This window comes from Ctenopharyngodon idella, chromosome 11 (assembly GCF_019924925.1).
Source record: "Ctenopharyngodon idella isolate HZGC_01 chromosome 11, HZGC01, whole genome shotgun sequence".
NCBI lineage: Eukaryota > Metazoa > Chordata > Actinopteri > Cypriniformes > Xenocyprididae > Ctenopharyngodon > Ctenopharyngodon idella.
The window spans coordinates 15,676,794-15,808,373 of NC_067230.1; the positions used below are offsets into that span (position 1 = coordinate 15,676,794).

The 131,580-nt window shown below is 37.5% G+C and overlaps 8 protein-coding genes and 1 pseudogene across 11 annotated transcripts; 4 read left to right on the forward strand and 5 right to left on the reverse strand.

The window, feature by feature from the left end:
• Window positions 1-2,556: 2,556 nt before the first annotated feature.
• Window positions 2,557-12,324, reverse strand: mkrn2 (makorin, ring finger protein, 2). Its single transcript, XM_051912702.1, has 8 exons — window positions 12,161-12,324; window positions 11,711-11,839; window positions 9,219-9,364; window positions 8,429-8,739; window positions 5,910-6,124; window positions 5,714-5,824; window positions 3,668-3,812; window positions 2,557-3,367 (listed from the first exon to the last, which is right to left on the reverse strand). Exons 1-8 carry the CDS (start codon window positions 12,184-12,186, stop codon window positions 3,218-3,220), a joined length of 1,233 nt encoding a protein of 410 aa, XP_051768662.1. The 5' UTR covers window positions 12,187-12,324; the 3' UTR covers window positions 2,557-3,217.
• On the forward strand, window positions 12,312-14,912 carry mkrn2os.1 (MKRN2 opposite strand, tandem duplicate 1). Of its 2 annotated transcripts, none has more exons than XM_051912724.1 (5): window positions 12,312-12,450; window positions 12,707-13,033; window positions 13,937-13,983; window positions 14,068-14,230; window positions 14,524-14,912. In XM_051912724.1, the coding sequence occupies exons 2-5, from the start codon at window positions 12,795-12,797 to the stop codon at window positions 14,657-14,659; spliced, it is 585 nt and encodes a 194-aa protein (XP_051768684.1). In that variant the 5' UTR covers window positions 12,312-12,450; window positions 12,707-12,794; the 3' UTR covers window positions 14,660-14,912. The 2 variants fall into 2 exon arrangements, with proteins under 2 accessions (XP_051768684.1, XP_051768683.1); XM_051912723.1 differs by lacking the exon at window positions 12,312-12,450 and adding an exon at window positions 12,466-12,575.
• Window positions 14,913-15,319: 407 nt separating this feature from the next.
• Window positions 15,320-17,747, reverse strand: npffl (neuropeptide FF-amide peptide precursor like). The gene is made up of 3 exons (XM_051912741.1): window positions 16,634-17,747; window positions 16,103-16,224; window positions 15,320-15,784 (listed from the first exon to the last, which is right to left on the reverse strand). Exons 1-3 carry the CDS (start codon window positions 16,844-16,846, stop codon window positions 15,664-15,666), a joined length of 456 nt encoding a protein of 151 aa, XP_051768701.1. The 5' UTR covers window positions 16,847-17,747; the 3' UTR covers window positions 15,320-15,663.
• A 6,186-nt stretch (window positions 17,748-23,933) lies between these two features.
• slc11a2 (solute carrier family 11 member 2) lies at window positions 23,934-48,432 on the reverse strand. The gene is made up of 17 exons (XM_051912681.1): window positions 48,274-48,432; window positions 41,827-41,968; window positions 39,655-39,713; window positions 38,483-38,589; window positions 35,534-35,653; window positions 33,976-34,095; window positions 32,531-32,637; window positions 31,428-31,498; window positions 31,274-31,341; window positions 31,038-31,193; window positions 29,544-29,702; window positions 29,342-29,428; window positions 28,154-28,273; window positions 27,924-28,073; window positions 27,775-27,848; window positions 27,427-27,580; window positions 23,934-25,378 (listed from the first exon to the last, which is right to left on the reverse strand). Exons 3-17 carry the CDS (start codon window positions 39,686-39,688, stop codon window positions 25,271-25,273), a joined length of 1,635 nt encoding a protein of 544 aa, XP_051768641.1. The 5' UTR covers window positions 39,689-39,713; window positions 41,827-41,968; window positions 48,274-48,432; the 3' UTR covers window positions 23,934-25,270.
• A 1,436-nt stretch (window positions 48,433-49,868) lies between these two features.
• mettl1 (methyltransferase 1, tRNA methylguanosine) lies at window positions 49,869-63,917 on the forward strand. The gene is made up of 6 exons (XM_051912715.1): window positions 49,869-50,089; window positions 50,172-50,311; window positions 53,245-53,429; window positions 59,917-60,030; window positions 61,373-61,474; window positions 63,681-63,917. The coding sequence occupies exons 1-6, from the start codon at window positions 50,010-50,012 to the stop codon at window positions 63,798-63,800; spliced, it is 741 nt and encodes a 246-aa protein (XP_051768675.1). The 5' UTR covers window positions 49,869-50,009; the 3' UTR covers window positions 63,801-63,917.
• A 4,931-nt stretch (window positions 63,918-68,848) lies between these two features.
• LOC127522570 (25-hydroxyvitamin D-1 alpha hydroxylase, mitochondrial) lies at window positions 68,849-77,834 on the forward strand. The gene is made up of 9 exons (XM_051912687.1): window positions 68,849-69,382; window positions 70,075-70,265; window positions 72,143-72,339; window positions 72,482-72,682; window positions 72,860-73,023; window positions 74,633-74,799; window positions 74,882-74,963; window positions 75,049-75,246; window positions 76,393-77,834. Exons 1-9 carry the CDS (start codon window positions 69,167-69,169, stop codon window positions 76,504-76,506), a joined length of 1,530 nt encoding a protein of 509 aa, XP_051768647.1. The 5' UTR covers window positions 68,849-69,166; the 3' UTR covers window positions 76,507-77,834.
• Window positions 77,835-82,862: 5,028 nt separating this feature from the next.
• On the reverse strand, window positions 82,863-112,536 carry LOC127522559 (NLR family CARD domain-containing protein 3-like). 3 transcript variants are annotated; one of them, XM_051912654.1, is made up of 7 exons: window positions 90,479-90,536; window positions 89,644-89,820; window positions 85,466-87,307; window positions 85,146-85,319; window positions 84,882-85,055; window positions 84,284-84,330; window positions 82,863-84,195 (listed from the first exon to the last, which is right to left on the reverse strand). In XM_051912654.1, the coding sequence occupies exons 2-7, from the start codon at window positions 89,772-89,774 to the stop codon at window positions 83,648-83,650; spliced, it is 2,916 nt and encodes a 971-aa protein (XP_051768614.1). In that variant the 5' UTR covers window positions 89,775-89,820; window positions 90,479-90,536; the 3' UTR covers window positions 82,863-83,647. The 3 variants fall into 3 exon arrangements, with proteins under 3 accessions (XP_051768614.1, XP_051768615.1, XP_051768617.1); XM_051912655.1 differs by lacking the exons at window positions 84,284-84,330; window positions 84,882-85,055; window positions 85,146-85,319; ... (1 more) ...; window positions 89,644-89,820; window positions 90,479-90,536 and adding exons at window positions 109,084-109,262; window positions 109,350-109,396; window positions 109,936-110,109; window positions 110,199-110,372; window positions 110,517-112,536 and having other exon boundaries at window positions 82,863-84,016; XM_051912657.1 differs by lacking the exons at window positions 84,284-84,330; window positions 84,882-85,055; window positions 85,146-85,319; ... (1 more) ...; window positions 89,644-89,820; window positions 90,479-90,536 and adding exons at window positions 108,757-109,262; window positions 109,350-109,396; window positions 109,936-110,109; window positions 110,199-110,372; window positions 110,517-112,536 and having other exon boundaries at window positions 82,863-83,683.
• Window positions 94,984-102,624, reverse strand: LOC127522558 (protein NLRC3-like; annotated as a pseudogene).
• A 5,319-nt stretch (window positions 112,537-117,855) lies between the features above and the next one.
• On the forward strand, window positions 117,856-120,959 carry LOC127522592 (EEF1A lysine methyltransferase 3-like). The gene is made up of 3 exons (XM_051912720.1): window positions 117,856-118,252; window positions 119,388-119,499; window positions 119,860-120,959. Exons 1-3 carry the CDS (start codon window positions 118,097-118,099, stop codon window positions 120,246-120,248), a joined length of 657 nt encoding a protein of 218 aa, XP_051768680.1. The 5' UTR covers window positions 117,856-118,096; the 3' UTR covers window positions 120,249-120,959.
• The last annotated feature ends 10,621 nt before the right edge of the window (window positions 120,960-131,580 follow it).

The following is a 131,580-nucleotide window of genomic DNA, read 5'->3' on the forward strand; positions in this document are numbered from 1 at the left end:
AGCAAGCCTGTAACCACTTAAATAAGGGATAGAAAAGATCATTTACACTCAATACAGTGTGTATTTTTAATGTTTACTAAGGAAATATGGTTTTTGCACCTTTTTAACAGTTACAGCGCTATCTATGGGCTGATCTCCATTAAAGGTTGCATGCTTGTTCAGAATCATGTGTCGCATGTGCTCAACTAATGACGCGAAATTCTGATTTTTCGTTTAGGAATGATGGCTTTTGGGTACACTTGGCCACGCCCCTTTTTCTAAATGACCCTGTTATAGCTATCCAAAGGCTAAAGTTCAAAAATGTTTTGACTTTGAGAGTCGAGAATTGTGCTGCAGTGCTTTTATTGAGGTTGAGTGAAAAACCTATGACTGTTTTGCAAAAGTAGGTTTTTCAAATCTCCAATATTTAATAAACTATTATATAATTATAATTAATTTTGAAGTTTTATTAAGTGTTAACAATGAGATTATGTGGTTTTTATAATCAATTAACACTGCTTTTGTCATTTTTTACAAGATGTATTTGTCACCAAAAAAGTCATTCGGTTTAACCAAAATTTCGGTTTTACCGAATGACACTTTTGGTTAACCCAAATGACGATATTTTCAAACAATGCTAACAGGCTGATATCTAGCTAGCTGGCAAAAAGGCAATCAAATATTTTATATTTTAAAATATTACAACATTTTCCATGTTTTATAGCGGTTGTACCGAATGACCTGATGCTTCGGGACATGCGTATGATCAAGAGAAAACATAAATTTTTCAAAATTTTTCAACATTTGTTTCACGACCATGTGGTCCTTTGCAGGTGTCTGAATGATGTCACATCCTGACACACGATATTGACCACATGACTTGATCCAAAATGGTCCCTTTATATTGGTTACTCCGAATGACATCAATAAAATACATTTTTCCAGACATTCTTTCTAATAACAAAGCAACGACTTCTACACATAATTTTAATACCATTTTGCACTATGTTGAAATATAATGTTATAAAATCATGCCAGAATTAAAAATATATACATTTATTTCATTTTAAGATATTTTAATCACAAATGAAATGGCTGTATTGGACTTTGGACGGTTAAACCGAATGACCTTTTGACACTTCAAAATCTTTAAAATAACTTCATATGTAGCAAAATATAATTAAAACCTTTTGGATTCGATAAAAGAGATCTAGCTGTACATACTTTGGATGTCATATCTTTGTTTTCTTCTTATTATTATTAAGGCCTTTGGACAGAAAAATGACCCGTCATGTCATTGACCCAGTATCATATGGTGTGAATATCGTGTGCATGTATGAAAAATCACATAACATACAATCATTTATGCGCCTGAAAAACACGATGACGCCCCCCAGTGGCCGATTTGTTTTTAAATTTCTCACAGTCCTCTTTCATTGGCTGATGGCAGCCGTGTTTTTCGAGATAAGTAAATGTTCTCATAGAATATGATTTGCTTCAGTCTTCGTCAGAATAATGTCAAGATACAACATATGCAGACCTGTGAAAAAATTCTTGATATCTTGAATACTGTTGTCATGGCAATGCAATAAACTTTAATATTCTTTATGGGGATTTTGAGGCACTTAGCATGCTTCAAATGGCATGAAACTCGACACACGTCAGAGTTGCCAGCCAAAAGACATGGGCAAAGCTTTAGAAATGGGCGGGGAGGGGGGGCTTCTATAGCGCCACCTTTTGACAAAAATTGGGGGTTAGTCTTACCTACAGTCACCAAACTCGGTACATATATTGTTCTCATCAAGCCGGACAACTTTCTAATTTACAGTCAATAGCTCCCACCAACAGGAAGTCAGATATTTTGGTTTGAATGTGGATTTTTTTTTTTTGAATAATCAAGCTCTGAGTTTCTTTTTTTTTTAAGTACTCCTAGTAGGAGTTTCACACAACCACCGCCAAACTCGGTCAACATGAAACAAAGACACTGAAGATTATGGGATATCTCGAACAGTGTTGCCATGGCGAGGGATTAAATGACAAAAAAAGGGAAACAGGAAGTGTCTCATATCATGTAAAATCATTGATTGATTTAAATTAAATTAAAATTGTATGTTGCCCACCATGCACAGGTTTCCTTAAACCACCTCCATTTGCCCTAAAATAGAACTTTTATGTTATAAAAAAAACAAAAACAAGCCCAACCCAGGTGAAAAAAGTAACTCAAAAGTAACGTAACGCAATATTGTAATGCGTTACTTTTCAAAGTAACTTTCCCCAACACTGCTAGATGGTGAAAGACAAATTCTTTGCAATCTTGCATTGAGAAATGTGATTTTTGAATTGTTCTCTCATTAAATTTGGCACAAAGTGGGGAGCCATGACCCATCTTTGCTTGCAGATCTTTTACACCCAAACACGATACCATGGGTTTTAGCTTTATTGTTCACACATATGAAACTTAATAAGATTCAGTGTATTTGAGCAAATCAGTTCTGCTCCAATACTGTGATCCTGCGACTATAAACGAACTGACGCTTGTTCAGATCTGTGCTAAACGTTCAGAAACACACAAGCCACTCGCTCACGAAACGCTTTATTACACTCGTTCCAGTGTCACTCAACAATACAGTTCAGAAAATGAATATAATAACCCATATCAGATTTGAGAGTAAACCAGACGAGTGAAATTCAGTACTATGATATCAGCTGAATTCAAAATGAAGTAAATATATCCTAAAAATATCAATAGGTCCATTCACTGGTGACAGAATGAATGGATACTTTTTTTTTTAACCACAGTAATATTGCATGATGCCCAAAAGTAATAAAGTTATGTATATATGTTATCTGAACTAAGTGCAACAATTACTATTTATTTCATTTTTTTTATTTTTTATTTTTTACACTTAACAGTATTTCTGCATTATACTTCATACACTACTTGAGTGCATATGAAAATGTGCCAGAGAGAGATTTTTAGTTCCCATTTTTTTACATTCATCTTTGGGCCTTACGTTAAAAAAATCCGGCAAAATCCCAATGCGGGTCAGGAGAATATAGCAGCCTACAGATACGATACAGGTGCTTTATATAGTTTCATACTCGTACAGATGTAGTATATGCTGTAGCACACAAACGCACCACTTGTAGAAGGTTGTCTTGGGAAACGCTCTCAATACATTTTATTGGCCAGACGTTTCACCCAGTACCTAAGATGAGACGAAGGAGTGTCATGTGATCAATGGGACGCTGACGTGCCGCTCTCGTCTCCGGCTCCTGACAGTTGCATGAAGAGTTCGCCAAGTTCATTGACCTCGTCCTCGTACTGCGGCAGCCCGCGATGCTCTCGCTCCTCGATGAAGTCCCACAGACGCACCGAATTAAGAAACTGTGAGAGAGAGAGAGCAATATTTCACATTTTAAAGAGGCCATATTGTTTAGTTCCTGTCTCTATGAAGCCCCTCCTTCTGAAAAGCACAATGTGCTCTGATTGGTCGGCTGGAGCAGTGTGTTGTGATTGGTGTTTGGGAAATGTCCCACCCCTTACCATAACCACCAGTTTCAACACACTACTAACTAACTCAACCAGGCCCCGCCCCTTTATTCTGCATATGAATTATTTAAATGAGGAACTGCATCATCATTTGGAGCATATATGCACGTGTGTGAGTGTGAGTGCGGTCTTTACCCGGACGTTCCCCTCTGCGCTGAGCTGTTTGCGGGGTTTGTCGGGTTCTGCTCGTGTCCCGTCAGCGTATGCATGCATGTAGAAACACTTCCCTCCAAACGGACACGTTCCTCTTCCCTGATCAAAGTATTTACAGGGCTTCTTACTGCAAGACACACAAAGATATATAGAAACAGATTCAGGTAGAAACCAAGTTTAAACCATAATGTCAAAGATAATCGATCTGCATTCTGCCAATACAAATAAATAAAAGGACGGAAAGATGAAAACGGCTTCCAGCTCTTGGTTTGAGCGCAGATCAAAAGTGGATCAAAGTCTGCTAACTGATGCCACTCCAAACGTTTAACCTCATATTCTATTGATTTCTGTTTGGACTGTGCAGCTGCTCTTTACAGTAAAGCAATGATCTGTTCGATCATTGCCCATATTCTAGGAGGCTGTATTGCTTCAATGGGGGCTAGTTATAAGAGCTCAGTTATAGTGACTAGCCACCAGGGCGATCCCCAAGAACTTAATTTTTTCCAGGGCCATTTTCCTGGTTGCATTCGCACCACCAATAGTGATATAAGCCGTCTGTTTGGCCAATCAGCGTACACTTACATCACTGGTAGTTCCTATTGTGCTGGGTCAGACCCTACTCTGAAGTAGGAGCTAATTTAGTCCCCCCCTTACTAAAATCATTCCCAGTCCCTGCGGCGCGAACACGCCAAAAAGCGGGTACTTCCGTCAATAGTTATAGGAACTATGAAAACGTTCCTACGATGCGAAAAGAATGAAGTGCTGTGAGCGCTGAAGTGATGAGGAGACGAAACCAGAACGCACAATTTAAAGGGGTCGTTACATGAGAAATCAAATTTGCCTTTACATCCCGGATCACGTCGGAGGATTATATGTTTGTTCGGAGCATTTTGTTTTGCTAACGAGGCACAGTGTAATGGAGAGTTCGCAAAGAAACTTTTGTTGACAGATGATTTTATAATGCTTAATTTGTCTGTAAATGATGTTTTTATAGGGATCATGTTTTCAGAACACTTACTCATGAGGAACAGCGAGTGGGCGTTGATACTGTTTCCTATGCAGTGATGTTAGCCAATCATAACAGTGGGCGTTTACTGACAAGCCTTAAAGGAGTTGCGACTTTAAAACGGATCAGACAGAGGGTTGAAAATAATTGTTTTTACACACATATATTTGCTTTTTGTTTATGAACCTCAAAGAAAATATTAAAATAATAATAAAAAAAAATCCATGTTATGACCCTCTTAACAGTGAATGAAGCAGGTGTGCTCGAAAAACTCACATCTGTCCATCAGTTACAAGACCGATACAGCTGTGAGATGTCGAGAAAGATGTCGAGATGTTGGCCAATCACAGCAGTGGAAGTTAACTTGTGTATCTGAAAGCAGTAACACCCCTTGTGTTTGACAGAGAGTGAAAATGAGGATGGAAAATTATCATTTTTATTTTATTTTACTATTTTGGAGAATAAAAACATTTAGTGTTATTTTTACCATTATAGATTTTAATCATTATTTAATTTGAGTAATTTTGTTGTGTGTTTTTGCCACTTTTGGTAGTTTTAAAAAAAAAAAAAATTCTATGCAGTTATTTCAGTTTTAGTTTTAGTTGTTTTAGGACATCAAGTATAAGTAAATTAAAATGAGATGTTGCCTTGGCAATTTGCTGAAATAAAAAAAAATGTTATTTTATTTCAAGTAATGAACTTTTTTTTATGGTTTTAGTTTTTGGTAACTATAATAACCCTGCTAATTTCATAAGATAACCTCCAGAAACATAATATTAAAGATCTTTAAATACATTTTATTTCTTTAAGAAATAAGAATTGGTCAAAATGGCTACATTATCATCCCATTCATACTGACTGTTTGTTGAGAACACGTAGATAAACATGCTATTCTACTGCTATTTTTATAACAATGCAGTTTTGTGTACCACTGCAAACAGTGAATCCTGTAGAAATCTCCCATAGGTATATTACCTGTTATTTTGTTACCTGGCCACAAAATAAACCCATTTCAGTCGTACCTGACTCCAGATTTGAACTCCTCAATGAGGCGATTCTTCTCATCCTGGTCTTCCACCCAGTACATGCTGGGAATGACAAACTCCGACACCACACGGCACTCGGGACAAGACCTGCACACAATCACCCGGCATTACTTCACGCCACACGAGCGTCTGAGAAAGCAGAGCTGAGATCTGTCCACACGGACTCACTCACTTTCGGATCTGGTTCTGGAACTGCTCGACGCAGCGCCACTGGCGGATGCAGCTCAGGCAGTACGTGTGGCAGCAGCTGGACAGGATGCCGAAGCGCCGCTCGGACGGTGACGCCTTCTCGTACACCACATCCAGACAGATCTTGCACTGCTTGTCCTGACTCTGCTGCACCGCAAACGCCCTCTCCATGTCCATCTCAAAGGCCGCCATGCACATCTGGGACCAGACAAAATCATCATCATTATCATGTGACAGTCAAGAGTCACATACTCTACCTACCGCAACTTTTTTAACAACTGAGATAAATCTGCACAACACACACACACACAAAAAAAAAAGTATGACAAAAAAATTGCTACTTATGGGACTACTCATCCCATAAAGCACTGCAAATGACAGCATTAAACATAATTAAATTTACTTTTGAAAATTAAGTTGAAATTCGATTATGAGAAAGGTTTCTACATTATTACAAAAACAAAACACCTATTTCTACATACATAATATATTTTTTATACAACAGTTAGTTCTGGTTCTCAAATCTCATTGGCTGAGAGCCTTATCTATCCATGTGATATTCTACTAATATCACACAGAAACAGTTTCACAGTTTGTATCACTCCGCTTGTTTCTGCCGGATCTATACTGGCAGTATTTCTCACAGCGAGCGTCAATGGAGGAGCAAACCCACTGTAAATTTACAAATACTACTGTTATTGTGTCACGGAATGTAGATTTAATACTTTTTTAGACCTCGAATATGTGATTTAAATATAAACTTAGCACCTATTTGAAAATTTGTTAAGACATTTTCGGCCTTTAGCGGCCTTTCAGGGCTCATGTACCCGCCGAGAACAGCTTTATCTCAGCCAGTCGCCATCTCTGTTTGAAATCTGCAATTGCAGTTATTTGCGGAATTATCATTATCATTATCATGAAAGAATTTTCACCAGAAAATGTCATCTGAACAAGTAACAGATCTGCCACTTTTGTTCTATAAGCTTCACAATAAATCGTGCTGCCAATGGTGATTAAATCTAATGATTGCTTAGCTCGGATCACGTCAAACCATGCAATTTATTATTATTGTTATACTTTGTTTTCAAATTGTTAATGTTAACAACATCAGCATTGCGTGACTGTGTGTATTTAGTGTGTATTAGCATTACCTGTAGATTTCAATTTCTGTACCGTCTAATCTCTAACGTTAATTTGTCATACACCATCAAAATGATCAATTTAATTATTGCAGCTCCTGTGAGAAAAGGCTATAAATGATCCATCACCAGCAGCATCCTCACATGATATAGCCTACTAGCTGGGACTCATTCTTTCTGTTTACAGACGTGACATAATGACGCAAAGGTGAACGGCGGCATGCTCGAATTTCCCGCAGAAACCTACCAGTACCACCTGAATTAGAAAACATTAAACGAGCTTACCGTTGTGAATCGGGCTAAGGTAAGGAGATAGTTTTGAACACTGGCTGGTTATGTACTTGCTCAAAAATTGATTTCGGATCATTTTTAACCAAAAAAAGTTACGGACTGCAGCTTTAACTGAAATCCTGTACTATAACTACAGCGCTGCTTTTGTAATTTTGACTGAACTGTTTGCTTGTGTTTATTTCCTATTGTACAAACTTCTTATACTTTTATAGTGGTTATTATTGTTCATTTAAATATTATTGTTCAATAAATAATATTTTATATTGAGAAATGGTTCGTTAGTGATTTCGACTTCAGTGAAAGTTACATTAGATGGCAGCAAAGACTGTCTATTTGAGCGAGTCAGTAGCAAAGACTTTTATACTAAAAGGGACTGAAACAAGGTGAACAAGGACGTTGTTTTACTTTAAACAACACCTTATGAGACGCAACTTACAAATACACTGAATAGCGCTGTCATGGGAAATCTCCTTAACTGTTAAAAGGACAAAGACAAAGATATCGCTTTCCTCAGCAGACACTCAAACAGATTTTTTAATTTAACCTGAAGAATAAATGCTAAATCTGATGCTCGTTTAGTTGATCTCTCATAATAATCTACTCTACATAATACAATATCAATGAAGCGACTCAGTGTTTCTTCTTTACTAGTTCTAAAGTGACGTTTTAGAATTAGTAATGGATCTTGGGCTCAACTGTTAAACTGTCAACTTGAGATTTGAATATGTGGCGGAAGGAAGTAGTTCCTCACAAAACAGGGATTTTAAAGACACTCCGTTGTTGTTGTTCTTATTTATTTACACACTTGCGCCATGAAACTGTTGTATAAAAGCAATATCACACTTGTAGCCATGTGATATCACTCTATATCAGCACGGCTGTGATTATCTATGGCCCAATCACAGCTATGCTGATATAGAGCCATATCACATGGCTACGAGTGTGATATTGCTCATACAGTACATTATATATCTTTACTTCAACTGTTGCACTCAATATGCTGCATTAAAAAAAACGAACTGAATGAATCAACATCAGGAAACCGATAAAAGTGTGCTGAAGGTGCGATCACCTTTTCATGCGCTGCTCTTTGCTCGGGGTCGTGCGGGTGCAAAACCTGCAGCCGACATATTTCACACATATCGCCGTGGAGATACGAGCAGCTGTCGCCAAAGTGACACTGTCCTGCCGCCATGTACGGGCAGAGCTGCGGCTGCGGGCTTGTGTCTGGATACGGGCCGGCGGTGGCCGAACTCTCCAGCCCAGAGCGGATGGCGTCCAGGTACGTGTGCGGATTGGCGTGAGCGCGGTCGTCCCTGTAGTCCCAGCAGTCCTCTGCCCTCTCGCCACTGTACGGCCGTCCTCTGCTGTCAGAGCCCAGAGCTGCACAACACAGAACATACAAATAAAACAAGATCAAAACTGCAGTAGCAATAATCTTTCGTGATTCTTTTGGGCGAAGAATTGACTCGGGCCTTCATTCAGGTTTTAACTGATTTCTGAAAGTTCTTGCACAGTCAAGAGAAACAAAATAAACTGTGTTGCTCCTTCTTTCTTTCATTCTTGAAGGAAACACCTATTTTTACCAAAAAGATGGTAAAACAGAACAGACCATTACAGAGTAAAAAGGGGGTTCTCAACAAATGTACGTAAATAACATTAACCTAAACACACATTTTCTATCTTTCCTTACTGCATAAACTATTTTAAATAATATCTGCTCAATCATTTATACTTTTAGTGCTACATTTCAAATTATAGCAGAAGGCAATTGTGTCATTACCTTGTCCAATAATATACAATATTTCGAATGAGCGCATGTTATATGCAAACAAGCATGTCCATGTGGTGTATCCAGGTACCTTTGTCTCTCAGCACGAGTGGTTTTTTGACAGCTTTGGCAGTGTTTGCTGGTGGTGCGGGTCCCGGCGCTGACACCGCTCTGTTCGTGTGCTCGACTGCTGCGCCTCCTCCTCCGCCACGGCCGCACGGTTTGACATGATCATATCTGTCACAGAACACACAGCAAACACCTTAATATATATATGAGACATGGTGATTGTTCAGTTAGGGGACCTTTTCATTCTGTTATTAACCCTTGGGTGTTTTGTTTTTTTTGATCATTTTGCCTGTGTTAATGACAACTGCATACATGTGTATTTTTATTGGAATTGTACTATTTCACCATCATTCCCTTTAAAAAAAAATCTATTTTACACTAGTAACACAAAATAGTTCCTCTCAGGACTTTAAGAACAAAATCTAACTATAAAATGATGCAATCTTTGTTAATAAGCTTTCATTCTGTTGGCAAGGCTTAAGAATTACAATTATTACTATTTTTATTTTACTAGATTGCACCATTTTCTCAGGTTTGGCCTGTAAAGCAAATACTCACTTTATTCCTGTTTTCTGTTTCTGCGTATTATAGAGTCAAATGGATAAATTATGCAGCTTTAATTGTGTGGGTGTGGTTTGTACGCGTGTGTTAACAAAAAAAAAAAGTGTGTGTGTGTAATATTTGAGAGAGAAAAATTCTACCAGCGCTGTTTGGAGTTTTGCTGGCATCTATGGGGAAAATTTGGTACTGCGCCCAAACGAAATCTTACTGAAAGCTCATTTTTTGAGATATCAATCTCAAATTTGGAAAACAACGTATTTAGATTTATGGCTTGGATTTTTAGCAATCTTTGAGTTCAACATGCTTTATAAAATATATATTTCATATAAAATAATGTTCATAAATCATTTTCAAAAACTGAAACCTTTATAGCTTTTTGTTTGTTTCACTTTTTAAACTTTTTTTACTTAAGCAATAATCTGCCATGGGTCTTTAAAATGAGACCAAAACTTAAGTCTGTGCTCCCAAGCTTCAAATTTTGATGGCAATTTTTTTGACACGGACAGTTTTTTTCCTCTAAAGACCTCAGAGTAACTTTTTTAAATTGACGCACAAGAGTTACAGGGATAGTTTTCCCAAAAATGAAAATTGCCATCATTTACTCACACTCAAGTTGTTCCAAACCTGTATAAATTTCTTTGTTCTGCTGTACACAAAGGAAGATATTTGGAAAAATGTTTGTAACCAAGCAGATCTCGCCCCCCATTGACTACCATAGTAGAAAAAAAAATAAAGAAATGTACACAGGTTTGGAACAACTTGAGGGTGAGTAAATAATGACAGAATTTTTATTTTTGGGTGAACTAACCATTTAAAGTCAACATGAAACAGAAGTCGTGCTGGTCTTTTCTTCCCTATTGTGATGGTTGTGGTTTGCTATTGGTCGATCTCATGTGAGTGACAGTTTGCCCCACCCTCACACCAATAAACAACTTAACCCACCATTAAAGGGTTAGTTCACCCAAAAATGAAAATTCAGTCATTAATTACTCACCCTCATCTCGTTCCCGTAAGACCTTCGTTCATCTTCAGAACACAAATTAAGATTTATGAATCTTTTGCTTTACGAATCTTTTGTTTCAAATCAGTGGTCCGGAGCGTGAAAGTCATGTGATTTCAGTAAACGAGGCTTCGTTACGTCATAAGCGTTTCGAAATTTCAATGGTTCACGTGACTTTGGCAGTTTGATACACGTTCCGAACCACTGATTCGAAACAAAAGATTCGTAAAGCTTCGAAGCTTCATGAAGCAGTGTTTTGAAATCACCCATCACTAGATATTGTTGAATTTTTTGGCACACAAAAAGTATTTTCGTCACTTGATAACATTAAGGTTGAACCACTGTAGTCACATGAACTGTTTTAAACATGACCTTTCTGGGCGTTTGAAAGTGTTGATTATCTTGCTGTCAATGCAGGCCTCACTGAGCCATCGGATTTTATCAAAAATATCTTAATTTGTGTTCCAAAGATGAACGAAGGTCTTACGGGTTTGGAACGACATGAGGGTTAGTAATTAATGACTGAATTTTTATTTTTGGGTGAACTAACCCTTTAAACCTGTCCTAACCTTACCTGTATCCACCTCAACAGCAGTTCAACTGTTTTCCAATACAACATCAACAAAGTACATAGTAGTTAAAGACACCTGATCACCTATTAGTTCATTTTATTTCTCTAAACTCCAAACTGCCAGCTATCTTCTTGTGTTATTCATAATTTTCTCTAAAAACTTACCATCGAACACAATATCAAAAATTCACTTAAAGTTCATTGAGGACACAATCAGACAAGTGATATTATATAGTTTCGAGGATTTTTCATTTTTCAAGATTTCAAGCAGTGCCCCAAACTGAAGAATCACTCAGAAAATATATCTAGTTTTTCGGCAAAATGCATGCAAAAAGCTTTAAAACATCAGCAGAAGAGCATATTTCAATCACAAGCAACTCGCCTGCATCGGTCTCCATAGGCACAGACTCCTCTCTGGTAGTATTTACAGATGGTTGAAGGTTTGCTTGTGGTCAGATCATGAGAGAACAAGCACCTGCTGCCCTCCCGACACACACCATGGAGGAAATATCTGCAGAAAGACAGAAAACATCATCAAAACACACGATGACACACGAACCCGAGCGTGTTGCAGGTCTGCGCTGCTCGTGACGGAGATGCTGCAGTGCTTTTGGATGAAAACAGAAAATGTTTTCCTGCTGAAACATCAATGCTGAATGAAGAATAAAAGCGTAAATGTCAGAGATTTGATGTGACATCTGCAGTCGCACATGCGTCAGTCCAGCTACACCATTTTCTCTCATGTCAAAGTCGTGAAGATATTATCAATGACCTTATTTAATACAGCGATGCTTTGATGGCGGTGTAATGGCGGTTTGGCGTTTCTCTTTACCTGCAGGTCACTTGTTTCGTTGACATGATTACAATCCGGCAACGAATGTAATATTTTACTGTGAATGCTACTGTCTCCACGGTTTTGTGCAACCTGAAAATATCACCGGCTACATCGCGGCGACGCTGATCATTGCTTCCGCCGAGTGTGACTTATTTCCGCGAGTCGGTTCTTTTGAACGGATCGTTTCATAGCCCTAGCCCAGCTTTTGGTTAGAATAAAGTTCTTATTTGGTTATTTGGAAACGTTCTGTGTTTGCTGGCAGTTCACAACCGATTATTTTACATCATGTAAGTAAGCATGGACTCGTTTGAACTGATTTACTATAGAGAGCCGACTCTAAAGAACGATTCTTTCACGATTTCTCGGGTTTTGATGACAAACCAGCTTACACTGCAGATACTGATTAGGAAAGGTGTGGTAAATATAGCGACAGAACCAGATAAACTGACCTGAAAAAGAGAATACGTGATATTATTTAATTTTATAGTATATCACAGCTGATTTACTGGAGGATTTGTTTTTTTGCGCCCCCTGCTGGTCCAGTTTTGAACACAATGACGTCACCTGTGGAATGTGAGGAAACGAAACCGACCTGAGATCAGCCTCAGGTAACGCGACCACCTGAACACTAATGGAGAAAACTGTGATCAAATACAGACACTGTGGAAGAGACGTTTACAGTTTCTCACATCTAGATGCCCCATATTCTCACCGAACTGATGATTCCGAGCGTCAGTGTCCGATCTGTCATCAAACTCGAACATTTGGACTTTTAGACGCACCTGTTGCGCTTCCCTGCCCGTTTAGAAATGGACACAAAGTCTCATGTGCGTTTCTCATAGGATCTATTCACGGACCATCATATCTTGGGTGAGTTTATACCACTGTAATTATTTAATATGCAGTTCCTGTGAAAAACTGTTCCAGTGGGCGGAGTATGAATATTCATGAGATCCCATCGTGTGGGCGTGGCCTTAAGATAACGAGATGGAACTGAAAATATCAGTGCACGCTCTTCAAATCTCAGTTTGTTTAGTGGATTATTTCGGAAGGGTGAGTTTCAATGTTAAGCATTAATAAACTTGATCATTACTGATGGAGGCTGGGAAACACTGGCTAAAATAAACAAGAAATTAATTATGACACTGAATATTCACACCAGGCTGGCTTATATACATTTTATTAAGGCACAGATACATTTAAAGGGATAGTTCACCCAAAAATGAAAATTCTGTCATCATTTACACACTCTCAGGTTGTTCCAAACATATATAATTTTTTTTGTTATGTTGAACACAAAGGAAGATATTTTAAAGAATGGGGGAAACTGAACAGTTCTGGGGCACCATTGACTTCCATAGAATACTATGGAAGTCAATGGTGGCCCAAAGCGGCCTGGTTACAAATTTCTTTAAAATATCTTCTTTTGTGTTCAACAGAACAAAACCTTTTTTACAGGTTTGGAGAAACTTAAGGATGAGTAAATGATGACATAATTTTAATTTTTGGGTGAACTATCTCTTTAAGACTGGAGTAATGATGCTGAAAATTCAGCTTTGATCACAGGAATAAATTACACTTTACAATATATTCACATAGAAAACAGTAGTTTTAAATTGTAAAAAAATATTTCACAATTTTTACTGTATTTTTGATCAAATAAATGTGAGCAGAAGAGACATTAAAAAAAATCTTACCGACCCCAAACTTTTTAATGGTAGTGTATATATTATCTTGCTCTTTTTCTATCATTTTTAATCATTTTTTCTCCAGAGAATGGAATGACACAGAGATGCATGTGGGGCTTTCGAATTCAGAAGGTACAGTATTGCCCACCTGTAAATATTATACTTGTTTGTTTGAGTGTCTTTTCAGCAGTTGTATTTGTTACTCTCCACCTGCAGGTCTGGTGTATAACTACACCCTGTCAGGGGTCCGGAGAGACGCTCATGGCTGGGAACAGTGTGTTTGTGTGCAGCTCGTCCCTCCAGAGAGACGGGACCTCAGGGAATCATGGGACAGCGAGCTGGAGCAGTTCTCTGTTCTTCCAGAATGGGTTCCAGAGCGGTACAGCATTACTGTCCAATACATAGAATGAGATCTTTCATATATTATGTATCTTAATCATCAATAATAATCATATACATAATCATTGAGATACTATTATAGTTTTTAGTTAATAGTTTGAATCAGTTATTCATTTAATATTAAGTTGTAGTTAATCCTAGTACAATCCCAGTCCCCAAATCTGGCAGGATTACCAAAAAAACATATTATAAAAATACCAAAAGCTGTCATATCTGCTCCAGCGAACAGTCTGTTAGCGTGACGGTGTGTTTGAGATGTTTTGTTCCCGGCAGGTTTTCTGAGGAGCGAGCGTTTGGATCGTGCTGTTACGGTTTCGCTCTGACCTTCATAAACCACATGCGCTGGTTGGATGGGAAAGCGTCTCTGAGCAGAGATGAGTTCACTGACGTCACGTTTTACCCAGAATGAAGACAGTGTCCCGATACATCAACATCTATCATGCAATATTACAACAAGGATTTCACATAGCATAGAATTACAGTATTGATTTGGAGAGGAGGGGGGTAAAAAAGGTTGTCAACATGTCACTTAACATTAAAATATGTTATTGGAGTAAGAATCTAATCTCATAAGATTAATCTAATAATGATTTTAATGTAAGAAGAATAAATTTGGAGCATCAATTCACAGTACCACAAACAAGATCATATTTATATACCAATTAATGTGTTGTGTGAGTCTTCGATGCGTGTGTGTATGAATATCTGTTTTTATGTGAATTTGCTTGTGGGTGTGTCAATTATATTTATTGTAATTTTTTTAAAAATTTTAATGCAGTTCTTATTTACACTCATTTTAGAAGTATAAAACTTCATTTGCATGTATAGATCATGAAAGATTAACTAATTCTATTTTGGATTTGGATTTTTATATTCACCTACCTATCAATAGATTTATATAGAGTTATTTACACTGTGGTTTCCTCTTAAAGCACTTAAATAGCAGTTGAACATTAGGTTTAACATGAACATTATGATTACAATTACCTGCCTAAAAATAAAATAAAATAAATAAATAAAAAGCTCAACCAATGCTGTTGACAAAATGTCAAGAACAAGAACCACCAGAAATGTTGCTCAACAAGCAGAGCTGATCATTTATTTATACACAGAAAATACAATACACAACACATAATATATTATGAAGAACAATGGATTAATAATCACAACATGCCTTCACACTCATACAGAACTTATTAAATAATTACTACATTTAAATATTATTGTTTTGATGTGTTATATATGCTATCACAGATTTCATGAAATGCAAAGAAGAGCTGACTGTTTCTTTTGTAATGTAGTAGGGGAGACAAAAATGAAGGAGATGATTGTAGACGTTTCTGATCAAATAATTCACCCTTCTATTTATTCAATACTTCTAAGACATCACTCAATTTTTATGATGGCTTGGTGTTATTTTTTGCCAAATCTTTGTGGCACAGCCATGCTCCATATCTGTCCGGGAATTGTCTCCCAGTCCCGAGACTGTATCCTTTCTTCTGTGGACAAGCCACTCCGAGCCCCCCGACCAAACCTGGAAAGCAAAAGAATAAAGCCAGCATTGACTGAAAGTGAATATTTTTCTCTTTAATTCCAGAGAATAGTATGGACCACAATCTTTCACTCTCAATGACATGTTAAAACTGGTGTACAATATTAGAGAACAGCTGAATAAACAATGCACTTATGCTGTCTTGGAGGTGAGAGGTGTCTACACCACGTCAACTAACCACTGGGGTACCTCAGGGTTCGGTCTTGGGCCCCTTTCTTTTCTTACATCACTGAGACCTTCCTGCATGTTTTCTTTACTTTAAAGATTATAATGTGCAGTGAATGGTTGAAATATACGCACCGCTGGGGCTGGTGCAGCACTGAAGGGTTGCGTTCATATCTTTGAGAGCTGTGGAGTAAAGACCGCAACATTTCTACCAGAAGACGATCCTCCAGTAGATGATCCATCTGCTCTTCAGTGGCCTGTTACACATCAATGACACGGTCATCATCATCTCTGTTCTTCACAAACACTGATGTTACACAGCATTTCAGGGTAACCAGGTGCTCTTTTACTTCAATGTCAGTCAAATATGCTACAACTGGGTACAGAAACAACCCGCCGTGAACGTCCTTTTAATTTTGAGAACTTTCCAAGCCACATTTCACAGCCATAAAAATCTATCGGCTGCTTCTGAGGATTCAAACAGTATTTGAATAGGATTCTTAAGAGTTCATGACATGTGAATTATATCCAACAAGAAACAACTTTCTTTCTTTGAGTTACTGCCCTAAAAATACCAGTACAGTGTAGCACTATTTCCCTTTTATAGCATGATTAGACGAACAGATCAATACTGAGTGTTGCGCTGAATGGATGTGAATCTCTTACCCCTCGACTCTCCAGCATGTTCCCGTCGAAGTCCTCGCGTGATTCCAGCAGGTGTTTGCTCTGCTCTAGCATGTCATCTTTCGGGATGGACTGGCTCATATCAGTCATCACCAGCAGCATGCCAATCACCAACCACACACCTGCATCCATTACTACAGTTTGACAAGTTCCGTCTCTGCTCATGTGTATCTGCACTGGAGTAGATCTGGCCATGGCGACTGTCCTTAAATATGATCAGAGCCTGTGACTCCAGAGACTGATGAGTGAGTGACGGTCCATCTGTGACGCTACGGATTTGGTGATGGTCTGTATGATGGATCCCACAGGAGCTCAGGGATGAACATACTTATTAAATCTCATTAAAAGATCAGCAATACATTGGCCAGCTCTTTCTTTGCTCGTATCAATCAATGACACTCTGAAGACATAGTCAAAATCAGTTCATTCAAGTCATAAAGACATCAGAGAGTAATAACATACTTAAGTGAAAAGATATCTGATATGATTGAGGTCCTGGAGTCTCTATCCATAAACATTTATCTCAATGACAGCAGATCGACTGATGTTGGAGAATGTGATTCTAATATAATATTTTTGTTTTAAATGCTTTAAAAATCATTAACAGAACAGGGAACTGGTGTGTAACTCAATTGGAAACCCTAGCAACTAACAATGAATGAGAACTCAGGCAAACAGGAACATGGAAAAGAATGAAAACGAAACCAAAACAGAACGAGACCATTACAGTAACTCCCCCCTCCCATGCCATATAGAGTCCAACTGAAGAGGGAGGGAGGTGGTTCTGGAGGGGAACGTGACTGAGCAGAGGCTGGCAGAGGGAAACCCCATGGAGGAGACGATGGAGGGGGGAGCCAGATGAAGACCTAGAGCAGTGCCAGGATGAAGACCCGTAGCAAAACCGTTGGAGGGTGAAGCCTTGGTGGAGCCAGGAATCCGACCGACAGCGGTGGAGCCAGAGGAGTTGGAGACCCAGGTGGAGCTGAGGAGACAAAGAGATGACACTGTAGGACCAGGAGGCCAAGGTGGAGCCGTGGTGATGAGTGGCCGAGGTAGATCCAAGGTGTCAGAGCACTGGGGCTAAATGGGTGGAAATGAGCACCAAGGCGGAGCTGGAGGGAAGGAGGAGCCAGACGGAGCTGAAGGGGTGGAAGCCCGTGGCGTAGGCAGAGTGATAACTGACCAAGGTGGAGCCGGAGGGATGTGGGAGACTGGTGGAGCTGTGAAGATGACGGACCCAGGTGGAGCCAAGGGTGCAAGGATCCAAGATGGAGCCAACGGGCTGAGTTGGAGTGACGGGCTTGGTGGCACGAGGCGGAGTCAGGGGATCCATGCAGGAAACTGGAAAGCCTGAGGTGGATCCAATCAAAAGAGCAAGTTCACCAAAGGATCCTAAGGGAGGGAGGCGGGGCTGAGGAACTGGATGGCTTATGCAGAGGAAGTGGGAGAGGGAGGTTCAGTGGGACCATCAGTGACGAAGGAGACTTAGAGCTGTGCGGGAAAAGCACCGACAAAGGAAACTTGGAGCTGGGCAGGTCCAGCGGCGATGGGAGACTTTGGGGAATAATCCTTTCTCATTTCTCAAACAATTGTGTGGGGACTGGGCATAGCACATCCTCAATGGTGGGAGTATGGGCGGGGCTACACTTCATAAGAATACCCACAGGAACGGACGGTGTTGCCGGCTCTTGCACCTGGTCAGACTTCCTGCTGGGCTCAGGCTCTAGGACGAATATTGGGCTCAGACATCGGTTCTGGCAATGGCTTTGTTGCGGGCTCAGACTGTTGGTCTGTGATGGCCATGGTTGACTGTTGGCTGCGCTCTGGGTCCAGAGTGGGGCTGGCGGTGGCCTCATCTCCGAGGCAGATGGTGAACAGAGAATCATTTTGGACCAGCACCCACTCCACATTAGCGGCAAAACTCCCCCAAGGACTGTCCATGGGCAGGGCCGGGTAGTGGGTGAGGCATGCCAGATCTAGAAAGTCCCTGGTGTGGTCCTCGAGGGAGCGATCACCTTGCTTGAGCAAAAGTAGGCGTACAGCAGGTAAATCCATTTTTCTATCCAGCTAATTTAATCTATTCTAGGTCTTGCGATCTGTCATGGTTAGCTGTAGCATAAACCAAACAAAAAGAAATGTGGGATGCAGAATGACAAGTAAACACAATATTAATTAAACAGAGAGCTAGAACAACAACATCTAACATAACCTTTATCGCAAGGCAAAGAACTGAGAAAAAAAACTAAGACTTATACACAAGGGAAGATTATTAACAGAACAGTGAACAGGTGAGTACAGTAACTCAATTAAAAACCATAGCAACCAACAATAAATGAGAACTTGAGATGAGACATTGTGAGGAAATTTTTTGTTTTTGTTTTTTTTTTTTCTGAAAATTGAGAAATTTAAACTCGCAATTGTCAGAAAAAAGTCAGCATTCTGAGATAACAAGTAGCAATTACCTTTACCTGTGGTGGAACCCAGCTAACAAAAATATGTTCTAAGAACGTTTTGCTGACGTTTCCATTAAGTTATGAAAATGTTATTTCTAAATGTTCTCCAAACTTTCAAAACGTCCAGTTTTTTTAAATGTTTTAAAACATTTTTTTAATCTTGGTTATGTGAACGTTAACAGAACATTCCATTGTATCATTCTTCAAACATTATGGGAACGTTACTTTTGAACGTTCTCTGAACATTCTGAAACAAGTAACATAAAAAAACGTTAGACGTACACCCAACTTAAAAATGTTTAATAAAAAAATGATCTATGAACGATGTATAATTAATGTTTTTGTGCTAACGCGTTGAGAACATTATTAAAGACCAGATAACTTTGAACATACTGGAAGTACATTTGTTCATAACTTTGAGAGAACCTTACCAGAATGTTAGCTAAACATCCCTTTTAGCTATAGGAAACAAGTTTCCATAAGCTTCCATACTCCCATAAGTTAATGCATTTGCTAACCAGCTGAAGCCTGAACACGCAGACACACACACACACACACAAAGAAGGATAAAACACAAATCTGCCATTAAAGTGCTGGTCATGTCATCAGGGACGAACCTACGCAACACATCCATTAACCACCATGACAACTAATAGGCTTAAAGCACTGATGTGTATTTAAGGTGTATAAGATAATGTTTCTGTCTATGTCCAGTGATGAATTTGTTCATCACAGCAAAATCACTAAAACTGCATAAAACAGACAATGGCCATGCTGTAAATCTTAATCAAGTGCTTACTGCACAGTCGAGTCTTAATGTTCTGTTCATACAAAGGTTAGCATTCATCTAGACATGTGTTAGACATCATGAATGAAACTGATGCAGTTTTAAGACAGTGATGCCTTTCACTGTCAAATGAAAGCGTAAGACACTTTAGATAAAAGCATCTGCCGAAAGTGTGAATGAACGAACATGATGGAACATTCTGTAAATCTCAGAAGGCTCTGAACACGTCATCACGCTGAAGCCGACGTCTCTCGGGGAAACTGCTGTTGTTCAAGAGATTTAGTGTTGCCTGATAATGCTTAACACTAGACCAGACGCTTCGTTCACCACAAATGATCATTTAGCCACTGAGCTACTAACTTTTAGACTCAGAAATCTCTACAGCTGATCTCATGGAGGCATTAAGCAGGCTTATATACCATGTACCCTTGTGAAAAAGAAGTGCACTTATGTATTAAATGTGCACTTCAAACCGTTTTTTGAACTGTACTTATAATGAAATAAAAGGCATCTTAGGTTAAATTTTAACCCTTTCATGCATGAATTATGACAACCTTAGGGCATGAAAAACAAGATTTGAAATGTAATTTTTTATACATATTTTTCAAAGAGATTTTCAGATGTCTACTTTAGTGGACAGTATGCATTTAAACTGAAGAGATACTGTATTAAATATAATACAGTAATAACATAGCAATATTGCATGTATTTAACAAAACAATTAATAAAATTATATAAAATCATGTGAAAACCATAAAATATATACAAAAACTATAAACACATATTGCAAACGCAATTGAACTTCATACAAGTGGAACTTCCTGTGTCTTTGATATCAGAACATGAGGATGTGATTCCATCAAAGATCTCTACAGCCTGTCAAGGTACAACTGTGGAAATGTGGAGTATGTCAATTTTATTAGCCCTTATTAGCTGATAATTGTTGATTATGTTTAAGATGGACATTTACAACATATAACTCTCCTCTGAGAAAACCTAGCGATCAGGCGTTTCAATCTCATCTGAAATGAGCAGTGTTAGGGCTAACACATTACAATTAACATGCATAACGTAATCAGATTACTTTTGATGTAAAGAGTAAAGTAAGGCATTACAAGTAACATGCATTATGCAGTCAGATTACTTTTTGATGTAATGAGTAAAGTAACGAATTACAAGTAACGTGCATAACATAATCAGATTATTTTTCTGATGTAACGAGTAAAGTAATGCATTACAAGTAACGTACATTACTTGATCACATTACTTTTTTTGATGTTAATGCAAATTACATTCTAACACCACAAAATATTTACAATAATTATTTTATTATCAACAATTATTTCATTTATTTACAGTTTATTATTATTAAAAAGTTACGGCAGATGAAGTATTTAAAAAAAAACAGTCACAGTAATAGTATGAATTATAGCTATTGATGCATGATGTCCACTTTAGTGGACAGTTGATTAATCAGAATTTCCTCCCAATCTAAAATCAATACTTGGAAAATGTAACTGTGATATGACTCCTTTTTTTACCTGCCCAAGAGTCTCCTGGGATAGAATGAATGGATGGATATTCCAGAGCAACTTGGCATTTCTGACTGGCCATCGGCCATCTTGGTTTAGAGTAAATAAAAAAAACTCAACATACAACAGCTTGCCACTTGGTGCCAATGTATAGGATAATGCACTACAGTTCACTGTATATGCAAGAAAATGCTTTTTGAATAGTTGTCCACTGTAGTGAGCTCTATGCGTGAAAGGGTTAAAAAATGTTTAAATAATCTTTGTCGTGCTTTAAAAGTACAGTTACTCTGATGTGTCGACTAACACACTAAAGCACATGTAAAATACTTGATATGGTAATTTTAACTGTAGTGTTATTTGATATTACTCTATGGCCTGGTTTCACAGACAGGGCTTAGATTAAGCCAGGATTAGGCCTTAGTTCAGTTAGAACATTTAAGTAGCTTTTATAAATGTACCTACTGTTAAAAAAAAACAGTACTGGAGTGAATCTTGAGACAAAACACTTGAAAAGTTGCTTTCAGTTAAAACAGCTCAAACATGCATTTTAGTCTGAGACTACAGTATGGAGTTAATATTGTGCCATAATTAAACAAACAAATCCAGCATTTCGCAAACAAACACGATCTGCTTTGCAAAGGAAAACTCGACTCGCAAACAAACCGAAAGTGATGTGCAAATACAAAGGTCAGTTTGAGTGAAAATGCAGATGAGTAACAAATATATGTATTGTGTTTTACAAATATAAATAAATGAGCCTACATCATATTTCACAAATAAATACAAAACCATTCTATAAATTTCATATAACCTGTGAACAAATACCAAATCTAGTGCACACAAACACACACCTGTCTGTTACGATTGTAAGACATTTGCCTTTTTATGAGATCTCTCGGCTTGATTTTCTCACAAATGCAGTTGAGCAACTTCCTCTTCCAAAACAGCAGATGGCGCTTTGCTATGGGTCAATTTACACTAGTTTTCCAAGAGAAGCCCCGAAACATGCGTTTATAATAATAATAATAATAATAAACTTTATTTTATAACGTCTTTAAAGGTTGCATCTCAAAGCGCTTTACAAGAACATACAAATACAATACAATGGAATTGGGGAAATAAAAGACAGAAACATACATCAAAACACATTTCAAGACATATATATATATATATATATATATATATAGTTATATACAAAACAAAATAATCACGTATAGAAAATAAGTTTACAAGGAGTTTACAGTTGACAAAAATGAGTGGTGAACAGGTGAGTTGGCGTTTCTCAATACCAAGTACACAAAGTTTGGTAATTCTACATTATCTGCAAAATGCAACAGCAGCAATCTTGATAACATCACTCGGCTCGCTCTGGCTCCGGTTATCTCTGTATGTATAACCGCCAACAACGTGTTATAAAACACCAATCTGCCTCTTTTCATTTTCATTTAAACATATTCATAATAGCCACACAAATTTGGTTCAGGCAACGCTTACATTGATTATCTTCACTGCATGTACAGTACCGGTCAAAAGTTTGTAAACATTAAGGTTTTTTTTAATGTTTTGAAAGTAGTCTCTTAATCTCACCAAGGCTGGATTTATTTGATCAAAAATAAAAACAGTAATACTGTGAAATATTATTGCAATTTAAAGTAACTGGTTTGTTGTATATTTCAAAATGTAATTTATTCTTGTGATCAAAGCTATATATGTCTTGAAATGTGTTTTGATGCATGTTTTATTTCTCTTATTCCATTGTATTTGTATGTTCTTGTAAAGCGCTTTGAGGTGCAATTTTTAAAGGCGCTATAAAATAAAGTTTATTATTATTATTATTATTATTATTATAACAACAACAGGTGTGTGTTTGTATGCACTAGATTTGGTATTTGTTCACAGGTTATATACAATTTGTAGGATGGTTTGTATTTATTTATATTTTTAAAACACAATACATATATTTGTTACTCATCTGCATTTTCACTCAAACTGACCTTTGTATTTGCACATCACTTTCGGTTTGTTTGCGAGTCGAGTTTTCCTTTGCAAAACAGATCGTGTTTGTTTGTAAAATGCTGGATTTGTTTAATTATGGCACAATATTAACTCCATACTACAGGCTTAAGCCTTGTCTGTGAAACTGGAGGTTAAAGTAATATATTTTAAATGTACTAATTTTCCATTTCATTACAAATGTCTCCATGTCAAAAGAAACAGAACTTACTGTCTAGTGTCATTTTATCACATGAACACATCAGTGTATTGCCATCTTATTGAAGTATGCATACTCACTTCCTTATGAAGGCGGATCTGATTGGCTTAAATTAAACTGACACCCAAAAGACAGATTAACTTAAAGCAAAAAGAAAAGATCTCATTTATTTTAGTTTCTGCACAATCTTGTCTGTTTGCACACAATATGTTGTGAGTTATATTCTGCAGATTCACACAGCTCTGCCTCAGTTTGTTTGTTTCTGTAGCAATTAAACATTTGACATCAGTCTTCAAAGTGTTGTCATTCTGGACTTTTATTCATTTTGTCAGCATGTACAGTGTGAATAACATACATCAGGTTTATCAGGATGGATCATGTCTTCCAAACATAAACACATCTCAGCCATTCTTTCTTCCATTTGAATTGTTCAAGTTTTAAAGCATGGAATGTGTTTAAACGAACACCAGAACGGAACAGAACTGAGTTACGCCACAATAACTCACATCTGTTATTACGAGAAAAACAAACAGAAAATCAAGGTCATTTCAGAACACAAACGCAACGGTGAGCTGAAACATGAATGAAATGATCCCACATGGAGAGGAAACTTCAAAACTTCACTGACAGTGACATCTCACATTGAAAACACTTCAGAATTTAGAATATGACATGAAACAAGCAGTTTTTCGAATTAATTTAAAGGCACTTTTGTTTCTTCTTGAAGGGTTTCTGAAAAGCTGCATCAACTGTATTGCATCTCATCAAACTAAACGTCAGTCAGAAACCCGTTTCATTCTCAAACGCCTCACCTGTTAGTTTATATTGTCAAATGATGGCAGCAAATCTGTTGAGCAAACAGATGAAGGTTTAAAGTAGTCACGCACAATAACAGATTCTTTAAAATGGAAAAAAGCAGCATGGATGTGAAATGATTCAGTTGATGCGACATGATTCAATAAAAACGATGATGGATGAATGATTTATTGACAGAAACAAGGTCATTCGTTGTCAGTTTTTAGCCCAGTGTGTCCAGAATGTTTGATTTCAGCCCAGATTTGGAGCATCGCTTTGAATGGAGATTCAGCAGATTCAGACACCGGGATTCATGAGCTGATGGGCGTCTAACGCAGTTCCTGAATTCAATGCCGTTCCTTCAATAAAATAAATACTCATTTCTCTTTGATTCAGCTATTTACTTATAAAACACATGTTTTAGGGTGAAAATATTTCTACGGGTCATAAAACACTTCATCGGTTTATTCATGTTAACAACGTTTAAGAACCTTTAAATAACGGTTCAAATCATCCAGTCTGCCGTTCATCAGAAAATGAGTCATTAGTGAGTTAGTGAGTCATAAACTGACCCTGTACGGTTTAATTATATTCACAGACTGTTCTTCTGTGTAATAATTAATTATTCTAAACGCATATTGCAGTAAATAATTTATTTCAGTTGATCTACACTATCAGTTCTGACGGACCTACAATAGTAGATCTATAAAACGTGGCAAAGGAAAAGAGCCACGGATCAGGAAAGGAAACATATTTGGATTTTACTGTTTGTCACAGTAAGGACGTTCCTCACGTCAGAAGAACAAATGTTCATACTTTGGAAGTGATCATGTGTTCGGTTCAGGAATCGAACTCTGGCTGTTCGTCGATGAGAACGGCTGGTGGGTGCTGAACCGTCCCTCTGAAATCCAGACGAGACACGCCGAGAGCGATCAGACAGCGCCAGACCTGTGGACAGAGCGAAAGACCCATCATCAGACAGAAGAGCACACGTAACAACGCCTCTCATCCAATAATAACTGCACAGGAGAACTGCTCACCAAAAATTCCCACCTAATCCACAACATAGGTAGTACTCGAGTACTCGATTTTAAAAAATCCTTGATTGCAATTTACCCGTGTCGAGTAACCGGCAGCTATCAGTCAACTATCAACTATCAGTTCATTATTATCCCAAGTACATATGAACGATTACGTATGGCTTACTATATAGTGCATAATAAAACAAATTGAACCTAATTTCTTACACTTGATTAACTGTTAATTAATCAATAAAAATAATAATACCCTATTAAGTGAATAATTGAACATCATTAATTAGTTTTATTTATTAAATAAAACGTTGGACATTTAACACTTAATTTAACACAATTAAATTAAAAATAATTGTGAATACAAGTGCAAATTTGTGTATAAACTAATCGGGTATCTGTATGCTATGCTAGTACTAATACAGACAATAATGATCATTTTAACGTAGTTCAAACAGCATTTATCATAACACGGTTTTGTAGGAATTCTAATCAGGCGCTAAAGAGAGTACCTATTAAAAGTTATTTGAGCCAATGGGATCGCTCGGGGTGTCAATGGAGAGGGGGGACTTGATTTGTCACCACACTGGATTTTTGTAACTGTGCATACAATGCACATTTATTTATTTTTTGCAGTAATTAATTTATCCACAAGGTGGCAGCAGTGCCCAGGGGGCGTCGATTCACAAGATGGTCAAAGAAAAACTGCATAACCAGAACAGACCGGAACGCGTGCAAGCTACAGCGACCTATGGAGGCCTACATAGATGAGAGATTGTGTGAAGAGGTTAGAAAGAATATAAAGATGTTTACATGGGTTGTAACTCATGGCGAGAGATTGCTCAAAACTATGCACGTGTCGAACGCCTGTGTACGAGTATGAGTCAAATGAAGTATACTTTGCAAGTCTGTGCGTTCGACTGCGCGCGTACACTAGCGTACGCATAAAAAAAAAAAAACGAAGTATACTTACTGCTTAAAGGGTTAGTTCACCCAAAAATGAAAATTCTGTAATTAATTACTCACCCTCATGCCGTTCCACACCCGTAAGACCTTCGTTAATCTTCAGAAAGCAAATTGAGATATTTTTGTTGAAATCCGATGGCTCTGTGAGGCCTACACAGGGAGCAATGACATTTCCTCTCTCAAGATCCATAAATGTACCAAAAACATATTTAAATCAGTTCATGTGAGTACAGTGGTTCAATATTAATATCATAAAGCGACGAGAATATTTTTGGTGCGCCAAAAAACAAAACAAAATAACGACCATTTTTCAAAACACTGCTTCATGAAGTTTCGGAGCGTTATGAATCAGCATGTCGAATCCGCAGTTCGGAGCGCCAAAGTCACGTGATTTCAGCAGTTTGGCGGTTTGACACGCGATCCGAATCATGATTCGACACGCTGATTCATAACGCTCCGAAGCTTCATGAAGCAGTGTTTTGAAATCGGCCATCACTAAATAAGTCGTTATTTTTTTTTTTGGCGCACCAAAAATATTCTCGTCGCTTTATAATATTAATATTGAACCACTGTACTCACATGAACTGATTTAAATATGGTTTTAGTACATTAATGGATCTTGAGAGAGGAAATGTCATTGCTGCCTATGGAGGCCTCACAGAGCCATCGGATTTCATCAAAAATATCTTAATTTGTGTTCTGAAGATGAACGAAGGTCTTACGGGTGTGGAATGGCATGAGGGTGAGTAATTAATGACAGAATTTTCATTTTTGGGTGAACTAATCCTTTAAGGCTGCACGATGTATTATTTACCAAATTAAATACCAAATTTAACACTCAATTACCAAAATAATCATTAGTTGAAGGTAAACAGAAGTTTTAAAGCTTTATGAAAACACTAGCGAGAGCTGCTGTGCACGACTGAGCCCTTCTGTGAATGATTTCAAGTGAAGGATGTTTTGACTCTAATAGTGTTCAGATACTGTGCATGATCTCACCAGATAGATGACGAAGCTCAGGTAGGCAATGGAGATTAAGGAGGAGAAGACGTAGAGGATGGTGCTGTTGAGAGCCGTCACGTACACCACCACGAAGTACATGTTGATGGCACACACCACCAGGATGAGCACACCGCCACTGATCTTCCACGCGCTGCAAACACAGAACAGAGTTCACTCCATCTGAGCCGCTGATCAGATCTATGCTGCAACATGAGCTTAAAATCAACCATGGGAAAACAGCTGACCGATCTGATGAAGTTTGCATTATTGATCGTTATTTTTCTACTGTGAAGCTGCTTCAAGTGTTTTTCCAGAACCAGCATCATTAGCAGTATGGATACTCACAGTCCGTTGGCGAAATCGCTCATTAGTGACGTCAAACTGGTGAAGGTCAGGATGGGGATCAGAGCGAACGGCAGCTGTTGGAAACAGAGCAGAAGATCAGAAGAGCTGCACACATTCAGCAGCGGGTCTACAGTGTGTCACATGTGTACCTGCATGCTCTGCAGCACGTTCAGGAAGTCGTTCATGCCGGTGAGATGCTGCACGTCCTGAAAGACGGCCACCAGAAGAGTGGGTAATATGGCGATGGAGCGCGTCAGCAACACGCGAGCGAAGCGAGACCAGCGCAGGTTCAGGAAACCCTGAAAGAAAAAACAGCTTGTAAAGATGCACATTCCCTCATGAACAAATACAGAGGAATAAAAGCTGTAGATGAACGTACCTCCATCACAAACTGACCAGAGTAGGTTCCAGTCATGGTTGAACTCTGTCCAGCCGCGAGGATCCCAATCGCCCAAATATACAGCGCAGCGGGGCCAAAAAAACAGCCCAAAACCACACCCTTCAGTCACAGGAAGACAAGAGAAACCGTTCATTCATGAGCAAACAAAGCTCATATGATCTGGACTGAATATAACACTGATTATTTTAACTAAAGTGGTTAAAGCAAAACACTACAGGCAAAACTATTGTTTTTTTCATGCACTGGTAAATTTAGGGCTATTTCCATAACATGTCTTCTTTCAGATTATTGGAAAGAAGACATTTAAAATACACTTTTAAAGGATTAGTTCAGTTCAGAATTAAAATTTCCTGATAATTTACTCTCCCTCATGTCATCCAAGATGTCTTTTTTTCTTCAGTCTAAAAGAAATTAAGGTTTTTGTGGAAAATATTCCAGGATTTTTCTCCATACAGTGGACTTCACTGGGGTTCAACGGGTTGAAGGTTCAAATGTCAGTTTCAGTGCAGCTTCAAAGAGCTCTACATGATCCCAGACGAGGAATAAGAGTCTTATCTAAAGAAACCATCAGCTATTTTCTAAAAAAAAATAAAAATGTATATACTTTTTAACCATAAATGCTCATCTTGCACTGCTCTGCGATGCTCCACGCATGATGTAATCACGTTGGAAAGGTCAGAAGTACCGCGGTAGGGTGAGAAACTCAACTTCAAAATCATCTGACATCATTGTTTTACCTTTATTTGTAAATGTTCACTTTGTAAACACTGGATCGGTACTTCCACCTACGTCACGCGTGACCTTTCCAACGTGATTACGTAATGCGTGGAGCATCACAGAGCACGTTTCCTTCTTCCTTTCCCGCAAAACGTTCGCTCTGTCTTGTGCGTTTAAATCTGCACTAAGGATGCGTTTCTGTCACATATCACACATGCGCACTTCAATAAGCAGGTTAATGCGTTTACATGCCGTGCGAAAACGGTGTAAGCAGCAAAAAACTACCTGTTCTGACCGGTTTATTCTTAAGCCGTTTATGACCTTACTCCGATGAAAGAAAACGGGTTACCGCGTTTACATGACCACATTCAGTGTCGGCTTATTAAGCATAATCAGCTTAAGAACGTGCATGTAAACGCACTCAATGTAAAACGTTTGTTTCTCTCATACCCCTTTGTAGATGTCGACTTCAAGTGTTTCGTTGTTGGCTGGGAAGAGATCACTGTGAGGACTTCCGCTCTGATTACACTTCTGGCCCTGAAGGGAACAAGTCAATGAAGAGCTTAGGTAACCCACAATTATACATTTATATAAGAACTCAATCAAACCAAAATAAACATCTGTAACAGGAAGCAGATATGAAAGTGCTCACCACTTCCATGTTTGTCTTGCCATAGAAGGCCTCGGCGAAGACGGCCACCACAAAAACATTGATGAGGAAGGAGACGAAGAGCGCGATGGAGGACTCGATGAAGTAGTACTTGTTGGCCTCTTTCACCTCTCTTTTGTTGGCTCGATCGATGTCTCGTGACTGAAGCAAAGAAAAAACACCAATGTCCGATTAAACACATCAGACGGATTCAGCGCAGGTGTGAAAACAATTACAGTAACAACACAAATGTTTTCAGATTTATTTATTTATACTTATTTTACCAAACTTATAAAGTATTAAATGTATAAGTATGAAATGGCATTGTGTTTTTTGCTTAATTGGATTGTCTTTATAATAAAGACACTTTTTAGAATAAATTTCAGTTTCTGCTATAAAGCGTCTCTCCGGTGTTCATGTTTTTAGTCGCGTCTGACCTCGACGGACTGAACAGAGGAAATGAACCGGAGAAGATTTACACCTCAAAGAAGGTGGAGCCTCAGAGCCCCACCCACTTATTACATCATCACTACAGACCAATAAGAGTTCAGAGGTGTTTAACAGTCAGAGCGAACTTTTCTGGAAACTCCCGAAATGAACAAAACGAACTTTGATTTGGCCTGATTTTCTTCAAAAGACATCACATCAGTTTGTTCTTCGATTTTACTTGGAAGGATACTGGGGCCTTTAAAGGATTAATTCACTTCAGAATTAAAATGTCCTGATAATTTACTCACCCCCATGTCATCCAAGATGTTCATGTCTTTCTTTCTTCAGTCGAAAAGATATTAAGGTTTTTGAGGAAAACATTCCAGGATTTTTCTCCATATAGTGGACTTCACTGGGGTTCAACGGGTTGAAGGTCCAAATGTCAGTTTCAGTGCAGCTTCAAAGAGCTCTACATGATCCCAGACGAGGAATAAGGGTCTTATCTAGAGAAACCATCGCTATTTTCTAAAAAATATAATACTTTTTAACCACAAATGCTCATCTTGCACTGCTCTGCGATGCGCCACGCATTACGTAATCACGTTGGAAAGGTCACACGTGACGTAGGCGGAAGCACCGCGGTAGGGCGAAAAACTCCATCTCATTTTCTCCTCCAACTTCAAAATCATCTGACACCATTGTTTTACCTTTTTTATGTAAAGAGTGTTTGACTTAGTCTTTGCATGTTCACTTTGTAAACACTGGATCGGTACACGCGTGACCTTTCCAATATGATTACGTAATGCGTGGAGCATCACAGAGCAGTGCAAGACGAGCATTTGTGGTTAAAAAGTATATAAATTGTTATATTTTTTAGAAAATGACCGATGGTTTCTCTAGATAAGACCCTTATTCCTCGTCTGGGATCGTGTAGAGCTCTTTGAAGCTGCACTGAAACTGACATTTGGACCTTCAACCCGTTGAACCCCAGTGAAGTCCACTATATGGAGAAAAATCCTGGAATGTTTTCAAACCAATATATGTGATCTAATCAGGCAGTTCGCTTACCTTAACGAGAGCAGAATGCAGATAGATGTTATGAGGCATTATAACGGCTCCCACGATCCCGACGGCCTGCTCCAGCTGCGTTGGTCCACAGCCTTGGCAGTACGGCAGAAACATGCCCTTCAGAACCTCGCCCTGGTCCGGAGCCACACGCACATACTGCAAACAACCACAGACCGTCAAACACTGCTGTGCTTAAAGAGCCGATCTACAGAAAACATTCTGGGGCTTTACTGCACCTCGAAACCAAAGCTGAGAGCCATGACGGTGATGAGGAACCCGAAGAATGCCTCCAGCTTTCTCAGACCTGATGAAAATCAAACCAGACATTCTCATCAGAGTCAAGACACGAGTCGCTCTTCTCATTCTCACACTGCTTTATTGCTGACGTACCGTACTTGTCCAAAAACAGGAACACAAAAGTGTCGATGATGGTTATCAGCACTCCAGCCCATAGAGGAATCCTGCAGAAGAACAAACAAGCTTCCTCAAGATCAGCTCTTAGAAATAAACTCCATTTCTACACATGCTGAATGAACTCAAACAGCAGATGTTAAAACTGACTGTTGTTAAGAGCTCATTATTATACATCAGATTTACAACTTCAGCTGTTTTCAGAGGGAAAACTAGGTTTGTGTTCTTAAAGGGATAGTTCACCCAAAAGTGAAAATTATCCCATATTTTACTCACCCTCAAGCCATCCTAGGTATATATGACTTCAACTGACTACTTTCAGCCAAACACAATCAGAGTTACATTAAAATAACATCCTGGCTCTTCCAAGCTGTATAATGGGAGTAAATGGTACCTTAGATTTTGAAGCCCAAAAAAGCACATCCATCCATCATAAAAGTAATCCATACAGCTCAAAGAAGTTAATAAAAGCCTTCTGAAGTGAATGATGGGTTTTTGTAAGAAAAATGTTTTGTTTTGCTCTACCGTCTGCGCTTCCGCGTTCGTCAATACGTTATGCGTCGGGTCAGAGGATACTCTTTTGGCACAAGTCGATTTGCATAGGCCATTTACCAGAAGCTAATTATTTTAGTTAATAAAGATTTAAATATGGACAATTTCTCTTACAAAAACCCATCGCTTTGCTTCAGAAGGCCTTTATTAACCACCTGGAGTGTGGATTACTTTTATGATGGATGGATGCATTTTTTTAGGCTTCAAAATAATCGAGCTCCATTCACTCCCATTATAAAGCTTAGAAGAGCCAAGATATTATTTAATATAACTCAGATCGTGTTCGTCTGAAAGTCATATACACCTAGGATGGCTTGATTTTTGGGTGAGCTATTCCTTTAAGTCAGTTTGTTCAAAAATAAATGTCCACATTGATGATGCAACCCAATTGATTTTCTGTTTATGATATTTCATGCAAAGAATCAAATTGAATCTGGTGCCACATACATTCGCATTAAAATTTTTGAATAAATGTTCACCGCAGCCCTACAGGCTGATCCGTCGAACAGCATTTGATCATGATGATGTACCTGCCGACCGACAGCAGATTGAGAGCGATGGCGCAGCCGATGACCTCCTGCATGTCAGAGCCGATGATGGCCAGCTCCACCATCAGCCACAGGATGATCCGCGGCACCTGAACACCACAGGAACAGGAAACACTTCACCACAGGAACGACTTCTCACATCGCTTCAGTTAAAATTTAGAGATCAACCGATACCGATTTTATATAACCGATACCTATTATTTGCATGTTCATGTGCCCGATAACCGATATACAGAACCGATATTTATTTATTGGTTTATTTATTTCACTCCATCCTTGCTCACAAAACAAAACACACTTCTACATCAATAAATAAAGTCTAAAAGAGAGTGCAAAAATTATTGTCACTAAAGTAGAGATCGACCGATAATCGGTTTTACCGATATTTAAGCATTTTCCCATAATCGGGTATCGGTTTTGTAATAACTGACCTCCCTTAAATAAACAAGGAGGTCAGTTATTATACCAATGTTGATTCACCTCCCCTCAGACGCAGTGCTTTTAATGGTGGCCCACAAGATGGCGCCATTTATCGGTGAATCTGATACATGATTATGGGAAAATGCTTAAATATCGGGAAAAATATCGCTAAAAACTGATTATCGGTCGATCTCTATTAAAAATACACGTCAACTTCTCGATAAGGTTATGCACTATGAACGCTGAACACTTAATGAAGGTCAAGGGAGATATTCTCTTTAAAGTCTGCATGAAATCAAAATGGATAATTCTTATTTTTATATGGAATATTGCAGTTTATTATAAATGATTTATCGGTGCACATCATTGTTTTAAATTCCTGTTCCTTGTAATCTTGAATCAGAATATCTTCTCCTCCCTCTTGCAGCATCTCTTCTCTTCTCTGATGATGAGGGCGGGGCAACCTGTCACTCACATGAGATCCACCAATAGCAAACAACAACCATCCAATCAATTCCCCACAGACAAAATCAAGCCCCGCCCTACATTTGTTCTTGTTCCAGAAGTCGTTTCACTCGGATATACGGCACAATAGGGAAGAAAAAACGAGCACAACTTCCTTTTCATTTCAAATGTTTGTTTACACTTACACATTTCTACATTTTAATCTGGACTAAAACATTCTAGATATGATATCTGAATATGTTCTGATTCTTTATTATTGTTCTTTTACACTTAAAATATTTGTTTACTTCATAAACTTTTATATACTTTATTTGTTATAACATTTGTTTATTTTGTGTATTGTTTTGCATAAATGTTCCAAGCTCTTTTTGTTATATATAAACGTTATTAAACTTGATATTAAGAGGACAACGCTTACGTTTCTGTATACCGTGATAAAAGTTTAGCAATTATTGTGGTACGAAAGTCACATGCCTGAAGAGCAGATTTTTTGAAAGCAATCATTTGAAGCACATGTATGTTGGTCTTGCTGATGAACGTACCGTGGGGTAATGGCGGTTGCAGACCTCGGCCAGGTGCATCCCAGTGACGACACCGAGGCGCGCGGCCAGACGCTGCAGCAGGAGCCCGATGATGGTGGAGGCCAACAGCACCCATAGCAGCTGAGGGACGGACACACACACGTCACACACCTCATGATGACCACAGGACAAGGGCACATCGCTGTGCTCGCACTGATCACGCGTGACCTTTCCAACGTGATTACGTAATGCGTGGCAGTGCAAGATGAGCATTTGTGGTTAAAAAGTATATACATTTATTTTTTATTTTTTAGAAAATGGCCGATCGATTCGCTAGATAAGACTCTTATTCCTCGTCTGGGATCATGTAGAGCTCTTTGAAGCTGCACTGAAACTGACATTTGGACCTTCAACCCGTTGAACCCCAGTGAAGTCCACTATATGGAGAAAAATCCTGGAATGTTTTCCTCAAAAACCTTCATTCCTTTTCGACTGAAGAAAGAACATCTTGGATGACATGAATTCACAACTAACTTGAAAATTAGCGAAATCTTTCACCTTCGCATGAAATTCTCAAACGTGCGGATTTCTATTGAAACGACTGGATTTCGGCTCTCAAATTTCACCAAGCAACATTAAATGTAAGCACACCTTTTTGTAATGTTTTATTATCAATTAGTTTTGTGGAATAACAAATTATTCATTATTTTGGTCACATTTTATATTAAGTGTCTTTAACTACTATGTACTTACATAAAAGAAAATTGTTAGGTACAATGTGCTTATTGTGTTGATGTTGTATTGTGAATCACTTGTGCTGTTATTGAGGTGGAGGATACGGGTAAGGTTAACGGTGTAATTATAGATGATTATAGATTACAGCTGTAATTACATGCAGGTATTTTATAAATATAAGTACAGTGTGAAAACATGTATGTGCACTGTATCAAAAGATTCATTTAAATGTTTGTACATAGTAGTTAAAGACAGCGTTTGAAAGTGTTTCCTGCACTATTGAGAATCTACAGCGTGAAACACACAGCGAACGGTGTAGTCCGACTCCCTGCCAAATGACTCTTATGAACAGATTATTTTTAGTGAATCAAATCCTTTATAAATAGGATCGAGCAATTATTGGATTAATCTGACTCACATTGAACTGTAAGTTATATGTTTTGTCATGTGCTGCAGTTAACACCAAGGTCATGGGTTCGATTCCCAGGGAATTGGTGAAAAGCAGAGCTGCAGTGTAATTCGCTTAGGATAAAGGTCTCAAATTAAATCATGTAAATGATGAAACAGGAGATGTTCCTGTGTTATTTTACTTCAGACTGCAGTTCTTCAAGATACACATAAAAAAAAAAAATAAATGGATGAAGTAGTACAATGTGTTACAACAATTTTGTTTAGTATTTTAAGTTAGGAGCAATTATTTGAGTGCATTTATGCCACCACAATGTCACCAAGAAGCCTTGTGAAAGAAGTACTATATGCAAACAAAGCCATCAACCTAAAAGACCATAGTGTTGTTCAGATCTTAAACACAAGTGCAGATGCTGTACATGAAATCTGGACTCACCTTAAAACCTGCTTTAGCCCCAGACTGAAGGTCCGACTCGATGTTCCCAGGGTCGAGATATGCAATGCTCATCAGAAAACCCGGTCCAGTGAAGGCCCAAAGTTTACGAAAGCTAAACATCTAGAGAGAGGAAGAGCAACGAGGGTCAACACAGCGATCCATTACCATTCACATTCATTTCAATCTCAAGTTTGGTGGTTCTGAAACACCTGAGTCAAAGTCTGTCATCAGAATGATTTGGTTTAATTCCCTCCAGAAGCGTTTGCGTTCCCAAACACCAGCATCCGAACGCAAGAGAACATGACAGTGTTTATTGTGTTTCGTCTTGACGCTTTGAGACGAACTCAATTATGAAAAAAAAAGAGCCTGATTGCAGCAACTTCCGATTTTATTACTGATATTTTGCACCAATTTCCCAGGAACTGACGATTTTGTTCTCTGGAACACACGGGATGGTTTAACACAATTAAACAAGTTAAATTCGAAGCTTCGAATGGAAATACAGGGAAAGATGTGGGGTTTGACTCCTCTCGCTCCCTGTACTTTGCGCTCACTTCTCTACTATCCTGATACAGGCAAATCGTCCCTAAACAAGGTCACATGGTTGCTGTTACTCGAGTACATGCTGTGTCATGTCCGTATCCCTCTGAAGAACACATGACGAGTGTCCAGAGTTACAACTTCCCATTTGCCTTTATTTTTCCACTTGTTTCTTCAGTCTGTTCCTCTTGTTTGTGCTTGAAGAAATCAAGATTCATGAGGTTTTTAGACTAATTCATGAGGAAGAATGCTACAGTTATAAACAAAGCACGGTGTTCTTTCCTATCACCCTTCACACACATGTGTGACTGATAACAGATCCCTCAGTCTCACGAAACTATACTGCCATAATCACACTAGGGCTGGGTTGATCGACCTGAATTTTGATGAACCAATATTGATTCTTAAATCCCAAGATCGAACGATCTTTTAGTCTATGCTGTTTTACATTTGTAGCTCCTGCCATCCAATAAATCACAATAATCTTTGTGCTTTGGTACTTGATATGGAACAAAGTCTCAGCTTTCAAATTCTGTCAGATTCATCAGTAAATGTGTTTTTTTGTGTGGTGACAGATCGCTTGAACTGATCATCTCTTCCTCTTTACTACTAGTTACAGCACCAAATAAACATGAATGAACATCAGAAGGTATGTTGAAAGATGCAGAACAACTTACTGAAATGAATCATGTCTCATGTAATTGAACAATCAGTGTTTCAGCCACCGAAAGACACCAAGCTGGAGGACAATGTCACATAGTGTCACATTTACCTCAGAAAAGCCATTCATAAACTCAATAGTCAGTGAGAAAAACAACTCTAGAGAGGAGCATTTTAATAAATATATGCACTATATTACATGTTCATTATTTTTTTTTACTGAACCTGTTCATCAATAATTAATCTAGGTTTGAATAAATCCATCAAGAAGTTATTACACCCTCCGTTTAATGTTTAAATAGAGTACATTTAAACATTAATATATCATTAAGTTAATATAAAAACTGCCTTATGTGCAATTATTGTTTAATCATGTGTTTAATGAGTGTTGATTATTATATCTAAAAATAAACAGCAACTCTCAACGCCCTGCTGTTAATTGTAACCTGTAATATTACAGTAATGTAGCGACTAACAGGGTTCCTGTAGAGTTTACAGCTTCAGCTTCTAGATATTGTATTCAACAATATCTAGTGATTGCCGATTTCAAAACACTGCTTCATGAAGCTTCAAAGCTTTACGAATCTTTTGTTTCGAATCAGTTGTTCGGAGCGCCAAAGTCACGTCATTTCAGCAGTTTGGCAGTTTGATAGGAGATCCGAATCACTGATTCGAAACAAAAGATTTGTGAAGCTTCGAAGCTTCATGAAGCAGTGTTTTGAAATCGGCCATCACTAGATATTGTTGAATAAAGTCATTATTTTGTTTTTTTTGGCGCACAAAAAGTATTCTCGACGCTTCATAATCACTGTAGTCACATGAACTGTTTTAAATGCATCTTTAGTAGCTTTCTGGGCATCTGAAAGTGTAAATTAACTTGCTGGCAATGCAGAGCCATCGGATTTCATCAAAAATATCTTAATTTGTGTTCTGTAAATGAACGAAGGTTTTACGGGTGTGGAACGACAGGAGGGTGAGTAATTAATGACAGAATTTTCATTTTTGTTTGAACTAACCCTTTAAAGACAGTATATTTTAAATATTTGATCAATGGCATCTTTTTATGAATGAAGGCCGGTATCACTGATACTAATACTGCTGATGTCTCAATGAAATTGATTTTAGTTAATAATCATTAATAATAATTAATAAACATTAATAATAGACATTCAACATTACAGTATAACTAAAAGCTATCAATTTCAACATTTATTAGGCTTTTAAAAACAACTTAATTTAAGTGAACTTAAAACAATTTTCACAGAAACACATCTTTCTGTGCGCACGAGTCGTGTGTCACATGACACGACATTCACAGACAGCGCGTTCTCGTTTGTTTTGTGGCGCTTGAATGGTTTAAAAGCATTTGCGTGAATAAGAGCACGATCATATAATGTAACGCTCGATGAATTATGGCGGAAAAAATGGATGCTGCATTATTTGCACTAAATATTTTTAACGTGTTAAACTGGAAAAAAATAATCGTATGCGTTAACACGCTAATTTTGACACCACTAATGCATTTGTTTTAAATAATAATATACAGCCAAAACTAGAAAAGGAAAATTGGCATATTTTAAAAGAATTAAGGTCTTCTCGGGTCCATTTGGTTAAAGCACATTTATTTAAAATTACCCGAGGCTACTAATATTAGACCCGACCCGTGTCCGAGGAAAGTTTTGAACCCGAACCCCTCAGGGTTTTGGTTGGAATGAAGACCTCTACTCCACAGCACTCTACGTGAGCTACCTTTGCTGTGTCATCAACCGGGATGGGAACCTTCTCCTCGAAGTACGTGGAGACGGGCTGGTCCTGCGGAGACACCGGACTGTAGAGGTCAGGCTCCCGCTGGCTCTCTGAAACAAACACATCACACGCTTCACTGCCTGCCACACTTACAACACAGATTAGATAAAGACATAGTTAGAGTGTCAAGGCGAGATGTGGCCTTGAGACGTGGCAGAAACACTCACGCTTCAGTCACATGAGCCTCAGACAAGGTTTTGGACACATAAACACAAATTAAGACTAAAACATCCTGCAAAGTTAATGATCCAGCTGATTATACTCAAGCATTTATGAGCCAGAGATATCAGATCTCCTGTAATAAAACAATATCTCATTTCCGTCCATGACTGTCATTATCAAACCAAAAAAAATGCCAAGAAAGCAAACACTTATTTTAGTGTTGGGGGTAATGCATTACAAGTAATGTGCATTATGTAATCAGATTAAAGTAACACAAAACTAACATTACTTTCCATAAAAAGTAACTAAGTAATGTAACTAGTTATTTTTTAGGAAGTCACACAATATTGTACTTTTAAAAGCAACTTTCCCCAACGCTGTTTAGGTTTGTGTGGAAACAGCAGAGCCAAACAGAGTCAGTGAGTTCATGTGAGAATACGACACACCATAAATCTGAACAGGACATCATAAGCACAACGTTCACATTAAAATACGAGGAAACGATGGATGATAACTTCCTCTCAGGGCTGCAGGGTTACGACAGCCATTCATAAAACTCACTTTTACACACACAAGGGCTTTTAAACACTTAATTCCTGTCAGCAAAAAACATGATCTACTAGTCAGAGTTCAAGAAGCCCAGCTTAACGAGTCACACATGCTTCTTAGACGTGTACGGATGCTTAAAGTCCATCAAATCAATGGCTGCCTTTGATCATTTGAGAAACAGTCCAGCAATATTACTGCAAAGTCAGTGTTCAAATGCGTGTTAAACCATCTAATTAATTGGTCAGCATTAGTTTCGAATCATTCAGCTTTACTGATGCAGCTATTGAGCACTGATTTTGGACGAGACCCGCGGAAAATGACAGCCAATCAGAAGCGCTCACAGGAGACACACGCGTGTACAGACGGGTCACGTGTCAGGCGGCAGGATGTGATGCGTGTCTTACCTTCCAGCACGTCCCCATCCCGTTCTGTCTTCATGAGCTCCACGAGTGTCTCTGTTAGACTGAAGGACAGAAAACACAGACACAACACGGGTTACACACAAACTGCAGGAGTTTCTGGAAAACAATTATACTCTGCAGAAATTAACTGTATAATAATAATAATAATAATGAGTCAGGAAGTGTTGCATATGCCATAGATCGCTGAGCTCCAGAGGTGTAAGGAGGACTAAGAAATTAAGCTTAAAGTGATACTTCACCCAAAAATGAAAATTCTGTCATCATTCCAAACATTCATCAACTCATACATCACTTGTGGTAAACGGAAGCTCAAGCATGTTCGCTTGACGTACAAGAACCAATGAGGTTCATTCTCGCGTTACGCAGCACGTTTGAGCTTCTGCAAGAACCAATGAGGTTCATTCTCGTGTTACGCAGCACGTTTGAGCTTCACAAGAACCAATGAGGTTCATTCCCGTGTTACGCAGCACGTTTGAGCTTCATAAGAACCAATGAGATTCATTCTCGTGTTACGCAGCACATTTGAGCTTCTGCAAGAACCAATGAGGTTCATTCCCGTGTTACGCAGCACGTTTGAGCTTCATAAGAACCAATGAGATTCATTCTCGTGTTACGCAGCACGTTTGAGCTTCACAAGAACCAATGAGGTTTATTCCCGTGTTACGCAGCACGTTTGAGCTTCTGCAAGAACCAATGAGGTTCATTCTCGTGTTACGCAGCACGTTTGAGCTTCACAAGAACCAATGAGGTTCATTCCCATGTTACGCAGCACGTTTGAGCTTCTGCAAGAACCAATGAGATTCATTCTCGTGTTACGCAGCACATTTGAGCTTCAGCAAGAACCAATGAGATTCATTCTCGTGTTACGCAGCACGTTCGAGCTTCTGCAAGAACCAATGAGGTTCATTCCCGTGTTACGCAGCACGTTTGAGCTTCATAAGAACCAATGAGATTCATTCTCGTGTTACGCAGCACGTTTGAGCTTCACAAGAACCAATGAGGTTTATTCCCGTGTTACGCAGCACGTTTGAGCTTTACAAGAACCAATGAACTAAACCACTCAATTAATATGGATTAGCTTTACAATCTCTTTGTGTAGCGGTCAATGGAGGGACAGAAATTGCTCAGATTTTATTAAAAATATCATTTGTGTTCTGAAGATGAACGAAGGTCTTACTGGTGTGGAACGACATGAGGGTGAGTAATAAATGACAGAAATTTCATTTTTGGGTGAACTAACCCTTTAAGTTAAACTATAGATACTGTTAAGCATTTTACTCGATTTAAATTCTTAAGTACCTAAACAAAATAAATTGAGTGAAACTATCCACATTTAATTGTACTGAAGTTATTAAAAACAAAAACAATTTTAGCTTTTTTTTTTTTAATTAAGATTTTAACTTTAAGATTTTCTTATTTTATTTACTGAGGAAAGATGATGTACTTTGTACATTTAAGTCCACATAAAATTGTAAAGGAGTAAAAAGTATATTTTTTCATTGTAAATTGAATTGAGTAAAAGTACAAGTATTCGGTTGAACTCAAATCTAGCACAGAATCACAAAAATAACACTTAAGTATAGTAATGAAGTACTATTACTAACATACTTTACAACCTCTGTGTTAAGCCGACTAACATAAAACTTCTGAAATTAATAACATTATTTTTGCATTTGTTAGTATGTATGATGTTGGTGGGTTTTAAGGGAACACCCGCACAGAATAAAAGACACACAAACACAGCGGAGATCCCATAAGCTCAAAATCACACAGGAGAAGCGTTTTCCATCAGGAGCACCAATTATGACAAACCCAGGCAAGGTTCTCTCAAAGTTATGAACAAAAGTTCTTCCAGTAACATTAATTCATAAGTTTTTTCTGTAATGTTTTAGTTGGACGTTCATCTAAATGTTGCTACTTGTAACATTCAGAATGCTTTCATAACTTAATGGGAACATTAGCAAAACATTCTTAGGGAATGTGGCGGTTCAGAGAAAACCGCACACAATCAGACCACACACGATTCTGCTAATGACGAGCGGATACAAAACTTCAAAGAAAGATGAAATTACACTACTACCACGCAGCCGCATGAATGGCTTTATTATATGAGCTCTGTGTGTGTGTGAGTGTAAAAGCAAACAGTCTACTTACAGACAAACCCAAGAGAAAATCACTGATCCACTGCGAGATGAAGACCAGCACTGCACGCCACGGTGAGCGATTTCATTCAACTGCTCTGTAGTGAAGGATTGTGGGAAACGGAGGAAGCGCTCGTGACCTCGGCTGCTTTAATCTGTGAAAAGCAGCAAGAAAGGTCTGTGATAAACCCAACGGCACAGACACGCCCAGCGTCACACATTCACATTCACACGAGTGCAGACACAGACAATGACTTCTGAGAGACAGTTTGGGAAGAACTCACTCTAATAAACTGATGTCACGCTCCAGACGGTTTTATTGGGAGAGGAAGAGCAGGTGTATTATTTTACAACGATCAATGAACAGCTCAGGAAAAGCTTTTAAAGCACATTATGATGTTCGGTCACACTGTATGTGTCTTTATACTTGAAAAAAATCTGTAACACTATACAATTATTTCACATTAGTTAAGGTAATTTAATGCAAGTTCAGTGAAAAGTCCCATCATATTTGATCACAAATGATCACCGTTTCCTGTTCAATCTCTAGTTGGTCCAAATCATGCGTGATGCTTCAGAATACCCGACTGGTTCATGTACACCGATCAGGCATAACATTATGAGCAGTGACAGGTGAAGTGAATAACACTGATCGTCTCTTCATCACGGCACCTGTTGGCAGCAAGTGCACATTTTGTCCTCAAAGTTGATGTGTAAGAAGCAGGAAAAATGGGCAAGCGTAAGGATTTGAGCGAGTTTGACAAGGACCAAATTGTAATGGCTAGACGACTGGGTCAGAACATCTCCAAAACTGCAGCTCTTGTGGGGTGTTCCCGGTCTGCAGTGGTCAGTATCTATCAAAAGTGGTCCAAGGAAGGAACAGTGGTGAACAGTGGTCATGGGCGGACAAGGCTCCTCGATGCACGTGGCGAGCGAAGGCTGGCCTGTGTGATCCGATCCAACAGACGAGCTACTGTTGCTCAAGTTGCTCAAGAAGTTAATGCTGGTTCTGATAGAAAGGTGTCAGAATACACAGTGCATCACAGTTTGTTGTGAATGGAGCTGCATAGCTGCAGACCAGTCAGGTGACCATGCTGACCCCTGTCCACCAACAGTGGCATGTGAGCATCAGAACTGGACCACGGAGCAATGGAAGAAGGTGGCCTGGTCACATTTTCTTTTACATCACGTGGATGGCCGGGTGCGTGTGCGTCGCTTACCAGGGGAACACATGGCACCAGGATGCATTATGGGAAGAAGGCAAGCCGGCGGAGGCAGTGTGATGCTTTGGGCAATGTTCTGCTGGGAAACCTTGGGTCCTGCCATCCATGTGGATGTTACTTTGACATGTACCACCTACCTAAGCATTGCTGCAGACCATGTACACCCTTTCATTGGAAACGGTATTCCCTGGTGGCTGTGGCCTCTTTCAGCAGGATAATGCTCCTGCCACAAAGCAAAAATGGTTCAGGAATAGTTTGAGGAGCACAACAACGAGTTTGAGGTGTTGACTCGGCCTCCAAATTCCCCAGATCTCAATCCAATCGAGCATCTGTGGGATGTGCTGAACAAACAAGTCTGATCCATGGAGGCCCCACCTCGCAACTTACAGGACTTAAAGGATCTGCTGCTAACATCTTGGTGTCAGATACCACAGCACACCTTCAGGGGTCTAGAGGAGTCCATGCCTCGACGGGTCAGGGCTGTTTTGGGGACCAACACAATATTAGGAAGGTGGTCATAATGTTATGCCTGATCGGTGTATGCTATAAACACTACAGTGACATGGGGGAAAATTCTAAAACCGTTTTCCTTGGATCCCAAGCGGAATCACAGAAAACATCATTGGTGTGACTGGACTTGTCTTTAGTGGGTTCATTAGGCTGATCTGAGCGCAGCGGTGACGTGATGTGAGATCTGGATCTCTCTGGTCACCACCGTCAAACCTGCAACCTGTGGACGCTTGTTTCCACCACAAAATAAACTAATAAAAACTGTAATTATCTCATAATTCGGACTTTTTTTTGAGAGATACAAACTCAGAATTTGAGTCACAATTACCTTTTTTATTCCGTGGCAGAAACAAGCGTCCATATCAAGCTATGATTACAGACTGGATGATGAATCAAACAGCAATAGCTCTTCATGAAGTCCATTACGCAATAATAACAGTGCAGAAGTGAATTACGCACTTCAGGGAAACTGGCAGAATGTTGCAACTCGAGTCTCTCCCTTGTTAAACAAATACAATGTGTCACAACTCTCTCAGTGCTAGGAGATATAAGGTGCTTTTATAAATCAACAACACACCGATGTGGACAAACTCACTGGACAAGATGCCATGATAGAATCCTGCTAAACTCGTTCAGCAGGACCGTGTTTTCTCAGTTTCATGTGTAACAACACCATGTAAACTCTCCAGTTACACTTTATTTTAAGGTAACTTTGACAGTGTACTTACACAGTGATATTAATTAGCAATATGTACTTACTAGGGTTCAGGTTTGGTTTAGGGTTAGTTGCTTGTAATTATACACCGTTTACTGTTATTACTATCAGGGCTCCTACATATTTTTTAATTTCAAAATTCCATGCTTTTCCAGACACAAATTTCTAAACCTCTTTAGGTTAACATAAATGGTTCATACAGCATTATTTTCAGCTTTATATTTGGTATATAGTACAGTCATCTGTAAATATTTTTATTTTCTGAGGGGACATGCACATAGGGATATTTTGTGTGCTTATGCATTACAATTTCTAGTTTTATATATACACTTTAACCTATATTATTTGTGCGTCACTGCCATCTTACTCTGAAGAAAACGAGAGCATTGAGGCACATGAATTAATAGATATCCATTTGCTCCAAATTATGCTTTAAAGGCCAATTTAACGCATCTTCTGTGGCGGTGTCATGAGAAATCAAGTCCCCCCAAAGGAATCGGGTCTCCTTTAGGACCCAGGCGGTAATGCCTGATCAAAAGTTGTCATCATGATGTCTTGACTAATTATAACCTATTTCACTATTGTATGATGTTTATTACATTAAGTGCACAAACAACGTGCTTGAAATATAAAATTATTGCCTGTGTACTGCATAATAAAACAAAGTGGAAACAGATATTGGAAGCAAAAAACATATCTAATACAATATAAGCTAAGCTAGCAGGCTAATCGTGTAGATGTATGCTATGCTAGTACATAAGCTAACTAAAAAAACAGTAAGAATGAGAAATGCTTGATTTCATAGCTTTAGTTATATACTAGTATATGAACCATTTAATTTAAAAGACATTAATGGTCATTATAACGCATTTTAAACGATATAAATCATAACGCGATTTTGCAGGAATTATAAAACTACTACCCATTAAAAGCCCGTTGAACCAATGGGATCACTCGGGGTCCTAAAGGAGACCTGATTCCTGATGGGACTCGATTTCTCACCACAGCGGCAGAGAAATCATGACACAAAATGGGCTGATGGCACAATATGGCTGTGTGTTTTGTCCTATTTGCCAAGTACAACTGTCTATAAAAAAGACTGTACTGTAAAAAAAAGTGTTGTAAATTTGGCTTTCTTTAGGGCAGTACATCATATTTCAAGACCTTAGGTCTGCTTTATTGCATACTCTGTGGCGGCTGAGAAACCACACCGCGAAATGGGCTGATGGTGCAATATGTGGCTCAGTGTGCATCGTCCTATATGCTAAGTTTAAGGGTTTCTCGTGCACAAGTCTGTATATTTTTTATTTTTGCAAAGGTCCTTTTAGAGGCTCTGTAATACAGTGTTAAGAATATCATGAGAAGAAACTCAGAAAACCCATATAACTAGAGATGCACCAATCGACGGGCTAGGGACGGCATACTCGGCCGGTCAGCCTCACGCCTTTCTGATTCGGAGCCATTTTGCTGCCAGCGGCGCGGGCAATAACGTCACAGCCACGCTCACACTCACAGCCACATGTCGTTGGCTTGAAAGTTCTTCACTTTGAGTGAAGAACTTACAGACACTAGTGTTGTCAAAAATATCAATATTTCGATACTGAAATATTAGAAATGATACTCCTTTTCTGCAGTATCGCTACACTGATACCAGCTGTGCGTTCTCGCTCTCTCTTCTCTCTGACGGTGAATTAACACACCCGCCTCCTGTCACTCACTCGTTTCATTCGCTGCGGTTGAATATTGCTTGTATTGCGCATAATTTTTAGTCATTCCCGCAGGTTTCGCACTCACACCAAAAGCGCGCGCACCACCGATCTATATAAGCGCCGCTTTCATAAAGCCGCCTCTCAAACAGTTTGCGAGGTGCAAGTACCAAAAAGAGTGGCTTCCTGCGCTTAAACAGTCCCCATCTTGCCGAATATTCATTTAAATACAGTCAGTTTTGGAATGTAAACAGTTGAAAAAGTAAATGCATGTTGTGTAACAGTATATTGGATCCATGCATTCGATCTTAAAGTGACAGCAGCCTAATAAACCTGCTGCTGTCTGTCATGTTAAAGGTGCAATCTGTAAAAATTTTGTCCGCTACAGACCTATTCAAAACAAAGGCGTAGCTTGATGACGCAAAGTTTGAGAGCGGAATCTTGGGACACTTGGTCTTCACCTCAACAGCCGGTGCAAAAGAATAGGGATAGGACTCGGGAAGAAATCATGTTCATGGATGCGATTATTAATGTTACTGTAGTATGAAGCAGAGCAGGACCGAGTGTTGTGGGAGCTGAACGAGGCCGCTGGAGCGATTGCGCGACACACGAGCAGTGGAACTTTTATTATGCCACAGTTGCCAGTACCGCTTCCGCTTTTCCGGTCAAGCGTATGAGGTAACACAGCTCTGTTTATCATATTAGATACATTTGAGTATGTTGAAAATGACGTTACTCTGTGCGTTCGCTCGGTGGCTGCTATGAGACACTTGTTTGAGACACTGCAGTAAGATAGATCGATTTTAGAGTATCATATTAAATGCTGGATGGCTTGTGTTGATAAATGGCATGCAATTAATTTTAAAACGTATTGTATGATGGAAAAAATTCTGTATTACTGTTACTAAAAATAAAGCTGCATCTGATTATGCTATGTTAGCTACTAGCACAAAAAAATATCAAGAAAATTAGATTTAAACAGTAAGACTAAACGTGTTGCGCTATATAACAACAATTAGTTTTCTATAAATGTAACCAAACAGTTGTTGCCTTGTCTATTATAACATGTAAATATTAAAGCGTCTTTGGTGTTTCCATGGTTTCTACAAAACAAAACCGGAAACTGAGGGTAACGCGGGTATGACGCAATTGACAGGCGACACCTTACACGTCCCGGGCCCTTGGTTAAAATTGCAATTTTCTCAAGATTTACAAATAGTTGGAAACATTTGGGATATTGTAAGTACTCAAGTGAACAAAATATATAACACTGGCCTAGTGGTTTTTGGATATTTTACTGCAAAAATCATACATATTGCACCTTTAATCAAACAACCAAAAAAAAGAGAAAATCACTCGCTGCTCTTGACTGAATCATTTTTTTTAACTTTAATTGTAAGCATTAATCTATTTAAGTTTTACAATGAAGACTAACCAGTGTTATTTTACATTTGATTACTTTAATTAAGAAAAACTTAAAGCCATGTTTATTTCACATCTCTCTTTATTCTATTGCATTTATTTGTGCTTTTGTTCACAATTTGTTTATTCGTTCTTATTTTATTACTGACTTTTTAATTGTTTTTCATGAAAATAAAATGTTGCATTGAAGAAAAATAGATTTAATTTAGATACGCTGTTAATTATAGTTCTTAGAAAGAAAATCGTTTCTTTCTAAGAATCAATAAACAGCTGTCATGAAAACAGACTTCTTGTATGATAAATTTATTTTCATTAAATTATTAATTTTCTGTTATAGAAAAAAAAAAAATAGGGGCAATAGCCTGGAACTGCAAATATTTTTTCCATACTTTGCTTTCTTTTTTCCCATACTTTTCCAGACCTGGAAATTACTCAAATCAAATTTCCTAACTGCGTAGGAACCCTGTACTATAGTAAATACGTGTAACTTGTGTAACTACGTCACTTAAAAATAAAGTGTTGCCAATTTTCCTCTTATTATATGTGGGAGTCAAACACTATCCCTCCATAATCTGTTCACCTTTACATTCTTGTATCTTTTTGGATATATAAATTGTTAAGTAACACCCTTTGTTTAGGTTTTATTGCCATTTCTGCTGGATAATATGTTCACACAATCAATAAAAAGCAAAAACTTCTGTAAAAGATGCGCTGTTCACTTTAAGAGAATTCATCCATTCTACACACAATGACATTTCCCTTTTACACACTGTACCGAGAGAAAAAGTAAAACACCTTCACGATTTCATTGATGTGACACGATCATTGAATCACACAGAATCACTCACATTACAGTCACGTGAAGATGAAGAGAGCGCGCGCACCTGATGAAGATCCTCCAGTATTGTGAAGATCTTCAGTTAACTGAAAAGCAGCGTGCTGAAGATTTGCTCCTACTTCAATCTCCAGGCATGAGGAGGACGGAGAAGGTGACAGCGAGTGAATCAGGCAACAACAGCGAGACATTTCAAAATAAGAGTCCAGAGACCACGCGTAATCACGTGTCAGTTTCACGCGGCAGCTTTCGTGATGTGCTTTAGCTCTGAGGTAAAAATAAAATAAAGTGATTAATTTATTTTGAAGTCACCACGAAATCAAAATTGACGGTTCTTATTTTGTATGTAATATTGCAGTATTTATTATAAATTATTTATCCGCGCACATCTTTTTTTTTTAATTCATGTGCTCTTGTAATCTTTAAAGTCGACATGAAATAAGTTACGTTGTTGTAATTTTTTTTATTAAACTTTCAAAACTGCATAATTCAGCAGCAAGTTAGTGACACATTTCACACATTTTCACATTTTGTAAGTATAAATTGAGGCCATGTTGTAATTACAACTTTTAAACTGGGAATTTTCAGAGAGCTCCAACTTGTACCACATGACCGCTGTACCACCTGACTGCTGCAGATTCATACTGGCATTGACAGTATAAAAAAATAAATAATAAACAGAATTTTAAATCTGAGGACATGAACAGCTAGAGTCAAGTAGAACATCACATGTTTTCATGTCGTAATTTACATGAATGCAAATATAGACTTTAGTTGGGTTAGACGCCATATTGAATTTAACGCAGATGAAAATGCAGCTGTGAGGAATAGATGTACAGTCTTGTATAAAGGTCCTAGATCATTTTCACAACTCACAACTCTGTTTTTTTTTATTTTTATTTTTTAGAAAGACGTTTCGGCAGCCGAACAATCGGTATGTTGTTAAACAACACTATAATCGATTGAACATGCTGTAATTCTATCCCTCATAGCTCATTCCTATTTAATAAAATGAATTAAATATGGTGCTACCCCGACTAGAAGTTGCGCTTATCTTTTCTTTCCTATTGTGATGTATCCGCGTGAAACATACAATAGTGAAATAATTAGTCATCACAATAGCAACTTTTGATGAGGCATTACCGCCTGGGTCCTGATTCCTGGTGGATACTCGATTTCTCATGACAACGGCTTCTGGAACAAGAACAAATGTAGGGCGGGGCTTGATTTTGGCCGTGAGGAATTGATTGGATGGTTGTGGTTTGCTATTGGTGGATCTCATGTGAGTGACAGGTTGCCCCGCCCTCATCATCAGAGAAGAGAAGATGTCGCTGCAAGAGGGAGGAGAAGTTATTCTGATTCAAGATCACGAGGAACATGGATTTAAAACAATAATGATGTGCAACGATAAATCATTTAGAATAAACACTGCAAACTTCCATAAAAAAAAAAAGTGTCGTCCATTTTGATTTCGTGGTGTCTTTAAAAGAGTGCAATGCTCTGTTTTTAAGGGAAATGGGATTATTTAGTCGATGTAGTTTTAGTTTTTCACACTCCATCTCAGTAGGTGGCGGAAACGCACCATTGGCTGATTTGCCAAACGCCATAAAAGAAAAAAAATGAATGAGATTTTTACAGCTCAGCGCATGTCATCTCCAGCAGATGGCAGCACGCGACAGCTTCAACACAGTGCGCATCAGAAGAAGAAGAAGAATGTCACACGTGAATTTATAGAGTGAAGTAAACCCAAGTTTATTTTGAATTAAACTTTTCACACGGAGCACGATGAGTGTGTCGATGCCTCAGAAGCGCTATTACCGGCAGAGAGCGCACTCCAACCCCATGGCCGACCACACGTTTCAGTAGTAAGAATAACACTCTTTAAATTATGTTTATCGTGGTGTTGTGTTTCCTGTGCATTCAGCCTGTGTGTGTTTGTGTTGATAGTCCGGTTTGCCCGGAGGAGATGGACTGGTCTCCGCTTTACCCGCAGTATTTTCCGCACCTGGAGGGAAACGGGAGTCCGGAGAAGCTCGACGCGCAGGTGGAGTTCGCGGACATCGGCTGCGGCTACGGCGGACTTCTGGGTAATCTCGATTTATCTAATATGTCTGAGAAAATATATATTTATATAAAATATAGGTCCATTTTATTTTAGAGAGAGAGAGAGAGAGAGAGAGAGAGAGTGTGTGTGTGTGTGTGTGTGTGTGTGTGTGTGTGTGTGTGTATGTGTGTGTATGGTTCAGGACCAAACGTCCCTAAAAAGACAGTAAAACCTGATATTTTTAGACAAAATGTCGGTCCCCATTATGAAAACAGCTTATAAATCATAATAAATAATGTGTAAACTAAAAGTAAAGCTGTAAGGGTTGGTTTAGTGTTTGGGTACAGAATGTAAAGTTTGCACAGTATAAATATAATTACACCAGAGGTCTTAAGTTTGGAATAATTAAGATGTTTTTTAAATGTTTGTGAAAAAAGTCACCAAGGCTGCATTTATTTAATAAAAAAATACAAGAAAAACCGTGAAATATTATTGCAATTTAAAATAGCTGTATATATTGTAAAAATGTAATTTATTCCTGCGACCAAAAAGCTTTTTCATCATCATTACTCCAATCTGTGTTCATATTTAGCTTTGGGAAATTTACCATTGAACAATAATGTTTACTTCATTACACATTATATATGCTTTGTAATTCATAATTTTGTTCCAAATGATATGATTAATAATAATAATAATAATAACCAACAAACATTATTTTACTTCATCATTATTATTTGAGTATTTCGAAGCTCTTTTATTTCCTGTAGGATCTTCCCCACCCAAAGGTTTTCTGTATTTGTACAAATATGTAAAGACGTGGAGAGATATAAAGGTTTCCATATAAATCTTAGGATCATAATGTATTTAATATACAAATTGTTTTCTGCTATTCTCAGTTTGTTAGTGTATATATGCTTAAATAGTTTAGAAAGTCTATATTAATAATACATTCTCAACATATGACATGGTTATAAATGTCATTTTATTATTATTTTTTTTTTTTTGTCTCTCTTATCTAATATTTAGAATTCTATCCAAAAAAAGGCATAATAAGGGCACTATGAAGTCATCCATATCAATTATCATTTCTTCCTAGTAAACTTGAATATGAGAGATTTTCTATGTAACTGTGTACTGTACCTGTATTTACATATCTGGTGTTATTTCTCGGTTGTATTACATTTGTATTTTATAAAACACATGATAATTGTTTGGGTGAAAGTGTGTGGTAATCACTAAATCTCATTGGTTGATGCAGTTACATCTTAGCGCTGAAAGAGGGCGATATTTACCAGCAAAGTATTTCCTCTCATACACACTCTGATTCATAGAGCTCCAGTCAGTATGAATTTCACTGCATCACTTTATTAATGAGATATGCCTGATTATTATTTGAAAGGAAAGCTTGCCTAATACTCACAGTCTTAAAATGTTACCTCTACTACCATAGTTTTTTATAGTAAACAAAAAGTGGATATTTGTGAAAATGTAAGCCTTAAATTTGCTTTTTTTACAGAGAGAAATCACTGTAATATATTTTTGTTCAATAATATATTTTATTTTGTATTTTGAGAGAATTTCATGGTACTAATTAATATTTATGCAATAATTATGATCATTTTTCCCCATTGAAAATAAAATGAAATAAAAAAATAATGTATTTAAATTAATAAAAAAATCTGATATTTTTATTACTTTTCAATTAAAACAGTATTTCATGTTAAAATGTAGACAATGCCTTTTAAAGGGTTAGTTTAAATCATGTCGTTCCACACCCATAAGACCTTCGTTCATCTTCAGAACACAAATTGAGATTGTTTTGATGAAATCTGAGAGATGTCTGTCCCTCCATTGACTGCCTTTGCAACGACCACTTGGACCAGGGGTGTCCTGCAGAGTTTAGCTCCAACTTGCCTCAGGTCACCTGCTTGGAAGTTTCTAGTATGCTTGGTAAGAACTTGATTAGCTGGTTCAGGTGTGTTTAATTGGGATTGAAGCTAAACTATGCAGGACAGTGGCCCTCCAGGAGCAGGACTGGACACCCCTGACTTGAATGCTTCAAAAAGATCATAAAGAGATCAGAGTTTTCTGAACTAACCCTTTAAAGGTTCACCCAAAAATGAAAATAATGCAATTTATTACTCACCCTCATGCCGTTCCACACCCGTAAGACCTTCGTTAATCTTCAGAACACAAATTAAGATATTTTTGTTGAAATCCGATGGCTCAGTGAGGCCTCCAATGACATTTCCTCTCTCAAGATCCATTAATGTACTAAAAACATATTTAAATCAGTTCATGTGAGTACAGTGGTTCATTATTTATATTATAAAGCCACGAGAATATTTTTGGTACGCCAAAAAAAACAAAATAATGACTTATATAGTGATGGCCAATTTTAAAACACTGCTTCATGAAGCTTCGGAGCGTTATGAATCAGCGGTTCGGAACACCAAAGTCACGTGATTTCAGCAGTTTGGTGGTTTGACACACGATCCGAATCATGATTCGACACGCTGATTCATAACGCTCTGAAGCTTCATGAAGCAGTGTTTTAAAATTGGCCATCACTATATAAGTCGTTATTTTTTTTTTTTTTTTGGCGCACCAAAAATATTCTCGTCGCTTTATTATATTAATATTAACTAATATTAATATTAACTTTTTTGAATCAAGTCCATTTTTTTTTTTTTTTTTGTGGTCACCTGCATCTAGTGTTTCACGTTTTTTTTCTTTGCCACAGTGACTTTTGGTGTATTCACAAAGACATTAAGACATTTTTTCTGTAAAGACATTGTAACACATTTATAAAGCTGCTTTGCATTGTGAAAAATGCTACAAACGTTTAACTTGACATGACATTTTACATGGGGCCCTGTGAAGACTTTGTATGTTGGACTGTGATGATTATTAAGTTGCGACTGCATTAAAAGGCTTGATTTTAAATTTTGTTTTTGAATGTTTCTCTCGCAGTTCAGTTATCAGATCTCTTCCCAAACCAGCTGATTTTGGGCTTGGAGATTCGGGTGAAAGTGTCTGACTATGTGCAGGACCGCATTCGCTCCCTTCGAGCGGCTGAGCCGGGCCGGTACCAGAACATCGCCTGCCTCCGCAGCAACGCCATGAAGTACCTGCCTAATTTCTTCAAAAAGGGACAGGTATGGGATGCTGATTGTTGTTTTCAGTGCTTATTAGCCACTGTTTGATGTTTGTAATAGACCTACTGCACAGTGTTTAAATACCCAGGCCAGATACACATCCATAGTGCTCAGAATGAAATATTTCATTCAAATATTTCAGAAATCAAATGTCCATCACTCTGTTCTTACATTGGAAAATGCAAACAGGGCCAGATTGTGTGTTGGACAGTGACATCTGCTGGTGCTCTGGAGTATCGTCACTATCCTGCTGCAGATGCTCAGAACAGCAGCAGTGTCACTCATTAATATGAACATGCCCAAGAGATTCGATGAAAAACAATATTTGATGTAGTTTTTCTAAGAACATTCTTAATAAAATGACAGGCTTTGCTGATCAATTCGATGAAAAACACCTCAAAGTCTGTCGTTTTTACATTGCCTTTTGTCTACCTAACAATCATAAACATGCACACTATTTTTGTCTCGATTGGCTTGATGGGAATTCAGCGCCTGGAGTCGTGTGTTTCATATAGTTCATCACAGAACGTTCATCTTCTCTCAAGTGAATGCATGTGCTGTTGATAATAGGACTGCTGATAATAGGGCTGCGCGATATTGGGGAAAAAAAATGTGAGCAATATTTAGTTTTTCTGCGATTATTACAATATGAAAAATTCAGATGATTTGAATAACTATTTGGAAAGAATTATTCATTCTAGGATGATGGAGGTGATTTTGTAGAGGAGTGAATCTGCAAATAATGAAAACAATGAACAAAGTACAAGCATAGATAAATATAATAGAGCAAAGATACACATGAAATAAACAGTGCTTTATATTTTTCAGGTAAGTCTAACAGTATTCAGGTATTCATCAAATGTAAAATAACACTGCAAAGTCTTCACTGTATAAATGAAATATGATTAATCTGTGTTAAAGCTACAAAGTGTTTTTTTTGTTGTTGTATTGTGTTTTTTGATTAGCATTCATGACAGACAGCAGCAGGTTTATTAGGCTGCTGTCACTTTAAGACCAAATGCACGGATCCAATACAATGATACACATCCATTTTCTTTCTCAATTGTTTACATTCACATAAGCCATAAGCGACTGTGTTTACGAGGATACTTGCTGAGGTTTTGCGTGTATGTGTCAGTTAAAGCACAAATAGATGCGAAAGAGCACGAAATTCAGTGTTAAGTGTGCGAGTTCTGAATTGGGTTCTCTTTCTTCCACTGAAATGGTTTAAAATCGCTTGAATGTTTAAACTGACAGGACCTAAAACACATGCAAATGATAAACTTTCACTCTATGATGGTTAAACTTTGCAATTAATCAGAGAATCACGTGCGTTTCAAACCGTGGAGCTTAAATAGGCAGTCAGCCTCGTCCTTTCTGGTGGCCTGAAAGGTTATTTGTCTGTGAAAAGTACAGACGCCTTAAGTATTCATTTTGTACAAAATGCCAGGTTTATACCCTGAATCAGGTTTATATCCACACTAGGGGTGGGAGATCTAACGATCTTATATCGTGATCGATCTTGAAGACGTCCAGTATGATCCTCGTCCAGATGAAGACGCACAGAAGAAAATAACTGTAATCATACCGCAGCTGTTTGTTTACATTTATCCGTCCTAATTAAAACTGTCACTGTAAAGTGTGCATGCTTATCAAGTAGAAAAGTTCGACACAAGTTCTCAATTTCGCTGACCTCATCAGCTCTTTATTGACTGACAGGCCGGAAACAGGTGGTGTTCAACATCAGGCCGTATAAAACCCAGTTGTATGCAGTTAAACATCTTTCTGCGTCCCACTGCATCTGGCTCTTTAAAAGCAAAAGCTCTTCTCTGTGAACTTCCCCTCTGTTCACTCGTCTCACTGTAGTCCGTTCTGTGTGAACGCTGAGCCGAAACACTCATGCTCTTCGCTCTGCCTCAGCTTGTCTTCTATACGGTGGTCTGTTTTAACACTGATCTGGAACAAGAATAAACCTGGTATTTGTCCAATCCAGCAACACACTCTGAGGCATAGACTCGTATACTTCAAGGACCAATACTGAAGCAAAAAATGTTTTATAATGTCTAGTGCAGAGAGGATTGTCTGGACTTGTAGATCAGGGAAATAAAGCAGTGCTGTAGAAGTTCATGGCCCAGTGGAGAGAGAGAAGGGTTGTTCCCATCGCCTGCCTGCATCTTAAAAACAAAGGACAACAGCCTATAAAGTTTGTAGTAGGGGTTCAAAAGAGGCACTGAATCTTAACAGACCCCATATTTTTTTTTTTTTAACTTTTCTTAATTAACTTTTGTCATGTGAAATCAAAGATTGCATTTGCAAGAACGTTGCACATGCATTTTAAACTAGGCTTTTGTCTATTTCTTTAGCTCTAGCATTATTTGGCATTGAGCTCTTTCTGTCCTCCACCAGTTTGATTCTGATGATTGAAATCTCACTGTCATTCATGCATCAGTTACTCAACAGCCTGATACTCTTATCTGGGGAATTCCAGCTGCTTTTGTGATGGACTGAATGTGTTTGAGTAACTGGAATTGATGGAAAAGGACCAGAAAGCCTGTGGAGGTGTCAGTAGTAGATTAAATCCGTAACTCTTGAGCATCTCTTCTTTTCAGACAGCCCAATACTTTCTGACTCTAGGTCATTAGTCCGTCTGGCATCCGTTTCAAATTGCCACACTCTTATTTGACCACATTAATCAAACTTCTCAGTAAGCATCTACTCTGTTCATGCATATTCTGTTGACTCCACTGTTGTTCTGCTGTTGAATGAGATGTTCAGTGTCCTTAAAATACATTGTGCCATCTATTTCTAGCCTTAAGTATTCATTTTGTACAAAATGCCTGGTTTATACCGTGAATCAGGTTTATATTATCCACACTAGTGGTGGGAGATCTGTCGACTGATCGTGGTCAATCTTGAAAACGTCCACTATATACGACAACCCGATGTGTGTCTGTTGCAGTCTTTCGGTTCGGTGTGAATTTGCCTTTACAAGAAAATACTATTTCAGTCTTTCTACTTCAGAACTGTGCATTTAATTCAATGTTTTACCTGTAGTTTCTTTGTAATTATTTATGAAATATACTAGCAGTTTCTGTACTGTTAGAGGATAAAAAAAGTCTTAAAAGTTACGACGCTCAAAGTTCAATGCAAAGGGAGATATTTTTGTCTTTTAAAGAAATCTCTGAGGACTACAACAAACGGCTGGTAGGGACTACAACGAGCTTCTTCCTGGGTTAGTGACATCACAAACCCTAAAATTGACATAAACCCTGTCCCCGAGAACATGCAACAAAGGGGGTGAGGCCAGTGTTGTTGCCATTTTACACCAGACTGCTTCACAATTCAATGCTGGATTTGCACAAAAGATTAACATGACGGCACACACTAGTCGATGAGTTGAATCAACTCCATAGCAACTACATAAATTTATCCACTAACCATTCAGAAACGTCTAAAAGTTGTAACTTCTTCCTGAGTCTCTCCATCAGTGTCGACTCCGGTTTGAACAATGTAAGGCTGAACACCGTTACTGACAATCCTCATTTTGGCTGCGTGAGATTCTCCAGCTTTGTTGTTGTTGAGCAACCGAAGCGTGAGCTGTTAAAGCTCCGCTCTCTTCTGGAAAGGGGGCGGGAGCAGCAGCTCATTTGCATTTAAAGGGACACAACCAAAAACAGCATGCTTTTGCTCACACCCAAATACAGGCAAATTTGACAAGCTATAATAAATGATCTGTGGGGTATTTTAAGCTGAAACTTCACACACATTCTGGAGACACCAGAGACTTATATTACATCTTGTGAAAAGGGGCATTATATATAGGTCCCCTTTAAAGATACCTTCCTTTTCCCCTAGTCTGTAACCTCACTTGACTTCAGTCTTGCGTCATTAAATTGCACTACGTGCACAAAGTCTGGATGAGATGCACAAAGTTGTCTTTCATAGCCAGACCATCAGTAACACCACCGAAACCAAAACATGTCAGTGTCTCAGGGATGTAAATAATACCATCACCACACCTGAACATGACAAGAGGATGAAATGAATGAGACTAAAATGATCTTTCAGCTCCGCAGGGCTTCTGGCATGAAACACAAATGCACAACCCCAAAGTAAACGCAGAGTTCTATTTACAGCGCCTTTCTTTGGTAAAGCCTTAATTAAAACGTAGTGTGTTTTCCAGCTCATGAAATGGGGCCTAAGAAGACAGCCAGAGGGCCCTGCTGCTCCCAGTAATTATCCCACAGTTTGTCTGTCTTTATTTATTTGCCTAATAAAAACTAGTGTGCAGACTTATGTCAGTATTAGCAGCTGATGTGAAGGGGAATGACTGCGCGATAGCAGTGTATATTCCCCCACTGCGGGCCACGGCAGGAGTGCAAGGTGGTCCTGTGTGTAATAAAAGCTCATGAAGGGGGAATTCCAGGTGAGTGGCGCAGCAGGTTAGTCGACTGCAGCGTCAGAAATGCTGACGGCAGCATTTCAGATGGAACGGCTAATTCTGGGGTCACGCTCCATGAGGTGTCCGTCGCTATCAGCAGAGATTGACTCTCATTGATGCAGTGTTCATTTCATTAACAAAAACTGTGACACTGACATCATTAAACACTGACTGGAACTGTATCAACATAAACTATTGTTGACAAAAGAAGACAGGACTAAAGTGTAGTTTAAAAAATAAAAACCTTAACAATAATATCGTTTTGTGAGTTCAGTATCGTGATATGTATCGAATGGTGACATGGGGGTATTGTTACACCCCTAGTAGCTAAGCTTTCTTTACCATTTTAAATTATGAGTAGTTTGTAGTTTACACTACACTTTCAAAGTTGCTGAATTCGGAATTGCATACTACTCTTTACTATTTCTGCCATAGGAAAATTTGGAGAAAAATACACTGCTCGAAAAAATTAAACGAACACTTTGAAAACACCTCAGATCTGAATGTGGAAAAATATCATGCTGGATATCTATACTGATATGGACTGGGTAATGTGTTAGGAATGAAAGGATGCCACATTTGATGGAAATGAAAATTATCAACCTACAGAGGACTGAATTCAAAGACACCCTGAAAATCAAAGTGAAAAAATGCAGCAGGCTAGTCCATTTTGCTGAAATTTCATTGCAGCAACTCAAAATGGTACTCCGTAGTTTGTATGCCCTGACAACGGATGGTGTCCTGGGGTATTTCCTCCCAGATCTGGACCAGGGCATTACTGCGCTCCTGGACAGTCTGAGGTGCAACCTGGTGGTGTCGGATGGACTGAAACATAATGTCCCAGAGGTGTTCTATTGGATTTAGGTCAGGCGAGCGTCATTCAATAGTATCAATTCCTTCATCCTCCAGGAACTGCCTGCATACTCTCGCCGCATGAGGCCGGGCATTGTTGTGCACCAGGAGGAACCCAGGACCCACTGCACCAGCGTAGGGTCTCACAATGGGTCCAAGGATTTCATCCCGATACCTAATGGCAGTCAGCATGCCATTGTCTAGCCTGTAGAGGTCTGCGTCCCTCCGTGGATAGACCATCACTGACCCACCACCAAACTGGTCATGCTGAACGATATTACAGGCAGCATAACATTCTCCACGGCTTCTCCAGACCCTTTCACGTCTGTCACATGTGCTCAGAGTGAACCTGCTCTCATCTGTGAAAAGCACAGGGCGCCAGTGGCCGACCTGCCAAATCTGGTGTTCAATGGCAAATGCCAATTGAGCTCCACGGTGCCGGGCAGTGAGCACAGGGCCCACTAGAGGACGTCTGGTCCTCAGGCCACCCTCATGAAGTCTGTTTCTGATTGTTTGGTCAGAGACATTCACACCGGTGGCCTGCTGGAGGTCCTTTTGTAGGGCTCTGGCAGTGCTCATCCTGTTCCTCCTTGCACAAAGGAGCAGACACCGGTCCTGCTGATGGGTAAAGGACCTTCTATGGCCCTGTCCAGCTCCCCTAGAGTAACTGCCTGTCTCCTGGAATCTCCTCCATGCTCTTGAGACTGTGCTGGGAGACACAGCAAACCTTCTGGCAATGGCATGTATTGATGTGCCATCCTGGAGTTGGACTGCCTGTGCAACCTCTGTAGGGTCCAGGTATCGCCTCATGCTACCAGTGGAGACACTGACCCTAGCCAAATGCAAAACTAGTGAAAAACAGTCAGAAAAGATGAGTAGGGAAAAAATGTCAGTGGCCTCCACCTGTAAAACCATTCCTGTTTTGGGAGTCGTCTCATTGTTGCCCATTTAGTGCACATGTTGTTAATTTCATTAACACCAAAGCAGCTGAAACTGATTAACAACCCCATCTGCTGCTTAACGGACAAGATCAATATCTCAGGAGTTTAACTGACTTGATGCTATTCTCAGATTAAGAAGTGTTCCTTTAATTTTTTTTGAACAGTGTAGAAAGAGTGTCCTCCCTAACAGTTGTTAATACTGTACAATTCCACAATTCACAGGTAACCTTGTTCTATCGTTTGTTTTTTGCAGCTCAGTAAGATGTTCTTTCTCTTTCCGGATCCACACTTCAAGAAAACCAAACACAAATGGCGCATTATTAGCCCTACATTGCTGGCGGAGTATGCGTACACGCTCCGAGTTGGGGTAAGAACACTTTTCGTCTTTTATGAGCCATTTACAGCAAACGAATGCAAGATGTTCAGTTCAAGGGTTTAATTGCGAGCACATTCTGCACCAGTTTAAATTCTTAATTAACCCACAGCTATGACCTGAAAGCACCAGCCTCTTACAGCCAGAGTCATGTTTTATATATTGTGCTGTATAGTTTTCATGCCTTTGATGTGTAAATGTTCTTTGCAAGGCCGTGCAGAGCGACTCTTTTTATTTATTAGCTTTTCCTTTGTTATTCATATGGAATGTGAGGAAACATGGCTCTGAAACAACCTTCTGTCAGTCTTGTCATATTATCTCTATATGGCCCCTCTTGTGTGTTCATCTGTCTGATCCTGGTGGAGCGTGTGTGTGTGTGTGTGTGTGTGTGTGTGTGTGTGTATATATATAGGTGTGTGTGAGATTGTGGGGGTGTGTGTGTGTGAGCTTGAGCGAGTTTGTGTGTGTGTGTGTATGTATATGTGTGTGAGAGAGAGAGTGTGAGCATGAGTGTGTGTATGTGTGTTTATATACCGTATACATGAGTGTGTGTGAGCGTGTGTGTGTATATATACTGTATATGTGAGAGTGTGTGTGTGTGTCATCAGTGAGGGAGGTCGATGAAAGCAGAACAATGGCAGGCTTGTGTTTGTGAAGGTGGGTTATTAATACAGACTGACTGCACATTCAGCAGTCATGTGGAGCCAGAGCCATGTGTTGTTCCCTGCTGGAGGTGAGGAAATGTCTGGGAAGGCCAGAGAAAGAGAGAATACCCACCTTATGAAATGTATATGGAGATTTGACCTCAGTGAAGATGGCAACTGTGAGGACAAAGGTCAAAGGTCACAACTAAAGCAATACAACAAAAACAGAGGTTAGATGTGAACTCTCCACGTCTTCTCCGTTCCAGGCTCACGTTAGTAAGAGTGAACGGCTACTGAAGTCCTTTTGTTGCTTCCGAGAATCTTCTCTTCCAATTATTCTATCTGAACCGTCTAAAGAGTAAACGCCAATGACACAGCCGATAAGATCCAATGTTTGCTGTCCTGCTGTTTCGACTTGCTCTGTCAGGGGAATCTGTTACAGTTCAAAGTATTTAAGGCAAGACCACTACATTGATTTTCATGTAAAATGTGCAGGAGTCAAATCAATAGCTGAAGAGATGTGGAGGTGTGTGCGACACATGCACGTCTGAACAGATGTCTTCAGGAGCTTGACTTCAGAGACATCAGCCAAATAACTCTTCATTCATGCACTTCTGATTTTGATTAATTTGTGGTTGCCGTTTTTAATAAATGTGGATTGGTGTGTGTGTGTTTGTGTTTGCGTTGCGCAGGGTTTAGTGTACACAAACACTGATGTGGAAGAGGTGCACGAATGGATCGTCAAACACTTCAGCGATCATCCTCTCTTCAGCAGAGTGTCGGAGGAACAGCTGGTGTGTTTACATCTGTCTGTTTGCCTTTTAATTGATAACTGTTTCAATAGCTTGTTTCTTTTTTTTACCATTTGTTTGAAGTTTACTAGGCCTGAAATACTAACCATAGTAATTGTATTAAACCACAAGATTATGGCTGATGATAATGCTTTCTCATGATGTTATTGCCATACTGTTTTATGATTAAAAACACTCTTTAGGGCTTTTCACACTTAAACTAGTTAACCCTGGGTCATTCTTAATTCCAGGTAAACGCAATCCTGGGTTATCTTGCTTCACATTTCACACTACTCATTAACAATTAATCGCTGCTGTTTCACACTCTACATCCCTAAACCCCTGGTTATCATCCTTATTTGCATATTTGTGGTGTCAGTGTCATTGATTGGACAAGCGCAGCATGTGACCTGTTTACATAAGAGCTCTAGAGTTGCACTTACATCCATGTCTTGAATGGGCCATTCTACAGAATTGATTCAGTTTGAAACATCTTGGGGAAAAAAAAGTCTTTTTCCACAAATTTTGTATGTATGCAAATTGTATAATAAGGTACACATTTCTTGTAATTGTACAGTTAATTCTCATATTGTATTTTCAGAAAGTTTTGGAATATGTTTCTTCTCCCCAAATTTGTCACTACAGAAACACAATCACAAATAATTTAATAAGAAGGGTTACATTGATCTATTAAGATTTTGTTTACATCTACCTTGGAAATATATTTTTTGCTATTTTATTAAGAGGTTTTCACAGGTAAATCAATAACAATTACAATTTTAACAATATTTCAAGTGTAATTTATGAGATTTGTTGTATTTTGAATCCAATCTTTCTTTGTAAAAGGCATAAAGTTTATCACACTGATTTCAAAGTGAAGGATTCATTAGTTTGAATAAACATTGAACCAAACACTATAAAAACATCTTAGTTGATCATTCAAAATACTTTATTTTTGACAAAACATCCCATGTTTCGGTCGTGACTGCACATTTTCGGTAGTGACAGTAATGTGTTGGTAGTGACCACATCACATTACACAATTTAAACTCACATACTAAAACATTAAAATACTAATGATTTGCATAACTGTACTAAAATTTTATTTCCGCCAAATAAATGATAGTGTTACCTTTTGTCACTACCAAAACAATGATGTCACTACGGAAACGTGAACATAAAAACTAAATTTTATCGAATAACACTCAAAAAAAAAAAAAAAAAACAATGTCACAACCGAAGCTTCACCACATGTTTCGGTAGTGACAATTTTCGATACTTTTGAGCCGTTCAAAGATGCTAATCAGCACATGGTTAGCTAGCACAGTTCTGAACAGTTGTACACACATAACTAAATTTTATGGAATAACACCCAAAAAAGTTTGCTTAATTGCAGAAAAAGGTGTTCGGTAGTGACACAGGAATATTTCCTGATCAGAAATGTAGAAGTGTGTTAAAACAGACAATGGATTCAAACACACACTGTTTCGGTAGTGACATTAAAATGCGGGGGATTTCTTTTTTTTTTTCTTTTTTTACATACATTTTCATGATTTACAAAGAAAATATAAAATATTTTTTGATCTTCACTTTAAAAAAAAAATCAAAAATATATATTTTTTAAAAAACAACAATGGAAAACATTGCAAAAATTATTATTTTAATATTTTTACAAGTTTTAGGGGTTCAGAATAGCCACCTCCCAACTAAAAGTAACCAATAAATGATGATTTTATATATTAAGCTTACTGATATTTTAAATATTATTGTGGGATTCAATAGATAATAGAAGGATCTTAGTAAACATCTAAAATTTGAATACTTAAATGCTTTTTATATGTGTTTTATTGTTGTGGGACAGCAGTTTGCACCAGTTCTGTAGATTGGCCCATATATTGCCGACTCTATTATCACAATTATACTGAGTGAAGTTTTCAGACTATAAAGGTAAGAATGAAGCAATCTCTTCCTCACTTCAGTTGTGTTTTCTGTCACTATTTGACATTTCTCCTATCAAACCAAAAACCTGAAAACACTCCTCTAGCCGGGGCTTAGATTGACCTTTAACCTAGGGTTCAGCACAAGGCGAAAAGCCCTTGTGAGTGCTTTCAATACAAGTGTCTTCCAATCACATAATTGATTGAGGCCATATAGAATATGTCACGTCTGTGCTTATTGGTTTGATTAACTCGATGTTATTGCGTCACAGGCTGATGACATGATCATTAGTCATCTGGGAACATGCACAGAAGAGGGAAAGAAGGTTCAGAGAAATGGAGGCAAAAATTTTTTAGCAGTTTTCCGCAGAGTGGAAGATCCCCAGACGTGACACTGTCATCACACCATCAGCTGATTTTCAGTGAATTCAGCATGTAAAATATTATTCCTGAATACGAATAAACATTGTTCTTGACATTTTCTGTATATTAAATGTTTATTATATTAAGTGCTTCTCTGTTTCTCGTGTCTGATAATCACTTTCGGTTGTACAATCTATGAACACTCACACTTTGATCGTTCTGATTTTGCTGAGGTTCATGTGAGGTTTCTCTGGTGTTTTCATAGAAAATGCCAGTCTGTGTTTGAATGCATTTGCATTTGGAAGCGTTTTTATGCAAAGCGACTTCAATTGCATTTGGTGGAAACATTTATTTCATCAGTTTACGCGTCCCGGGAATTGAACCCATGACCTCAGCGTTGCTAACGCCATGAACTACAGGAAGCTTGTTAAAACGCTACACGACGTGGTAAAAATTAGTTTTTGGCCTGCCTTTTTGGAGATGTTTGCAAGCATGCTATGACTTTATTTTGCATAACGGCAGGGTTTGTAAATGACACTGCAGGGCCAGCAGAATGTGATGTGAATGCAAGTTATGCAGCTTTTAATAAGTAAACTTGTGTAGCTGCCAGTCAGTCTGTCATAAAGACAATCATGCATGTGGTTTCCAGCATACACATATACGTATGGTCACGTGTACCTGAGCAGTGATAGAATAAATATTTGCACATGCAAGAACACACACACACTTATCCAGACAGCAACATCCTTGACATTTCAGATGGTAAATCATCTCTCACTCACTGCAGGCACTGAAATACTTCAGAGAATATGGCCGTGTTCAGTTCAATTCCTGTTGCTAATGAGTCACGTGATCAGAGACGCCACATTCACACGGCAGCTAAATACGGTTGTCACTCTTCTGCTGAGTTCAGTACACACTTCGGCTATTTACAGGAGTGACAATTGCATTTTACATCTGAATTAATGCCTGAAAAGTTGTGTGTAATGTTTCTTGCCTTGAGCCGCCAAAACTTAGTTTATAAACTGTCGGCCTTTCCATGTTCATCAGTGACTCCTGTATAAGAGATTCACTTCTGTCATTTGATATGTGCATGTAAACAGTAAATAAGCAACATTATTAGCAACTTTTTTTTACTTTATTTTGAGTTACTTTGTTTTCTTGCAACTGTGATTTTATATCATGTACATATTACATTAATGAAGTATGTTTGGTGATCCAAACAGACCTTTTCAGGCTTGAGTTCATTTGAGCATCTCGTTCGATGTTCTGGTCGACACTCTTGATAAACACTCTTGGACACTTGAGTCACACTTTAAAATGATTGAAATGCATTGCATTAGATACAAAACATCAAATAAATTGGCAATCTCATACCATCTGTCCTCAAATGAGTTTTTCTCAGAACTAACTTTTCTGAGCAAGTCATTAAATTATTTTCATAACTGATCTCCAGCTGTTTTTCATGGCTGTATGAAGTCATTTCTCCTCGCGTTCACAGAATCACTGCTGCTCTTCATCACAGTAACAGGAACATGATCTACAAAGTCTGACAAACAGAAAGGCGAGACATTTTGAAACCTAACAAACTTCTAATTAATTGTTTAAATGAATAGATAATGATTTTGACATTAATTACGTTGCTGTTGTGAGTAATGAGAGTGGAGTCAATAACTTTATCCCTTAAAACTCATCTTTGATCACCAATATGACATATTTAAACTTTTTGTTCCTGTGAAAAAATTTATTTATGCCTTAAAATAGCTTGAACGTAACTCTACACCCTTGCTTCATTTAGTATGTGTTGATACATGAATATGCAAATTAGCCCCGCCTCCACTCGCTCACACCAGCTCAGATCCACTCCACTGTCTTTTTTTTCTGCAGTTTTAAAGAGAAAATACTCATCGATGGTGTTGACTTGTGTATTTGCACATGGTTTGTCTTAAAGCATTTTAAAAACACTACATATAAACAACATTAAACGAATCAGAACCGTCTTCTAAAAGAGAAGTTGCTCAGCTGACAGTGGGTTTATAGATTGAGAAAGAAGAAACAAAACAAAACTGGTCTTCAGGTGGACACTGACTGTTTTCATTCTGGTCTTTTCTTGGGTCAGCCTTTGACCTGCTCTCCACATAACTTCACCTGTCACCTGACTCCTATACATAGAGAGGAAAGCCTATGGTTTGACCTGTGTTCAAGTACTTTCATGGAGTAAAAGACAATGCTGATATTGATGTGAAGAGTGACATCAGAATGATCTTCATTGCATCTTTGCTCTTGTATTGTATTACTGTATTACTAACATCTGAGAGCTTTCTGGCCCTCTGTTGACAGTCCACGCAACTACCACTTTGACGCTTCAAAAAGTTCATTAAAAGATCGTAAAACGAATCCATATGAGCGGTTTAGTCCAAATTTTCTGAAGAGACACAATCTTGCGGAAGCTCAAACGTGCTGCGTAACACGAGAATGAACCTCATTGGCTCTTGTACGTCAAGTATATATTTGGATAAAAACCTAAATTCAATTTGTTCATCATATAAAGCGATCGAGTCTCTTAAGAAAATTTGGACTAAACCGCTCGATTCATATGGATTAGTTTTGCGATCTATTTATGAACTATTTGAAGCGTCAAAGTGGTAGTTGCGTATGGAGGGACAGAAATCTCTCAGATTTCATCAAAAAGATCTTCATTTAAGTCTTACAGGGTTGGAACGACATGAGGGTGAGTAAATAATGACAGGATTTTCATTTTTGGTTGAATAAGTTTGGATATGTGAGTGTTTTCATTCCTCCTTTTGCATTAAATTAAAATTCAAATCTGCATTATAAAGCCCTAAATGGTCACGGTAGAATCCGTCCATTAAAGTCACAAAAGGCCAGCCAACTGATGAACCAAGAGAATCGCATTAGGATAGCCTTCCTGGCAGTGTTTGAGACTCAGACTCGGCTTATGCCAAAACATTTATCTAACCTTGTAGTTACGCTGCATCAGTCACGACTGCCGGGATCAAAACCAATTCTCAGGATTTCTGCGCTATAAAAAATGAGCATTATTCTGCTAACATTACTGCACTGATTCTCCTTATTTCCACATGGGATACTAGAAGTCTTATCAGCTCCTGCTCCAAACTACAACTGTTGACCTGACAGACAGAAATCATTACAGTCGTAGGACAGAACTCAACATCACTGACCACTGCCCAAAATCTAATAATTATCCAATAGCTTAATTTGTTCAATGAGCACATGACTTCTTGTATTACACATGCAGTGTAACTAGATAAAATCTAGCATATGTGCATTTGTAAATCAATACAGCTGACATGACTGACATTCACTGTGATTATCTAGAGTAATTGAGACTGTTAATGTGGTCAGCAAAACTGAAGATCCTTCTATTATCTATTGAATCACACAATAATATTTAAAATATCAGTAAGCTTAATATACATAAAATCATCATTTATTGGATTACTTTCAATTGAGGTGTCCCAAACCCTAACCTCTAAATTTCAACTTGTGAAAATATTGAAATAATTTTTTTTTTCCATTGCTGTTTTTAAAAATATATATTAAAAAAAAAAAGTGAAGTTAAAAAAAATATTTATTTTACATTTCTATTTTTAAATCATGAAACTTTATGTAAAAAAAAATGTGTCCCGCATTTTCATGTCACTACCGAAACAGTGTATGTTTTAGTCCATTGGCTGAGACTGATTTTAACACACTTCTGCATTTCTGATCAGGAAATATTCCTGTGTCCCTCCCTCTCTTAGCCTCTCTTTCACAGTAGATAGATCCATCATTCTGAGTTAAATGTGTTCAAAAGTCTGAAAATCTGTGTGGAACTTTAAGAACGTCACTACCAAACACCTTTTCCTGCAATTAAGCAAACTTTTTTGGGTGTTATTCCATAAAATGTAGTTTTTCTGTGTGTACAACTGTTCAGAACTGTGCTAGCTAACCATGTGCTGATTAGCATCTTTGAACGGCTCAAAAGAGTCTAATATTGTCACTACCGACACGACCACATGTTTCGGTTGTGACTGTTTCGGTAGTGACATCATTGTTTTAGTAGTGACAAAAGGGAACACAATCATTTATTTGGGGGAAATAAACAAAATTTTAGTATAGTTATGCAAATCATTAGTATTTTAATGTTTTAGTATGAGAGTTTAAATTGTGTAATGTGATGTGGTCACTACCAACACATTACTGTCACTACCGAAAATGTGCAGTCACGACCGAAACATGGGATGTTTTGTTAAAAATAAAGTATATTGAATGATCAACTAAGATGTTATGATAGTGTTTGGTTCAATGTTTATTCAAACTAATGAATCCTTCACTTTGAAATCAGTGTGATAAACTTTATGCCTTTTACAAAGAAAGATTGGATTCAAAATACGACAAATCTCAAAAATTACGCTTGAAATATTATTAAAATTGTAATTGTTATTGATTTACCTGTGAAAACTTTTTTTAAAAAATAGCAAAAAATATATTTACAAGGTAGATGTAAACAAAATCTTAATAGGTCAATGTAACCCTTCTTATTAAATTATTTATTATTGTGTTTCGGTAGTGACAAATTTATTCCAAAACTTTCTGAAAATACAATATGAGAGTTAACTGCACAATTACTAGAAATGTGTACTTTATTATACAATATGCATACATAAAAAATTTGTTTTACACATACACATTTTATATATATATATATATATATATATATATATATATATATATTATATATAATTTTTTTTTTTTTTCCTCTATCCAGCCTTTCTATGAAAGAGGATTGCGCTTCAGATGAGAATGGCACTGGGTTCTCGGTACTGTTGATATTAGCTCATTGCGCACACATGGACATCTGCCACGTTCACTGGAATCAGGTCAGGATCTCATCATAACATGCATGAATATTACAGAAATGAACCTGCGTGAAACAGCGCCGTTTAGCAACAAATCATGGGATATCTCGTCTGATTTTTAATGCTGTTTACTTATGGATCAAGTGCTCCAGTCGGGTAAATTATCTAAGAATAGCTCAGACTGGAGACAGTCATGTCTGTGCAGGTTTCATGATAACCCGTCCTCCGGTTACATCACGACGCGTCAATATATCGATTGATTTCAGAAGAGCCATCCATTTAGGTGCTAATGTTTGAAGAGCTGTGTGAGAAATTTCCGTGTATCACATTATGAAAGATCAGTCAGACCACGTCCATTTCCCAGATCAGTGGGCGGGGCTTTCGCGCTCTCTGCGTTGGCCATTGGCTGGGCCGCAGAAAGGTGTGTGCGGAAGGAGAGCGCTGTGCGATTATAAATAGAGTACCGGTGAAAGCATGCGAGATGAGCTGCAGCGTCCTTCTGCGAGCAGTGCATGAACTTCTTGAGAAGGATGCTACCTCAGGCTCTGAAGGTGTCCGGCAGGAGCGCGTTTCCGCTGCTCAGGTGTGCGGAGCGGTGGGCTGACGTCATCCCCGCGCCTCCGTCACAGCAGGTGAAGACGCTCGAGCAGATGCCCGGACCTTCAGTCGCGGGCTTCGTGTGGGATCTGTTCTTCAGACGCGGACTGTCTCGCCTCCATCAGCTGCAGGTGCGCAGATCTTCTGCTGTTTTTTGGTGCTCAAACTCGATTTATCTTCTAGGATCTTATTCGATTCCTGTTTGAGCTGCATCCAAGTATTGATACTTAAGTTTATTTTATTTTAAAAGGGACAGTGAACATGTAAATGTGCCATATCTTCATCTGCAGTTCCTTGCTTATGACACTTTCTGTTACAATGGCAGAAAGTACAAACAGATCTAGTGCATTTTCATGTATAAAGACCTAATTTATTGCCTACTAATTTAAATTATATGTCATTCCAATTTATAATGGCTATTATTTGGGAAATATTTGGTATCTGTTAAGTTACATTGATGTTCTCTCTATAGTACTGCAATGTTAAATATATTATTTATTTATTTATTTATTTAAATCAAAGTATTTATTGTTTACTTATTTATTTTAATCTTATTTTTTAAATATTTATTCATTTATTTTAAACCAGTTTGCATTGCATCTAATTTATATTAATTATTCATTTTAATTATTATTCATTATAATAACACTTTTTTTTTTTTTCCCCCTCATAACTTTTCTGTGGATCCCAGCTTAAACAATGTTTTTTCCACCCTTAATTAATTAGTTTAAACCTGACACCCAATCATGTTGATTGTTTCTCTGTGTATTAGTGTAGATCTGAATAAAGTAAGCATATTAATGATATGTGACTCCATTTGAAGGTGGAGGGCAGGAAGAAGTACGGACCCATGTGGAAGGCCAGCTTCGGACCCATCTTGACGGTTCATGTGGCGGAGCCGGAGCTGATCGAGCAGGTCCTGAGGCAGGAGGGACAGCAGCCCATGCGCTCTGACCTCTCATCCTGGAAGGATTACCGGCAGCTCCGGGGAGAAGGATACGGACTCCTGACAGCGTGGGTGCAAGCGCTCTGTCATACAAGCTTTCCTTTGATCGCAGTTTTTTTTTTTTTTAAATCTTTGCAGCAAGGCTGTATCTCTCAGTCTACACAAGAGAATTTACTCCATTATGACTTTATTTCTGACATGGAACATGCTAAACCTTTCCATATGATAACTGACAACCTCCAAAAAGGACAAAGGGCATCATAAAATAATGTTGTTTTAGAGGATTAGTTCACTTCAGGATTAAAATTACCTGATCATTTTCTCACCCCCATGTCAACCAAGATGTTTATGTCTTTCTTTAGTCAAAAAGAAAGTTTCTGAGGAAAACATTCCAGGATTTTTCTCCATATAGTGGACTTCACTGGGGTTCAACGGGTTGAAGGTCCAAATGTCAGTTTCAGTGCAGCTTCAAAGAGCTCTACACGATCCCAGACGAGGAATAAGAGTCTTATCTAGAGAAACCATCGGCCATTTTCTAAAGAAAATAAAAATTATATACTTTTTAACCACAAATGCTCGTCTTGCACTGCTCTGTGATGTGCCACGCATGACGTAATCACGTTGGAAAGGTGGGGGGCACTACAGTGGTGAAAAGTACTCCTAAACCGTTAGACGTAGGCTCAAGTGTCTTATTTTGTGAAATTGGATTTTTTGAAAAACCTACTTTTGTCCTTTTGATTTTAGTCCTAGGTTTTTGGCTCGATCGGAACCAAACCAGTGCAGCCAGATTTTCTGGAGTCTGATTGTCAAGTGTTATCAAAAAAAGTTTACATTTCGATTCACAGTCTCTAAGGGGCGCCAAAACATTCAAAAGTGGGCGGAGCTGCTTTAACTAAAATGGCTATAATTTGTGAACAGAATTAGATATTCACCAATCTCAGCACACGTGTGTGTATGGGCTCAATCTCTGGTCATGTGAAAAAAAAAATTGTGGCGATTGGCCATTTGGTGCTGCTATAACAGGGAAAAAAAACTTGAAAACTGCTATAACTACTTTACTTGAAAATAGGCATGCGGTGTCTTTGTCCAAGGTGCCATTGTTTATGAGGACATTGTTGTATCTCAAAAAACATGTCCGCCATCGGCCAATGAATTTTGAGCAGCTATCAGACAAGGTTAATTGAGGCTGATCAGAACGAAACCCGCTGGGTCTGTATAACTCGCGGCCCTAGAGGCCTGTAAGAAATTCGAAAGGAATCAGCCACTGGAGGGCGCCTTCGCATTTTTTTTACATGCATAAAGGATTATATATCACGTGACTTTTTGCACACGCCCACAACATTTGACATGACATGGTAGAAATCTCATTCTGAGCAACTTTGACTCGAAGACCACTGCTGTCCTTCGACTTATTTAAAAAAACTTTGCCGAACTATTCCTAGGTCTTTGGCTCAACCTCGATAACTGTTATAAGCTTTAAAAACTACATATTTCCTATGGTAAATTAGCTGTAAATTGTCTTTTCCATCTATGATCTGGATGATTACAGACTTGCTAATTAAAACATTATCATTATCACAGACAAGGCTTGAGCTAGTCCTAGACTAAAATGCATGTTTGAGCTGTTTTAACTTAAAATACCTTGTACTGACATTTCTTAAAATATGTCAGTGCCATTGTTTTGTCTCAAGATGCACACCAGTAATGTGTTTTTGTAGTGAACATTTATAAAAGCTACTTAAATTGATCTAAGGCCTAATCCTGGCTTAGGCTAAGCCCTGTCTGTGAAACCGGGCCTAAACCTTTTTATGCATGTGCTTAAAGGCCTTAAAGCACTTGAACACCGATAACTGCTGCTCACAGCTATATTTTTTGTTTGTTTTGTTTTTGCAATTGTTATCATTGTAGTCATCGCCTTCATTAATCCTTCTGTCTGTGTTGACAGTGAAGGCGAGGAGTGGCAGAACGTGCGGCGTCTGCTGGGGAAGCACATGTTACGACCTAAAGCCGTGGAGGCGTATGACCGCACACTGAACTCTGTCGTCACTGACCTCATCGAGAAACTCAAGCTACGCAAGCAGCAGAACTCCAGCGGCGTCGTCACCGACATCTCTGCTGAGTTCTACCGCTTCGGCCTGGAAGGTACATCACACATGCTCATATCACACGGTTTTCAGATGGTATATTGCATGAGATAGTGGAAAAACCACTAAGAGAAAGGGTGTGTTTTTAGCCAATCAGGTGAAGTCATGTCATGTCTTTTCTCTTCTGCTCTTCCTGCAAGGCATTTCCTCCGTGCTGTTTGAGTCCAGGATCGGCTGCCTCGATCCAGTGGTTCCTGTGGAGACGGAGCGTTTCATCCAGTCCATCAACAGCATGTTTGTACTGACCCTTCTCACTATGGCAATGCCTCAATGGCTCCACCGGCTCCTTCCCAAACCCTGGGACAACTTCTGCCGCTGTTGGGACTACATGTTCCAGTTTGGTGAGTGTCGCAAAGTGTAATAGAAAGTAAAGTGGTCCTGTGTTAAAATTCAGAATTGATTTGAACCATCATAACTTAGCTTAAATCCATAGCTTAAATCCTTGAAATGTCATGTGGATGTTTTTCATCTGTACTGTGATTCTGTGTGAGATTTTGAAGCTCTTTCTGTCATCATAGCAAAAGGACACATCAAGCAGCGTCTTCAGGAGGAAAAGCAGAAGCTGGCACGAGGAGAGCAGTTAGAGGGACGCTACCTAACGTACTATCTGTCTCAGGCCGGTGTGCCGCTGAAATCTGTGTACAGCAATGTGACCGAGCTGCTTCTCGCTGGCGTTGACACGGTAAGAATCACCTTTATCATCCCTTTGACAACAGCTTCAGTGATGCTCCTGCATTAAACAGGTATTTTGCAGCTCCTCTCTTCCCAGTCTGTCAGTAACGCTCTGTTTAGTTCCTGTCTCTATGAAGCCCCTCCTTCTGAAAAGCACAATGTGCTCTGATTGGTCGGCTGGAGCAGAGTGTTGTGATTGGTGTTTGGGAAATGTCCCGCCCCTTACCATAACCGCCAGTTTCAATGCTACCAACTCAACCAGGCCCCGCCCCTTTATTCTGCGTATGAATTATTTAAATGAGGAATATTTTGAAGAAAACTCAAGACTACAATGGAGGCGTTTCAGGGAGTTCAGAAACAGATTCTAGAAAATACTAGAAAAATCTATTTATAATTCAACAGTATTATAAGGGATTGCTTGGCATAAATGTGGAGGATTATAAACAAAGCGTGAACAACAGCGCTAAGTTTTTACTTTGAAATGTGCAGCCCTCACATTTATTTAAATAATTCAAGCCTTTTGATGTTTAATAATCACATTAGGCTGTATTGAGATGACCACATTTATGTTAAATTTAAGACCTCTGATATCATTCAAGACTTCTTATGACCTTAAATTATATAAAACTGAATTCAAGACCCATATGGACCCTGATTAAAAAGTTTTACACCTAAATAAATGAGTATTAGGCTACTTTTGAAAAACTCATGTCTACCAAAATTCATGTCAAAGCAGCTTTACGGTAATAAACAGGAAAATAACAGAATCAATGATGCAAAATTCATCAAATATGAGACTAATTCTGCTGTAAAGCAGCTTTTAAAGGGGACCTAATGTCCCTTTCACAAGATGTAATATAAGTCTCTGGTGTCTCCAGAATGTTCCTGTGAAGTTTCAGCTCAAAATACCCCACAGATCATTTATTATAGCTTGTCAAATTTGCCCCTATTTGGGTGTGAGCAAGAACACGCCATTTTTGTGTGTGTCCCTTTAAATGCAAATGAGCTGCTGCTCCCGGCCCCCTTTCCAGAAGAGGGCGGAGCTTTAACAGCTCGCGCTTCAGTCGCTCAACAGCAACAAAGCTGGAGAATCTCACGCAGCCAAAATGAGGATTGTCAGTAACGGTGTTCAGCCTTACATTGTTCAAACCGGAGTCGACACTGATGGAGAGACTCAGGAAGAAGTTACAACTTTTAGAATGAAAGTGAGCGTTTCTGAATGGTTAGTGGATAAATTTATGTAGTTGCTGTGGAGTTGATTCAACTCATCGACTAGCATGTGCCGTCATGTTAATCTTTTGTGATGAATTGATCCTCGTTTGTGAAGCAGTTGTAGTCCCTACCAGCCGTTTGTTGTAGTCCTTAAAAAGCGATTTCTGTAAAAGAAAATATCTCCCTTTGCATTGAACTTTGAGCGTCGTAACTTTGCAGATGTTGTTTATGATCAAACAGCAACATTACACACTAACTAAAGTTAAAAAAGTGACATCATAATCAACCACCCTTTTAAAAAAAGACAATAGTGTCATTATTCAGATGAACTCACTTTAAGTTTTGGTCATCAAAAACTGCTATTTTTGCATGTCTAAATACGAATTCTTTCTCATTCCCCGCTTTAGATCTCCAGCACGCTGTCGTGGTCGCTGTACGAGCTCTCTCGGCATCCGGACATCCAGAACGCCCTGCGGGATGAGGTTCAGAGCGTGATGAAGGGCCGTACCATCCCAGACGCATGCGATGTTGCTGCTATGCCTCTCATGAAGGCCGTGATGAAGGAAATCCTCAGGTAGAATGAGTGTAGTTTTCAAATACAGTTTATCCATTCTTTTGAGTTCATTACATCAAATTAAGTATTGAAACCTTTCCAGGCTCTATCCTGTAATTCCAGCCAATGCTAGAGTCATCACAGACAAAGATATTAAAGTTGGAGGATATCTCATCCCTAGAAACGTGAGTATAGCTTTTGTGCTGTAAAAGTCTACATTTGCTCTTTGTGAAGCTGGTGTTCACCAGGTGTGTGATCAATCCTTCACAGACTCTGATCACTCTCTGCCACTATGCCACGTCCCGCGACCCTAAACACTTCCGTGATCCGGACGCCTTCGTCCCGCAGCGCTGGTTGAGCCGCTCCGAGGGCAGCCATCCCTACGCCTCTGTTCCTTTTGGCGTGGGCAAACGCAGCTGCATCGGTCGACGCATCGCTGAACTGGAGGTCTACCTGGCGCTTTCTAGGGTACGTGAAATTCTGCAATGAAACGTGCATGTGTGTTATTGTGATTTAAGAGAACAATTCATCCATGCTTGCATTGCTTTTTTTGACTTCGTATTATTTAATCATAATGTAATCACTGGATCTGCCAGTGAAGCGTCAGTCTTCTCTCTGGTGACGTATACAGGATTCTCTAAGCAGAGTTTATTTCCAACCTGCTTCAGCATACCTGCTTGTGTATTTTCAAGCGATCCTAAAGAGCTCGATTAGTTGGTTCAGGTGTGTTTGATTAGGGTTAGAAATAAACTCTGCGGGATTGATTTAGTGCACTTAAACTCCGCCCTGCAGCTCATGCTCATCTGTATACACTCTTGAGAGCCACTGATGCTGCTTCACAACTTTAATGGAGACATTTTGTCTCAAGATGCACACCAGTATTGTTTTTTTTGTTTTTTTTTTTCTCAAAGGCACGTTTATAAAAGCTACTTAAATGTCCTAATTGAACTAAGGCCTAATCCTGGCTTAATCTAAGCCCTGTCTGTGAAACCAGGCCATTATGTTCTTTGTCCATGCAATAATGCACGTCCCTGAATGAGCGCTTATGTAATTCAACGGCTCAGGTAAAGTTTATGGTATGACCTATTTCGGGGGTGGCCAAAATTATGATTTTAAATCAGAGCTAGAAGCGTATCTTCAAATCAACCGGTAAAACGTATCTTCTTATCCCACACACATCTTGTTTGGATGTCCCTCAGTGGGGATCAAGCCTTCTTTAGGGGGGTCAAATCCCAATAAGCTGTTTAAAACCAGCATTCACACGATCGATATTGGTCATCCAGATGGTGTAATCCAACATATCTTGTGGAGTGCTCTTGGAGTATGCATTTATTTGTCATTTTAACTGTTTGGATTCTGAGCGTAAATGTGGACTTCTTATCCTGTTGCGCCCTCTAAAGGCCATCATCAGTGACTAGTCGATGTCAAGCTTAAAGCGTCATGGCAGAGCATTATAGTCGACTAGCCTGTGCAACCATTAGTTTGTACAACTCAACACAAACATCACACTTTTATTAGCTGCTTTTAACTACAGTGAGTAACAGTGTGCTCTAGGTTTGTGTTTCTTTGATGCATGACACATATTATTTATTTATTTTTTTTTCTCTCTCACAGATTTTAATCCACTTCAACGTGGAGCCAGCAAAAGAGGGCGACACAGTCCATCCGATGACCAGAACTCTTCTGGTTCCAGACAGACCGATCAACCTTCGCTTCACTGAGCGCTGATCTAGAGGTCAGAGGTGACCAGGACATGGTGTGACAGAACTGGCCCTCTCTGATGTGGAGATCCAGAGAGCCAGGAGGATGCTGGGATGTCCAGCATCATGAAGGGAAGGAGGCTTGAGGCCGAACCGACCATGTGACTCCTTTCGCAGTTTTGTGCGGATCTGTGTGGACACCAACTCAAAGACTATGGCAAAAAATTAAAATGTGACCTCCAATACATTATCCATGCAAACATGAATGTAAGAAAAGCTAAAGATGTCCGTTGTTGGATAAAGTTGCACAGAAAGTACTGTTAGTCTCTTCAGGAATCGCAAGGAGCGTCATTTCAAAACAGAAAAGCGCAGGAATCTACTTACAGCTGTTAATTTATAGACGCTTTTATGCAAAATGAGGAGAGAATTCATGGAGAGGAGCAACTTATGGTCATGGTTTACTGAAAATGAAGATTTGGTGCTAATATGTTGTTTTTGTCAGTTTCTTAAACGTAGCCTTAAGGACGATTGTGTTCCAGTCTATTGTGATGCAATGAAAGATGTCGGCTTTAGAGGCCACAGTATGGTGCTTTTTTTTATCTCTATAAAGATACTTTTTTTTTTTTTTTTTTACACACATTGTTGTTAACTGTGAAATGCTGAACTGGCATAAGATCAAATCTTAAAAGATCAGCCATTCATACATATTCTGGAATAATATTAGGCTCTAAGTAATTGCTGATAAACCATATGCAGTACAATTAATAAATCACACCATATTTGTTTATTAAATAGATTACACTTTATATTAGGTGTCTTTAAATACTATGTACAAAAAAAAAAAAAAACTGGGTTACATTTTTTGGTAACACTGTACAATAAGGTCTCATTTGTTGAGATTAGTTTATGTATTAAAGGTGCAATGTGTACATTTTAGGAGGATCTATTGACAAATGCAATATAATGTACAAAAGTATGTTTTCAGTGGTGTATAAAGCCCTTTACATAATGAACTGTTTTATTACCTTACAATGAGCCATTTCTATCTACATACACCGCAGGTCCCCTTACATCGCCGTTTTGTGCTGGCATGTTTCTACAGTAGCCCTAAAAGGACAAAATGCTCTATAGAGTGTGTTTGCTTGTCTGGCTACTCTCTGCTGTCTCAGAGGACGACATTTTTGTCCTGTGTCGGCCACCGTAACTTCTCTATTGCAATTCGCAACCTCACCGCTAGATGCCGGTAAAATTTACACACTGCATCTTTAAGTAACACGAACTAACAACGAGCAATACATTTGTTACTGTATTTATTAATCTTTGTTAATGTTGGTTAATAAAAAATACTGCTGTTCATTCATTGTTTGTTCTTGTTAGTATACAGTGTGTTAACGGTTACACTATTAAAATAAAAAGTTTATTAGTAAATATTGAAGTTAAAGTCCCCCTGTGGTCAATAAATGTATCCCTTAAAACTCATCTTTGATCACAAAAATGACATATTTAAACGTTTTTTTCCTGTGAAAAAAAAATTCTTCATGCCTTAAAATAGCTTGAATGTAAGGGTCTGTTTACACGACACTGTTTTCAACTAAAAACGGAAAACGTTTTATGTGTTTTAGCCGTTCATTTACACGACAACTGCGTTTTGGTGGCCTGAAAACGCAAACTTTTGAAAACGGGTTTCAAAGTGCAAGTTTTTGAAATCGCTAACGGTGTCATCTCCATGTAAACTGCAAACACGTGAATCTGTGGAAACAGTGACGGCATGCACATGCGTATTACGTGTTTAGTCTATCCACCTTATAGTTTAACATGGAAGTTGTTTTTTTGTGAATATGCAGGACTTCTGATTTATTAGCCGCTACAGGGAAAGAACAAGAAGAATATCAAAGTGCAGTAACCTGTAAAAATAAGGTGGATAGGCATGCGCGTTTGCCGCGAGTGCTCTGTAAAAGAATGTGTATGCGCAGGCATGTACACAGTAAAATCCCCAGAGTTCAATCAACTCTGCTCAGAGTACATATGGTCCCTCTCTAAATAGTGTTAAAGTAACACTGAAGCAGAGTTAAAGTTAATGAGATAATTAAGCAATTAATAAGGCTGTGACTGAAGTCAGTTGTAGTTCTTGTGTTTCTCTTTTCTTCAGTAATTCTGCTTGTTAACAGCAGGTGTTCATCACTAATGCGCAATCATTACTTAATTGCTTAATTATCTCATTAACTTTAACTCTGTTTCAGTGTTATTTTAACAGTATTTAGAGAGGGACCATATGTACTCTGAGCAGAATTGATTTAACTCTGGAGATTTTGCTGTGTAGTCTTTATTTACAAAATGACATCGCCAACTACTTATTTGGCATGTTTAATACAGCGTTTTTAGTCATTTTCGCGGATCCGTCTGAATGGGGATAGTTTTGATAACATTGTCATCTGTACAAAGAAAGAACTTTTCCATTATTAGTACATTGTTGTCATGTAAACGTACCCTAACTCTACACCCTTGCTTCATTTAGTATTTTCGGATCTTTGAATATGATAATTAGCCCCGCCTCTTCTCACTCGCACAAGCTCAGAGATCCACTCGGTCAACTTACTGAGGTAAAGGCTGCACGATGATATCATTTTTTACAAAGTCAGACACATAATTGTAATTAATATGGTTAGCATTTTGCAGCTAATAATGTGTTGCTAATGTTACACGACTCCCTTGCTTCAGAGCGCTTATAGTTAATGATATGCTAAAGCCCGCCGGCACGTTGATGTGATTGGTTACAAGGTAGTTTGTGACATTAGAATCACCAGCGATTTCAAACCGCATCTTTAGATCACTGCAGTTTTAAAGAGAAAATACTCAGCAATGGTGTTGACTTGCATATAGTTTGTCTTAAAGTATATTAAAAACACCACATAGACATATAAACAACATTAAACACTTGATTTTCAACACAGAATGATTTAACATTAAGATCCATAAATGCTGTAGAAGTATTGTCCATTCGTCGTTCATGTTAACTAATGAAACCTTATTGTAAAGTGTTACCATTTTATTTTAAGGTATCCTTACAGTGTAATTATACATTTAAATATTGATTAATATTAACCAACTACATGTACTTGCTATAGGGTTTGGTTTGGGGTTAGTTGCATGTAATTATGCATAATTTACTGTTATTACTATAGTGAGTATGGAGTATAGATGGAATTACAATTACATGCAGGTATTTTTTAGTACTATGTGAAAACATGCATGTACACAATTAGTGTATTTTATCAAATGATTGATTTATATGTTAGTACATAGTAGTTAAAGACACTTCATATAAATGGGACCATTTAATGATTTAACATTTTGTTTCAAAGATAACTGCATTTACTGTATTCTTAAAAACATGTTGCTGGTTATAAAGGGTCTGCTTTTCATAACAATTCACAAAAAACAAGCATACTTTACTTTGTGGCTTGCTCTTATTATTTAGTCCATGATAATTCCACAAAAGCTTGTTTAACCTACTTTGGAGGACTAAAACCAGGACACACCAGGTTTTCTCAGAATAAGATTGCTGAGTTGTGCTGTTCTAGTAAAACAAAGGCTGATGAACACAAGGCCACTCTGTGTTTGCTCTGACATTTTCAGCTGAAGTCTTTGCAACACCAGCCGCTCTGAGCCTTGGACAAATGTAACGGAAAGTTCAAAGTGACAGAGCGCAGAAAAAGCTCATGTGTGCTTCGATCCCATATTACTGGGAAATGTGCTGGAGGAACCGGTTAGCTCTACAGAAGCACCTTTGTCAATCTGGGGCTTCCAGACTAAAGCAAGTTCTGATTCTTATCGTAAGCAATGTTGCATTTGTTTCATAACATAACAGCGAAGAAGAATTGAAATAAATTGAACAGAAGTCAATTGACTGCTCATCTCTAGGTTGAACCATCCTCGTGTAAATGATCTTCTTGGGTCTTCTTGAAAACTCTTATTGCTTATGTTTATTGAAAAGCTTCCAAGTGTTATGTAAAAGCAATCAAAAAGAGTTATTAGTGCACAGCAAGTACAAAACTGATGGAAGGATGCCATCTTGTGGTGCACTGCAGGGTTGTTTAAGAACTGAAAGCCTGGCGTGTACAGCCAGAAAAATGAAGCAAAAAAAGTAGCTTATTGAACGTTGAACAAGTTTGCATTTGTCTTTTATATCATATGATACATCAGGCTTTTATGGCTCATTTAGTGTGATATTATGAGAATATGGAGGAGGAAAAACACCTGAAAACAAAAAACAGTAATATTTAAAGATCAAAGTCAGTATACAGCTTATTGATGATGCAGACTATATACAGATGAACAGATGAACCCAGAATATGAACGCAACGTGCAGTTACCCGTTAAGCATTTTTCCATAAAGAAACAATTATAAAGAAAACACTTAACCATTTTGGCGTGTTGCCTTCATGTTCTGGGTTCATCTGCTCACCTGTAGTGTATGCATCAGCTGTACTATATTCAATTTGATCTTTTAATATCACTGTTTTAGTCATAGGCTGTAAAACGTGTCTCCACTTCCTAGAAAAATGAAGGCAAAATATCCCAGAAATAACAGTTGACATCTTGTGTCGATGACGTAATTTGGAGCCCAAGTCTGGCATCAAGGTCCCGCCCACACTCCAACACAGCTGTCAATCATTACGTTACACCCTGTTTTTATAGCATCAAATAACTAACTAAAACCAAAGTTATTTGGAAAAAACGAACACTAGAACATGAGTCTGTGTGATAAGAACTACCTAAAATTACAGAAACCATCTTTGGAAAAAAATATTTAAAGTGTAATTTGATTGTTTAGTTTGGCTCACGCCCCATTCGATTACATGGAGAGGGTGGATTTTATGACCTATACTGCAGTCAGCCACCAGGGGGCGATCGAAATGCTTTGGATTCACTTTTCAGGAGGTGTGCTGCACACTTGTGCTGCGTCCCAATTCGCCTACTTATTCTATGCCCTAAAAGTATGTACTGTTTTAATTTCATTTTAATTTTCCATTATTTCCACTTGCCATTGTGTACGTTGTGTACAGGTGCGTCTCTGTGGATCTCTGAGCTGGTGTGAGTGAGTGGAGGCGGGGACAATTTGCATATTCATGGATCCGCGTATTCTAAATGAAGCAAGGGAGTTACATTCAAGCTATTTAAAGGCATGAATACATTTTTTAAATTTATAAAAATATTTAAATACATCATTTTGTTGATCAAAGATGAGTTTTAAGGGATAAAATTATTGACTACAGGGGGACTTTAAAAGAAACATCGTAAAAGTTCAAACAGTTTCTGAAGACTAACTTTACATTTTCATTTTCATCAGAAACAGATCAGCTCATAATGTCTTGCTTACAGAAATGTAAGTGTATCTGATCGTTCTCTGTCCAGAAAGAGTTGCAACATGATCATCAGCGGTCGGAGAGGAACTAGATATTCAAATTACAATTCAGCATGAAAAATCCAGTCTGATAGAGTTCATACAAATGCTTTTGTGTGCTAAAACACTTTTGTGAACTTTATTGAATGTCTGTATGTTAAAATTCATACTCTCTTCCTTTGTTTATTCATATAATATTGTGTACACAGAGTCATATTCTCTGTAAAGATGCACTGGAACAAAATAAAAGTGATCAAATAAAATGAATTTAAAGCCAGTTCATTAATTAATGAGCAAACTGACCGTACAAATAGATTGAACTGGGCTTTGTCAGACTGCACTGTGAGCATGGATACAGGACACAAAACACTGCATATTTACAATGAAACATTGCAGTAACGGTCCATTTAGAGGAACCGGCTAATGCACTTTTGTCTCACACACAATTCTGAGAAAACAGGAGGATCTCAGTGAATCTGCATTGCTCAAATCACAGTTCTGGTTTCACTGGCCTCCTGTGATGCTTACAAAACACACTCTCTGACATCTGAAGCGTGAAGAGCTGCTGAACGTCTCTCTGATTCCCAAACATCTTCTGTTCTTTGCTGTATTTGTGTGTTATATATAATAGTTTGCCTGCTATCTGACAGATCAAGAGATGAAAGCTGCTGGAGTTTCTTCACATATCAAAGTATCTCTAGAAGTGTAAAGACTGTCATCAGACAGTGTCTGTTCAGAGTCAGTGTGTTCGTAACGCTGAAACGACGCCCTCACCCTTTAAACCTTTCTAGCAGAACAGTTTTACTGTAAACAGACAGCATACAGTGAGTTCATTTAAAGTAACATTTGTATGAATTTCTTTTTTATGCTGACAACAGGCTAACATTATATAAGGTGCAACATAAAAGGAAACAAATTGCATGTCTAAAACTTTAATGTAAATGAAAGATAAATGACAGTGCTGACTCAATAAAGACATGTTTGTTCTTTAATTCACATTTGTTCTTTTATTATTTAATATAGAGTGTTTTAACCATTTGTAAAATTCGACATGTACTACATTTTTCATTTATTAATCCAAGAGAAGAAGTGAGAGAAACACTGATCCAGTGATCTGCCCACCTAATCAGGCCAAATGAGAGAGAATAAGTAATTTTTAGCTGAATCTAATCAATTTATTTATCTTAATTTAATCAACAATTAAAAGTAATATTAAATAAATACATAAAGTAGATGAAAATGAATTAATATGTATGTAAATAAATAAGACGTCCACAATGATTTGTACATAGCTTTTACAAACAAAGTGGTGGCTTGATTCTTGCAGACAATTAATTAATGAAATTCTGGGTGGAGGGAGTTGAAATGTTTAGTGACTTGTTGCCATATATTAAAACTGGCCATTTATTATAGCATATTCTTGGTTTTTCACAACACCCTACCTGACCATTTTACAACCAAATGTTACAAATGAAGTACAATGACATTTCAGCACCTAATGAACAGACAGAGAATTGAGTAGATTCAGTACAGTTGTGTTTTTTTTGTGCTGTTTTGGACAAATGCTGACCAGAATAAATATGGGATTTTTTCAATTTAAATGCTTTTATAACAAAATAACTTTTTTGAGATCTGTCCTCATTACAGTGTGAATTTGCATATACAATCATCACCCGTATGCAACTTTTGAAGGGAAATATTTAGTGTTACAACTGTACTCCATTACATCTGTACTAATCTACCTTGGCATTTAAGGCTGCGTTTGTTAAATCTGACACAGAGACAGTTTGGACTCAAAAACCTTAAATCCAGCATAGAGGGGTTCAGTGAATGTGGTGTTGAATGTGTGTAAGTGTGTGAGTGTGTGTGTGTCAGAGACGCTGTAGAAGGACAGAGTGCCGGCCGACACATCCACATACACTCCTACTCTGTTAGATTTTGGTGCATGGGTTTTTATGTTCTTGCTGACATTATTGTGCCAGACAACAAATCCATTACTAGTGCAGAAAAGACACCAGGATTTGTCATTGTATCCAAACTTACAGACAGTCCCTTCTTTCCTGCTGATTCCTTTATAGGCCACTGCTATACGAGCCCAAGAGCCCTGTTCAACCTCCCTGGAGCCCCATTCAACCTCCCAGTAACAGCGTCCAGTCAGAATCTCTCGACACATAACCTGAGGATTATAAGCAAATCTCTCTGGATGATCAGGATACGGCTGATGATCTTTCACATATTGGATCTTCCTGTTCTCCTCAGACAGAATGAGTTGAGTGTGTGCTGTGTTTGGATCCAGTGTGAGATCACAGGCATCTGAACACAAGATGACAGATAAAAACAGTTTATTAACCTAATTTTATTTCCATTAAATGTGCAAGAGTGAGTCAGAGAAAGAACCTACATTTTTGTAGTCCTGGTTTTATCCTGAAGGGCCCTCCATGATCCAAACTAAAAAGACACACAAACATACAGTCAAATAGAATTGTAAGTAGTTTGAATAGATATTCACTTACAGACTATTAATATAAATAGTCAAGCCATGCTTATTTGTATAGCCTATTTCTCAATACATATAATTCTAATGCAGCTTCACAGAGCCATATGTCTCAATGTCTGGAGATTTTTGATATCTTGATATCTTCAGGCTCCAGTGAACAGCTTTACAGGAAATATGCTATAGTGTTTTTGAGCCCATAGTGAACAGCCAAAGGAGCTAAAAGGGAATTGATATTTGCATATAATCATAAAGCAAATTATTTAATATTTGCATTCAGTAACTCTGTAACCAATAAATAACACTACATGGGCATCTCTACCATCTTCAAATTCTTAATAACCCAATCTATATATTCTATAAGGATTATAATAATATATGATAATAATAATAATAATAATAATAATAATTATTATTATTATTATTATGATTTTACTTTCAAAGCAAAGTTTGGTTAAAAGCTCCAACTTAAACTATTAGGGTTCTTAACTTGTACCCCACACACTTGAGTATCTGCAGTTTGTAGTTTGGATCATTCAGTTTGTCGTTGAGCAGCTGGACTCCTGATTGTCCTGGGTGATTGTAGCTCAGATCCATCTCTCTCAGGTGTGAGGGGTTTGAACTCAGAGCTGAAGACACATAACCACAGCCTTCCTCTGTCACCATACAGCCTGACAACCTATAGACACACACACAGTCAGATCATCTACAGACACACATCAACATTATGACGGCTGACTGTACATTATCCCTTATATGTTCTTAATACCTCAGTATCTCCAGCTGACAGTTTGGACTCTTCAGTCCATCAGAAAGCAACTTCACTCCTGAATCCAGTAGGTCATTGTTACTCAGGTCTAGCTCTCTCAGGACAGAGTTTGAGGACTGTAGAGCTGATGACACAATTTCACATGACTGTTTGTTGAGATTACAGCCAGCAAGACTGAAAGACATGAGAATTATATTGATAACTCAATTCTACAATTATGATTTAAAAAAAACATTCTTGTAAAAAGACATTCTAAAAATAAACAAAACATATTCAAGATGTATCAGTTACAACAATGTATTGTAATTCAATTCACTCACAGGGCTTTTCTGCAATTGATCACAGCTGGTATCAGTCTTCTTCTACCCTCATCTGATGTGTTGTATTTCTTGAGGTCCAGCTCATCCAGCATTTCCTCTGATATCTGAAGCATGTAGGCGATTGTTGAGCAATAAGCAGGAGAGAGTTTCTTCTCTGAGTGTTTGTCTGATTTCACAAACTTCTGAATCTCTGTGGACAGAGTCTGATCTTTGACTTCCAGCAGACAGAGGAACAGATTGATAGATCTTTCAGTGGAGAGTTCATTTTTATCATTGATCTTCTCTTTAATGTACTGTGTGGTTCTCCTGATGCTCTCTGAGCTGTTCTCTGTGTGTGTCAGTAGATCCTGTAAGAGTCTCTGATTGGACTCCAGTGAGACGCCCAGCAGGAATCGCAGGAACAGATCCAGGTGTCCATTCTCACTCTCAATGGCTTTATCTACTGCACTTCTAAGTAGATTATGCACTACATCAATAAACTGCAATGTGTCAACATGTTTTATTACATAATGGTAAAACACATAAAAAGCAGCAAGAAACTCCTGAATGCTCAGATGAATGAAGCTGTAGACCTTCCTCTGATGAATCACAGATTCCTCCTTAAAGATCTCAGTGCAAATCCCAGAATACACTGAGGCGTCAGTGATGTCTATGCCGCTCTCTCTCAGGTCCTCCTCATAGAACATCACATTGCCCTTCATCAGCTGTTTGAAAGCCACTTCAGCAAGTTTCACAATCACTTCTCTGTTGGACTGGAGGAGTTTCTCTGGATCTCTCTTTTCATATTTCTGTTTCCTCATGTTGATCTGAATCAGCAGGAAGTGGATGTACATTTCAGTCAGAGTTTGAGGGATTTCTGCACTCAGATCTTCTTTCAGAAGCTTTTGAAGCACAGTGGATGAGATCCAGCAGAAGACGGGTATGTGGCACATGATGTGGAGGCTTCTTGCTCTTTTGATGTGTGAGATGATTCTGCTGGCTTGATGCTCGTCACTGATTCTCTTCCTGAAATATTCCTCCTTCTGAGACTCATTGAATCCCTGAATCTCTGTCAGACGGTTGATGTATTTGGAAGGGATCTGATTGGCTGCTGCTGGTCTGGAGGTGATCCAGATGAGAGCAGAGGGAAGCAGCTCTCCTTTCATGAGGTTTGACATCAACACACCCACAGATGAAGTCTCAGTCACATCAGAAACTTTCTGAGTGTCTGAAAACTTCAGTGTCATTCTGCTTTCATCCAGACCATCAAAGATAAACACAACTTTACACTCCTCATAAATCTTTGAGTCCAGATCTTGAAGTTCAGGATGAAAGTCCAGCAGAAGTCTGTGAAGACTGTACCGATGATCTCGGATCAAGTTCAGCTTTCGAAATGGAAGCACAAATATAAAATCCACATCCTGATTGGCTTTTCCCTCAGCCCAGTCCAGAATGAACTTCTGCACAGAGACCGTTTTTCCGATTCCAGCAATGCCTTTAGTAAGAACAGTCTTGATTTGGTGTTTCTCCTCACATCCTGGTTCAGGTGAGGCTTTAAAGATGTCATTGCAGTCAATTGGAGTGTCTTGTGAGTGTTGTGTTCTGGCTGATTTCTCCATCTGTAAAACCTCATGTTCTTCATTCACTCCTTTACTCTCTCCCTCTATGATGTAGAGCTGTGTGAAGATCCTGTTCAGGAGGGTTTCATTCTCTTGTGGTTTGGTTCCTTCAAATAATCTCTCATATTTTTTCTTCATGCTGGTTTTGAGCCGGTCTTTGACTCTCTGTATTTCATTCTTCACTGATTTCTGCAGGTCTCCAGTCTCCTCCTGCAGGGCTGCTGAACTGGATTCTTTCATGACCCTGTGTGTCAGGATGTGAAATGTTTTCCACAGTGATTACCATTTTACATTAAATTCTTATTTTTATATGTTATACATCTTTAAATGTTATAAATTCATGCAAGGATATACATGTAAAATAGCTCATCCTTACATCATACAAGTAGTTGTACTTCACTCATCATAACAGAATAGCCTACACAGATGCATTCATTATATGTGACCCGTTCTGGCAAAATGAGTCACAATAAGGAAATGAAAAAATGAATTATTTTTATTTTGTTACCTTCAAAATGATGAATGATTTGTTGGAATCTGCCAAAAAAATGACTGTGCTACACCTGTTTGAAGTCGACAGAGTCAGCATAGTACATTTTGAGAAAAATCGAGTTAAAGTTTTCTGAAGGCTCCAAAACAAATTCACCAAGCGACCAAACCTTAAAATCCATGATTCCCATGATTTCCATGATTCCACAATTGCATGATTAAAACAATTACCATTAATGAAATAGACACCCTATATATTAAGACCTACTGTACCATATGGATCTAATATAATGTTACACATCAGATGTTTTTCTCCAACTGTTAACCAAACGGTCACTTAAGACATAGATAATGTTTGCGTGAATACTCGCTTTTTTTGAAATACTGTAATTCTGTGTACATATGTATATTGGGATTGCATGCAGTCTGAGGCGTCTTTGTACGTGCGCTTCAGATCTGTCAACATGAGTTTGAAAATCACTTTTCATTGGTTCTCATGCCATCAAGAATTCACTATAAATATTCATAGTTGGAATGCTGCATTTTAGATAGACCAGAAGCGCTTTCGTCCAGAAGCGAGCAGAGAAAAACGGCATTTTTCATTATCAAAGGAAAGGTGATCCTTTCAGAAAAGGTAGAAATAATGATACATTGGGATCGCTAGATGAGGGCTTAATGAACTTGTTTTTGTGAAAACCTCAAATTTGACTAAAATTGACATTTTTCACATGTTTTGCCTGTAGCTCAAAATTAGCCTATGCACATTCCGACTCATTTTGCCAGCATGGGTCACATATTTGTTTTCAAAGCCTAACAGTGCTATGATTTACAGTATTTCTACCAATAATAGTACCGTTTCAGTGAAAAATAAACTCAACATTAACGCATAGTTATACTTTCCACCTCTGCCTACATAGGCCTACTGTAGATTAATGATAGCCTGCTGTAGGCATATAATAACCTGCACATTTAACCCTCATGCACGATTTCTGGTTACTGCCTGTATGGTCATTTTCGTATCTATGCTCAAAAAGTGGGACAGACAATTAACAGGTAAAACAACTTTATATTTTCACAAACTTTGAAAATAAAAAGTTGTTAAACTCAGTAAGACTGGCACTTCAGAACTAGAGTTGAAGAGCTCTGACTTACAATACAGAAGTGTTTTGTATTTTGGGTCTGTATTCCTTTCTGTCTATATGAGTCAAACTGACCCACGAACAATAAGATCGTATAAAATTTCTGTATGCACATTTCACAACACATCAGCGTGTTAAAACTTTGCACACATGTTCATGACCCTAAATGAGAAAAAAAGTCACAAAGTTTCACAAAACATCACAAAATTTCAAGAAAAACAATGTAGTTTAGATAGTATTTAAGATAGATTGAAATAAGAAATGATAGTTCATTTTTACCATATGTGGCTGACAAAATATATATTTTGTATTAAAATGAGGGAAAGCTCCTTTTTTTTAGCTTCATAGGGTAGTAAAAAATTAAATAACAAAATATAACAAAGAAATGTTATTGTTTTGGGTCTGTACAGTTGCCTTAGAACATTAAAATATGAGGGTCAAATTGACCCGCGAACATCACAAACGTAACAGTAATTTTATGTATATGTCAAAACACATCAGGGTGTTGAAACATTGCATGCATGTTTATGACCCTAAATGAGAAAAGGTCACACACACACACACACACACACACACAAACACACAAACACACACACACACACACAAAAAGGTTAAATAATGTTTCCGACAACTCAAAATCAAAAAAGGTCAAATTGACCCACAACAGTACATGAGGGTTAAAGAATTACATAAAATTGATGTTTGAGTTTTTATTGTGTAGAAGTCCATCTTCATCTAATGACTCAAATATTTGTTATTAATTCTCACATTATAAGGCTATATATTAGTGTCACTAGATATAATTTGGCCTCTTCCATGGATTTGATATTTAAGCAGAAAAATATACATTTTTTTTAATTTAGAAAATCTAATCATTTTGTGTATATTTTGTAATTAATTTTTACACATTAACAGCTAAAAAACTAACTTGATCGAGAGTGTTTATACTCACATAGGATCAGGTTTATCACTGAGGTTAAAAGGATAATTCATGGATATGTCACTCTTCACGGACACACAGCTGGGATCTGGAGATCTCTGGGACTGAGAACATCCCTCCTCTGTTTTCTCATCGAGACTCATTTTAGAAGCAGCGTCACTCTTCTTTCTATCCAGAAAGCTAATAGTCCTGCCAATACATATACTTTATGAATGAGGAAAATTCACATCCTTCATCCATACAAAGGCTCTAGACACAGAATACAGAAAGACCACTATATCATACATCTATACATATATCATAAACAGCTGTTCTAGTTTAGTTTTAAAGATATTTCTGAACTTTAAAAACAAATACAATCTCAATGTAATATAGAAAACATGTTCTGAATGTAAACTTCTTTAAACTCTTTAGGTCAGATGAGTTTCTCTAAAAAAAAACAAAAACATAATGACTAGAAAAACTATTATATTGTGCAACATCAAAAACTGAAATACAGATACTGCAGCCACTCGCCCTCGACAGATCCACCACAAACAAACAAATATCATTTCATCAGCCTCGGATGTGGGATTGTGCCCCTGATTTTAGCCCAACATGTTTTACACAGCAATTTTACAATCCATTTTACAATCCATTTTAGATAATCTGGGATAATTATGTTTTTCAAAAACAGCCTAGCAAAAGTGTATTCACTGAATACAGTCTGTATATGATATCAGGACAGGTCACACATATGTGAATCAAGCAGGTAAATTTTACACGAATGGCTTCAGTTCAGAAACATATTTATAGTTGTTTTAAACTGTCTAACCAGTACCTTGTGTAACTTTAAATATGTACTTACCAGGGAAAATATCCTGCTGGTTAATGTTGATTTGTTCAGCTTCTTTCCTTGCAGATGTAAAGCTGCAGTATGTTTCTGCTTTCAGTTTTATCTGATCTCCCTGTTACACCTGCTTTACTCAGAATTCAGGGAGGAGTTTCATGAAGCATTTCTAGAAAAAAGCAGAACAGTGTCCAATAAAAACAGATGTTTTAACTTGTTTGTTTGTTTTTAACCCTGCTCACAGCATAAGCAATGTGTCAGAGTAAAACACAAGCTATCCTGAATAAGTAGCATTTGGTTAGAAATGAAATGTACATTATTTAATGTGTTACTGCAAGTACCATTTAAATCAAAAATATGTAAAGGCTAAAGTTAGCTGGTAATCATTGCAAAATAAAGCCCTTATGAGTGATACAAGACCCATTCGCTCGGACCACCTCTATATACTGTATATACCAACCCCAATCCACAAATATTGCAGCACATGTGCACTTAAAACAGCTAGATAGCCAATGAGTCCAAATGCATCCCCGATAAAATGTCTTCAATGGTCTTCTAAAGACAAATAAACCAGCTTTTATCTGATTAAATGCAATGAAATCTGTACTGTTGCATGAAAAAGTATGTGAACCACTTGCAGAATCTGTGAAAATGTGAATAATTTTGTCAAAATAAGAGAGATCATACAAAATTATTTAGCACTGTCCTGAGTAAGATATTTTACATAAAAGATGTTTACCTATAATCCATAATTACCCAGTTCAAAAGTTTGGGAACCTTTGATTCTTAATACTGTGTGTGGTTATCTGGATGATCTATGACTGTTTTTTTTGTTGTGTGATGGTTGTTCATGAGTCTCTTGTTTGTCCTGAGCAGTTAAACTGAGCTCTGTTCTTCAGAAAAATCCTCAGGTCCTGCAGATTCTTCAGTTTTCAAGGATTTTTTGCATATTTGAACCCTTTCCAGCAGTGACTGTATGATTTTGAGATCCATCTTTTCACACTGAGGACAACTGAGGGACTCAAACACAACTATTAAAAAAGATTCAAACATTCACTGATGCTCCAGAAGAAAACACGATGCGTTAAGAGTCGGGGGGTGAAAACGGATGAAGATGTCCAAATTTTTCTTATTTTGTTGAAATATTATTTTTTTAATTTAGTACTGCCCTTCAGAAGCAACAGAAAATACTTACATGTTTCCTGGAAGACAAATTAAATACAATTTACCTTGATCTTCAAATTCAAAAAGTTTTCACTCCCCGACTCTTAATGCATCGTGTTTCACATCCATATTTTTATTTGAAAATATAGAGGTTTCATTTAGATCTTAGCTCATGAATCACATTTTAATTTGAATATGAATGAATGTTTTGGCAACACTAATCCAAAACAGGAAAAACAAATACAAAAAACCTAAACAGCGAAATATTATCAGTATATAAAATGTCAAGGTAGCAACAAAAATCAAAGTAAAAGGAATCACTCATAGTTTTAATTTTGCAAATTCAATAGTGTTAAACATAGTTTACTATAATTACTACACAACAAATCAGTCTGGAATACATCAATTTAAAGAAAAAAATTATTTAAATAAAATATAATCATGTTATGTGTATGAGAATTAGGGATGTAAGATTCACCGATTCGCATCGGTGCATCGGCATAAAAGTTAATGATGCATCGATTTAAAAAAGAGTGCATCAGATACAAGTTACCATTTGTGCAATTCATCATTTGTAACATATTTACATTGGTAAAAAGTGATTTATTTATTTATATATAATTATTAGTAAATGAGATATACTTTTATTATTTAGAAAGTGACCAATAATTTGTGACCAATATTTTATATGTAGACAAAATTTTGTGCCAATAAAAATGAACGTAACGTTTTAAGAAACGAATGAAAATAGAAACTGAAACTGAATAAAATGTCTTTGAAACTTAAAAAATAAATTGTTTTTAATACACTGTATGTTTTGCTAATTGTTTTCTCCTCTTTCTTTCGCTGATCTGTACTTACAAATGCGTTTCCAGAGATTTAATTTATGAAAAAGCCTCCAAGTGTTAATGTAAAAGCAATCAAAAAGAGTTATTAGTGCACAGCAAGTACAAAACTGATGGAAGGATGCCATCTTGTGGTGCACCGCAGGGGTTGTTTAAGAACTGAAAGCCTGACGTGTACAGCCAGAAAAATGAAAAAACAAAAAAACAAAACAAAATAAAACAGTAGCTCATTGAACGATTAGACAAATTATAAAATAAACAAGTTTGCATTTGTGTTTCATATCATATTTGATACATCAGGTTTTTATGGCTCATTTAGTATGATCTAGTGAGAATATGGAGGAGGAAAAACACCTGAAAACAAAAAGACAGTGATATTAAAAGATCAAAGTCAGTATACAGCTTATTGATGATGCAGACTATATACAGATGAACAGATGAACCCAGAATATGAACGCAACGTGCAGTTACCCGTTTAAGCATTTTTCCATAAAGAAACAATTATAAAGAAAACACTTAAACATTTTGGCGTGTTGCCTTCATGTTCTGGGTTCATCTGCTCACCTGTATAGTATGCATCAGCTGTACTATATTGAATTTGATCTTTTAATATCACTGTTTTAGTCATAGGCTGTAAAATGTGTCTCCACTTCCTAGAAAAATGAAGGCAAAATATCCCAGAAATAACAGTCGACATCTTGTGTCGATGACATCATTTGGAGCCCAAGTCTGGCATCAAGGTCCCGCCCACACTCCCGCACAGCTGTCAATCATGACGTTACACCCTGTTTTTATAACATCAAATAACTAACTAAAACCAAAGTTATTTGGAAAAAACGATCAGTAGAACATGAGTCTGTGTGATAAGAACTACCTAAAAAATTACAGAAACCATCTTTGGAAAAAAATATTTAAAGTGTAATTTGATTGTTTAGTTCAGCTCACGCCCCATTCGATTACATGGAGAGGGCGGGTTTTATGACCTATACTGCAGTCAGCCACCAGGGGGCGATCGAAATGCTTTGGCTTCACTTTTCAGGAGGAGTGCTGCACACTTGTGCTGCGTCCCAATTCACCTACTTATACTATGCCCACTGTTTTAATTTCACTGCTCCACTTCTTCAGAATCATTTTCTGGTTCAAATATATATGGCTGAATTAAACCATTATTTCCACTTGCCATTGTGTACGTTGTGTACGGTGCGTCTCTGTGGATCTCTGAGCTGGTGTGAGTGAGTGGAGGCGGGGACAATTTGCATATTCATGGATCTGCGTATTCTAAATGAAGCAAGGGAGTTACATTCAAGGTATTTTAAGGCATGAATACATTTTGTAAATATATAAAAATGTTTAAATATGTCATTTTGGTGATCAAAGATGAGTTTTAAGGGATAAAATTATTAACTACAGGGGGACTTTAAAAGAAACATTGTAAAAGTTCAAACAGTTTCTGAAACAGTTCCTCAAACAGTTTCAGTTTTCATCAGAAACAGATCAGCTCATAATGTTTTGCTTACACAAATGTAAGTGTATCTGATCGCTCTCTGTCTAGAAGGAGTTGTTACATGATCATCAGCGGTCGGAGAGGAACTAGAAAGTTTTGTCAGACTGCACTGTGTGGATGGATACAGAACACAAAACACTGCATATTTACAATAAAACACTGCAGTAACGGTCCATTTAGAGGAACCGGCTAATGTGCGTTTGTCTCTTAAAGACTGTCATCAGACAGTGCTGTTCAGAGTCAGTGTGTTCGTAACCCTGAAACGATGCCCTCACCCTTTAAACCTTTCTAGCAGAACAGTTTTACTGTAAACAGACAGCATACAGTGAGTTCATTTGTATGAATTTCTTTTTTATGCTGACAACAGGCCAACAGTATATAAAGTGCAAACATATAAGGAAACAAATTGCATGTCTAAAACTTTAATGTAAATGAAAGATAAATGACAGTGCTGACTCAATAAAGACATGTTTGTTCTTTAATTCACATTTGTTCTTTTATTATTTAATATAGATTGTTTTAACCATTTGTAAAATTTGACATGTACTACATTTTTCATTTATTAATCCAAGAGAAGAAGTGAGAGAAACACTGTGATCCAGTGATCTGCCCACCTAATCAGGCCAAATGAGAGAGAATAAGTAATTATTTGCTGATTCTAATCAATTTATTTATCTTAATTTAATCAACAATTAAAAGTAATATTAAATAAATACATAAAATAGATGAAAATGAATTAATATGTATGTAATTAAATAAGACGTCCACAATGATTTGTACATAGCTTTTACAAACAAAGTGGTGGCATGATTCTTGCAGACAATTAATTAATGAAATTCAGGGTGGAGGGAGTGGAAATGTTTAGTGACTTGTTGCCATATATTAAAAGTGGCCATTTATTATAGCATATTCTTGGTTTTTCACAACAGCCTACCTGACCATTTTACAACCAAATGTTATAAATAAAGTACAATGACATTTCAGCACCTAATGAACAGACAGAAAACTGAATAGATTCAGTACAGTTGTATTTTTGAAAAAAAATTTTTTTTTTGTGCTGTTTTGGACAAATGCTGGCCAAAATAAATATGGGATTTTTTCAATTTAGATGCTTTTATAACAAAATAACTTTTTGAGATCTGTCCCCATTACTGTGTGAATTTGCATATACAATCATCACCCGTATGCAACTTTTGAACTTTTAGTGTTACAGCTGTACTCCATTACATCTGTACTAATCTACCTTGGCATTTAAGGCTGCGTTTGTTAAATCTGACACAGAGACAGTTTGGACTCAAAAACCTTAAATCCAGCATAGAGGGGTTCAGTGAATGTGGTGTTGAATGTGTGTAAGTGTGTGAGTGTGTGTGTGTCAGAGACGCTGTAGAAGGACAGAGTGCCGGCTGACCAGTCCAGATACACTCCTACTCTGTTAGATTTTGATACACGGGTTAGTATGTTTTTGCTGACATTATTGTGCCAGAAAACAAATCCATTACTAGTGCAGAAAAGACACCAGGATTTGTCATTGTATCCAAACTTACCGACAGTCCCTTCTTTCCTGCTGATTCCTTTATAGGCCACTGCTATACGAGCCCAAGAGCCCTGTTCAACCTCCCTGGAGCCCCATTCAACCTCCCAGTAACATCGTCCAGTCAGAATCTCTCGACACATAACCTGAGGATTATCAGAAAATCTCTCTGGATGATCAGGATACGGCTGATGATCTTTCACATATTGGATCTTCCTGTTCTCCTCAGACAGAATGAGTTGAGTGTGTGCTGTGTTTGGATCCAGTGTGAGATCACAGGCATCTGAACACAAGACGACAGATAAAAACAGTTTATTAACCTCATTTGTTTCCATTAAATGTGCAAGAGTGAGTCAGAGAAAGAACCTACATTTTCGTAGTCCTGGTTTTATCCTGAAGGGCCCTCCATGATCCAAACTAAAAAGACACACAAACATACAGTCAAAATGAACTGTAAGTAGTTTGAATAGATATTCACTTACAGACTATTAATATAAATAGTCAAGCCATGCTTATTTGTATAGCCTATTTCTCAATATATATAATTCTAATGCAGCTTCACAGAGCCATATGTCTCAATGTCTGGAGATTTTTGATATCTTGATATCTTCAAGCCCCAGTGAACAGCTTTACAGGAAATATGCTACAGTGTTTTTGAGCCCATAGTGAACAGCCAAAGGAGCTAAAAGGGAATTGATATATGGATATAATCGTAAAGTAAATTACTTAATATTTAGTTGTCAATTATTTGCATTCAGTAATTCTGTAACCAATAAATAACACTACATGGGCATCTCTACCGTCTTCAGATTTTTAATAACCCAATCTATATATTCTATAAGGATTATAATAGTAATATATGATAATAATAATAATAATAATAATAATAATAATAATAATGATTTTACTTTCAAAGCAAAGTTTGGTTAAAACTTAAACTATTAGGGTTCTTAACTTGAACCCCACATACTTGAGTGTCTGCAGTTTGTAGTTTGGATCCTTTAGTTTGTCGTTGAGCAGCTGGACTCCTGATTGTCCTGGGTGATTGTAGCTCAGATCCAGCTCTCTCAGGTGTGAGGGGTTTGAACTCAGAGCTGAAGACACATAACCACAGCCTTCCTCTGTCACCATACAGCCTGACAACCTACAGACACACACAGTCAGATCATCTACAGACACACATCAACATTATGACCGGCTGACTGTACATTATCCCTTATATATTCTTAATACCTCAGTATCTCCAGCTGACAGTTTGAACTCTTCAGTCCATCAGAAAGCAGCTTCACTCCTGAATCCTGTAGGTCATTGTTACTCAAGTCCAGCTCTCTCAGGACAGAGTTTGAGGATTGTAGAGCTGATGACACAATTTCACACGATTGTTCGTTGAGATTACAGCCAGCAAGACTGAAAGACATGAGAATTATATTGATAACTCAATTCTACAATTATGATTTCAAAAACATTCTTGTAAAAAAGACATTCTAAAAATAAACAAAATATACTCAAGATGTTTCAGTTACAACAATGTATTGTAATTCCATTCACTCACAGGGCTTTTATGCAGTTGATCACAGCTGGTATCAGTCTTCTTCTACCCTCATCTGATGTGTTGTATTTCTTGAGGTCCAGCTCATCCAGCACCTCCTCTGACATCTTAAGCACATAGGCGATTGCTGCGCAGTGAGACGGAGAGAGTTTCTTCTCTGAGTGTTTGTCTGATTTCACAAACTCCTGAATCTCTGTGGACAGAGCCTGATCTTTGACTTCCAGCAGACAGAGGAACAGATTGATAGATCTTTCAGTGGAGAGTTCATGTTTATCATTGATCTTCTCTTTAATGTACTGTGTGGTTCTCCTGATGCTCTCTGAGCTGTTCACTGTGTGTGTCAGTAGATCCTGTAAGAGTCTCTGATTGGACTCCAGTGAGATGCCCAGCAGGAATCGCAGGAACAGATCCAGCTGTCCATTCTCACTCTTAATGGCTTTATCTACTGCGATTCTATGTAGATAATGCACTACATCAATAAACTGCAATGTGTCAACATGTTTTATTACATAATCGTAAAACACATAAAAAGCAGCAAGAAACTCCTGAATGCTCAGATGAATGAAGCTGTAGACCTTCCTCTGATGAATCACAAATTCCTCCTTAAAGATCTCAGTGCAAATCCCAGAATACACTGAGGCGTCAGTAACGTCTATGCCGCTCTCTCTCAGGTCCTCCTCATAGAACATCACATTGCCCTTCATCAGCTGATTGAAAGCCACTTTAGCAAGTTTCACAATCATTTCTCTTTTGGACTGCAGGAGTTTCTCTGGATCTCTCTCATCATATTTCTGATTCCTCATGTTGATCTGAATCAGCAGGAAGTGGATGTACATTTCAGTCAGAGTTTGAAGGATTTCTGCACTCAGATCTTCCTTCAGGAGCTTCTGAAGCACAGTGGATGAGATCCAGCAGAAGACGGGTATGTGGCACATGATGTGGAGGCTTCTTGCTCTTTTGATGTGTGAGATGATTCTTTTGGCTTGACGCTGGTCACTGATTCTCTTCCTGAAATATTCCTCCTTCTGAGGGTCATTGAATCCCTGAATCTCTGTCAGACGGTTGATGTATTTGGTAGGGATCTGACTGGCTGCTGCTGGTCTGGAGGTGATCCAGATGAGAGCAGAGGGAAGCAGCTCTCCTTTCATGAGGTTTGACATCAACACACCCACAGATGAAGTCTCAGTCACATCAGAAACTTTCTGAGTGTCTGAAAACATCAGTGTCATTCTGCTTTCATCCAGACCATCCAAGATTAACACAACTTTACACTCCTCATAAATCTTTGAGTCCAGATCTTGAAGTTTAGGATGAAAGTCCTGCAGAAGTCTGTGAAGACTGTACTGATGATCTCGGATCAAGTTCAGCTCTCGAAATGGAAGCACAAACATAAAATCCACATCCTGATTGGCTTTTCCCTCGGCCCAGTCCAGAATGAACTTCTGCACAGAGACGGTTTTTCCGATTCCAGCGATGCCTTTAGTAAGAACAGTCTTGATCTGGTGTTTCTCCTCACATCCTGGTTCAGGTGAGGCTTTAAAGATGTCATTGCAGTCGATTGGAGTGTCTTGTGAGTGTTGCGTTCTGGCTATTTTCTCCATCTATAAAACCTCATGTTCTTCATTCACTCCTTCTCTCTCTCCCTCTATGATGTAGAGCTGTGTGAAGATCCTGTTCAGGAGAGTTTCATTCTCTTGTAGTTTGGTTCCTTCAAATAATGTCTCATACTTCATCTTCATGCTGGTTTTGAGCTGGTCTTTGACTCTCTGTATTTCATTTTTTACTGGTTTCTGCAGGTCTCCAGTCTCCTCCTGCAGGGCTGCTTGTGTGTAACATTGAGCAGATTCAGCAGAACTGGATCCTTTCATGCCTCTGTGTGTTTGTAGAACAGGATGTGAAATGTTTTCCACAGTGATTACCATTTTATATTATATTCTTATATTTATATGTTATACATCTTTACATGTTATAAATTCATTCATTCAAGGATATACATGCATCATTACATCATGCAAGTAGTTTTAATACTTCACTCATCATAACATCAATCAAAGGATTCATATAATCTCTATTTATTTTCTTTAAGATATATTCAGTATCAGTGTTTGGTTTTACCTGCACTGTAAAAAAAATTCCTAAAAATTCATTCACTCAACTTTTTGAGTTATCTTTTTTCCACTGACTCAGTTAAGTTGTATTTACATAGAATATTAAGTATGTTCAACTTGCCATAATTAACTTTATGAAAGTAAGGAGAACTACGTTTTTTTAACCCTCAGGTTGTGTTCAGGTAATTTTGACCCGGAGAGGATTTTCCCATACCCGAAAATGCAAGTTAATGTTATCGTATTGGACTAAAATTTACTGACTTTACTCACCCAGAGTCTAACAACTTCCCCAATTTTTTTGATAATTTTTAAAAATGTTTGTGTTTTTTTTTTCCACATTGTAACACTTGTGGTGTTCCCGGTCAAAAATGACTGGCCTCCAAAAAATTGCTTACAAATCTCTCATTATGCTACATTATCACTAAATATTGGATTCAATCAAACCAAGTCAAAACCCATATCTATAGGGGAAAAAAAATTAAACTTTTTTGCATGATTCCACAATTGCATGATTAAAACAATTAACATTAATGAAACAGACACCCTATATATTAATACCTATTGTACCACATATGTCTACAGTAATATAATGTTACACATCTGATGTTTTTCCCCAACAGTTAACCAAACGTTCACTTAAGACATAACAGATAATGTTTACATGAATACTCGCCAAGACAGATATTTTGAAATACTGTAATTCTGTGTATATGTGTATATCGGGATTGCGCGCTGTCTGAGGCGTCTTTGTGCACACAGACGCTTGATCTGTCAGCATAAGTTTGATAATCACATTTCACTGGTTCTCATACCATCTAGAATTTGCTATGAATATTCACAAAGTTGGAATGCTGCGTTTTAAAATTATAGTCCAGAAACGCTTTCGTCAAGAAGCGAGCAGTGAAAACATTCTTCATGGACAAAGGAAAGGTATTCCTTTCAGAAAACATACAAATAAAGATACTTTTAGATGTTTAATTGCTATTTGAAACATTGGAATCACTAGACGAGGGCTTAATGAACTTGTTTTTTTCAAATTCGACCAACATTGACATTTTTCACTTGTTTTGCCTTTAGCTCGAAATTAGCCTGTGCACATTCCAACTCATTTTGCCAGCATGGGTCACATATTTGTTTTCAAAAAGCCTAACAGTGCCATGATTTACAGTATTTCTACCACTAATAGTACCGTCACAGTGAAAAATAAACTCAACATTAGTGGCTTTTGAATGGCTGTCTATGTGGGTCAAATTAACCTACGAACAATAAGAACGTATACAATTTCTGTATGCACATTTCACAACACATCAGCGTGTTGAAACTTTGCATGCATGTTCATGACCCTAAATGAGGAAAAAGTTACAAAATTTCAAGAAAAACAATGTAGGCTAGATAGTATTTCAGATAGATTGAAAAAAGAAATGATAGTTCATTTTTACCATATGTGGCTGACAAAATATTTTTTTTGTATTGAAATAAGTGAGGGAAAAGCTCCTTTTTTTAGCTTCATAGTGTAGTAAAAAACTAAAAAACAAAATATAACCAAGAAATGTTATTGTTTTGGGTCTGTACAGTTGCCTTAGAACATTAAAATATGAGGGTCAAATTGACCCGTGAACATCACGAACGTAACAGTAATTTTATGTATATGTCAAAACACATCAGCATGTTGAAACTTTGCATGCATGTTCATGACCCTAAATGAGAAAAAAGTCTCATTGGTTAAATGATGTTTCCGACAACTCAAAATCAAAACAGGTCAAACTGACCCACAACAGTACATGAGGGTTAAAGAATTACATGATATTAATGGTTGAGTTTTTATTGTGTAGAAGTCCATCTTCATCTAATGACTCAAATATTTGTTATTAATTCTCACATTATAAGGCTATATATTAGTGTCACTAGATATAATTTGACCTCTTCCATGGATTTGATATTTAAGCAGAAAAATATTTTTTTATTTTTTATTTAGAAAATCTGATCGAGAGTGTTTATACTCACGTAGGATCAGTGGTTGGTGGTTTATTACTGAAGTCAGCAGGATAATCCATGGATATGTCACTCTTCACGGAAACACAGCTGGGATCTGGAGATCTCCGGGACTGAGAACATCCCTCCTCTGTTTTCTCATCGAGACTCATTTTAGAAGCAGTGTCACTCATCTTTCTATCCAGAAAGCTAATAGTCCTGCCAATACATATACTTTATGAATGAGGAAAACTCACAAGACCACTCATACATCTATACATATATCATAAACAGCTGTTCTAGTTTAGTTTTAAAGATATTTCTGAACTTTAAAAACAAATACAATCTCAATGTAATATAGAAAACATGTTCTGAATGTAAACTTCTTCAAACTCTTTAGGTCAGATGAGTTTCTCTAAAAACAAAAACAAAAAAAACATAATGACTAGAAAAACTGTTATATTGTGCAACATCAAAAACTGAAATACAGATACTGCAGCCACTCGCCCTCGACAGATCCACCACAAACAAACATCATATCATCAGCCTCGGTTGTGGGATTGTGCCCCTGATTTTAGCCCAACACGTTTTACACAGCAATTTTACAATCCATTTTGGATAATCTGGGATAATTATATTTTTCAAAAACAAAGTAGCCTAGCAAAAGTGTATTCACTGAATACAGTCTGTATATATATGTATATGGCAATAAAGCTCTTTCTGATTCTGATATGATATCAGGACATCACACATATGTGTAACGTATGTGCACAAAGGCTGAAGAAAGCAGGAGAATCAGGTTTCTAAAGGTTTAATAACAACTCAAAATGTAGGCAAACATATCCAAACATAACAGTGACAGGACAAAGATTGAAAAAATCAAGGAGTACTTATACAGGAACTAATAAGGGAACTAATTAGATAATTGATGAGCACCAGGTGAACTAAATGACTAATTAAACACACAGGAAAACTGGGTCAGCTGAAGATGAGCAAACAGAAGGTGAACGTAGACCAAATTGAACAAAAACCTGACAATATATGAATCAAGCAGGTAAATTTTACACAAATGGCTTCAGTTCAGAAACATATTTATAGTTGTTTTTAACTGTTTAACCAGTATCTTGTGTAACTTTAAATATGTACTTACCAGGAAAAATATCCTGCTGATTAATGATGATTTGTTCAGCTTCTTTCCTTGCCGATGTAAAGCTGCAGTATGTTTCTGCTTTCAGTTTTATCTGATCTCCCTGTTACACCTGCTTTACTCAGAATTCAAGGAGGAGTTTCATGAAGCAGTTCTAGAAAAAAGCAGAAGAGTGTCCAATAAAAACAGATATTTTAACTTGTTTGTTTGTTTTTAACCCTGCTCACAGCATAAGCAATGTGTCAGAGTAAAACACAAGCTATTCTGAATAAGTAGCATTTGGTTAGAAATTAAATGTACATTATTTAATGTGTTACTGCAAGTACCATTTAAATAAAAAATATGTAAAGCCTAATGTACAGTTAGCTGGTTATCATTGCAAAATAAAGCCCTTATGGGTGATACAAGACCCATTCGCTCTGACCACCTCTATATACTTTATATACCAACCCCAATCCACAAATATTGCAGCACATGTGCACTTAAAACAGTTAGCTTGCCAATGAGTCCAAATGCATCCCCGATAAAATGTCTTCCATGGTCTTCTAAAGACAAATAAACCAGCTTTTATCTGATTAAATGTAATGAAATCTATACAGTTGCATGAAAAAATATGTGAACCACTAGCAGAAATGTGAATAATTTTATCAAAATAAGAAAGATCATACAAATTGCATGTTATTTTTTATTTAGTACTGTCCTGAGTAAAATATTTTACATAAAAGATGTTTACATATAATCCATAAGACAAAAAAATAGCTGAATTTATTAAAATGACCCTGTTCAAAAGTTTGTGAACCCTTGATTCTTAACACTGTGTGTGGTTACCTGGATGATCTACGACTGTTTGTTTGTTTTGTGATGGTTGTTCATGAGTCTCTTGTTTGTTCTGAGCAGTTAAAACACGATGCATTATGAGTCAGGGGGTTAAAACTTTTGAACAAGATGAAGATGTCCAAATTTTTCTTATTTTGTTGAAATATTATTTTTTTCATTTAGTACTGCCCTTCTGAAGCAACAGAAAATACTTACATGTTTCCCGGAAGACAAATTAAATACAATTTACCTTGATCTTCAAATTCAAAAGTTTTCACCCCCCGACTCTTAATGCATCGTGTTTCCTTCTGGAGAATCAGTGAATGTTTGAACCTTTTTTAATAGTTGTGTTTGAGTCCCTCAGTTGTCCTCAGTGTGAAAAGGATCTCAGAATCATACAGTCACTGCTGGAAAGGGTTCAAATATTCAAAAAATCCTTGAAAACTGAAGAATCTGCAGGACCTGAAGGATTTTTCTGAAGAACAGAGCTCAGTTTAACTGCTCAGAAATTTAAACTATAATATCATAATCTGTCATCTGCAGCATATGACAAATAATATTGGAATTGCATATGATTATTTAGCCATTAATTACATAGATCCTTCCAATCAAACATGGAAAACAGACTAAAAACTACCACTAATAGTTTGATCTCAACCATTTTTATTGATCATGTTTAGTCATAACTAATTTTCAATTGTCATTTGCAGTAGAAATGAATTTAAATGGGAATTAAGTTCTCAAACGAAACATGGCTGAAATTTGAAATAAAAGAATTGTTCACAATTGACATAAAAGAACAATTTAATTTACATAAATAATTATTTATTTGGTTGAATTAATAAAATAAGCCAAATTAGGTTGCATAAACATGAACTTTGTTATTGAAAAACATTTTGAACTGTAAGTTCAAATAACTAAATTTGTCAAGTTGAAATAAATACAGCTTAACTCAATGCAAAATTATAACTCAAAAAATTAAGTCAAATGAACAAACTTTGGTCCTGAAAACTTAAAAAATTAAGTTCACCTTACTTTCATAAAGTTGTTCCAACTAAACTTTCCAACTAAGCTCAATTACCTAAATTTGTCAAGTTGAATACCTAATATTCTGAGTAATTAAAACTGAAATAAGTCAGTAGAAATTGGTACCTCAAAAGGTTAAGTTGAGTGAACAAAAAACATATTTAAAACTTAAAAAGGTAAGTTATGTCATGTTCCTGGGCTGATCTGTCTGTTTTTTCCCTGTCTGTCCGGTGGTTGTGTTTGTTTGGAGCACAGGGGTTTGAATTGACAGTTCACCATGTGCTTTGGTGCCATTGTGGTGTCTTACTCCGTCTCCTTGTTATCCCATTCACTACCTCGTTATTGTTTCACTCTTTCCAGCTGTTCTGTGTTAATTAAATCAATTAAATGTTTGTGCTCCGTGCAAGCGAATGTTCCAGCCTCTTAGTTTCATTTGGTGGATTTCAGCTTTATTGTTTTGTTGTGTTGTGTTGGAGACTCTGCCAGTTATGTTTTCATTTGTATCATTTTCAGCCTGATTTCCCAGGGTGTTTTCCCCCGCAATCAGTCCTGGGCTGGCTCTCGATCTCCGATCGCGGATCATCTGTGTTTCTGCCGCCTTGTTCTGGCTCCTCTGCAGTTGTCATTTTCAGAAGAAAGCTATTCTGAAATTCCTCTGGAATTGTTCCTCTCTGGATTACAGACAGCTTTTGTGTTGACTGTTTCTATTATTTTCAAATAAACTTTTGAGTGCCTGCAGACTGAGTCCGTGTCCCGTTCTGACAAGTTACTTTCATAACTAACTTTAGTTCAAACAACATTAAATTTGTCAAGTTAAACATAAACATAAAGATTCTACGTTAATACAACTTAACTGAGTCAGTGCAAAAAAGATAACTCAAAAAGTTAAGCTCAGTGGATATTTTTTTACAGTGTGATTGAGCCCATGTTAACAGACTGTTGCCATAATTGATAAAATTCAATTCACAGAAATTAATTAGGCCAAATGAAAAATTTAGATGTGACCACTCACTAGATTTTTTTTTTTTGAGTTACAGAGGTTTTACAGTGATACAACCTAATGCAATCAGCTTGATTCAGTCATATTAAATATTAATGTATCATTTATTTTGACTCTAATAAAATATGGATGTTTCATTTAGATCTTAGCTCATGAATCACATTTTAAGTTGAATATGAATGAATGTTTTGGCAACACTACTCCAAAACAGGAAAAACAAATATAAAAATCTAAATAGCAAAATATTAACAGTATATAAAATGTCAAGGTAGCAACAAAAAAAAAAAAAAAAAAAAGGAATCCCTCATGCCAATTCAATAGTGTTAAACAGAGTTTACTATAATTACTACACAACAAATTACAGTCTGGAATACAAAACTTTAAAGAAAAAAATTATTTAAATAAAATATAATCATGTTATGTGTATGAGAATTAGGGATGTAAGATTCACAGATTCGCATCGGTGCATCGGCATAAAAGTTAATGATGCATCGATTTAAAAAAGAGTGCACAAGTTACCATTTGTGCAATGCATCATTTGTAACATATTTGCATTGGTAAAAAGCGATTTATTTATATATGATTATTAGTAGATGAGATATACTTTTATTATTTAGAAAGTGATCAATAATTTGTGACCGATATTTTATATGTAGACAAAATTTTGTGCCAATAAAAATGAACATAACGTTTTAAGAAACTAATGAAAATAGAAACTGAAACTGAATAAAATGTCTTTGAAACTTAAAAAATAAATCGCAGGCAAAATGTTTGACTTTGTTTCCAATACACTGCATGTTTTGCTAATTGTTTTCTCCTCTTTCTTTCGCTGATCTGTACTTACAAATGCGTTTCCAGAGTTTTCATTTATGAAAAAGCTTCCAAGTGTTGATGTAATAGCAATCAATAAGAGTTATTAGTGCACAGCAAGTACAAAACTGATGGATGCCATCTTGTGGTGCACCGCAGGGTTGTTTAAGAACTGAAAACCTGACACGTACAGTCAGAAAAATGAAGCAAAAAAAACAAAACAAAAAAAAACAAACAAACAAACAAAAAACAAAACAGTAGCTTATTGAACGTTTAGACAAATTATAAAATAAACAAGTTTGCATTTGTGTTTTATATCACATTTGATTCATCAGGCTTTTATGGCTCATTTAGTGTGATCTAGTGGAATATGGAGGAAAAACACCTGAAAACAAAAAACAGTGATATTAAAAGATCAAATTCAGTATACAGCTTATTGATGATGCAGAATATATACAGGTGAACAGATGAACCCAGAATATGAACACAACGTGCAGTTACCCGTTAAGCATTTTTCCATAAAGAAACAATTATAAAGAAAACACTTAACCATTTTGGCGTGTTGCCTTCATGTTCTGGGTTCATCTGCTCACCTGTAGTGTATGCATCAGCTGTACTATATTGAATTTGATCTTTTAATATCACAGTGTCATAGGCTGTAAAACATGTCTCCACTTCCTAGAAAAATTAAGGCAAAATATCCCAGAAATAACAGTTGACATCTTGTGTCGATGACATCATTTGGAGCCCAAGTCTGGCATCAAGGTCCCGCCCACACTCCCGCACAGCTGTCAATCATGACATTACACCCTGTTTTTATAGCATCAAATAACTAAAACCAAAGTTATATGGAAAAAACGAACACTAGAACATGAGTCTGTGTGATAAGAACTACCTAAAATTACAGAAACCATCTTTGGAAAAAAATATTTAAAGTGTAATTTGATTGTTTAGTTCAGCTCACGCCCCATTCGATTACATGGAGAGGGTGGGGTTTATGACCTATACTGCAGTCAGCCACCAGGGGGCGATCGAAATGCTTTGGCTTCACTTTTCAGGAGGAGTGCTGCACACTTGTGCTGCGTCCCAATTCACCTACTTATACTATGCCCACTGTTTTAATTTCACTGCTCCACTTCTTCAGAATCATTTTCTGGTTCAAATATATATGGCTGAATTAAACCATTATTTCCACTTGCCATTGTGTACGTTGTGTACGGTGCGTCTCTGTGGATCTCTGAGCTGGTGTGAGTGAGTGGAGGCGGGGACAATTTGCATATTCATGGATCTGCGTATTCTAAATGAAGCAAGGGAGTTACATTCAAGGTATTTTAAGGCATGAATACATTTTGTAAATATATAAAAATGTTTAAATATGTCATTTTGGTGATCAAAGATGAGTTTTAAGGGATAAAATTATTAACTACAGGGGGACTTTAAAAGAAACATTGTAAAAGTTCAAACAGTTTCTGAAACAGTTCCTCAAACAGTTTCAGTTTTCATCAGAAACAGATCAGCTCATAATGTTTTGCTTACACAAATGTAAGTGTATCTGATCGCTCTCTGTCTAGAAGGAGTTGTTACATGATCATCAGCGGTCGGAGAGGAACTAGAAAGTTTTGTCAGACTGCACTGTGTGGATGGATACAGAACACAAAACACTGCATATTTACAATAAAACACTGCAGTAACGGTCCATTTAGAGGAACCGGCTAATGTGCGTTTGTCTCTTAAAGACTGTCATCAGACAGTGCTGTTCAGAGTCAGTGTGTTCATAACCCTGAAATGATGCCCTCACCCTTTAAACCTTTCTAGCAGAACAGTTTTACTGTAAACAGACAGCATACAGTGAGTTCATTTGTATGAATTTCTTTTTTATGCTGACAACAGGCTAACAGTATATAAGGTGCAACATAAAAGGAAACAAATTGCATGTCTAAAACTTTAACGTAAATGAAAGATAAATGACAGTGCTGACTCAATAAAGACATGTTTGTTCTTTAATTCACATTTGTTCTTTTATTATTTAATATAGAGTGTTTTAACCATTTGTAAAATTTGACATGTACTACATTTTTCATTTATTAATCCAAGAGAAGAAGTGAGAGAAACACTGTGATCCAGTGATCTGCCCACCTAATCAGGCCAAATGAGAGAGAATAAGTAATTATTTGCTGATTCTAATCAATTTATTTATCTTAATTTAATCAACAATTAAAAGTAATATTAAATAAATACATAAAATAGATGAAAATGAATTAATATGTATGTAATTAAATAAGACGTCCACAATGATTTGTACATAGCTTTTACAAACAAAGTGGTGGCATGATTCTTGCAGACAATTAATTAATGAAATTCAGGGTGGAGGGAGTGGAAATGTTTAGTGACTTGTTGCCATATATTAAAACTGGCCATTTATTATAGCATATTCTTGGTTTTTCACAACACCCTACCTGACCATTTTACAACCAAATGTTACAAATAAAGTACAATGACACTTCAGCACCTAATGAACGGACAGAGAATTGAGTAGATTCAGTACAGTTGTATTTTTTTTTTTTTTTTTTTTTGCTGTTTTGGACAAATGCTGGCCAGAATAAATAAGGGATTTTTTCAATTTAAATGCTTTTATAACAAAATAACTTTTTGAGATCTGTCCTCATTACAGTGTGAATTTGCATATACAATCATCACCCGTATGCAACTTTTGAAGGGAAATATTTAGTGTTACAGCTGTACTCCATTACATCTGTACTAATCTACCTTGGCATTTAAGGCCGCATTTATTAAATCTGACACAGAGACAGTTTGGACTCAAAAACCTTAAATCCAGCATAGAGGGGTTCAGTGAATGTGGTGTTGAATGTGTGTAAGTGTGTGAGTGTGTCAGAGACGCTGTAGAAGGACAGAGTGCCGGCCGACACATCCACATACACTCCTACTCTGTTAGATTTTGGTACATGGGTTTTTATGTTCCTGCTGACATTATTGTGCCAGACAACAAATCCATTACTAGTGCAGAAAAGACACCAGGATTTGTCATTGTATCCAAACTTACCAACAGTCCCTTCTTTCCTGCTGATTCCTTTATAGGCCACTGCTATACGAGCCCAAGAGCCCTGTTCAACATCCCTGGAGCCCCATTCAACCTCCCAGTAACATCGTCCAGTCAGACTCTGTTGACTCAGAACCTGAGGATTATCAGCAAATCTCTCTGGATGATCAGGATACGACTGATGATCTTTCACATATTGGATCTTCCTGTTCTCCTCAGACAGAATGAGTTGAGTGTGTGCTGTGTTTGGATCCAGTGTGAGATCACAGGCATCTGAACACAAGATGACAGATAAAAACAGTTTATTAACCTCATTTGTTTCTATTAAATGTGCAAGAGTGAGTCAGAGAAAGAACCTACATTTTCGTAGTCCTGGTTTTATCCTGAAGGGCCCTCCATGATCTGATCTAAAAAGACACAAAAACATACAGTCAAATAGAATTGTAAGTAGTTTGAATAGATATTCACTTACAGACTAATAATATAAATAGTCAAGCCATGCTTATTTGTATAGCCTATTTCTCAATACATATAATTCTAATGCAGCTTCACAGAGCCATATGTCTCAATATCTGGAGATTTTTGATATCTTGATATCTTCAGGCCCCAGTGAACAGCTTTACAGGAAATATGCTACAGTGTTTTTGAGCCCATAGTGAACAGCCAAAGGAGCTAAAAGGGAATTGATGTTTGCATATAATCATAAAGCAAATTATTTAATATTTGCATTCAGTAACTCTATAACCAATAAATAACACTACATGGGCATCTCAATCATCTTCAAATTCTTAATAACCCAATCTATATATTCTATAAGGATTATAATAATATATGATTATAATAATAATAATAATAATAATAATAATAATGATTTTACTTTCAAAGCAAAGTTTGGTTAAAAGCTCCAACTTAAACTATTAGGGTTCTTAACTTGTACCCCACACACTTGAGTATCTGCAGTTTGTAGTTTGGATCATTCCGTTTGTCGTTGAGCAGCTGGACTCCTGATTGTCCTGGGTGATTGTAGCTCAGATCCAGCTCTCTCAGGTGTGAGGGGTTTGAACTCAGAGCTGAAGACACATAACCACAGCCTTCCTCTGTCACCATACAGCCTGACAACCTACAGACACACACAGTCAGATCATCTACAGACACACATCAATATTATGACCGGCTGACTGTACATTATCCCTTATATGTTCTTAATACCTCAGTATCTGCAGCTGACAGTTTGGACTCTTCAGTCCATCAGAAAGCAACTTCACTCCTGAATCCAGTAGGTCATTGTTACTCAGGTCTAGCTCTCTCAGGACAGAGTTTGAGGATTGTAGAGCTGATGACACAATTTCATATGACTGTTTGTTGAGATTACAGCCAGCAAGACTGAAAGACATGAGAATTATATTAATAAATCAATTCTACAATTATGATTTCAAAAACATTCTTGTAAAAAGACATTCTAAAACTAAACAAAATATACTCAAGATGTATCAGTTACAACAATTTATTGTAATTTCATTCACTCACCGGGCTTTTGTGCAATTGATCACAGCTGGTATCAGTCTTCTTCTACCCTCATCTGATGTGTTGTATTTCTTGAGGTCCAGCTCATCCAGCACCACCTCTGACATCTGAAGCATGTAGGCGATTGTTGAGCAGTGAGCAGGAGAGAGTTTCTTCTCTGAGCGTTTCTTTGATTTCACAAACACCTGAATCTCTCTGGACAGAGTCTGATCTTTGACTTCCAGCAGACAGAGGAACAGATTGATGGATTTTTCAGTTGAGAGTCTATGTCCATCTTTGATCTTCTCTTTAATGTACTGTGTGGTTCTCCTGATGCTCTCTGAGCTGTTCACTGTGTGTGTCAGTAGATCCTGTAAGAGTCTCTGATTGGACTCCAGTGAGACGCCCAGCAGGAATCGCAGGAACAGATCCAGCTGTCCATTCTCACTCTTAATGGCTTTATCTACTGCGATTCTATGTAGATAATGCACTACATCAATAAAATGCAATGTGTCAACATGTTTTATTACATAATGGTAAAACACATAAAAAGCAGCAAGAAACTCCTGAATGCTCAGATGAATGAAGCTGTAGACCTTCCTCTGATGAATCACTGATTCCTCCTTAAAGATCTCAGTGCAAATCCCAGAATACACTGAGGCGTCAGTGACGTCTATGCCGCTCTCTCTCAGGTCCTCCTCATAGAACATCACATTGCCCTTCATCAGCTGATTGAAAGCAACTTCAGCAAGTTTCACAATCACTTCTCTGTTGGACTGGAGGAGTTTCTCTGGATCTCTCTTTTCATATTTCTGATTCCTCATGTTGATCTGAATCAGCAGGAAGTGGATGTACATTTCAGTCAGAGTTTGAGAGATTTCTGCACTCAGATCTTCTTTCAGAAGCTTTTGAAGCACAGTGGATGAGATCCAGCAGAAGACGGGTATGTGGCACATGATGTGGAGGCTTCTTGCTCTTTTGATGTGTGAGATGATTCTGCTGGCTTGATGCTCATCACTGATTCTGTTCCTAAAATATTCCTCCTTCTGAGACTCATTGAATCCCTGAATCTCTGTCAGACGGTTGATGTATTTGTTAGGGATCTGATTGGCTGCTGCTGGTCTGGAGGTGATCCAGATGAGAGCAGAGGGAAGCAGCTCTCCTTTCATGAGCTTTGACATCAACACACCCACAGATGAAGTCTCAGTCACATTAGAAACTTTCTGAGCGTCTGAAAACTTCAGTGTCATTCTGCTTTCATCCAGACCATCCAAGATTAACACAACTTTACACTCCTCATAAATCTTTAAGTCCAGATCTTGAAGTTCAGGATGAAAGTCCAACAGAAGTCTGTGAAGACTGTACTGATGATCTCGGATCAAGTTCAGCTCTCTAAATGAAAGCACAAACATGAAATCCACATCCTGATTGGCTTTTCCTTCGGCCCAGTCCAGAATGAACTTCTGCACAGAGACGGTTTTTCCGATTCCAGCGATGCCTTTAGTAAGAACAGTCTTGATTTGGTGTTTCTCCTCACATCCTGGTTCAGGTGAGGCTTTAAAGATGTCATTGCATTCGATTGGAGTGTCTTGTGAGTGTTGTGTTCTGGCTGATTTTTCCATCTGTAAAACCTCATGTTCTTCATTCACTCCTTTTCTCTCTCCCTCTATGATGTAAAGCTGTGTGTAGATCCTGTTCAGGAGAGTTTCATTCTCTTGTAGTTTGGTTCCTTCAAATAATCTCTCATATTTTATCTTCATGCTGGATTTGAGCCGGTCTTTGACTGTCTGTATTTCATTCTTTACTGGTTTCTGCAGGTCTCCAGTCTCCTCCTGCAGGGCTGCTTGTGTGTGACATTGAGCAGATTCAGCAGAACTGGATCCTTTCATGCCTCTGTGTGTTTGTAGAACAGGATGTGAAATGTTTTCCACAGTGATTACCATTTTATATTATATTTTTATATTTCTATGTTATACATCTTTACATGTTATAAATTCATGCAAGGATATACATGCAAAATAGCTCATCCTTACATCATGCAAGTAGTTTTAATACTTCACTCATCATAACATCAATCAAAGGATTCATATAATCTCTATTTATTTTCTTTATAAGATATATTCAGTATCAGTGTTTGGTTTTACCTGCACTGTAAAAAAAAAAAATTCTAAAAATTCATTCACAACTTTTTGAGTTATCTTTTTTTTCCCACTGACTCAGTTAAGTTGTATTTACGTAGAATATTAAGTATGTTCAACTTGCCATAATTAACTTTATGAAAGTAAGGAGACCTAAGTTTTTTTAACCCTCAGGTTGTGTTCAGGTCATTTTGACCCAGAGAGGATTTTCCTGTACCCGAAAATGCAAGTTAATGTTATCGTATTGGACTAAAATTTACTGACTTTACTCACCCAGAGTCTAACAACTTCCCCAATTTTTTTGATAATTTTTAAAAAATTTTGTGGGTTTTTTCCCACATTGTAACACTTGTGGTGTTCCCGGTCAAAAATGACTGGCCTCCAATAAATTGCTTACAAATCTCTTATTATGCTACATTATCACTAAATATCGGATTCAATCAAACAAAGTCAAAACCCATATCTACAGGGAAAAAAAAAAAATTGAACTTTTTTGCATGATTCCACAATTGCATGACTAAAACAATTAACATTAATGAAACAGACACCCTATATGTTAATACCTATTGTACTACACGTATCTACAGTAATATAATGTTACACATCTGATGTTTTTCCCCAACAGTTAACCAAACATTCACTTAAGACATAGCAGATAATGTTTGCATGAACACTCGCCAAGACAGATATTTTGAAATACTGTAATGTGTATATGTGTATATCGGGATTGCACACTGTCTGAGGCGTCTTTGTGCACACACGCTTGATCTGTCAGCATAAGTTTGAAAATCACATTTCATTGGTTCTCATACCATCTAGAATTCGCTATGAATATTCACAAAGTTGGAATGCTGCGTTTTAAAACGATAGTCCAAAAGTGCTTTCGTTGAGAAGCGAGCAGTGAAAAACGGCATTTTTCATGGACAAAGGAAAGATACTCCTTTCAGAAAACATACAAATATAGATACTTTTAGATGTTTAATTGCTATTTGAAGCATTGGGATGGCTAGATGGGGGCTTAATGAACTCGTTTTGTTGTGAAAACCTCAAATTTGACCAAAATTGACATTTTTTACTTGTTTTGCCTGTAGTCTATATAGGTCAAATTGACCTACAAACAGTAAGAACTTATAAAATTTCTGCAAACTTTGCATGCATGTTCATGACCCTAAATGAGAAAAAAGTCACAAAAAAAGGGGGGAAAGAAAAAAAAACACAGGTTAAATGATGTTTCCGACAACTCAAAATCAAAACAGGTCAAACTGACCCACAACGGTACATGAGGGTTGAAGAATTACATGAAATTGATGGTTGAGTTTTTAATGTGTAGAAGTCCATCTTCATCTAATGACTCAAATATTTGTTATTAATTCTCACATTATAAGGCTATATATTAGTGTCACTAGATATAATTTGGCCTCTTCCATGGATTTGATATTTAAGCAGAATATGCTTTTTTTTTTCTTTTTTTTTTACACATTAACAGTTAAAAAACTAACTTGATCGAGAGTGTTTATACTCACATAGGATCAGGTTTATCACTGAGGTTAAAAGGATAATCCATGGATCTGTCACTCCTCACGGACACACAGCTGGGATCTGGAGATCTCCGGGACTGGGAACATCCCTCCTCTGTTTTCTCATCGAGACTCATTTTAGAAGCAGCGTCACTCTTCTTTCTATCCAGAAAGCTATTAGTCCTGCCAATACATATACTTTATGAATGAGGAAAATTCACATTCTTCATCCATACAAAGGCTCTAGACACAGAATACAGCAAGACCACTATATCATACATCTATACATATATCATAAACAGCTGTTCTAGTTTAGTTTTAAAGATATTTCTGAACAAATACGATCTCAATGTAATATAGAAAATATGTTCTGAATGTAAACTTCTTTAAACTCTTTAGGTCAGATGAGTTTCTCTAAAAAAAAAACACAATGACTAACATCATATCATCATCCTCAGATGTGGGATTGTGCCACTGATTTTAGCCCAACATGTTTTACACAGCAATTTTACAATCATTTTACAATTCATTTTGGATAATCTGGGATAATTATATTTTTCAAAAACAAAGTAGGCTAGCAAAAGTGTATTCACTGAATACAGTCTGTATATGATATCAGGACAGGTCACACATATGTGAATCAAGCAGGTAAATTTTACATGAATGGCTTCAGTTCAGAAACATATTTATAGTTGTTTTAAACTGTCTAACCAGTATCTTGTGTAACTTTAAATAACTTACCAGGAAAAATATCCTGCCGGTTAATGTTGATTTGTTCAGCTTCTTTCCTTGCCGATGTAAAGCTGCAGTATGTTTCTGCTTTCAGTTTTATCTGATCTCCCTGTTACACCTGCTTTACTCAGAATTCAAGGAGGAGTTTCATGAAGCATTTCTAGAAAAAAGCAGAACGGGCTCCAAAAAACAAACAAACAGATGTTTTGAAAAAGGAATAATGCAAATTTCATTTGTTTGTTTGTTTGTTTTTAACCCTGCTCACAGCATAAGCCATGTGTCAGAGTAAAACACAAGCTATCCTGAATAAGTAGCATTTGCTTAGTAATTAAATGTACATTATTTACTGCAAGTACCATTTAAATAAAAAAATATGTAAAGGCTAATGTACAGCTAGATGGTTATCATTGCAAAATAAAGCCCTTATGAGTGATACAAGACCCATTTGCTTAGATCTCAGAATCATATAGTCACTGCTGGAAAGGGTTCAAATATGCAAAAAAAAAAAAAAAAATTGTAAAAACCAAAGAATCTGCAGGACCTGAAGGATTTTTCTGAAGAACAGAGTTCTTTAACAGTTTAACTGCTCAGAACAAACAAGAGACTCATGAACAACATCACAAAACAAAAAAACAGTCGTAGATCATCAGGTAACCACACACAGTATTAAGAATCAAGGGTTTATAAACTTTTGAACGGGGTTATTTTAATAAATTCAGCTATTTTTTTTTTTTTTTTTTGTCCTGTGGACTGTATGTAAACATCTTTTATGTAAAATATCTTACTCAGGACAGTACTAAATAAAAAATAACATGCATTTTTTATGATCTCTCTTATTTTGTTAAAATTATTCACATTTTCACATTCTGCAAGTGGTTCCTATACTTTTTCATGCAACTGTATATTGCATACATAGAGTCATATTCTCTGTAAAGATTAGAACAAAATAAATAATCAAATAAAATGAATTGAATACCACTTACAGTTCATTAATTAATGAGCAAACTGACAATAAAAATAGATTGAACTGGGTTTTGTCAGACTGCACTGTGTGGATGGATACAGGACACAAAACACTGCATATTTACAATAAAACATTGCAGTAACAGTCCATTTAGAGGAACCGGCTAATGCGCTTTCACAGTTCTTATGACATTATGGTTTCACTGGCCTGTGATGCTTACAAAACACTCTCTGACATCTGAAGCGTGCTGTCAGTCAAGAGATGAAAACTGCTGGAGTTTCTTCACATATCAGAGTATCTCTAGAAGTGTAAAGTGTAACACTTTATATTGTGAGGGTATATGAATAATCATGTGATTAATGGCAAAATAATCATGCATTCCAATTATTTGTCACATTAATTCAGAGTAGTCACCTTTATTTTTTATAATGCTTTATACAATACAGATTGTCTTAAAGCAGCTTTACAGTGATCAACAGGAAAATAATGATTCAATGATGCAAACAGAGATTAACTCTGCTGTAAAGCAGCTTTGAAGCTTTCAGTCATTCCTTACTTAATCTACATAATAATCCTTAAACTTTGTCAAATATATACAGCATGGAATAATTAACCTGCTGGTCAATGCTTTTTCACCATTGTTTATTTATTTAATCAAAATCAAAGTAAGAGCATTCATTGACAAGTCTTTATATGATATGAGGACAGGTCACACATATGCATACACAATTGTACACAAATGGCTTCAGGTCAAAACATAATCATAATTGTTTTGAACATTTTATGTAGCTTCAAAAATGTACTTACCATACAAAAACTCCCACTAGTCAATGTTGTTTTTTCAGCCTCTTTCCTTGCAGATGAAAATCTGCAATGTTTGTTTTCAGTTTTAGCTGTTCTACCTGCTTTACTCAGAATTCAAGGAGGAGTTTCATGAAACAGGAACAATAAATGCTTTGAACCCTTACATGAGAAGCAATGTGATTCAGAGCAAAACATGGGCTATTCAGAATGTGTTTGATTAATGACAGCCAAACAGCATTTGGTTACCAGTTAAATTGTCCATTATTTCATGTCTCACTGCAAGCAACATTTACATCACAAATATGTAAAGGATAGTGTACAGTCAGGCAGTGCTGTTTATGTGATCAACAGTGTCCAAAACTTATTTACACATATACAACATAAACAACTTTTTTTGTTTCTCTTTTCGGAGATAAAAATTAGACATGCCTATGCTGCAGTTCTAAACGCCAGTCACGTGACTGAAAACAGAATTGGCTGCAGGACGGGATTTGCGGGATTACCTGGTTTGGGGAATAAAATCATGCAAAAAATGACGTACATATACAATATTGTTACCACTGACTGGCCAATGAAGTTCTCAGCAAGAAAAATCTTTCGGCAAGCCCATTATTCGCTTTAAGGCTTTTTAAAGCCTGGTCCACTTCAGTAGCCCCCACAGTGCAGACACATGTCATATTAATTAACAAAAGCATAGTGGTAATAATAAAATAATCTGAAATGGTACTAACAATGTCTAACATCTATATACTTGTATGTGACAGCTATCAAACAACAACAGTTACTGTATACACTTCTTATCTTTCTTTAAAATGGAAGAAACAACGAAACAACAGTACTATTTATAATAGATATGATCCGTGAAACAATGAATTAATAATTTATGCTACAGTGCAAAAAAAAAAAAAAAAAAAAAAAAGCTAAATTGTATTAGTTAACTCACAAATAAAATGAAGATTTTGTTATCAGGGAATATAGATGCTTGTAACTGATCAGCATTTCTTTCAAGGTGTTTTAAATGACTTCAATGGGATTTTTTTGCAGTTCAATTAAATGCTTCTGCAGTGTGACAAATGAAATGTAGCCTCCATTTGCATAAAATAAAAGCGAATAAAACTAGCAGTTTGAGATGTGCATATCACAGTGCAGGATGCAAGTAGAAACATCTGAATTATCATAAATCTATCAACAGATGGTATCAAAACTTTATATTCAGTCTGGTGAGCAACTGGTGTTTCAGCTCCTCAACAGCAGCAGTGGTGGTCGTCGTCTCTTTTGGATCTGATGGCTTTCCGTACTCAAGACTGTTTATTTCTGTCCTATTCCGCTACTTCTACATTTCACTCTGTGATAAAAGCTTTACTCTTGAATTATCTGCGCTACTAAACGAGGAGAGTTTAACAACGTCCTTCAGCTGTTGTATTTCAGAGATCATTCAATGTGCACAACATGAACGAAGATCCTGAGCACTTGTTTCCAGCAGACGATGGTTTATTCGAGGAGACGTTCAGCGCAGACAACACATACCGAGTTTCAGGACAGAACATCACAATTCATCAGTATTACTGCGCAAACCTCGGCGTAGCTGCGTCAGTGTGGGACTCCGTGAGTTACTTTATTAATATAACTATTTACATATTGATACAGAAGGTTTTATGAGAGAAGTACGGTGAGCGACTATGTTTTATAAAATACATATTTTATATAAAAATTGTTCATAAATAATTTTAATAAACTTTTTAGTTTCTATTAGTGCAATAAAATCTCTTGCGCATTTGCGCAATCAATTCTGCTTATTTCTGTATATAAATTATTCTAATTTCTGCTGCCTATTAACCCACACATAAGTTTTTATAACTCTACAGCTAGAATGAAACATTAAGGCTGCTTTAAAACCATCATCTTTTGGTGTAGCTGCAGAATTATGCCTCAAACATTATAAAGTTCCTCTTATATGCCCACTGTACACAAGGGACCGTGTGAAAATTCCACTTACTCTGCAAAAAACGTTTTTGGTGCCCAACCTTAAATTCTTCACATGTATTTAACATTAAAAATAGTAATAAGAAATGTTCTAAAGTTTGAGGTTGGCTCCAACTCGGTTAGCTGACTAATTTACAAGAATAATGAAACAAATGTTGGGAAAGTGATAACATTTAAAAAATCACTATTTTTAATGTTAAATACATGTGAAGAATTTAAGGTTGGGCACCAAAAACGTTTTTTGCAGAGTAAGTGGAATTTTCACACGGTCCCTTGTGTACAGTGGGCATATAAGAGGCAAAGGAACATTATAATGTTTGAGGCATAATTCTGCAGCTACACCAAGAGATGTTTGTTTTAAAGCAGCCTAAATGTTTCATTCTAGTTGTATAGTTATATACTCGTAAACGTTTTTGTACTAATGTTATCTTTGTAAGACTACAATTCCAAAGTGAATTTCCAACTTTATTCTCGTAATACTACGACTTTGAATTTATTCTCAAAATATTATGACTTTAATCTCGAATTGCTACGACTTTATTCTTGTAATCTTACATTTTTTTTTTTTTTTTTTTTTAAAAACACCGGCGTAATATTCAGACCGACTCTTTAGTCAGAATTAAAATTCTATCTGATAAATCTATTAAAATTGTATAATTTATAAATCTAATCCAATTATATGTTAGGAAAATATGTCATATTATTATAAGAAGTCATTTCTTTGATACACTTTTTCATTTCTACTGTTTTGTCATAGGCTCTCCATTTATGTCAGTTCTTTGAGAAAGTGTCTCTGGATCTCAGTGGGATGAGGGTAATAGAGTTGGGAGGAGGAACGGGCCTTGTTGGCATAGTGGCTGCACGATTAGGTAAATCATTTGATTTATGGTTGTGCAATTGTCTGCCATGAAGTTCTCAAAATGTCGACGCATTTGTTTTCATATCAACATGAAAATCTGTGTAATCTTTCTTGATAGTCAGTTTATTGTTTAACTCTATTGCCTTCATGGTAGATTTAAAATCATAGGGATTAAAAAAGTGGTAACAAATAGTACACAGTGTATTAACATTATTGGCGTGATTTCTCATTTTCTGCAATTGAAATCTGGCGTCCCTTCTATGCCATGGAAGCACCGAGGGGAACTGAAAATCTTTCATTGATAAAAACATGGCAAACATATCCTGTAATGCAGTTTCTTACTCAGACAATCTTTTTTTATGCCTTTTAGGAGCCCATGTGACCATCACAGACTTACCTTTTGCCCTTTCTCAAATAGAGAGGAATGTTGACGCTAACGCCCCTCTCTCAGGGTGGCCCTCAGATGCCCCCGCTGTATTACCGCTTTCATGGGGACACGACCAGAACAGATTCTCTTCCAGCTGGGACTTCGTACTGGGCGCTGATATCATCTACCTGCCCGAAACGTTCCCTCTTCTTTTGGACACACTGGTTCATTTGAGTAAGGATGGTGCTGTTGTCTACCTTGCGTCAACGATGCGCAGAGAGCACGGCACTCAGGACTTCTACGACAGTGTGTTACCGCAGATGTTCAAGGTGGAGCTTGTGCAACGAGATCCTGAGAGCAATATCAATATTTATAAAGCCACTTTGAGATGAGTCAAACATCCATCCATCCTCCAAACTGCGTGTCCCATGTATGGTTTCAGGGATATTGGAGCCGTTCTCAACGTCTTTGGCCGTAAACCGGGAAGCACCCTGAATGGATGGCCAGTCCATCAGACGTATTAATGAATTTTATATCTGGAGCTGCGGAGGTTTGAATATACACAATATGTATACATTTATTTATAAATATAAATTATCTGACATGTTGTCCTCCATTAAATTCATACATTCTTGTAATTATGGTGTGAACATTTGTTAATTGTAACTTACTGATGGTGTTGGGGAGTAACATTATAGTACAAAATAGTTTTTAGATGTTGAAGAATGTGGGCGAGACACAGAGCTTATAAATACAAAGCAGTTTATGCAATTAAACCATAAAATCAGGCAAATATTTATCTAGTCTTTTAACAGGGTTAAATCCATGAGCCCCAGCTTGACTGCCGTTAGTTACATTAATGTTGTCAAAATAAATAAAAAAGTATCTTAAAAGTAGTATCAAAATACGATACATCTGAAAACTTTCCATTTAGATGGATGCAAAGTGCTATCTATGGAGAAAAGGGAGTAGAAACTGTATTTCCCTAGTTCCTCTAATCAGAGGATTGAAAGCTGGATTACAATATAAGTCACAAATACACACAAGCCATGTTGTATCCGTAATTTAATATCCAAATAAATTTCGAACCGTTTGCATTTGAACTTGATAAGGTGCCATTTTATGTGCATTACATGACAGATTTGAAACCTAATACATCAGCCACACTAATACTTTTCTAATACATTTCAATTTGTCATTGGCTTTTTTTCTTCTGTCTACCTTACTAAGCAGTTCTACCACAAGCGGTTCTGTTTGTATGTTTGTCTTAACAATTACTCCATTATTTTACAACCCAGTTAAATCACTTATGATCACTTATTACTAATGCTTTCCTCATGCTCGCCTGTTTTTGTGTAATTCTCTGCTTTTGTTTGAAATACTGCATATCATTGTATTTAATTACATCAAACCCCATTAGACCTGATCAGACTCTACTGAACCTTGTCAGAGAAAATCAGGATTTTCATTATGATCAATGGATTACCATATATATAAACAGGACAAATTGACATTCATATTGACTGCCCCATAAATTCACTGTGTTCACTATGTAAAATTTAAGCAAAAGATCCATAAAGTCTTTAATGAGGACCTTTAATGTTCTAGACCCATTTAACTAAAAAAGAAAAGAAAAAAAAGAAAAGAAAAACGTGCTCTTTCAGTAATTTTGGCATTGCACGGATGCCTTCCGGTTCTGCCTGGAATGCTACAGTGGAGTTGGAGCTGTAGATGGCTTCTTGAGGACAGTGCAGCTGTCTGAAGGATAAAGTTTCTGAGGCAATGACCGTTCAGTACCTCCTTATATAGCAGGATATAAGGAGACATATAAGTGCCTCCTTATATGTCTTGCCAGTGTACACACTCAATAGATTTTAAACCATTCCAGCGGTAGAAGAGGCACAAGAGAATTTAATTCATTCCTCGCACGCTGTTGTCTGTGCACACAGCAGCACACACACCTGAAGCGTGCACAGAGAGAGAGAGGTGTGTTTCAGATAGCGTGCAAACTCCAAATTAATTTCTCTTTCGCATCTCCTTGCACTTGAATGGACACAAAATTTTGTCAAAATACCCATCTCGGCAAGTATTCTTGTAAACACAGTTGGTTATGTCTTAAGTGAACGTAAACGGTTGAGAAAGAAATCAGATTTATATCAGTATATTGGATCTGTGCATTAGGTCTTAAAGTGACAGCAGCCTTTAAATACTTGCTGTCGTCTGTCATTAATGTTAATCAAACAACAAAACACAGCTTTAACAAAAATTAATCTATTTTAAATTTATACTATAGTGTTATTTAACATTTAAGTATTACATTTCTGTACTTGAAATAATTACTACAGTTAGACCTTACTTTATTTGTACACTAAAATGCTGGGTTAAAAACAACCCAAGCTGGGTTGAAAATGGACAAACCCAGGAGTTGGGTTAAATGTTTGACCGACTTGCTGGGCAGTTTTATTTAACTTAACTATTGTTTAAAAATGACTATATGGCTAGCTTAAAATTACCCCAAAATAGGTTGGAACACACAATTATTAGAGGCAACAATAATAATCAAAAGGTGAACATTTATTAATAAGAAATTTAATAAATGTTTATTAGGCTATTTAATTATTATTTATCAAACTAATTAATAAATGTTAATTTCCAACCTATTTTGGGCTCATTTTAAGTGAGCAGTATAGTAATTCTGCTAGGTCAAAACAACCAAATCGCTGGGTTTGTCCATTTTTAACCCAAATTGGGTTATTTTTAACCCAGCATTTTTTAGAGTGTAACTTTAGCCACTAAAATTACCCAGAACAATTTGTCCCAGGAACTTCCACCCCCCCTACCTGTTACTGTGTGCACTTCCATCGCGGTCTAAAGTACCATGAAGATTAGTCCGGTGATGTAGGACTGCGTGCAACTTTGTTCCCGCTGGATTTCATCATCCACATATAAGCTTAATAAAGCCTGAACCTCATAGCAGTCCATCGATCGTATTTTTTAAACTCCATTGTTGATTCGAATAGCAAATATCTCTTAGACTTTTAAAAATGGTGGCTTGTGGAGTCAACCAATCAAAATGCTGCATGAACTCAACCAGTCAGCATGTTCAGCTCCCATGTTCAACCCCTGAAAGTTCCTGAACTTTGAACAAGTACTACCTCCTGAGCAGGGACTTTCTGAGGGGGGAATTTTTACCCATAACTTCATTTAGACCCTGCTCCCTGCGATCGAAACACACCGAGTACCACCCCAAAGTCTCTAGTTCCTGGGGAAAGTTCCTGCAGTGGAAACAGGGCTTTTGTTAGGCTATATTGTATTTATCTACACTTGTAGTTAGTGTATTTGATCATATTTTTGACTGACTGTTCACTTGCCTTTAATAATGTTTGAACTTTAGTAGTTAGGCAAGTAGTTTTTGCTGTGGTATCGGAGTACTTAAATTTGCTTTAAGTAATAAATGGAAAGCAAAATATTTTTTCTTCTTTCTGATCCGAAAAATTATCTGATCTGTGACTCAAAACCATAATATGATCCACTACTGTAAAATCCCCACCATTAATACACAGACTGACAGTACCTTGTAACACAAGTGTAACGACAGTCCTTGTAACGCAACGATAGTTTACACTCAGTGTTTCCTGCCACAGGAACATCATTTGGTCCTCCAATACTCATTCCTCTTCTGTGTTCAATTTCTGATAAAGAAATTCAGTGTCTACACCTTCAGTTTGTTCCCCAAACTCAAGCACTTCCTCTTCTTCCGTCTCAGAGTCAGGAGCAGTGTGTTTGCGTATACGACTTACCGCATCCCACAGAGATTTAGCATGCTGTACTTTTTGTTTGTGTTCGGGGGCTGACGAAGTGCAGAGTAAAACATCAGCAGTCTTTGAGTTTTCAAAAGTAACTGGAACAGGAGTTGAAAAAAGAGAGGTAAGTGAGGAGTACTGGGTGCCTTTTGTGTTTGTAGATGATGGAAGTGGTTCATTCTCTATGTGAGATCCATCCAAGCTGTTGGAAGAAGAGGTGAATGACAAATGAGGCAAAGAGCTTGATCTTCTGAGGGTACTGAAACCCACAATGGAAGGTAAAACAAATTTGTGTACACCATGTTGAATTTCTTTGATGGCACTTTGTTTTAGGAGAGGTTTAGAGCAATCCAAAACAAGTTCTTGCCTGTCATCTATTTCATCTGAGAGGTGTTCTTCTATTGAACTATCCTTTGGTAAAGTATCTTTTTGATAGTTCTCGTTATCTTCCTGTGTTTTGTGCTCAACTACACTGTCGTCCAATGTTGGTCCATTTTCTTGATTTGTGTTTTGATTAATTTCTACTGTGGTCTTTTCAGTTTGGTCCCCAGAAACTTCAGATGTGGACTTTGCATTTGTTAAAGCCACAAAGTCTTCAAGCATAGCTTCAGGTTCTTTTGCAGTGGATTGGTTTCCCACTCTGATTATGTTGAGCGTTTCCTCTAAACCTTGATTATTCTCCAGTGTTGTCCCACTCCAGGGTTGTCCCACCGTCAGTTCATTTTCCAGAACTTCAACAGCTTCGACTGCTGATGGAGACTCCTCAAACTCATTTATTGGATCCACTATGTTACTCCCACAGGAACTGACAAGTTCTTGTGAAATGCTCTCATATGTCTGTAATCCTGTCCTGGGATACTCATGTGGTATTCCAAGAATCCTTTCTTCTCCCTTGTCCAAAGTATTGTTTTCAATGGTCTCCTGGCTTGAGATGACACTGGTGTTCTGCTCAATCATCTCCCTAGTACTTGACAAAGGACTCTCTTCTGTCAAACACACATACTGGACATGTTCTTTCTCTGGAAGAAGTACAAGCTCAACCTTGACAACAACACAAGTTGCATCAATGACCACAAGACTCTCCTGTTGGTCTTCTGTTGATTTGTTGGTGTCCTTTGTGTTAGTAACGTTGGACTCATCGTTGATCCCTTGGCTTTTCTCATTTATTGGGCATGTCAAGTGGTGCTGATATTTTGGCTCTTTCCACAATGGGAATTTCTCTATGATTTCCCTGCCTGGTTTCACATTTCCGTTTGTCTGCATGGTTAAACAGCTTGACTGTGAGTCATTCTTCTGGACATAACATTGATTTGGTTCTATCACATTGCCAAAATCTTGGCTAGAACTGGATCTTTGATCCCCTCCTGTATGTTCTAGGGGTGTATTCCCATACTCTCCCAACATAAAAGATCCATGGAGCAGCCTCACTGCTTCATCCTGATTTTGTCTGCTGTCATCAATGCATTGAGGTGAATCTGTCTGCTCGGGGGTGATTGTCACGTCATCAGGTTTAGAATCAGTTAACAGAGGTAACACATGGCATTTAAGTGGCTCCTCTGAAGAACTGGACAAGCCTGACACCTCTCCCCTGCGAGAGACGAGACAAAACACAGTCTCGCCACCTTTTCTTCTTGGGAGTTTGGTCTGCTTTGTCTGAGAAATATCAGGATAGGTCATTTCTGAAAACTCTCGGTACTGGAGCAGTTCTTGTGGAGAAGAAGGTTTGGTTCTTATTGTTGTGTACTGCATGACTGAGGCAGTATTTAAGGCTTCCGGACAGTGTTGTCCATCCATGAGATCACTACGATAGCTCTCTGAGTTCTGTGTCTGGTTATTTTTATGTAAATAATGTCCATTGTTCGCTGAAGGATTACAACGCGTTTCTGTTGAATCTGTAAAGTTTACTTTTCTGCTTTCAAATATTTGCTCCATACTTTCCTGTGCAGTAACTTTCGGTATTCCTGCTAGCTTGTCACCATGCTTCGGGTAACTGTATGCTGGTGGTGCCGTGTAGGATGGAGGCTGTCTAAATGATACTATTGGGAAAAAGCTTTCCGTATTTCTCGAATTCCAAGTGCTCCATTTTCTCCACTGTTCCCTCTCTCTCTCAGTATTGTCAGATGTTAAAATAGTTGGTTGGAATTTTTCATTGGTCTCTGCACATCCCAACACTTTCTCTATGCCTGAAGCACACTTAGATGATCTCCACTCCCCAACCTCAAAACCAGATGTGTTTGTGGAAAGTGTATGATGATAGCAATTGGCATACTGACTGTTTGTTCCACAGTTTTCTCTTTTTCCTCTGCAGTTTATCGGCCATGTGTTTTCCCACACTTCATGCTGTTCATTTATGTCTCTTTCTTTATACCTCCCCTTATCCGATCTCTGTTTTTCTCTTCTCACTTTACCAATGTAGTCGGTTAATTCTCTGTGAGATAACTTGCTTTGTGAAGGGGATATTGTAGTTGATATCTCATGAATATCCTGGCTAGTTCTGGTACCCGATGTCACCCATGTAGTTGGCTCGCCAGCTGAACTATTATACTTCGACGGGAGTTGCAGGTAAGCGGCTGTAGAAGGGTTGCTCTGATATCTGTCAAGGAAAACAAGAGTCATGTACAGTTGCAGGAAAAGATAAGTTGATTTCTCCATAAATTGGTCAAAATTTGATCTGTTGCCGGAACAATAGACAATTACAGTCTGCTAAAACAAATTTGAACGTACCAGGTAAACATTTACAGTGCAGGGTGGAAAAATTATATGAATCCAGGCAGGGTTTCAACATGAGTTTTGAAACTTGATATGGCATCTAAACATGGTGCTCATGCACAAAACACAGCACAATGGTTAAAGACATCCGTCCAATGGATGTTTACATAAAAAAATACAGTTAAAAAGTAGCACAGTGAGACACAAAATGTGTTCTGTGTGGCCAGTCTTGGCAGATTTACACAATTCACGTGCTCAGAACATATTTACAAGGTCAGGAAAAAAAGGAAATCTGTAATAAAATTCATCTAGTCGTAATATTCTAACACCACATTGTTTCACACTGCACACGTTTGGCTTCACAATATGGCTTAGCAGCATGAAAGTGGCTCTAATCCTGCTCTGGAACAGGGTTTCATAACCCCGGGTAAAAAGCACTGCTGACTTCGCTTCTAAATTACAAGTGTGAAACATTCCTTTACCCAGGGTTAAAAGCATTTTAGAAGGTTTAGAATGACGATAACCCAGGGTTCAATAAAGTGTGAAATGCCCTATTGTGTCTCTTGGCAAGAGGTTCCCACAGGAGTCACTAATGCTGTGCAGAAGATTCTTTTACTCTGTGCAGTCTGCAGATGACCTTTCCAGCGGGGGCAGATCTGTAAAGTTATTTATAGGGTGGCATGAGGACTATGATGGGTGGCAACACCCATGTGGATTTGTGGCCTGATATACACATTCATGTTCATGAATATGTGAAACAGTTGCATCACCATAAAGTAATCATCTATAATGTTTAAAAATAATTAGAAAATAAATAACAAAATGTCAGTATCACCAAGGTCAGGGCACCAAGTCAAGACACTAAGCATATCAAAAACATCAACAGATTCTAAATGTCTCTGAGCTTGTATCATTACTACATAAAAAAGACAAGTTGTTTTTAGATATGGCTACTTGGATGATATGAACCGCAAGTTTAAGAGCAACAAAATCCTTTGAATTTTGTAAACTAAGAATAAATTTGATGCCACTAAAATTTGGCAAATCCAGTGATTATATATTCTCAGATATGCTCACTGTATCAGTGCAGTACCTAACATGTTTCCACACGGACTGATAAAACAACTGCATGCATTTTACTTCAGATGTTGTGTAAGGATATGTAACATGATGTTTTTTTTCTTTTTAACATTATTGGGTGAAAGTCATGAGCACATAGTGTTGGCCCAGATCCGGCCCACATCTGGTCCGCGTGTAATCCACATGTACTGGATGTGGGCCGGATCTGGGCCACACTATGTTGCTGTCTGGGATATGATCCCCTGAGCAAAAAGTTTGCAAACATTGTTGGTGCTCTTATTCTAGTCTTTAAAAATCACACAGAGCAGAATGAACTGAAGAAATGTGTTAAATAAATATACAAAGTGTTACACATAAATAATTTCATCCATTAACTTCCATTTGGTCAGTCCTGCTTTTAAATATATGTTCGTAACATATCTTGAATACGAATTAAACCACTGAAACTTTATTAGCTTTTTGAAATAATGCATTAAAGGGGACCTATTATGCCTTTATTTTAAATAGGGGACCTATTTACCTATTTTGTTTTTGTTTTTTCAAGATGTAATTTAAGTCACAGGTGTCCCCAGAATGTGTCTGTAAAGTTTCAGCTAAAAATACCTCACAGATCATTTATTATAGCATGTTGAAAATGCCCATTTTTGAGTAGAAGGAAAAACATGCTGTTTTCGCGCATGTACCTTTAAATGCAAATCAGCTGCTGCTCCCCACCCCGCTTTCCAGAAGAGGGCGAAGCCTGTACAACTCCTGCCTGCATTGGATACTCTACCAAATACTAACAAAACATCTGCTTGGTTTTGATTATCATCTATATCGCGGTTCTTCTTCATCATGAAAGTTTATTGTCTGCATGCGTTTCAAAGCTATATCAGTTCCACATGACAGAAAGCTGTCTGTCAGCTGGTGAGTATTAAGCATACTTCTCTTTCACATCTTATTGTGCTTAAACTGTCAAATACACTCAAGGTTATGTCAAAAACACACAAAGTTCACATAAACACAGTCGGTTATGTCTGTGAACGTAAATAGCAGGGAAAGAAATCGCATGTGTATATTAGATCTGTGGCGCATTCCCTTCAAAATCAAAACTAATCCACTGCGTCTTCAGCGGCTCAGATGTTGGGAGCAAATGAAGACTGTTATACTGTCTCAATCTTGTAGCTACAGCTGCTTTGGCATGGAGAAAATGGCAGACAGTGTACAACTCACTCAGGGCGGAAACTAATCTAATATGGCAGAGTCCGTCAGCAGTCATGGGCGGGGCCTGTGTAATGTGACGTCACATTGCTCAGAAAATGAAAACATCTTGTTCTATGAGACTGTTGAGGTTTTATGGGGATTTAAAAAAAAAAAGGAGTGGGTGGATTTTTATCATTATAAGGTGGTTGTGTACACACACTGCCGACACACATTTATGTTCAAACAACATGCACAAGCGAATTTTGCATAATAGTTCCTCTTTAAAGAAGTTGTAATTTGAGGTGTGCACTAAAATTTTCGTTCGTTTGCGTGTTGCCCACAAAATGGGAAATATCACATTATAAGTGAACCTCAAGGAACATATTAAAAGAATTTTAAAAATACATGTCACACCCCTTCAAAACAAGTAATTAAAACAACCATGTAATAGAGTAGGTCTGTTTGATCAGAATCCGGGCAGCAAATCAAATAAACGATAACATTACTGTATGCTCACTGCGGTTATATTCTGTGAACATCATTCTGTGAGTCATATGGCTGTCAATGTTTTTATCGTTCATCAGCAGAAATTGTGAATCCAACCATAGCATTCCTCTGTCGTTATCTGCATAATTTTGGTGTGGATTTTGCTATTCTAATGATCATGAAATCTTTATGTTAATCGTTATCACTCATGAAGCCAGATGCAAGTAGTCCATTGTAAATTTCATTTTAAATATAGATGTTTATTCTCATATAAATATTATTTAATGTAAAGAGTTTCATTTTTTTATTATTCTTATCACAAATCCAATACATTGTAAAAAGAAATGCAAAATCAAATAATATCATAATAACAATAATCAAAAATATCAGCATGTCAGCATCTTCTAAAATCAATATTTGTTCTGCTACAGGTTTTTATACTATAGTATTTTACACATGCATCTTAGTATGCAAAGGTCATTTAGAAGGTAATTATGAATCAAATAATTACCTATATATTCATATGTAGGGATTCAGAACAGAATAAACTGGTTTACTGGTCATTTTGGTTACTGGTGTTTCCATCTGTGAACCACAATGTAATATGCAATGCTTGTGTGTAATGTCTTGACTTTCTTGACTTTCCGCAAAGAATGTGACATTTTCAACATTTCAATATTTCTATGAACTTACATGTGTGAGGAATGCCATCCAGGAAAAGTGCTGTATTTGGCGCTCAATGGGTCCTTGTCTCTGCTACTCAAGAAATCCATCTCGTAATCCTTAAACAGGGGTCATAAAATAATACAGTGACTTTTTTCACAAACATTTGTTTCTTTTGTTTTAGTAACAGTGATTTATTATTCCATGAAGACATACATTACATTCTTTTAAATTACATTTATTTTTAAGTGAAAGCATCCCAAAAATAAATAGGCAAAACTTTTGATTTACCGTGAAATGAACTGCACGGTGGAGGCGCAGAGCTTGAACTGACGTGGGCCGGTGTTTTTCAAGAGAGGAACGTTGATCACAAGGCTCCACCCATCTGTCAGATAGAGTCTCTTTGCAACATCACTGACAACAACAGTTTAATTAAAAGTTCTGGACTGAAGTCCTGTAAAGAATTTTGCTCAAATGTAAACAGCCTCCACCACAGAATGTCAATTAGATGTTAATATGACACTCATGTATGTCAAACAAATACACAAGAAAGGCTGCTTACTTGGAATGTGTTACTCAGCACAAAAAAGGATTTTCATTGTTTTTACAACAAAGCCATGCTTACTGACGGCTATGTGATGAGCTACTGAACCAGCACTGGACAGAAAGATGATGTCAGACAAATAAAAGGAAATCATAGAATCAAATATTGAACACTATTCTGAAAAGCTGCCGACTGTAATCATATGTGGAGAAAAGATTTTTAATATTTACATATGTATACACATACTTGTAGAGTAACATCCACCCTGTCACGTTTGTCATATCTATCACATTCAAGATGAGTGGTCTTTTAATGATCTTATTCCGTTGTGTTCTGTTTGTTCACACTGACTTTCATTCTGTCACGATTGGTGAATTTGCAGACAGCGAACTCTGTTTTTTCTGTTGTGATGCTGCTGAATGGCAGTAATGCCACCTTTCATTGAAACTCTCTGGCGTAATGAACAGGCTTTCCTCTCTGAACAAAACTCTGGACATCAGCAAAGAGCAAAGGAAAGATGGGATGTAGACATCTAAACGTTTTAGAACGAGATTACGAAGATATTGTTTTTTGTTGTTGTTAAAAATGGTCAGGGTGAGAGATCTGTATTTTGATATTAGTGGAATAGATGCATTTTCAAAAGACTTCACATTTTTATTTGAAGACCCCCTGTGGTGAAAATCAAGTTTTTAATGTTGTTTATATGTCCATGTGGTGTTTTTAATATGCTTTAAGAGAAACCATATGCAAATTCATCATTCAACACCATTGCTGAGTATTTTCTGTTTAAAACTGCAGTGATCTAAAGACAGTCTCAAAAACGTCGTTTGAAATCCCTGGTGTTTGTAACATCACAATCTAACTTGTAATCAATCACGTCAATGTGCCGGCGGGCTTTAGCATATCATTAACTATAACCGCTCTGAAGCAGTGGAGTCTCAAGAAAAGCCAGGATATTCCGGTGTATTTTTCTGTTGATATAAAAAATAGTGTAGATTTAGCAGGTGTATGTTGTATATTACGATGTTATGATGAACTATATGCCTTTCTCCACTGACGTTCTGAGTTGTTGTAAGAATGCTGATGTTTAGAAGGCAGCTGTCTGACTCTGAGATGAAGAACGGGAACATGGTTTGTGTAACATTAGCAACACATTATTAGCTGTTTGATAACATAGTCAAGCAAAAGGCTAATCATATTAATTACCGTTATGTGTCTGAAGTTATAAAAAGTGATACCATTGTTCAGCGTTTACCT

Coding starts and splice junctions, on each gene's coding strand:
- mkrn2 (XM_051912702.1), bottom strand. CDS start 12,186: ATGTCAACGAAACAAGTGACCTGCAG. Junction 5,825..5,909: donor TTCCAGAACCAGATCCGAAA/GTGAGTGAGTCC, acceptor GATTGTGTGCAG/GTCTTGTCCCGAGTGCCGTG. Junction 3,813..5,713: donor GAGTTCAAATCTGGAGTCAG/GTACGACTGAAA, acceptor TGTGTCTTGCAG/TAAGAAGCCCTGTAAATACT.
- mkrn2os.1 (XM_051912724.1), top strand. CDS start 12,795: ATGGAGAAAACTGTGATCAAATACAGACACTGTGGAAGAGACGTTTAC. Junction 13,034..13,936: donor CACGGACCATCATATCTTGG/GTGAGTTTATAC, acceptor TTTTTTCTCCAG/AGAATGGAATGACACAGAGA. Junction 14,231..14,523: donor CCAGAATGGGTTCCAGAGCG/GTACAGCATTAC, acceptor TGTTCCCGGCAG/GTTTTCTGAGGAGCGAGCGT.
- npffl (XM_051912741.1), bottom strand. CDS start 16,846: ATGGCCAGATCTACTCCAGTGCAGATACACATGAGCAGAGACGGAACT. Junction 16,225..16,633: donor ACATGCTGGAGAGTCGAGGG/GTAAGAGATTCA, acceptor GATGTGTAACAG/GCCACTGAAGAGCAGATGGA. Junction 15,785..16,102: donor GTGCTGCACCAGCCCCAGCG/GTGCGTATATTT, acceptor TTTGCTTTCCAG/GTTTGGTCGGGGGGCTCGGA.
- slc11a2 (XM_051912681.1), bottom strand. CDS start 39,688: ATGAAGACAGAACGGGATGGGGACGTGCTGGAAG. Junction 32,638..33,975: donor GCAACCGCCATTACCCCACG/GTACGTTCATCA, acceptor TGTGGTGTTCAG/GTGCCGCGGATCATCCTGTG. Junction 31,499..32,530: donor AATCTGCTGTCGGTCGGCAG/GTACATCATCAT, acceptor GTTCTTCTGCAG/GATTCCTCTATGGGCTGGAG.
- mettl1 (XM_051912715.1), top strand. CDS start 50,010: ATGAGTGTGTCGATGCCTCAGAAGCGCTATTACCGGCAGAGAGCGCAC. Junction 60,031..61,372: donor CGTACACGCTCCGAGTTGGG/GTAAGAACACTT, acceptor TGCGTTGCGCAG/GGTTTAGTGTACACAAACAC. Junction 61,475..63,680: donor GAGTGTCGGAGGAACAGCTG/GTGTGTTTACAT, acceptor ATTGCGTCACAG/GCTGATGACATGATCATTAG.
- LOC127522570 (XM_051912687.1), top strand. CDS start 69,167: ATGAACTTCTTGAGAAGGATGCTACCTCAGGCTCTGAAGGTGTCCGGC. Junction 73,024..74,632: donor TTCTCGCTGGCGTTGACACG/GTAAGAATCACC, acceptor TCCCCGCTTTAG/ATCTCCAGCACGCTGTCGTG. Junction 74,964..75,048: donor GATATCTCATCCCTAGAAAC/GTGAGTATAGCT, acceptor AATCCTTCACAG/ACTCTGATCACTCTCTGCCA.
- LOC127522559 (XM_051912654.1), bottom strand. CDS start 89,774: ATGAGTCTCGATGAGAAAACAGAGGAGGGATGTTCTCAGTCCCAGAGA. Junction 85,320..85,465: donor ATCAATTGCAGAAAAGCCCT/GTGAGTGAATTG, acceptor CATGTCTTTCAG/TCTTGCTGGCTGTAATCTCA. Junction 84,196..84,283: donor AAAACCAGGACTACAAAAAT/GTAGGTTCTTTC, acceptor TCTTGTGTTCAG/ATGCCTGTGATCTCACACTG.
- LOC127522592 (XM_051912720.1), top strand. CDS start 118,097: ATGAACGAAGATCCTGAGCACTTGTTTCCAGCAGACGATGGTTTATTC. Junction 118,253..119,387: donor CTGCGTCAGTGTGGGACTCC/GTGAGTTACTTT, acceptor GTTTTGTCATAG/GCTCTCCATTTATGTCAGTT. Junction 119,500..119,859: donor CATAGTGGCTGCACGATTAG/GTAAATCATTTG, acceptor TATGCCTTTTAG/GAGCCCATGTGACCATCACA.